At 57.9% G+C, this 105,770-nt stretch overlaps 1 protein-coding gene and 2 long non-coding RNA genes across 6 annotated transcripts; 2 read left to right on the forward strand and 1 right to left on the reverse strand.

The window, feature by feature from the left end:
- Window positions 1-17,938: 17,938 nt before the first annotated feature.
- On the reverse strand, window positions 17,939-22,870 carry LOC131827801 (uncharacterized). 2 transcript variants are annotated; one of them, XR_009352145.1, is made up of 5 exons: window positions 22,684-22,870; window positions 20,639-20,799; window positions 19,674-19,851; window positions 18,782-19,189; window positions 17,949-18,061 (listed from the first exon to the last, which is right to left on the reverse strand). It is a non-coding gene; the product is annotated as an uncharacterized LOC131827801 (long non-coding RNA). The 2 variants fall into 2 exon arrangements; XR_009352144.1 differs by having other exon boundaries at window positions 17,939-18,061; window positions 18,782-19,851.
- SLC45A4 (solute carrier family 45 member 4) lies at window positions 21,865-93,152 on the forward strand. Of its 2 annotated transcripts, XM_059168724.1 has the most exons (8): window positions 22,007-22,109; window positions 64,066-64,709; window positions 83,986-84,174; window positions 85,923-86,102; window positions 86,606-87,639; window positions 87,970-88,069; window positions 89,189-89,400; window positions 91,313-93,152. In XM_059168724.1, the coding sequence occupies exons 2-8, from the start codon at window positions 64,457-64,459 to the stop codon at window positions 91,670-91,672; spliced, it is 2,328 nt and encodes a 775-aa protein (XP_059024707.1). In that variant the 5' UTR covers window positions 22,007-22,109; window positions 64,066-64,456; the 3' UTR covers window positions 91,673-93,152. The 2 variants fall into 2 exon arrangements, with proteins under 2 accessions (XP_059024708.1, XP_059024707.1); XM_059168725.1 differs by lacking the exon at window positions 83,986-84,174 and having other exon boundaries at window positions 21,865-22,109.
- Window positions 93,153-95,600: 2,448 nt separating this feature from the next.
- On the forward strand, window positions 95,601-99,510 carry LOC131827807 (uncharacterized). Of its 2 annotated transcripts, none has more exons than XR_009352151.1 (3): window positions 95,601-96,251; window positions 97,494-97,853; window positions 98,256-99,510. It is a non-coding gene; the product is annotated as an uncharacterized LOC131827807 (long non-coding RNA). The 2 variants fall into 2 exon arrangements; XR_009352152.1 differs by having other exon boundaries at window positions 97,769-97,853.
- Window positions 99,511-105,770: the final 6,260 nt, after the last annotated feature.

The following is a 105,770-nucleotide window of genomic DNA, read 5'->3' on the forward strand; positions in this document are numbered from 1 at the left end:
AAATGGGGACACTGAGGCTCAGCGGTGAAGGTCACGTCAGGTGTGAGCAGTCGTGCCCACTAGGGACATAGGATGCCTCGCAGCCTCTCCTGACCCCGCTCCCCAGCACCATGTTAATGGCAGACTGGACTCCCACTCTGGCAGGGGACCGCTGCCCCAACCTCGCCCCACCCCACCCCACCACGCAGCTTCTGCTCTGCCAATGCCACAGTTGGCCTGTGTGCTCAGGTCCCCGTGTGCACACATGCATACACCTCTCGGGTCCCATGAACACCCTCTCCAGCTGGGTCTGCCCACATCATGGCCCGGGTGTATGCATGAGGGCTGGGACTGGGGAGGCAGTGGGGAGAATGTGTAAGTTGGGTTGGGTCAGGGTCAGGTACACAGGCAAGACAGCGGACAGAGTGGAGAGGGCTCTGACCCTGAGCAGGAACTTGTGTGGTAATGCTTGTGCCCAGCTCCTAGCCAGCAAGAGGGTGCAAACTTGGGGACGAGCAAAGCCCCGAAAGCGTGGCTGATCCTGCTCTCCCCAATCGCAGGCTGCCTGCGGCCATGGGGGTCAAGAGCCCTTTCCAGGCCAACGCGGGCCAGCCGCAGAGGACTGCACTGAGCCATCTGGCCTTAGGGTGTGCTCTGACCTGCCACTCGCTGGGCTTCCATCCGGGTCACGTGCTGACTCCCGATCCTGGTCATAAGCTGAGCTCTGACTCCAGTCCCACGCTGAGCCCTGACCATGCTCACAAGCCCACTGGCCAGAACCAGTCACGCAGTCTAGCCAGTTCAGGGATGGGGCAGCGGTAGAGGGGAAACCAGTCCTTCCGGGCCTCAAAGAGAGGAGAACCGGTACTCTTTTGAGGGGCTGTGCCTGTGAGCCCGAGGAACTGTCTGCTCCGAGGAACCTCGTTCTAATTCACAGGCAGGGTTATAATCCTGGACGTGGGCTCTGACACAGCCTCCCAAATAGCGAGGACCCCACTTTGACCCTCTCAGAACACAAGTCCCTGCTCTGTGGCCCCTGCACTAGAAATCAACATAAAGGCTAGTGCAACTATGTATTGTCACCTACATAAACAGGCTCCAGACTCTGCAGATTTCCCCACCCAACACTCACGGCACGTATTTTTGTAATTCTTAGGATCCCATTTGATAGGGGAGAACACTGTGACTCAGAGAGGCAAAGGAACTTGACGGAGCAGACACAGCTCGTTCATGCCAGAGCAGAGTTCGAATCCAGGACTGTGGGCTCCATGAGCAGCTTCCCCCCCTCTTCCTTCCCAGTGCCTGGCTAGTCGGCTTCATTCAGTCCATTCCAGGGTCTTGCGGCCCCAGCCAGGATTGGGGTGGGAGTTCTAAAGATGAGGCAGGGTCCTTCCCACCCCAGAAGCACGTCGGCTGGGTTTCATACTGTTTCTGCCACCGGGGAGCTCAGTGACCTTGGGCTAGTTACCTAACCTCCCCGAGCTCCTATTCCTAGTCTATAAATGGGCTGTTAAGAGGATTTATTTTCTGCATAAATAAGAGATGATGAAAAAAAGAAAAAAACCAACCTCAGCACAAAGCCTGCTACACAGGACACCCTTAATAAGTGTCAGCTGCTGGCCGCGTCTGATGAATGTGGGCTCAAAGCTGGAAAATCCAGGAGTGTTAGAGGATCAAAGCCATGTGACCCCCCAATGATGGGGTTTCAGGTACTGTGCCTGCATTCAGGAAAGGAGAGGCTTACAAAGGTCCCTGAGGCCCATGTCATGGCCCCTCACTGTTTGGTCGGTCACTAGGAAGCTGGTTAAGAAGATGATGGGGCCCTCAAGACAGGTCGCCCTCTTCCTGGTCATCCTATTGGATCAAGTGCGCCCTCTGCTTAGGGAATTTATAATGAACTCTCATTTCTGCTAGGCACTGGCCTGTCCCCTGGACCCCTATGTCCAGAACCTGCGACGTGAACATCATCCCAGCCCAATGACTCCCGTACACAGGAGTCCTGATATGGGGGACAGAACAGGGGCAGAGGACAGAGCTCAGAACCCACACTTGTTCCGCATCTTACCTACAGTCCCCATGTTCTGTGCCCCTGCCTGGTCACGATCACCCAGGTCCTCGGTCACAGAGCCCCTTCCTATGGACCCAGGACCCACACCTGGAGACTGAGCTCGTTGACTCTGCAGAGTGGGTGCGGTTCTCCCTTCCTAACAGGTGGGAAATGAGGCTCAGACCCTGAAGGAAGTGTTCCGGGCCACACAGGCACCCGAGGAAAGGCCCATGGGGCTCCTTCTCCTTCCCTAAACTTTCAGCCCTCTCTCCCTGTGCCCACAGCCCAGCTGCAGCAGAGCCCTGCTGGGCTTGCCAGGAGCCCCCATCCCCATCTCCCCGTCAAACACCGCCCATGCAGACCAAGCAAACGCGTCTCTGGTCGGTGGCGGATCCTTTCTCCACTTTCTCTCCTCCGGCGGGCCAGTCTGTCAACAGACGGCTAGCATGGGGGCAGGCAGCTGGAAAAATGTCTGCTGCATTTGAAACCAGAAGCAAAAATCCCAGTCCCCAGAGCTTGGGTGGGGCAGTGAGAACACTGGCGAGGGCGGACATCCGCCAAGTGCAGGAGCCCCGACGTGAGACATGAATTCTGGAACTTGGGGTGGACCGTCACCACCAGCCTGCCATCGCGCTTCCCTCCAGCCCACCTGCCGCAGGTGCGAACCTGGACTTTGGCTCCCCCCATCACCACACACCTGTGTCACGCAGGTGGGTTCAACCCTCCTACCCCCTATTTAATTCTCAGCGAGCAAATAAGAGTAAGGCACATGGACAGTCAGAGGATACTAGAGGGAGACACAGTGGGCTCCCTCGTGGGCAAAAGACGAATCAAGAGCGACCCGCACAGGACTCAGAAGCCCAAAGAACCGCGCAGAGAGTGCGCTGCCTGCGGGCAGGGGCCCCGGCGCCGGGCATGCGCAGACAGCACGCCGCCCGCGGGAGGGGAATCCCAGGGCTGGGCATGCGCAGAGGATGCACGGACGGCCGATCGGCCGGGCTCCCGAGGCTGGGCATGCGCAGAGGGTGCACCGCCTGCGGGCGAGGCTCATAGGCGGAGCATGCGCAAGGCCTCCTCCCAGGTCCACCAATCAGAGGCGGCGGGAGGGGGCCGGGGCCCGCGGCGCCGGGAGACCGCGCTGCACGTGCGCGAAGCTGCGGCGCCGCGCTCTCCGCCGCCTTCTCGGCGCACCTGCCGCAAGGCCTGGCCGGTGGCTCCTCGCGCGTGTCACAGCTGCCCCCTTCCCCTTTCCGCCCCTCCGCTCCTGTTCGAGCTCTCCCGGGAGACCCGCTGGCCCTCCAGGCCCGACCGCCGCACCCCGGCTGGGTCCTCTTCCGCGGCCCCCACCGCTCTTGACCGGGGCGACCCCGGGCCGCAGCCCACCCCCGGAGGCCGCCTGCGCGCCCCTACCCTTGTCCCGCCTCTGTCCTAGCACCGCACCTGCAGCCCGACCCCCCGCACCGCACGCCCCTCCCAGTGCCACCTGCTTCCCCGTGTCTCTCCTGGTGCTCCGGCCCCTCTGCTCTTTGCCCCCCGATGCCGACCGGGTTTGAGGGACTGGGGACATCTGCCTCCTCTTCAGTGATGAGCGTCCGCCCCAGGAAAGCCCTGCTCTCTCCTTCCTTCCCAGCCCAATCCCCGCCGCCTCACAGGGTCCCCGGCACCTAGCAGGTGCTGGGAGGGAGGAAAGCGATGGACACCCCGAGGTCAGGCGGCGTGGACTAGTTGCGGGACCGAATACTCTTTTTTTTTTTTTAAATTTATTCGACAGACAGATCACAAGCAGGCAGAGAGAGAGGAGGAAACAGAGCAGAGACCAACCCCCCCCCCCCATCATGACCTGAGCCGAAGGCAGAGGCTTTAACCCCCTGAACCACCCAGGCGCCCCCCAAGTACTCATTCTAAAGCTGCGGAGTGACTTAACTCCCAGATCAGGGTGTTTACACTGGGAGTTCAGCTGGGGGAGAGGAGGCCATGCCTCAGAAGTGAGGAGCCACAGCCAGAAACTTCTCGGCACACGGCCATACTTAGCTCTCTTGTGGGGACACACACGTGAGCCCACCGGGTTCCCACCCCGGCCCCTGAGAGCACAGTCTCAATGCCCCCATTTCACAGAGACTTGGCCATTGGCTCAGGGAGGTCAATGCCTCCCTCAGGCCACAGGGCTGGGATGTGCTCCAGACTCCCTCTCTGTGGCGCTGAGCCCTGGGGCGGGGGTCTGGGCTGGGGAGGGAGCAGGCAGGCCAACTTGCTGTGTGTCCCCAAAGAGCCCCAGCTATCTTCTGAGGCAGCTCCGGCATCAGGGGGACCCAGGGCATGACCCGGGCGACCCAGGGGGCTGGCCCTCCCCGCCCCTGAGGCGCTGGCCTCCTGCAGCTGCTGGGGGCCCCCTGGCTGCGTGCCCACCGGTGTGTGAAGTGCTTCCCGAGGACTCCCCCCGGGGAAGCCCCTGCCGGACGCCTGCTGGCAGTGCATCAAGGAGGAAGCCTTCCTTCCGGCTCCTCCACAGGGCCCTCAGGGGTCAGGCCTCGGGTCACCCTCCAGCTGGGACGGGAAGCCTTGCAGGAGTCTGGAGTCTGGGGTGGACAGAGGCCGCAGGGCTGAGGACACGAGCTGTCTGAGCGGACACCGGCACGAGCTCAAGCCGTTCTGCTCTGCGACCTGCTCGGCGCTGCCTTCTGGGCAAGCTGGAACCGGTCATTCCAAGTCCCTCCTGGGTGCCCCGCCTGGGCTGGCACCTGGAGGGGAAGCCCAGAGCCCTCCACAGCTCTCCGGGGACAGATGGTGGCCTCCCACCAGCCTCCCTGCCTCCACTGCAGTCCTCACACCTGTGCTGTCGGAAACGGCCACTCGCCGCTTGTGAGCTCCTGAAGTGTAGTTGGAACTGGGAGTGGTTGTATGAACACGCACCGTCTCAGAGTCCGAGGAGGAGAGGGATGGGGTAGAATATCTCAGTTCAGCTCAATAACTGTATATTAGTCACACTTTGAATATTATTTTCGATATATTAGGTTAAATAAAATATATCGTTAAGATAAATTGTACCGGGGCGCCTGGGCCGCACGGTTGGTGAAGAATCTGACCCTCGATTTCGGTTCAGGTCATGGTCTCAGGGTCCTGAGATCGATCCCTGCATCGGGGCCCACGCTCAGCAGGGAGTCTGCTTGACATTCTCTCTCCCTCTCCCTCTGCCCCTCCCACTGATTCTCTCTCTCTCAAAAACAAATAAATCTTTTAAAAATTTGCATCAATTTCTTTCATTTTTATTTTATTTTTCTTAAAGATTTTATTTATTTATTTGACAGACAGAAATCACAAGTAGGCAGAGAGGCAGGCAGAGAGAGAGGGGGAAGCAGGCTCCCCGCTGAGCAGAGAGCCCGATGCGGGGCTCGATCCCAGGACCCTGAGATCACGCACGACCTGAGCCGAAGGCAGAGGCTTAACCCGCGGAGCCACCCAGGTGCCCCTCTCTTTCGTTTTTATAACACGAGACTACCAGAGACTTTAAAGTGACTTATGGCTGACATTGGTTCCCACTGGAGAACACTGTCTACACCACTGACAGAGGGAGCTTTCCAAATCTGAATCAGATCTGCCCCTCTCTTGCTCAGAGCTTGTCCATGGCTCCCGCTGCCCTCAGAGAAAGTCCTTCACGCCCACTGGATCTCTGTCATGAACCAGGTGCCCCTTCTCACGCCGGCCCCACCTTTCTCCTGCCCCAGCTGCTCCCATCGCCTTGCGCCCAGAGACCTTGCATAAACCATTCCCTTGGCCAGGAATGCCCTTCCCTGTTGCCTGCTCACCCCTCTGCCTGGAATGTCACCTCTCCCTCAACACTCCTCTGACCTCCTCCCCCAGCCAGTCCCATGACCCCTGCTGCCCCCGGCTGCCCTGCGCTTAAAGAAGTTTGGTGGGAAGCATACAAGTATGGACGTCCCTGAGGCAGTCACTTTCCTGAACGGAGCCAGTGAATTTCAGAAATGTGTCTGGAGCCCAAGTCTTGTGCTGAGCTCCAATCCCACCTGCTGCCTCCCAGCAGCCACTGTCCCTGCTCTTGATCAATGGGCTGCACTGTGCCCTCTGACCCGTCCCCCCAGGGCTCCGAGGTAAACCGTGAGGGCTGCTTCCCCAGCTGCTGAGCCCTGGGTCTTGGCAGTGGTTTTGTTGTTTAGTGTAATCGCCCACACTTCTTTGGAGGCCGACGCCTGCCAGACTTCACTGCGGCCCTTCCTGTGCAGTGATCTAAATGACGGGAACCACCTCCCTGTATTAGTTTGCTTGGGCTGCTGTAACAAACACGACAGATGGGGCGGCCACAACGCCCACTGTTTACTGTTCCACCGTCTGGAGGCCGGAAGTCCAAGGTCAAGGTGCGGCCCCACTGGCTCATTCCGAGGGCCGTGAGGGAGGACCTGCTCCTCTCCTTGGCTAGTGGACAGGCCGCCGTCCCCGTGTCCGCACGGCACTCCGCCTGCACATCTGCACCCACACGTCCCATCTTCCGAGGCTGCCGGTCATCGTGGTTTCGCGCTCACACACGCGAGCTCGCCGACACCATCTCCTCCGCGAAGGCTCCACCCCGGGGTCCTGGGGGTTAGGACCTCAGCGTGTGAATTTGGGGATGGAGGTACAATTCAACTCATGACCTTCCCAGCAGAGCCTCACCCCCCATGTCACAGATAAGGGAGGCCTTGGTGGCTATGAAGTGGGCCAGGACCCTGCCAGGGCAAGAGGGTCCCCTGCAGGGAGAGAGGCTCTGGGTTCCAGAGAAGGCGGATCCCCGGCTATGGGTGAATTGAGTTCAACAAGGTGGTTATCGCAGTCAAATTTCAAAATCGGGGCCCTTGCAACAGCCTCCTCCTCCTGGACTAATTGGCTGTGGGTGCCCAGGGCGGTATCGGTTTCTTCTCCAGATCCGGGTGATGGTTCCCACAGAAGGGCGCAGGTCCCGCCCTGCCCGCGGAGCAGTCTTGGCACCTTCCTTCCCGATGGCCCCGCCCTGGGGCCAGGATGCTCCTTCCCAGCAGCGACCCAGGCAGGCCTCGGGTTCCCTCGGTGTGCCCATCCGGAAAATGGGCTGAAAGAAGGATCGATTCAGCGTCCCTGGAAGAGGGAACTGCACAGTGAGTGCCCCAAGGGGCTGTGTGCACAGCAACTGGCTGGAAATGCCCGTATGGGCCTTCTTCCTGCTCTGTGGACCTCCGCCCACCTCTCCCCCGTCACCCCGATTCTTGGGGGGAGAGGGACTGCCTGCCTGCCTCCAGCAGAGAAGAGCAAGCTCCTGGCAGGGGAGGGGGAGGCCTGGCCCTGAAGCCTGGCTCAAAGCCCTCCCCTCCTCTCCCCCAGTCCCAGCTGCTGAGTCACTTTCCCCAGGGAGGCCTCTCTCGGGAGTTCTCTAGGCAAAAGCATATTTTGAGCTGGTCTTGGTGGTGGCGAGGAAGGCCTTTGTGAGGAAGGTTGCGTCTTCGTTTAGTTTGGACGGTGGAGAGAGCGTGGACAGGGCGGGGTGGCATTCTGGAAGGAACCAGCGTATGTAACAGCTGGGAGTGTGGCTGAGTGAGGACAGCAGCCCCTCAAGAGTGCCCCCTGCACTGACCACCCCCCACCTCAGGCTCCAGCCCTCCCAGGGGGGCAGACCTCCAGGCCTCAATATCCTGCACCTGCTATTCCTTCTGCTGGAATGCTTTTCCTGGCCCATGAGCAGGGGAGCCCTTCCTTGCCGCCAGGCTCACACACCGCTCGCACCGGGAGGCCTCCCTGAGCCCTGGTCTTTGTGACACAAGAGCAGCACGCTCTGGCTGCCCACTCTCCCGCACACCACAACCCTGCCCCCTTTCACAGATGAGGAAACTGAGGCATGGAGAAGCAAGAGCCCACATGAGCTCACACAAGGCCCCGGCGCCTTCCTCTTTGAGTCGGTCGCTCCCTGGAGCCCGCTGCTGGGCTCCTCCTGCCGGGAGGGCTGGAGGCTCCGTGGGGCCCGTGGACGGCATCCTGGTCAGCGAGCACATCCCACACTGTGCCACGTGAGGCGGGCCACAGCTGTGTGAGGCTCTGACCAGGCACCGGCAGCCAACGTGGGGCCGAGGAGGCGAGCTCCGCGTGGGCTTCAGCATCTTTTCTGGAACGTGGTGTCTCGGGCGCCCCGGGGGTCACATCACAGGGCTACTGTGGCTTCCTCTGGGCCTTACTTCTGAGCGCGGCCGGCCTGCCACCAGGAGCAGGGAGGGAGACCCTCGAGGCCCCCACCCCATGGTCCTGAGGGAGGGACGCTGCAGAGCACCCCCCAGCCCGGGGGCAGAATGGGCAAAACGTTCACATTTCGAATCAGCCTCAGGGAGTCTGAGAAGCCTCTGGAAGGAGCCCGTGTCTCAGCGGGGATGACAGCCTTTGGGACTCAACCCTGGTCTCTTAATGTCTTCCTTCAGCGAAAGCTTTTCTTTTGTTTTGCTTTGTTTTTTTGTTTTGTTTTTTTTTTGTTTTGTTTTATTCTCTTGTGTTTGTGTGGGTTTTTTGTTTTTTATTTGTTTTCTTATTTAAATTCAGTAATGAACATGTAGCATGCACATGTAGTGTATAATTTGTTTTGGAGGTAGAGGTCGGGGCTTCTTCGCGGCCTACGCCACCCCATGCTCCTCTCATCCCCTGCCCTCCTTCAGGCTCATCCTCCAGGGCCCCCCACACCCCCACCCCTCCCCGGCAGCCACCCTCCGTTTGTTCCCTAGAGTTAAGAGTCCCCACGGTTTGTGTCCCCCTCTGGTTTCGTCTTGTGTCCGCGGCCGCACCACCCTGAACGCGCGCAGTCTCCTCTGATCTCGGAAGCTGAGCTGGGTCGGCCCGGTCAGTGCATGGACGGAGGGAAGGCCTGTCTGCGAACAGCCTCATACACCCACCCCCCAAGTCCTGGGGTCCAGGAGGTGGAAGTGTTAGAACCAGGATTCCAGGTGGCAAAAGGGGCAAGTGGCTGGGGACCCCCTGCTGAGGAGCAGCCCCCGTGCCCCAAAGCGAGGGGTCCCCGAAGATCCCCAGGGGAGCGGCCGGGCCCCAGGGTCCCCAGGGCGCCAGGCACAGGCAAACGGAGCATCAGCCTGCGGTGGGCTCCCTGCGCGGCTCGCGGGTGGGGAATGGATGGGCCGTGACCTCAGCTAGTGGGGACCCCCGGGGGGGGCCAGGCGGGGACAGCAGGAAGGAAGGCCCTCATCTAGCTGCTGTTTCTCCGAAGCTGCCTGAGCCCTTGGGCCGCCGGCTGACTCCCAGGAGACATGAGCTCCAGAAGCAGACGTCCAGAAAAAGGACAGAGGGCAAAAATCCAAGCAGGGGGAAGCAGTGGAGAGGGTGGCGGGCAAGCTCCCCAGGCGTGGGGCACAGGCAGGGCCAAACCAACCCAGCAGGTTGGGCGGGAACTGGGTGGGCCCCGTTCCATCCCTACGCCCCACCCCTGCAGGAGGCGGGAACCCTCCTTTTGGCCCTGAGGACATCCCTGGGGCAGTGAATGGAGGGGTCGGGGCTCTACGGTCCTCTGCAGGGAGGCCAGGCCACCACAGCCCTCCACCTTCCCTCTACATCATGACATGCAGTCCTCGGCCAGCAGGGTGATGAGCAAGGAATGCCAAGGGCTTAGCACAGAGTAAATGCTCAATAAATGCCCCCTGTTAGTTCAAGCTCTGGTGATGCTGTGTCTATGAGAGTGACAGGTCATACCAGCGTGCCGGGCCCAAGTGGGACTGGAGGTGGCAAGCAAGGCCCTCTGGTGCCTGAGAGAGCGCTGGGACAGGACCCACTGGCCCCCTAGTAGTTGGGTCCCCACCGAATTCAGACGTAGGCAACCCCACACCCTGGCACAGCACCGGGCTCCATCCTGGGTCCTGACAGCTCCTGGGTTCCAGAGCTCCAACGCTGGGGTCCTGGGTCTAGAGACCAGCCCTGGCTCTGCGTGCTGACCGGGCGGCTTTCAAGCCATCACTGGACTGCTCCAGGGCAGTTTCCTTCTCTGAGCAAAGGGCATCCTGATTGCCTGGTGCAACAGAATGGGTTCTTGGAGGACTGAATGAGCTGTTGTGGTCGTGCAGCCCTAGCCCAGAGGACCCCAGCCCTGCCTGCACCCTCGGGGCCGTCCGAGGTGTACGGCCTCCCCGCACAGCTGGCGCTGCCTGTACTCCTCGCAGCCTCCCCGCACCTCCGGCCTCCCTGCCCTTCTGCAGGCTCAGGTGTCCTCTGCGCCCGTGGTCTCCGCAGCCCTGCCCACACCCTCCCCTGGTCCCCCTGCTGTGGGGCCTCAGAGCACCCCCTCCCCTTCAGCAGGCAGCCTGGGAGGCAGCCCCTGCCCCTCTCACCACCCGCTCTCACTCCCAGAGCCCAGCCTCACCAGCAGCTGCCCTGACGTGGGATGGGGGTCCCGTGAACCAGGCGGTGGGAGAGCACCGGAGTAAGCCGGGGGTCTGGTCTAGGGCCGGGGAGCAGGAGAATGGAAGGGGCTGTGCAGGGGCAGTACTGGGACCATTGTACTTGACAAAGATCAGCTCTGTGAAGGGCCGTGTGAAGCAGGGCTAGACCCACGCTGAGCCCAGGTCTAGGGCTGGTGGGAAGCCTGAGCCCAGCAGGCAAAGGACCCCATCTTGCACAGCCCTGCACAGATGGCACAGCAGAGGGTCCCCAAGGTCAAGGCCTGCAGGCTGGGGGCGAGGGTGGGGGTGCTGGAGGCTGCAGGGGGTTGGCCAGTGGGTCAAGCACACAGAGGCGTCGCCAGCAGGGAGCCCTGCCATGGAGCCTACCCGGGTGCCAGGTGCCCACTGCAGGTCCCCTGCTGACCATGGCCTTCCTCTGTGCACCTTCACCCACTCTGCTGCCCTGGCCTCCCCACCGCCGTTCCTCGCCTGTCAGCCCCCTTTCCCATCAGCCTCACTCGTGAGCCTCCAGCACTCATTCCTTCCCATCATCTTCCGCATTCTGTCCACCCCAGGTGGTGGCCTCTGGGGCAGGGAGTGTTCACCAAAGCAATCACTGTCACCTTGGGGGGACTGCCTGGGGCCATCTCTGGGCCCCTGCAACCCTGGCTCCCTGTCCCCATAAGGCTAGCCTAAAAGGTGCTTTCTGATAACTGAATGCTGTCTGTCCACAGATATGGCCGATGCCGGCCAGGTGCTCACCGGGGCAACCAGATTCCCTTGTTCGGAGCGCCCAGTCCACTCCCTCAAAGGCACCGGCTTCAAAGCCTTCTCTAGTGAACCTCCAGTCCTGGGGAGGAAACACGACCCTGGCCCTTCCTGGGGAGTGTCCTGTATGAACCAGCTGGGAGATGGGACATCCTCCAGGGATGGCACCGCTGCGGAGGGAGCAGTCTCACCGGCACCTCCTGAGGTGCCTGCCACAGAACACAGGATTCGTCAATCAAGACAGAAAGACAAAGGCGGCTAAAACGCAGAGGAGAGACCCATCAGCCCTGAGCTCGCTGCAGGCTTGGAAAGACCCCACTGGCCTTCAGAGGACCAGCCCTGTGCTGAATCCTGATCCCACCACAGACTGAACCCTGATCCACGCTGAACTCTGAATCCTAGTGAGACACTGAACTCTGACTCCAGTCCCAGAATGAATTCTGACCTTGCTCACAACTGGGTGGTGATTTTGATTATGCACGGAGCCTTGACCTGATCACGCACAGAGTCCGGATGCTAATTACATACTGAGCCTTAATCCTGGTAATGCACTGAGCCCTAATCCTGACCATACACTGATGTTGACTCTGATCACACTCTGAGCCTTCTTCCTGGTCACGCTCTGAGCCCTGATCCTATCATATACTGAGTTCTGATCTTAGTTACTGAGTCCTCAACTGAGTTACACAGTGAACCTTGACCCTGATCCTAGTCACATACTGAGCCCCGATCCTTGCTCACATTTGGAGATACATAACCTTGATCAGACCTTGGTTATATCCTGACCTTGGTTATGCAGTAGGCATTGATCCTAACCTCGATCTACCACTGGCTCTAGTTTTACTGACTGAGCCCTGACCTTCTTTGCTCCGTGACTGAACCTGACCTGTTTACTAGTCCTGACCCTTTGCACCTACCTGCTCCACCCGTCCCTTACCGGGCAGAAGAAAGTGTCTCAGCTCAGTTCCACCCTGGCCCCCAGCTCTGAACCCAAATCCGAGGTGGGAGTGGTCTCCTGGGACTACAGATTAGGGAGGAGCTGAGCCCCCGCTTCTCTCCTGTCACGGGCTACCTCCAGGCTTCCCAGCTGGCCCAGCCACCCCACTGCTCTCTCCTCACTTCCAGCGTGCTGTTGGGGGGATGACCCTGGGAACGTGGCCCAAACACTCAGAGCTCCTTGGAGCTGGAGGAGTCAGTAAACACCATGGAAAACAGGCCTCCTGGCATGACTGCCTCGGAAAATGGGGTCAGCCGTCTCTGCAGCCTGCCGTTCTTGGCTCGGGACTCCGGTTACCCCCAGCAGCTTCTCCTGGGCTCTCCCACTGCAAGGTCAGACAATGCCTGCTCTGCCTTAGGCAGCCGCCTAACACCTTGACTCAAAGCCCAGCCTCTGCCCAATTTCGAAGGCCCCAGTTCCATTAGCACTGCATTGTCTGGGCCTCCGTATGGCTTCCTTCCACTTTTTTTTTTTTTTTTTTTTTTAAGAAACCACAATTTGTGAAGCACCTGTGACAGGCTGTGTCCCCCAAGCGCCTAGCCCCATACACGTAGTGACTGGGCCACAACAAGGCTTCACTGGATGAACGAAGGCTGACTCCCACCCCCGCCACGCTTTCCTGGGCTTCTCACCAGAACCCGGCAGTGAGGTCCTAGCACCCCATTTCAAAGGTGGGAAAACTGAGGCTTAAGGAGGCTTAGACACGCTGTCACGGCTAGTAATGGCTCTGCTCCCTCTCAGAGAGACCCAGGCAGCCCGCAGACAATCCGTACAACTTGCTGAATGAGCGGCCACGTGAACGCACGCACGGGGCTATGAACGGACAGGAGCGGAGCAGAACCAGGGAGCTGCCCGTGTGAGTGTCTAGAGGGTGTGCTATTCTCTGCATGGCCTGGGGAAGGGGCCACCTCCTCTAATGCGCCCGACCCCTGCACCCCGGAAAAGGGGCATCTGCAGGGCCAGGACCTTGGCCCGCAGCTCCTACCTTCCCTCACTCACTGCTCCTTCCTGCATTGTGTCCGGTGTGAGTGTGCACGGGACTCAGCCCGGGGAACCCGTGCCCCAGAGGCCATCCTGTGTGGCTGAGAGGGTTGCAGGATTAGAGGCTGGGGCCAGCGCAAGGGCCCAGCAGGCAGGCCCGGGGGGAGCTGTGGGGGCCCCTCTGTGTTTCGGGGGTGAAGGACAGAGGGGCAATGTCCAGCCTCCGGTGGGAGACCGGGCTGGCTTCCAGGATGGACATCGTTGGGGTTGTCCCCTCTCCTCCTTCAGGTTTCTCCAAGTCCCCTTTGCAAGTGATCTTGCCTGACACCCCCACCACGGCTCCCCAACCCAGCACTTCTCCCCACTTCCTGCTCTGCACAGACTCCGTCACCACCTTACTTACCAGCTGACTTGCCGTCTGTCTGCCCTCTCGCGAGGATGCAGCTTGCAGGAGAGAGGGCTGCATTCGTCTGTCTTCCTGGCATCTGTGACAGTGGCTGGCACGGAGCAGGTGCTCAGTCAAGGGTTCCTGAGTGAATAACTGAATGGAAACACAGGGCGGTTCTTGGCACCCAGGAAGTTATCAGTGTTAGCTCTTGGTGACTCTGCATGCCCATCAGAGCCCACATCCTCTCTTGCCTCTGGGGTCCCCTTCTGCAAAATGGGGAGGAAACCATCTGACCCCACAGGGTTCCTGTGAGGTTCAGGGAGATATGGACAGGAAAATACCTTGTAAAGTGTTGATTGCTCTGTGCAGGGTGATTCAAGGCACAATTGAAGGCCAGCTTTATTTTTGGTATGTGCTGGGGAGGCAGGAATTACCTTGCACTTGTGTGGTCTAGAAGGGCTTCCTGGAGGAGGTGCCCCTGGGACAGGAAGACCAGCGGAGGGGAAATGCACTGCTGGCAAGAGGAACAGTGTGAGCAAAGGCAGGAGGACAGAGGGTTGACCCAGAGGGCGGTGGCAGTGGGCTGGGGGGGCAGTTGGCCATCCAAGCAGAGTGCCAGTGGGAGTTCGGAGTCCTGAGTTCTGAGTGCCAGTGGGAGTTCGGAGTTCTGAGCACCCCAGAGGCCCACTCTGCCCTTATTGACGTCAGCAGGTGGGGCCTGGGCCTCGGGCCATGGGTGGGGTGGCCCCACGCATCACCTGCCTTCACTCTTCATTCTGAGAAGTTCTGCTAGACACCCCACCCTGCACCTGCCAGGGCAGCTGGCTCCCTGCCTCCCCTTCAGGTCACCCTGGTCATTCGGTTCCCAGCTGGGCTGCAGGGAGCCTGGCCCTCCCTCCCCCACCATCTGGGCACGTACCCTCACAACGCAGAGCAGATGCCCCCGCTCATCCCCACTCTGACGGTCCAGGAGCTCCTCGCAAGCCCTTGACCTTGGACAGAGGGCACAAGGATGCAGAGCCAGACAGTCTGGGTTCAAATCCCGACTGGGCTACTTACCTGCTACCTTGCCACCTTCTGTCCCTGTGCCTCTCAGCTCCCTCTTCTAGCAGAAGTGCGCTCAAGTGCTGTGGGCGGGGCTCAGTCGGTGTGCAGTCCCTCTGGGAGCCTGTCCATCATGCCCCTAAGCATTTGAGTCAAGCCAGACCAGCATTAGCCTGAACTCATGCGCCCATTTTTCAGATGAGGCAACCAAGGCACGGAGAAGCAAAGGGACTCACTGACAGTCAGCTGCATAAGTTTTAGGCCCTTTTGAGGGAGGGGGCTGTGTGCAGCCCGCAAGGAAGGAGTGAAGCTGGGTCTTTAACCCAAGCAGGCTGATGCCCACCTGTGCCCAATCCGGGACTTCTAGGTCCCCTTTATTTTTATTTTATTTATTTATTTTTTAAAGATTTTATTTATTTGACAGACAGATCACAAGTAGGCAGAGAGGCAGGCAGAGAGAGAAGAGGAGGAAGCAGGCTCCCTGCAGAGCAGAGAGCCCGATGTGGGACTTGATCCCAGGACCCTGAGATCATGACCTGAGCCGAAGGCAGTGGCCCAACTCACTGAGCCACCCAGGCGCCCCTCTAGGTCCCCTTTAAAGAAGGCCTGTTGGGGCGCCTGGGGTGGCTCAGTGGGTTAAGCCTCTGCCTTCTGCTCAGGTCATGATCCCAGGATCCTGGAATCCAGCCCCGCATCGGACTCTCCGCTCAGAGGGGAGCCTGCTTCCCCCCCCTCTCTCTGCCTGTCTCTCTGCCTGCTTGTGATCTCTCTCTCTCTGTCAAATAAATAAATAAAATAAAATAAAAAGAAGAAGAAAAAGGCCTGTTGGCACTGGTGCCCCTTTCTCGAGCAACTGCAGGTCCCACAGGGACTTAGGAAGAAGCCCCGACCACCCGTTCTGCCTCAAGCCCAGGCCAAGAAGGGATCAAGAGACGGGTGTTCCAGCCATGGTGTCATGGTGTATGTGTGTGTTTATTTTGTGCGCGTGCACGCACCTGTGCATGGCCCTGTGTGTGCCTGCTCTCAGGCTTTGTGAACTGCAGTAGTGTTCTACCGTCCCCAAGTTCTCCGCCAACTCCTGCTGCATTTATTTACCCTACAGTTTGGTTGTGGGACATAAGACAACTACAGGAAAAGGCAGAGCACAGAAACTTCACCTGGACCTGCTCCCCAGACCCCAGGACGGGGCAGGGGAGGGGTTCTGCTTCCCTTTCAGCCCATCTCCTCCGCACTCCTTTGTCCCCCCTCACTCCTCTGCTCCCGAGAAAGCCAGCCAGGACTTTTCTAGTACCTGCTGCTCAGAAAGCCCCCCCACCTCCATTCTGGGTGAAAGCGGCCTCTCTCTCTCAGGGAAACCCTCCAGGTCTGCTCAGGCTGAGAAGGTAAGGGCTGTGCTGGGGACCAGAGCTGGTGTCCCCTGTGTCGCAGGCACTCACGGAGTACAGCCTCCATTCCTGCGTGGGCTCTGTGCCTTTCCTCATGCTCGACACCACCGCCCTGTCCCCCAGTCCTCCAGGCACAGATGTCCTGTCCACCACACAGATAAGGAAAGGAAGGCTGGCGGGCGGTGGGGGGGGGGGCTCACCCAGGACACAGCAGCAGTAGAATGGCCTAGAAGCCTAAACCTCTTCCGAAGGTGCACTGTGGCCCCAGGTGACCATATGACCCTAGGTGGACATATGACCCTGGGAAGCCTATGACCAGAGAGCTACAGGACTCCTGGCAGTTGTATCATCCCAAGAAGTCCTGTGACTACAGGAAGACATATGACCCCAAGAAACCATATCACCTTGGAAAACTGTATGACCCCAGACAGGCCTGTGACCGACCCCACGAAGCTATATGACTCCAAGTGGCTTATGGCCCTGGGAAGCTATATGACCTTGAGTGTCCATATGAACTCTGGCGGCTGTACGACCCGGACAGCTAGATGACCTGGAGTGACGATGTGTCCCCAGATAGCTTTATGATTCTGAGAAGCCATATGACCCCAGGGCACTTCCAAGCCCCAGGAAGCCTGTTGCTCTCTTGCCAATCCCAGCGCCTGGAGGTCCTGCCACAGCTTCGTCCCCCCGGAACTGAGGTTACTCTGAAGGTCACTCACTGCTCAGGAGGCCTGGGCAGTCATTGTTCTCTCAAGCCTCGAGTCCTATCGTGGGCAACGGGGGAGCCTGGCTTTGCTCTAAGACCTGGGACCCGTAGGGTGTGGGCCCACCTGCCCCACATCTCAGGAGGCCTGCACCCCACGCTCTGCGAGGGCCCAGCCTCTCCATTGTGCCTTGGGACTCACAGAGATTAGGCATTTCCCCCTGGGTCACACAGCAGGAAGTGGCTGGAGCTCCAGTTCTGCCCGGGGGGCCTCTGCTCATCTCCATCACACCTAAACTCACTCCCTCTGCCTGCCCCCACCCCTTTCTCAAAGAAATAGATTAAAAAAAATGGAGAACTCGTTATTGCTTACAAATGAAGGACAGTGGTGCCTGGGGGGCTCAGTGGGTCAAGCCTCTGCCTTCGGTTCAGGTCATGATCCCATGGTCCTGGGATCGAGCCCCGCATCGGGCTCTCTGCTCAGCAGGGAGCCTGCTTCCCCTCTCTCTCTCTCTGCCTGCCTCTCTGCCTACTTGTGATCTCTCTCTGTCAAATAAATAATCTTAAAAAACAAAAAACAAAAAACAAAAAAAAGCAAAAAAAACCCCAGAACATGTTATTGCTTAAAAATGAAGGACAGTTTTGCAAATGATCATCCACTGAGGGCCACAGCCTTGGCTTGTAGCCCCTTCCCTCCGTGGGCCCCCCTGGGTTCACCCCCAGTGTACAGCCTACAGCCTCTGCTGATGGCAAGGTTCCAACCAGGGCCTGTGACCAGCCCCATCCCCGCCCCAGAACCTGTCGGCTGATTGCCCCTCCACTTCCCCAACCCTGACCTGCCCCAAATCCTGCCCCTCCCAGGCCAGCACGCCCAACCTCTCTGCCTCCAGGCACCAGGGTCAGGGGCCTCATGCCTTCTGCAGGTGTCCTCGACCTGACCTGGTGGGATCACACGATGGGGATGACAGCTCTCGACCCACAGAGGCACGGCACGGCAGGGGATACACGGGATGCTGGGTCTGCCTTCAGCAAGTGCCCAGTGAAGGTTGGTTCACGTAGTTTCCGGAGTCTGTGGACTCTTCAGTGCCTCTCTGTGGGTCCTCACTAAGAGATTCCTTTTCTCTTTCTTTCTCTCCCCTTTACCTGCAAACATGTCCGCAGCCCCACTGTGGGCAGCCTCTGGGATGCAGCCACGAACCTGACCTGGTTACCAGCCCCTTGGACAGAGCTTGCAGAACACTTGAGAGACAGACATGCCCAGTTACAGCTGGGAATGATCTGTGAAGGGGCAGAGGGAGTCAGAGCTCATGGAAGGGATCCACTCTCTCTGGTGAGGCAGGACATCGAGAGGGCTTCCTCGAGGAGGGGAAATTCCTGGACAGTCTCTGGAAATGGTCAAGGTTGCAGTTTTATTAGATCTTAGGCCCTGCAGATCCATGGACAAGAAGGACACAGCGCTGCTGCAAGGGGTCCCAGTTGAGGCGGGGAGAAGGCAAGGTTGCATGAGCAGTGATGAGACATTGTCAGACCCTCCCAGTTTCCCAGGACGCAGCCCGGGGCTCGTGGGTCCCTCCAAGTGTCCCAGGGGGTCAATGTGCTTACAATGAGGATATAGGATGGGCTCCATAATTTGTTAGAAATTATGAAGGTTTTTTAAAAAGATTTTATTGATTTATTTGACAGAGATCACAAGTAGGCAGAGAGGCAGGCAGAGAGAGAGAGAGGAGGAAGCAGGCTCCCCGCTAAGTAGAGAGCCGGACGCGGGGCTCCATCCCAGGACCCTGGAATCATGACCCGAGCCAAAGGCAGAGGCTTCAACCCGCCGAGCCACCCAGGCGCCCCTTATGAAGATTTTTTTTTTTTTAAGATTTATTTATTTCAGAAAAAGAGACAGAAAGGGAGAATGCTTGAGCCGGGGTGGGTGTGGGGAGTGAAGGGCAGAGGGAGAGGGGAAGCGACTCCGTACTGAGGGGAGCCCCGCTGGGGGTGGGGGTGCGGGTGTCCATCCCACAGATCACAGCCTGAGCCAAAACCAAGAGTTGGACACTTAACCAGTCAGCCCCCCCAGGCGCCCCAGAAATGATTAAGAATTTCAAGCTACTCACTGCAGAGCTGTCAACCAGGCATAGAGTGTTTCTGAGGTCGCACACCTGTGACAGGTAAGTGCCCAGGCAGGTCCTGCTCTGGGGCCAGGTCTTTCTGACTCTGGGGCAACAGGCTTCTCATATGTCCAGCTCCCTCCTCACAGCACTGGGGCCCTGTCATTTAAGGAGGGCCTGAGGGGGAGCTGTGTGAGTTTGTAGCCTCCCACCCCCAGGTGGTTGAACAGTGGGGTCACAAGCGACAGGCTCACCTTACCCTCTGTCTTAATCTGCTCAGGCTGCTGTAACAGGAATAAGGCAGACTGGGCAGCTCAAGCACCCAGTACTTATTTCTCACAGTTCTGGACACCAGGAAATCTGAGACCCGGACACCAACATGGCTGGGCTCTGGGGAGGGCCTCCTCCTACGGCCTTCCTCGGTGCAGGCATGCAAGAAGAGAAGAAAGGAGCTTTCTGGTGCCCTCTTCTTATGAGGGCACTCATCCATCGGTAGGACTCCACCCTACCAATCACCCCCAAAGAGCCCCCCAGTGTCATCCCGCTGGGGGTGGAGAGTCAACCTGACAAACACACATTCTGCGACCCCCTGCTTGCTGCGGGCAGCTGGACCAGGCCCCAGGGGGCTAGGCTGGAATGGAGGCAGGAAGTGCGGCCCCGCCCCTACTCCTGCTCTGAATGGACAGAGAGCAAGGTTACTGGCGCACAGGCGCTCGGGCAGCTGCACCTGTTCTTGCACATGCGCAGTAACCTTGCTCTCTGTCCGTTCTCTGTGCCCAACTCCAGACCGTAGAAGTCAATTAATCTGACGTTTAAATTTTATTCACAAGAAACTTTACGCATACGCTTTTATGCGTGCGTTCATTTGTCTTTTCAGAAACACTGATGCGGGACCTACTATGAGCAGGTCCTATGCTGGGCTCCCCGGCTGCGGGCCTAGCAGGCATTCCTTTCTCAGAGGCGCTTCCCATTCTGCTACAGGATCCTCCAGGAGGGACAGCGGATCTTGCTGCCGGCCCCAGTACCCTGCATCTGGCTGAGTACGTGCCATACGGTAGGCGCTCAGTAGCTGGTTACTGAAAGGATGAAAATAGATTTTGATAAGTTGCAGCATTCGGAGTGTCGTGAATAATTAAAGTTATTAAGTCCTTACTCTGTGCTCCTTACTGTATCAAGTTTTTGAATAAAGCATTATTTAACCCCCATGACAGCTTGGGGGGTAGGTGTTATTAGAAGGCTCATTGACAGAGGAAAGCTCTGAAAGATTAAGAAAGGTGTCCAAGGGGGTGCCTGGGTGGCTCAGTGGGTTAAAGCCTCTGCCTTCGGCTCAGGTCATGATCCCAGGGTCCTGGGATCGAGCCCCGCATCGGCCTCTCTGCTCTGCAGGGAGCCTGCTTCCTCCTCTCTCTCTCTCTACCTGCCTCTCTGCCTACTTGTGATCTCTGTCTGTCAAATGGATAGATGAAATCTTTAAAAAAAAAAAAAAAAGAAAGGTGCCCAAGGTCGCAGCATCTCTGGGATCACCTCTGCCTCCATCTTCTGGCCAGAGGAGCCAGAAACCCAACAGAGGAGGGAGACAGACAGTTGTGAGGAACCCACGATGAGCGGGGGGACCCCTTCGGGCTTTTTAGGTACTCGCCGCTGATGTTCTTATTAACCCTTCACTGAAGCATGACATACACACCTGTGTAACCCAGATCAAGACATGGAAACTTACCAGCATCCCAAATACTCTCTTGGCTTCCCCCGTGTGGCTCTGGCATCCCTCCCTCTAATGCTAACCGCTATCCTGACTTTTATATATATACTTTACCACTTTATACCCACGGAACCCTATATGCTTTGAAGTCTGGCTTTTCTTACCCCCAAATCATGCGTGAGTCATCATGTTATGTGTGGCTGTGCACTATTCGTAGCAGCGCTGTCATTCCACTGCACCGCCCGCAGAATGCTGTCGGTGTATCTGTTCTACGGCTGAGGGGCATTTGGGTGCTTCCCAGGTGTGGTTATTACAAACAGGGCTGCTGTGAAGACAAAGACGATCGCATAAGGTATGCGTCTAGGAGGGGACTGCGAGGTCGTAGGGTTTGCAGTGGAAGCCCTTGGAAAGGGACTTCCAGGGGCTGCACCATTCTGCACCCCCAGGAGCCGCGGGAGAGAGTTCCAGTTGCTCCACGTCCACACCAACACTTGCTGCTGTCGGATTTTCCCATCCTAACTGCTCCGGAGGCCGCGCGGCGCACCCTTCCTTCCTAATCCCCTCCAGCGGCCCCACGAGAGGGGCTGAGGATCTCTGCGCTGCAGATGAGGACGCCCAGCTCTGCGAGGCGAAGCGGTTTGCTCACAGCCCCTTCCACCCCGGCGAGGGCACGCGGCTGTCTGACCTCAGCCTGTCAGGTCATCCCTTTCTCCGGCGGGCTGCCTCCCGCAACCTGGCGTCCCTGGGCTCGGGCGTGGGGACGCGGCCCACCCTTGGGACCGCAGCCGGTCTGCCTGAGGGGTGCTACGGGACCGGGGTCCCGGGTTGGCATGGGTCCCGCCCAGCTACCCAGAGGGGGCGCAGAGGACTGGCGGATGGACCACGGCGACCCATGGGGCTCAAGGAGGGGAGACCCAGAGGCGAGGCGGGGAAGGCGTCCTCTGCAGCACCTGGGGGCGGAGCCCACCCTGCTCCGAGCGGCCGGGGCCGGGTTGGGGGGGTGGGGGGGAGGAGAACGCTCCTAGAGGGGATTGGCTGGTGGGGGCCCCGCTGCGTTCGGAGGGAATTGGGCAGGGGGAGGGCAGGGGGAGAGCAGGGGAGGGGCGGGGGCTCCAGCGCGCGGAAGCCGGGGCTGGGGGCACGCGGGACGCCCCTCCCCGGAGGAGGGAGGTGGGACGCGACGAGGGGCGGGGCCGGTAGGGGCGGGGCCTGGGGCGGCGGGGCGGGGAGACTCGGTGGGCGGGGCGCACGGAGGCCAATGGGCGCGCGCGAAGTCAGCCCCGCCCCGGCCTCCCGCGGCGGCTGCTGCATAGTCATGAGCGCAGGCCGGCGCTGCGTCAGCGGAAGCGGCGCGCGGCGGCTGTTTCCGACCCGATAAAGCGGCGTTGTCCCCGCGCGCCGGCCGCAGCCTCGCAGCGCCCCGTCCGCGCCCGCGTCGCTCGCTGACTGACCGCCCGGCCGGCCGGCCGAGAGCAGCCGCCGCCGGGCCCCGCCGCCGCCCTTGCCGCCGCCGCCCTTGCCGCCGCCGCCGCCGCCCCCCAGCGCCCGGGGCCCCGCGCCCCCGCCGCCTCCGCCCGGCCCGGCCCGGCCGCCCCGCCGCGCCGCCGCCCCCGCGGCCCCGGCCGGAGGAGACAGGTGAGCGGCCGCCTCGCCCGCCCGGCCCCAAGCCCCGCACCTGGACGCCGGCACCTGCAGCTTCCCGCCTCCCCAGCCCACCTCCGCGCGGCCCGGCCTCGAGCTCCTGGCCCCGCTCCCGGCCCGCCCGGGCATCTGGTCCCCAGGGAGGAGGCCACCCCCCCCCGCCGCCCCGACTGCCCCCCCCACACCCGGCCGGGGCGACTCCCGCCGGAGCTCGCGCCCCAGCCTCGGCCTCCCTCCTCCTCTCCCCGGGCTGCACCTGCCCCTCGCCGCCCCCGCGCAGGAAGCCCGCGGGAGCATCCCGGGCCCCCTCCCCGCCGTGTGCACCTTCCCGCGGATCCGGCCCCCTTCGGTCGCGCGGCGTCCCCCACCGCGTTTCCTCCGGTTTCTCTACCCAGAGCGGAATCTGGGGCCTCGCCCCCTTGGCTCCGACCCCGTCCTGCCTCCGCGGCCTGACATCCATCTCCCAACTTCGGAGAGTCCAGCCCTTGGCAGTCCCCTGCGCCTGCCTTCACCCCACCCCTGCCCCTGCGCACACACGCGCTCCGCACGCCCATCCAGTGTCCCACACCTCGGGCTCCAAGCTGCCCCCTGGACTGTGCCCTTGCTTGTGTCTTAAGTGCTTGTCCTTCGGTCTGTCCCTTGGAAGACACCTTTATTTCCCGTGGCCTGGCTTGTCGCTGGAGGAGAGGGGCCAGTGCATCTCTGCAGCCGGTCCGGAGCCCCTGCCCTGCACATTTCTCTGCATCTCAGCACCGCTTCCCTTTTCCCGAGTAGCTCCTCCTCCTGGAGCTCTTGAATTTAACCCATTCCTCCCCAAGGTGTGTTGCTTCTGATTCGGTTATTGGGGAGCACTTTGCAGCTGAGGGCATTTCCAGGGGAGCTATATCAAAACGGGGGCAGGGAGGGAGGTTTGGGAAAAGCCCAGCCTCTTGGTTAGGTATCTAATGATTCTAGAAAGTGGTGGGGTGGGGGGAGGGGAAGGGGCACTTGATCTGGAAAGTGTGAGATTGTTGTTTTTCCAAGGGGGGCTCTGAAGGGTCCGACTGAGCCCCCCAGCCCCATTGGGTACCTCAGCTAACTCCAGCAAAAGGGGCCTTGGAGCTCGCGGGTGTTGGGGCATCTTAGCCCTAGGTCCTGGGAAGGGAGGGTTTGGAAGATGAGTGACTGAAGCAGTTGTGGTGGGATCAAATGCTTGTCAGAATCAAAGCGTGTTTCTGCTGGGGAGACCCAGGTTGGATCTTGGCGGTGCTCTGTGTGTGTGTCCTGCATTTTCTTTCACTACGACCACCTCACATCGCTCTCCAGCCCGGACAGACAGGTAGGGCACGGGGGGGGGGGGGGGCAGCGGTCTTCTCTGTTACTTTGTGTTTGAAAAAAAAAAGGGGGAAGGGGATAAAAAGCTGGAGGGCTAGTGTATTGATTAAGTGTAATGAATGGTTGGCTATCAGAAACCGTAATCCCTAATCTCCTTTTAAAAACGGGAGTAATTTCCTTGCCCTTTTGCTAGATTGGAATTAAGTATTAAAAGAGAGAGTTTATTTAAGGCTTGGGAGAGATTTTGCAGAATCTACCTGAAGTTGAGTAGTGGCAGCATTCGCAGCCCGCACCTCTGCAGGCCCCTAGGTGGAAAGACCCAGGCTTGATGAGGATCGCAAGTGCTCTCCAATGAGAGGGTGGGGAAATAGATTGTCTGAAAAATCTGGAATATCAGTCCCAGCCGCTAATTGTTTTTATGGGCAGCAGCTGTAAAGGACGGAGGTGGACCTTTTGAGATGCATTTGAAATGCATATTAGGTCTTTAGTGGTTTTTTATTTTGTGTCCCAGGTGCCCCCCAGGGGAGGCTGCCCAGCCGCTCTGGGGCAGGGGCGGGGGTGGGGGTGGGAGCCTTGAGCGAGTGGCCTGCTTCCTCTGCTGTAAGTAGTGTTGCAGGTCGGTTGGTCCCCGTCGTGGAGGGGCGGGCAGCAGAGCAGGGATTGGACTGGGTGAGCTCCAAGGTGGCGTGCAGCTTTTAACATCCTGGGGCTGTGTCTGGTCTCCAACTTTGCTTATTGGAGAGGAGGGGAGCTGCGAAGGGGGGGGAGGAGTCTGGGGAAGGGGCCCAGCTCTCTTGGAGCCAGGAGGTCCCGCCCTGCAGGTCTGCAGAGGGGGAGGGGCTGCGGCAATGGCAGCTCCCCCGTCCCGCAGGGAGGAAAGGAGTCCGAGAAGGTATTTTGGCCAGTGATTAGGTCGCTTGACGTTGGACTGGTTTTATCTGCGTCGTCAGAGGCGTGGTGGGGAGCAGAGCTGAGTGGGGTCTGGGCGCTGCTGTTACTTCCCGACAGTGCTGCCTGTTTGTCCCTATCACTCGTCTGCACCCTGGGCCGTCTGCCTTCTTCCTCTCCCACGAGCCCCCGGAGCCCAGCCCTGTGCAGCAGTTAGGGGTGGTTCGAGACGAGCAGCCTCACGGCCTGGCACGGAGTGAGGGCGGCTGGCTAGCGCCGTAGGTGGCCAACAACCCCGAATTGCCCGTACCCTCCTCGGGAACACCCCTGGCAGAGCCCTGTCTGTAATTTGTGGAGCTGGAATGCGCTAGAAGCCGTGTTCCCGGGGAGGCTGCCACTGCACAGTTGTTGCCTCTGGCTCCCCGGGTTGCTCGGTCACAGCACCGGTGGATGGAGGTGCACTCGGTGAAACCCCACCGAGAAGGGCTGCTTCCACTCCCCAGTCAGGAACAGCTGTGCGGAGTGGAGATCTGGGAGAGAGCCTCCCAGCCCAGAGCAGCCACAGGGAAGGAGGGGGTCGGGGTCGGAGAGGACCCTGGAGCCAGAGCAGTCGCGTCAGCAGGGGGGCTCCTGGCCCAGGCCGGGCCGTTGCACCTCCCCCACAGGCGCCCGGACAAGGCCCCTTGTTCACATTAGCGTAATTGCCCCACCAAAATCAATGAACAAGGATCTTTTTAAACATGGAACTTTCAAAATGTACTTCGAGTGCCCCCCCCCCTTTTTTTAATCAAAGGTATCAAATGTGAGGCCTTTGTGAAATAAGGCACTTGGGGCGAGCCAGGGAATTGTGGATCTTTTCATTGTGTGCAAAGGAAGCTTCCCGGCCCTAGATCAGGAGGAAGCTTGCCAAAAGTCCGACTTCACCAGTCTGCATGATAGATCTTTCGGACCAGCCCGCTGCCTGCGGGGGAGCAGTGGCATTGGAAACACTTCGTGGGGGCCTCACGCGTCTACGAGCCTCCTTCCGGGCAAGTGACTTTTAGAGGAGACATTTTAAGAAGATTAAAACGTCCACAGACTTTCGAGGGCAGCAGCGTAATCCACTTACTGTTTGCATGTCACGAATAGAGTCCTTTGAAGCTTGGCGCTCCTGCGGGGCCCCTCCACGGCTGCGGGGGGACGGGTGGTGTCCCCACCTTCACCGACGGGCAGGCGGAACAAGGGAGGCTGTGGGAAAGGACACCAAACCACGAAGTTGGGCGAGGAGGATTTGGAGATCCACATCCCTAATTCGGGGCTGCACAGGGTCAGTGGCAGACTCCAGAGAGGAGCCCCCCACGAGGGTGCACGTTTTCCTGGGAGGGGGAGTGCCCGCCACCGCAAGGTGGGATTCTGCCGTCGCAGGATGGGGTTTGCAGAGCGTTTCCCACTTACTGAGCCAGAGGCTACCTTGCCTCCCACCTCTGCTTGGCGGGCAGCCCAGGGGAGGGAAGCCTTGTTCCGACCCAGGTCGTTGCTGTTTTCATCCTCCCAAACCTGTGGAAGGATTTTGCTGGCGGAGAGGAGGACTGCATTCCTGAACCAGCGCCTGCGGGGTGCTTTTCTTTTGTTGCATGCAAAAAGGGCCTTCTGACCTGGGGTTCCGGGGTGTGGCTCCTCTCCACGGTTTTTGGTGGTTTGCCCAAGGATCTCTCCTGGGGCTCTGCCTCTGAATCCCGGAGCCGGTTGAATGAATCCATTGGCAACCCACATGCTACCCGTCGTGAAGACAGCCAAGTCATGAGTGCGAAATCCATAGCAGACCCTTGTGGCAGATGACAGAGGGGAACTGTGGGACAATGGCTGGGGGCTGTGCTCCAGATGGGGCGGTCAGTGTATTTCGCAGGCAAAGCTTATCTCGCAATTGGAGGGATCAGATGGACGCTGTAAGGCCAGGAAACAAATCCGCTTCTCACTGCCAACATTGTAGTCATCGTTGTAGGAGCATCTATTTACCCAAAAGTATGATTTTTGGGTTTGAAATGGGAAGGAAATATTTTCCCACCAGTTATTTTGAGGGGCGAGGAGTTTTGCCTTCCCTACTCCAGAGCTGAGCTTGTCAACCCAGAGTTCACTGGACCTAACAGGGTCGGGGGAGCTGGTTCTTCAGTTGGTGGCTGGTTAGATTATGGGTCTTGCTGAGTTCTATTTGCCTCTCTGCGGAGACTTTCAGACGTTTTTGCTTATATAACTTCATATAACTTTGAAGACCTCAGGTGCGTTTCTAGGTGGACGTTGAGCTTTTGGCTAATTTTAAAGAGAATTAGATGTAATGTCTAGTGTAGTGTGTCTGTGGACGCTGAAACTCACAATTAGAATGCCCTTGAAATGATCCAAGGCTAAGTATGTTACTGACTGGATAACCACTACCCACCCTCAACCCCCCCCCCCAGACTATTGATGGTTGTAACATGTGCATCTTTTTTCTTCTTGAACTTGGAGGTTTGCTGTTTTCAGCTTTTTTCCACATCAGAGTCTTTCATTGATCTTCCTTCCCACTTGTGACACAAGTGTATGTAAATTGGAGTTTAGACTATTTCTGTGATCATAAGGCTGTGTTCACGCCATCCAGAAGTATCTTTTGTCATTGTAATTACCAATACGAAATTGATCACAGAAGCACAAGTGCCTCATTGATCTTCATAATTACTAAATGCACACAATAGAAATACATTGGAAGGGCATGTTGTAAAGAGCTGAGTGGAGGTCCCATTAAAGGAATTAGGGATTTGCCCTTGGTGCCTAGGCAACCCTTGTTGCTGGAACATTCGCTGAGAGGCTTCCCGCTTGCTGATGGGGCAGGAAGGGAGAGTGAAGGCCGGGGCTTCCCCACTGGCCGGAGCTCAGGCGGTCTAGTCGGGGACTATGAGGTCTGTAAATTCCAGTCTCTCAAAGGCGTCCCTCCCGAAAACCCCAGAAGTGCTTCTGCTGTGCGGTGTTACTGTGCTCCCTGGGGGGAGGGTAAAGAGCATTTGCCACTTCGTTAACCGATGACAGTGAGTGCTGACCCATGTGTACTTTAATATTTAATTGCGTCTTTTCTAGATTTACGTGTTAAAGAGCAGAGAGGATGGTAGGTCTCGTAAACATGTATGCTTTAGTGAAGGGGCAATGCATTTTTATTGGGTTGGGTTAAAATTTAAGCTTATGGGATTGTGCCTTGAGTTACACTTTAATTTTCCAGAAAGATTTGTTAAAAGCAGACAGGACTGCTTAGCTGGGTGTTGGATTCCAAAGAGGTTTTTGTCTTGCAGGAATCCAGTGTGCCTGCTGTGCAAAGCTTTTGGAACAGCAGCCTGTGTTCTGGGAGGAGGAGGAGAAGGGTGTGTTGTTGGCTGTCCCTCTAGGGTACTGGCTCTTGGGGTGGGTGAGAGGCCTTGGGGGGCTGCAGAGGAGCTTGACTGCTTGGGATTTGCAGAGGTGGGGCTCTCTCCCTGAGAATCCTGGATGCACCGAGAACTTCCTCAGACTGTTGGGAAGTGCTGGGCTGGTCCTCTCTTAGGCATGCTAGAGATGCTCTCAGAGCACACGCGGTTACTGTTGCTTACCCAGAAAAAGAAAGTGCCTCGGGTTGAGAACTGTTGAACTTTGTATTACAGGATGGTTTTATGACCTCCAGGTAGCCTCCAAATAACAAGGGGTCTCTGGCTTCACCCAGCTTTGTGGGGAAAGAAAGCAAGCAAGCCGCCCGCCTGGCTCCTGGGATTTTGGTAATATGTGCCGGCTTGAAGTTTTATCTGTCTTCTGTGCTCAGGGCTGGCTGTTAAGATTTATCTGTCTTCTGTGCTCAGGGCTGGCTGTTAAGAATCCACTTAAGAATGCTTCCCCACGAATTTGGATTTGTAAATATTTGGGAACAAGTCAGGTCCTCAGATTGCGAGGCAGTGTCTTTGTTCCCAGGGTTAAGTGAAGATAGGAAGGAGCTAGTTCCAGGATCGTGTTCTAGGAGCCCTGTGGCTTCCTCTAAGCCGTGTGGAAAGGTGCTGGGCGAGGCAGCACGGCCGGGACCCAGCCTAGTAGGGAACGGTGTGGGACAGCTCTGGTGCGGACCCTCCATTGATCTGTATTTTTTATCTTATTTTTTTTTAAAGATTTTATTTAGTGTGAGAACGTGTGAAAGCGAGAGAGGTCACAGAGCTCCAGAGAGGGAGAAGTAGACTTGCTGCTGAGCCGAGGGCCCGATGCGGGGCTCGATCCTGACCTGGGATCCTGACCTGAGCAGGAGGCAGTCACTTAACCGACTAGGCCACCGAGGCCTCCCTGCACCCCTCCCCACTGATCTCTTAAACACAAACCCTTGCTTACACTTTCTTAGCATTTGGACCCGGACCCCGAAATCAAGGTTTCAGGCTTGTAAAACAAAGGCTAAGAGGCTTGGGCTGCTGAAGGTGAACAGGGGTACCCAGGTGACCCTGCACAGAGGGGTTCAGTTCTAGAAACCTGCTGTCCCCTGGAGCCTGACACCGATGCCCGCCTACCGCCAGCCAGTCCTGCTGCACGGAGCCGGAGTGCCGGGGTGACTGTTGGTGGTTCTGCAGGAGCAGCTTAGGTCAGGCCTGCACACCACCACCCTCTGCTGGATGCAGCCAGAGCTTCCGGAGGGCTGAGGCAGCCTCTCTGTCCTTCGCGGTCCCGTGTGCAGGAGCTCCGGTTCCGTGCTGGGGATGGTTGATAGAGCTGAGGCCAGCTTGCTCTTTGCTTTGCCAGCACAGGCCCGGCGAGCCTAGCGGGACAGGGAAGCCGGAGGGGAAAGCTAAGGGCTGTTTCAAACGTGTCTAACTCATCCCTGAATTATTCAGACAGCTAAAGTGCTTTTAATTCTTGAGAGGGAGGGGCCCTGGGCCTTTTATTCTACAGCAGAAACATCCTAGAGTCTGGCGTTGTTTGGGGTGCAGGGGCCATTTCCATCCTTGGCTGGGCTGCCCCTGGCTTTGCGACCTTGGCCCAGAAGCAACCCGCTGCTCCGGGCTTCAGTTTCTGTGTTACAATCTGGGAAGCATAATGAGTATTTGTTCCTGGTACTTAGCAGGCCCTGGGAAGTGATCTGGGAGGCCGGGTCCTCTGCTGACGGCTCAGCCTTATCCTCTGCAGAGCCCCACGGGGACGGTCTGTTACTACCTGCATTTTTGCGGAGCGGGAGAGGAGGTGCGGAGAGGTAAAGCCGCTGGTACAAGGCCACACAGTAAGTGGCTGAGCCTGGGGGTGAGCCCTGGGACCCACACATGGGGCTCTGGGCCCGTAGGTCTCCTGTGGGACCCTGAGCCCCAGGGATGTGGCTCACCTTCCGCCACCCGCCCTCCGAAAAGCAGGGTTTGCAACGTGGAGTTTCCTGTTTTTGTGTTTACTGCGGTGTGTATAGAACATGGGTAACTTCACAGAATGAAACTTTTTGTTAAAAGATTTTGTTTATTTAAAATTTTTTTTTTAAAAGATTTTATTTATTTATTTGAGAGAGAGACAGTGAGAGAGAGCATGAGTGAGGAGAAGGTCAGAGGGAGAAGCAGACTCCCTGTGGAGCTGGGAGCCCCATGCGGGACTTGATCCCGGAACCCCGGGATCTTGACCTGAGCCGAAGGCAGTCGTCCAACCAACTGAGCCACCCAGGCGTCCCTAGATTTCGTTTATTTGACAGAAAGAGAGATCACAAGTAGGCAGAGAGGCAGGCCGAGGGAGGGGGAGAAGCAGGCTCCCCGCTGAGCAGAGAGCCCGATGTGGGGCTCGATCCCAGGACCCTGAGACCATGACCTGAACCGAAGGGAGAGGGTTTAACCCTCTGAGCCACCCAGGCGCCCACAAAATGAAACATTTAACGCGAATCAAATCCAAAATAAAATTGAGACCGTGTTTTCAAAGGAACTAGGCAGTTGAAGTGAGTGAGAAGAGACGGTGCTTTCGGGGCCATCCCAGAAGGCCTGGTGAGTGGAAGCTTCTGCGGGGGCCGCTTGTCAGTCCTTGGTTAAGTCTGCACCTTGCGGGCAGCCTGTGCAGAAGCGAGACGGTGTGTGTGCTGGGAAGAGTCCTGTGGACCCTGTTGGTTTGTGGCTGCCAAGGTCGTGTAGGTGTCTGAGGAAAGCCTGTGGGTCAGTGGGAGAGGGGGAGCCACGGGGTGCAGGCTGTGGCTTCTGTCGGCTTCGGATACTGTTTTGGAAACAAGCTTACAATTTGAATGTGGATTTCCTCATGATCCCCTCAGAACCTTGTCCTCTGGCGGTTGATTTTTGCCCACAGAGCTGGGCCTCGGCTTGGAGCCCCTGGAGATGTGGCCTGGGAGCCCAGGCCCGCCTCCCCACAGCACGGTCTGCTCCCGGGCCAGATGGTGGGCTGTGAGGCTGGAGGCCTGGCCTCCCCGTGCCATGGTGACCCGGTCCCTTGTGGTGGGAGCCCAGGGGGCACTTGGCTTTACTTAATTCTTTATTTTTATTATTATTATTTTTTAGAGATTTTTATTTAATGTACTTGACACCCGGAGCGAGATAGTAAGAGAGAACAAGTGGGGGGAGGGACAGGCAGAGGAAGCAGGCTTCTGCTGAGCAGGGACACATCCCAGGACCCCGGGATTATGGCTGAGGCTTAGCTGAGCCCCCCAGGCGTCCCTGCACTTGTTTGAATAACCCAGTTAAGGGACGGGGATAGTCGCGACGTTCAGACTTTCTAGAGCAGCACGCGGCTTGTACGGGGACTGTAGGAAGAGTCTGGGCTTACGGAGGCCATCGCGGGGCAGAGCGTGTCTGCACGAGGGTGTGGCAGGCTTGGGGGTACTGAGGACTAGTTCTGTTCATCGGCGTCACCGTGAGACCCCAGAGGCCCTGTGCTTGCGCTGTGCTGAGTCCCGGCATGCTGGGCCTCCCTGCGTGTCGGCGGTGTCCTGCCGGCCCCACGGCAGTCCCATGGGCGTTTTCGTCTTGGGTAGGCCCCTGCCAGCGTGGCCACGGGCCGGGCTCTGTGAATGCCACCTAGACTCCGTGTTCACTGCCGGGTTTTCCTGACTGTCCTGCATGGACGCGGTGATATCCCCATATTATAGATGAAAAAATGGACGCCCAGAGCTCTTATGGACCCCGTCAGGGATTCTCTCTCCTGATTGAATGCGCTGCTGGGAAACATCCGCGGGCAGTGGGAGCTGCATAAACAGTTGGAGCCTAAGCGGGGAGCCCCCCCCCCCCCCCTCCTGTGGACCACACGGAGGCAGGAGTGATGATTCGGAGCTCATCCAGCACTGAAGATAGTTCCTGCTGCCCTCAAGCGGGCTGCTCAGGGAGGGCTTTCTGGAAGTGGAGGCCCATGTGACTGGCTTCAGGAGAAACAGAGTCTGGCCCCGGTCCTGAGGGTGTGGACGCCGCTTCGGATAGTACAGTGGGGTGTGCTTCAGCTGCGTCTGTTTTAATGAGTGACAGCCCCCCTCGGGTTACCACTTGTCACCAGCCAAGGAAAAGACCCTGCGGAGCTTGGGTGGCAGCCTTGACAAGGGCTGATGGCCTTGGGGGGCGGGAGTGGCGAGGGCCCTTCAACTTGGGAGTCGCCTCCCGGCTTGATGCCTGGTCTGTGCGCCGTGAGTGGCCTCCACGTGAGTGGCTGCCAGCTTGGGGCTTGGTCTCTGGGACGAGACTCCTGCCTAGACGCCTTCCTGGCCCCATGGGGAAGGTTCCGTGGTGGCACATGAGAGACAGGCTGCGGAGGGGCGGTGCCTGGTGGAAGCCTGTGCCGCTGCCACCCTCATACACCCGTGGGGGTGTACGCGGAAGATGGGTGCTGCGGACCAGGTGTTCATGGATCCCCTGCAAGATAACAGGGTGGGGAGCTCAAGGAAGTGTCCGCTGGACCTTCCATCCGCCGAGTGTCCTGGAGTCGACACGCAGCTTCTGGTCATTCACCGTGGGGCTGTTTCAAAGTTGAGTTGTTATGTCCATTTTAAGAATGAGATCTCGGGGTGCCTGGGTGGCTCAGTGGGTTAGGCCGCTGCCTTCGGCTCAGGTCATGATCTCAGGGTCCTGGGATCGAGTCCCACATGGGGCTTTCTGCTCAGCAGGGAGCCTGCTTCCTGCTCTCTCTCTCTCTCTCTCTGCCGGTCTCTCTGCCTACCTGTGATCTCTCTCTGTCAAATAAATAAATAAAATCTTTAAAAAAAAAAAAAAAAAAGAATGAGATCTCATGTCTCTGTTGGTAGGCCCCAGGGACCACCATACCTTCCGGCTGGTTTGCAGGCAGGGAGCAGGCAGCTGGTCGGGTTCCACCAAGACTGGACCCCGAGGCCGGCCTCCCTTTGGCCCTTGCTGACTTACGAAACGCTCCTTCAGCTGTGAGCCCCAGGGCCCCCTCCCAGCAGTCGGCAGGAGGGTCATGGGTCTGTGCCCCAGGTTGTTGGAGGACCCGGAGCTCGGGAGCGTCTGACTCGCCCGTGAGCGCCTGTCTGCCTCCCTGAGCAGGTCCACACCCTCCGGCTGAGTTTCCCCAAGCACTTCATGTGGGGGTGCTTGTAACTAGGTTGCTGTCTTTATAGCGTGCTGCTAATTCACACCAGGCAAGGGCCCACATTTCCAGTTGACGTGGGGTTGCCTTTGCGATCCCTTTCTTTGCACTGTCCCCGAGGAAGTGCGCGTGTGAGCGTCTCCTACCCACTTCCGGTGATTACTATGCCGGTGGGTTCCTTAGGGCACGGCCGGGCTCCGGTCCGAGAAGCCCAGCATCTGGAATAGGCTTACAGGTCCTGTCTTGCCTCCAGGAATTCCTTTCAAGGCCCATGGTCTCATCTTGATTTGATAACTCACTGAGAACGATCTTGGTCACTGCTTGTAACTACGCAGGGGTGTTGGGCTTACTGCTGCCAGCTTCTGCCCCGGGTCAGCGACGGTGTCCGTGTCGTGGACGGACTTTGGCCGCTGTGTCTTTCGTGTCCTGTTTGCAGGAAGCAGGTGGGCATCGCAAGTAGAGCAAGAAGCCTTAGGGCCATACAGAGGGGTGCGCCAGGGTTAAGGGACACCAACACGGAAGGCTTCGCCCGACACTGCGCCCAGGGGCTTGGAGTTCGGCCGGAGAGGGGCATGGTTTTCTGTGCAGGGGCCTGGTCAACTGACGGTGACCACTCAGGTTGAGAGCCCAGGAGGCCAGGGACCAGCTTTCCATGCGTGCACCCCTGCGCTCCCACGTGGTCGCTGAGATGGAGGATGCTTGGGTGTGTGGCATTCTGGCTGTCTGGCGCTGTTCCTGCTTGGTGGAAGCTGATGCCTATGGGTTTATGGTCATTTGGGGTCTCGGTCAGGTGGCGGAAGGGAGGAATGGAGTTGGCTGGTGTAGCTGAGAAAGGCAGGCTGAGTGGGCTTTGGTGGGTCCGGGGTGTAGCTGTGACGATGCTGCGTGGGCCACTTCCTCTTTTCCTGGCGTTGGCTGGTTTCCCACTGTCGGCCAGGTGGCCTGGAAGCGACTGGAAGGCAGTCTGGACCTCTCCGTGTGTGCACGGTGGGAGCGCAGTGAGCGGGAGGGGTGAGGGAGGGGGGCCGTGGGTAGGTGCGGGGTCTGCACTGTGATCCCACTGCCCAGGGTCTGGTGACAGTGGCAGCCAGCTCTAGAGCCAGACACCGCGGAGAGAGCACAGCTGCACCCTGGACCCGAGGGAGAGAGGCGATGCCGGGACCCCTGGTCTAAATGCAGCACGCAGAGCAGATTAAGGTTTCACCCGGAGCCTGGCTCGTTCTGGTTATGAAACGTGAGAGCGGTGTTTTGCTGACCTGGTTTCCCTTGCTCAGTCTTTCCCCAGCTGGGTCTGTCCTGGGTTACTTTTCAAAATGAATGAGCTAACACCATATACAGCAGGTTCAAAACAAGCTCATTATCACCCTGGCGAGCCAAGTAAATAACATTTATCCAGGACTCCATTCCAGATGCTGTGGCCCGACAGAGCGACAGCCCTTTGACTTGTAGTGGTTCATACTTTTGTCCTTTAGCATCAGTTCTAGAAGCTGCGGTTTGATCTTTCTGATGTCACCAAGTGTTCGGTGAGCTCTGGAATAGACTGGGCTGCCCCTTAGAGTTTTTCCTAAATTTAGATTTTATCTTTCTAGCTTTGTTTCTGTCTGCCCCGCCAGCCCTGCCCCATGAACCTAGTTGTTCAGCTGAATTCTAAAGGAAACTAAACGGGAGGCCGACTTTTCAAAGTCAGGAAAAGCGGACGCAGTAATTCTCACAGCAGAAACCCCTCTAACCAGTTGCGGCACCGTGGGTACTTCCCTCTTCCCCACTTCGGACTGGGCTTGGACTTAACCTTTCTTGGGTCATGGATTCCTTTGGAAAGCCTGGTGAAAGTGTGGACCTTTCCCACAAAAATGCAAAGAGACACCATTTTGTAGATACTTCGGTCTCCTAGCCCCCTGTGCCAGGGATGGGCCCTCTCAGCCCCCCATCTCTGGGTCTCAGCTGAGGAACCCCTGTTCTGGGACCACGGCTGCAGAGCCTGCTGCGTGGGCTGCCTGCTCTGTCTGGAAGCCCGGGGGGCAGCCTGGCCGGTGGTCGGTCCGAGCCTATGTGTTTGGTGGCTCAGGAAGCAGGCGGGCAGCTGGGGCTGGTGCCGGCCTTGGGCAGTCTCTCCCCCCAGGAGTGTGCTAGAGATAAACTCCAGCGGTGGCGGTTGGGTTTCCTTGCTGTGGCCAAGATGAGCGGCAGCAGCATGCACTTAGAGCGCGGTCTCTGGGCCAGCACGGCATCCTGCCATCTCGGGGGCGGCTGTTGGAATCTGTTGTGATGGTGACATTGGGACGCTCCGGTTTACTTTGTGGGGAAACGGAGGGTGGTTAAAATTAGCAGTGGGAGAGTCAAGTCAAGGTTGTGTAAAAGAATTAAGCAATGTCACATTGAGATAAAAGTTGGGAGCGGCCGGGTGTCATTCCTGACCCCCAGCCAAGCCAAGGTGGAAGGGTCAGGCTTGCTGTGGCTCGGGTGACCTGGAAGCTCGTGTGACCTGGAAGGGGAGTCACTGGTCAGACCTCTGCATCTGCACTAGTTCCTACCATGGCCCGATCGGTGCTGTGGCAGAGACTGCCCTGGTCCCTGTGGAGTCATGGGATGCCTGCGGGGCTCAGTGGGTTAAGCCTCTGCCTTCGGCTCAGGTCATGATCCTGGGGTCCTGGGATATAGCCCCGCCTCGGGCTCTCTGCTCAGTGGCGAGCTTGTTCCCCCACTCTCTCTCTGCCTGCCTCTCTGCCTGCTTGTGATCACTGTCTGTCAAATAAATAAATAAAATCTTAATTAAAAGAAAAATCTACAGTCATTGGACCTGGTGGGATGTTACGCTGTATAATAGACACAATTACAGGGCGTGTTGCGTGTGATATATCATAACGTAGCATTCAGTATGAGGTCACATCATAATGTGTATTTTACTTAAAATTCTTGGTGGGGGAGGATATCTGACTGCCGGGGTTCAAGTTCTCCACTAGCTCATTTTCTTTTCTTTTTTTTTTTTAAGATTTATTTATTTATTTGAGGGGCTCCTGGGTAGCTCAGTCATTAAGCATTTGCCTTCAGCTCGGGTCATGATCCGAGGGCCCTGGGATCTCGCCCCCTCCCCCACCCAGTCAGGCTCTCTGCTTGGTGGGAAGCCGGGTCTCCCTCTCCCACTCCCCCTGCTTGTGTTCCCTCTCTCGTGTGTGTCTCTCTGTCAAATAAATAAGTAACATACTTTTTAAAGGTGCTGTTTACTTATCTGAGAGCAGATGAGTCGGGAGGGACAAGGGAGAGGAAGAATCAGACTCCCCGCAGAGCAGGGCACCCCATGCGAGGCTCAATCCTAAGACCCCAAGCCCAGACCAGATTCCTCCCCGCCTGAGCTAGCCAGGTGCCCTCCCCGCCACTAGCTCAGTGTCACTGGTGGGAGGGACACGCTGTTCATGGGAGGACCATGGTCCCGTGGGAAGCTGCTGCACCAGGAATTCTCTGGACTGTTCCTTGTGTCCTGGGCCTGCCAGGCAGAGAAGGTGCTCGGCTCCCAGGACTTGGGGTCTGCCCGGGGCCTGGTTTGCCCTGCCTACCCCCTGCTGGGCCGGAGGACCCAGGTGTGCTGGTTTTCTCTGCAGGGGCTGCAGCCACGGGGGCCCCACAGGCCTCTGGCACGTGGCCACTCCACTCCCCTCAAAGGAGGAGACACACTCTTTACCAGGGAGTCTCTCCCCATGGTGGCAGCCAGCTTCCCCGCAGAAGGGGTCAGCGCTTCCAAGCTGGGAAGAGCCCCAAGTCCCACCTGTTTGTAAAATCACCTCTACGGGCTCTTCAGTTGAATGAGGAGAATGCGGCTTTACTGTGGACAGTAACTGATAATACTCCGCCATCTGCTGACCCCATCGGCGGTCCTAAAGGTCGGAATCCTGTCCGGACGGGAAGCCACGAGTCACGTTACATGTGTGACTCCACACGTTCTTGACAGTCACGTATTACGTATGGAAGGTGGACTTTTTTTTTATGTATTTCCTAAGATTTTATTCATTTATTTGACCCAGAGAGAGACAGATCGCAAGTAGGCAGAGAGATAGGCAGAGAGAGGAGGAAGCAGGCTCCCTGCTGAGCAGAGACCCTGACGAGGGGCTCGATCCCAGGACCCTGAGATCATGACCTGAGCCGAAGGCAGAGGCTTAACCCACTGAGCCACCCAGACACCCCTGTATTTATGTATTTATTTAATTTATTTTTAAAAATATTTTTATTTATTTATTTGACAGAGAGATCACAAGTAGGCAGAGAGGCAGGCAGAGAGAGAGAGAGGGAAGCAGGCTCCCCGCTGAGCAGAGAGCCCGACGTGGGGCTCGATCCCAGGACCCTGAGATCATGACCTGAGCCGAAGGCAGCGGCTTAACCCACTGAGCCACCCAGGCAACCTGTATTTATTTTTTAAAAGTAATCTCTGCACCCAACCTGGGGCTTGCACTCACAACCCTGAGATCAAGGGTTGCGTGCTCCACTGACTGAGCCTGCCAGGCCCTCCAGTAAAGGACTGTTTGATTTTTATTTATTTTCTCTCAGAGCATGCTTGTGAGCTGGGGGGAGGGGCAGAGGGAGAGAAAATCTTAAGCAGGCCCCATGCTGAGGGTGGAGCCTGATCTCAGGACCCTGAGATCATGACAGCCGAGATTTTGCATCTGACGCCTAACCAACAGAGCCAGCCAGGCATCCCAGTAAGGGCCTGTTTGAAACTAAGGTTTCTGATCTGGCCGGGTTTTAATTTCATCAGTTACAACAACAAGTCCTGCCCTCCCTAGTGCCACACCTCCCCGCGGCAGCCGCCCCTGTGTTCCCGGGGCCCACCACCGCCAGCTTGTCCAGGGTACGGACTCCCCATGGCTTGTGCGGCACAGTTCTGGATGCCTGTGTCCAGCTGCCTGCCTCACGGGGAGGGCTCCCTCCAGAAATCAGGCCCACAGTGAGGCTCCTGTGTCTCCTCGGATCCCCTCTGCTTTCCTCAGCCTAGCACAGGCCTGGTGCTGGGAGTGGGCCCCGTGGCCGGGCTACTGAGCCGCGTCCTCGGTTCCATGGTGCACCTTGTGTGTGCCAGCCTTGGCGCTGCAGTTTCTGTGTCTGGAAATTGGGCCAGATGGCAGGATTCCCTGTGTGGCGTTGGAGTGTCCCGAGGGCTCAGCAAGTGCGTGCATGCGTGCGTGCGTGCGTGCGTGTGTGTGATCTAGAATCGGAATCGGAAAGATGGTCAGAACGGCAGCTAGCTCTGTCCCCACACGGAGCAGTCAAAGATGAGGGTCTACGGGGAGAGACTTCGGAGTTTCCAAGAGAGAGGGAGTGGGGGAAACTGGGATTCACCTTTGCTCCCTGGAGGCAGTCCTGCCGACCTGTGTTGGGGGGCAGGGCCAGGCTGGGCCAGCGAGGCCTGGAGGGGGCAGAGGCAGCGGGCTCAGAAGGGGCATGAACAGAACCAAGTTGAGCGAGAGCCCGAGGTTCTGGTGGATGTGGTCTCTGTGTGTCGGCCTCTTCTGTGCGTACGCTGGGCCCCTGCTGCTATGAGGGGCACGATCGTGGCTCTAGGGACGTGCCTGGTAGAGGAAGTCGGGATCTGGTTGGAGAGGGGGAGTTGTGGGTGCAGGGGTGGGGTGGTGGTTGGAAAGGAGCCACTGAGGTAGCCTAGGTGTGAGCCACCTGTGGGCAGGAGACAGGGAGAGAACCCTGGGCATTGGGCCTTGGTCTCTGCGCCCAGGGAGGCCCGAGGAGCCCTTGAGGAGGCCGTTGGGGCCAAAGGTGGCACAGGGGACCCTTTAGGGCTGACTTTTTTTTTTTTTTTTTTTTTTTTGGAGTTGTTTTAATAGACTTGCAGGTGCTTGAAAGGACAGCCTCTTGAGACAAACACGTCCGTAATGCTCGTGCTTGTAGCTAGCTCCCCTAACCGGCTGCCCAGCCAGCGAGGCCAGAAGGCCAGCGTCCTGGCCGGCCGTGGGGGTGTTCCCTGGGAGGAATTGGGAATTCCGGATGCGCCATGAAGTGGTGATGAGGGGCTTCGAGGGACCTGGCAGCCCGCTCTCCTTGCCCTGTGCGTAGGCCCTGTGAAAACACCAGTCTGCATCCAGGTGACCTCACCTGTCAGGCAGGCAGGGCAGCTGAGTCACGGCGCTGTAAATCATATCCGCGAGGAAAGGTTTCTTAGCTGCGGTTATGTCTTCTCCCTGTTAAAATTAGTCTTGAAGACAGAGTGAGGTGTGTTGAGTTTATAGCGCGTCTATTACAGGCTTCCTGCCGGCCCTGCAGGCCTTTCTCGTGATGGTACTGCCCTTGGTGTGTGGTTTTAAATTGTAGGATCAAAGCCGTGGAAGTGCAGGAGAAGGGACAGGTGCTCAGGTCCCACCCTGCCATTTTGCTTGTGGCCTGGAAAGGTGAGCGGCTTTCTCAAGGTCTCGTGGTGGCCTAGGGGTCCTGCTCTGGGCCCGTGCCTGATACTCGTGGGGTCCGGTGATGAAATACTGAGCAAGGGTGGATCCCTGTGGCCTTGAGCAGGACCGTGCGCAGGACCGTGCGCACCCCCCGCCCAGCTCAGACTGTGACTGGAGTTTGGCCTCCTGCAGGTGTGCGTGGTTTCTAAGGAGCAGCGACTTCTCTTTCCTCCCACAGTCCTGAGCTTGCTTGGGGAAGGTGTGGACAGGCTGGGATGCAGGGGGATTGAGGGGAGGGCTGCCAGCCAGGGCACAGGCAGAGGAGAGTCTCCTAGCCCGTGGAGGAGAGGTTGTGCTCCCGCCCTGTGGGTCAGGCTTCTGAGGACGGTGGGAGCAGGAACCCAGCTCAGAGACAGATTAATGCCATCTACTGTTTTAAATGCGCCTTCATGGGGAGACACTTTTGAACTGTGGTTGTTCCTCTGCTTATACTCGCCTTATCCTGGAAAAGACGTAAGCTGCTCTAAGTAGAGAATGTCTTTTTTTTTTTTTTTTAAAGATTTCATTTTATTTATTTGACGGAGCGAGATCACAAGCAGGCAGAGAGGCAGGCAGGGAGAGAGAGGAGGAAGCAGGCTCCCTGCTGAGCAGAGAGCCCGATGCGGGACTCGATCCCAGGACCCTGAGATCATGACCTGAGCCGAAGGCAGCGGCTTAACCCACTGAGCCAACCCAGGCGCCCCATAGAGAATGTCTTTAAGAGGCACTCGTAAAGGGGTGCCTGGGTGGCTCAGTGGGTTAAAGTCTCTGCTTTCGGCTCAGGTCATGATCCCAGGGTCCTGGGATCGAGCCCCACATCGGGCTCTCTGCCTGCCTCTCTGCCTACTTGTGGTCTCTGTCTGTCAAATAAATAAATAAATCTTTAAAAAAAAAAAAGAGGCACTCGTAAAGATACAAGAAAGATGTGTTTGTGGACTTGCCCCGTGCTTCCCTTGCTCTGTCTTGGTCCCTTCCTCATACCGCACAGTGGGGGCTGCCGCTAGGCTGTGTGCTTCCTGGGCCACAGAGGGAGGGCCTCCGTCAGGGCCGGCTGACACAGGCCACACACCTCCACCATTTCCTCCTCCTCTGGCCCTAAGTGCCTTATTTCTAGAGGGCTCAGACAGCACCCCCCCACCCCCCACCTTGGGAACTGGGTGGGGCCAGAGGCAGAGATGGGAGGGGCAGTGCCGGGGCTGGTGCTGGGTCTATGCTGGGGCTGGGAGGAGCTGACCGGGGCTCCTCAGTGAGGGGTAGCTCCCCCGTGCCAGCACGTCCGCCTGCCCATGCCGCGTTGGCAAACGTAGTCAGCGATGGGGGAGTCCCCGCGGCCTCCAGGGACACAGGCCCGAGTGACCCCCATGCGCCCTCCCCTCATGTTGATGGCCCTGGTGGCCTCATGCTCAGCTTCAGGACTGTAGCAGCCCCTGTCGGGGGCTTTCTGCCTTGTGTCCTGGCTCTGCCTCCTGCTGCTTCTCCGAGGCTGGGCGTTTGTACCCTGGATGTACATGTCCTTAGGAAAGACCTTCCAGGAAGGTGGACGCGGGTGTGCAGCAGCTGGAGTGTGGGCCTCACGGTTTGAAAGAGAACTTGGAGGCAGGCTAGTTCGGTGGGGTTCGTGTCCCTGGAGAGTGTGTCCTTCTGTAGGACAGTGGGACGCACCCTGGCCTGGGCTGGGCACCCCGTCACCCTGGGACGGGGACTCAGCGATGGGGGAGCTGGGGAGGGCCCTGGGGGCGTCGGCTGCAGTGGGAGGTCGCTGCTCTGTGGTCCTGATGGGAGATGGTAGCCTTTGAGGGGCGGAGGCCCGGGGAAGGCCTAAGGACAGGTGGAGCATGGGCCCTTGCTTAGCGGCTGCACCGACGGAAGACGTCAGGCCGAGGGCCACGTGGGGCAGGCGTGAGCTGAGGGCTCCTTCCCTCCAGTGGGGCCCCCACCGGAAGCGGTCCAGGGTGGGAAAGCCTAGTGGGAGCCGTCCTGCCACGGGGAGGGAAGCCCATCTTGGAGCCGGCAGACCCCGACCAAGCCCCACGTTCAGCCCTGTTCCTGGTTGCGCGCAGGCCTTTGCGGATCACCTGCTGCCTCGGGGTCAGCCTTGCTGGATTGTGAGGGCTGGGGTGGGCACGCAGGAGGCGGTTCTCTTCTCCCCTGTGAGGCCACCCTGGAGGCTGGAGGTGTGCTGGCCCCCAGCAGGACCCAGCTGAGCCCCGCCCTCCCTGCAGAGTTCAGAGTACGGAGTACCGCGGGCCGCGGGCCGCTTGGTGTATTGCATTAGGTTTTTATCTCCCGGGAGAGGAACCGAGTAAACAGAATAGAGTTTCTTTGGGCCACGGGCCAAATGAGAAATATTTTGGATCTGGTGACCTTTTTCTTTGGGTCACTCTTCACGGTGGAAGGTTTTGACCCGTATTGCGTTTCAGAATAGGAAGAACGGCTTATTTTTCAGAGTGGCGAATAAGGAAAAGAATGAAAGTCTCCTGGAGTCTCTGCTTCCAGAGGCTCCCCTGGGAGGAACATTTTATAGACACCAGACGTCCTCTCCAGCCGCAGCCAACTTTCCACGGTGCGGGCGGGGGCGCGAGGCCCAGCCCCTCCTCTCCTGAGCCTTGGCCCGCCAGCCAGGGCCCCTCCTCCCCCGGCGAGAGCACCACCTGGCCCCTCGTCCGTAGGCCTGGAGTCTGTCTGCCCAGAGTCCCCTGGGGCTTTGGCCTCTCTTCTGGGACTCTCCTGTCATGGGTCACAGACCCCTGTGTTTTCACAGTTGAGTTGCGGCAGGTCACCTATTTGAGGGTCACTGTCCCTGGTTGAATTTCAGGGTAAAGCGTTTATATAGTGAAAAGCCACTGAAGGAAACAGGATTGAAGCCCTTGGTTTTGTTCTGCTCAAAGATTGATTTGCGGGCAGGGGCGGGGGCGTTGTGAAGGGCAGGGGTGGGGCCTGGGGAGGCAGAGAGAGTCTCCCGTGGAAGCACACTCCCTGAGCCCAGTGCGCGGCCTGGCACAGGGCTCGATCCCACGACCCTGAGATCGGGGCCAGAGCTGAAACCAAGAGTCGGACACTTCACTGACAGGGCTGTGTCCAGACACCCCAGGTTCAGCCATTGTTCAAGCAAGTCCATACTGTTGAGATGAGCACGAAAACATCCTGACTTTCTCGCTCATGCGACGTGCCGTGGGCTGCCCGGGAGCAGGGCTAGGGCTTACGGAGATGGTCTGTGAAGCACTGGGATTCGGGGCTGGCCCTTTTCCACGCGTCCCGCAACCCCGGCACTCGGGTTTGCACATGCGGTGCCATCGGTCTTCTGGACTGGAGCGCGCCCACGATGTGGCCTGTGTCTCTGTTGCCACCTGTCCCCTGTGCCTTCCAGCTGCAGAGTGGCCACTGCAGGAAAGTCCCCGAAGCTGCCCATGCCGGATGCTGACCGAGTATCGCCCCTTTGGGGCCCTTGTGTGGTGGGCCCCCGGCTGCGCCCTCAAGTGCAGGAGCCCGAGCTGTCGTCAATGCCCGGAATGTCTGGGGAGGTTGAGACACTCTAGGCTGCAGCGTCAGGAGCTTCCAAGTCCCCCGCTCTTCCTTCCACTGCTGCTTGTTCCAGGGCGCTGGGCGCGGGGCTATAGACCGGCCTAGAACTTTCAGGCGGGCAGGGAATCTTGCTGTGTGTGTGTATCTTTGGCCGGCTTCAAGCAGGCTGGAGCACAGGCTGCAGCTGGCGTCCGCAGGAGGAGGAGAGCCAGGTGCCCCCACTTCTCCCAGCGCCTCGGCCCTTTGGCAGCGCCGTGGTGTCTTGGGTTTAACTCCTTCCGGAGAAGCTCTGCACAGGCCCAGGTTGTGGGGTGTCGTGTGGTGATGCGGTTGCGAGTTAGGGGTAGCGGTGGCTTCTGATGAGTTTTTGGATACAGCCAATGGTAAAATAACAGGTCTTCTGTGGATGGTTGGGGTGGTTTGGTGCCCTTGGCCAAGGTGGGCTGGGAGGTCCATGCCTGCCCAGGTGTCGGGCTCCCGTTGGGCAGACCCTGTCCTGCCACCTCTAGTTCCTGTCTGGTCTAGCTTGTCCCATTGCTGGCCATCCAGATGAGCTGTAGTAGAAAAGGACGCTGGGTCAGGCCCCCAGACCTGGGGCGGCTTGTTCGGAAGCCGGGGGAACACGGCAGAGTCCGAGTCTTGGCCAGATGAGGACCGGTGTGGACTAGTGTGGTTTGCTGTGCTTGAGTGGTGAGGAGGGCGGGAACAGACGGAGCAGGAGGGGAAGTGGTGAGGGGTGGGCAGCCGGAGGGGCAGAGTCGGGCACAGAATGTTCTGGCCATACCTCATGCTGGGGACATAGTAGCAGGGAGAGCTGGGGAGAGCTGCGGTGGTGGGGGGAGCAGTTTAGGAGGTTGATGGGGGGTGGTGGGGGCAGGGGGAGGTTGGACTGCAGGGGAGGCAGGGACAGCCTGGAGAGCAGGGCCAGCGGTGAAAGGGAGTGCTGTCGCCGGCCACACCGTCCTGGCAGCTTCCTCTCCTTAGCCCTGGGTGAGCACACACTCATTCTCAACACCTCTCTGGGGGAATATGTCCTCGAGCCTGGGTCCCCCGGCCTCTCGGGCTCCATTTCTCCTCTGAGATTCAGGTGGGGCTGGACCACGCCTGAGGGACTTGCCGGTCCTGATGCTGCCCCTTCTCTTATTCCTTGAAGACCCCATGGCTGACCCAGGTCAGGCCAGAGCTCCTGCCCCTCCTTTTGCACTGACGGCCCCTGGCCCCCTCCCCTAGCTCCGCTCTGCTGCAGACCTCTTGGACAGCAGATCTCCCTGGACGGCACCTCTCCGCGCCCAAGTCCCCGGCTGCCAGGTGGTGCTGGCCTCTCGTTGGGGGGCGGGGGTCTCCCTGGGTGGAGCTACCGCGGGGGAAGGTGCTGCTCTTGGAAAATGCCTCGCACACAGTGCTGTCCACAGCAGAGTGAGCCCGCTGTCCTGCTCCTGCTGACGACAAGGCTAAAATGAGCCCGTGCCCTGCACCGTGCCTGGGCTTCCACGTGCAGCACCCCACCTGTCCCTGGGTCGGTCTCGGCTTGCCTGCTGCCCTCTGTTGTCTCGTGGGTCTCCTCCACTTCTGATCCCCCGCATGGGGGTTGGGGCGGTCTCCCTGGCTGTGCCGCGTGGCGACACAGCTTCTCCCTCTTCTCTACCCAGCCCCACACCCCACACCCTGTTTTAGGTGCCTTGAAGGGAGGGACCCTATCCTAGACCACAGGTGGCGGCTTCTTTGTGTTCCGCAGGCGACGCTGAGGGGGTCGTCCTGACCACGTAGCTGGCCTCCATCCTCCGTGGTCAGCGTTCTCTTGCTGGGGAAGTCCCGTGCAGAAGGCTCTGCGGTATTCTAGACCTGACGCACGTGCCCCTTCCTTTACAGCGAAGTCGCTGGCTGTGCCTGCTTTCTGATGAGGGAGCAGAACCACTTAATCTAAAGTTTTGTGTTTCCAACAAAGATTTTTCCCTTTCAGTGACAGCTCTGCGTAAAAGTTCCCGTGAAACCAGGCGTGTTGTCACTGTTAGATTGATTACTTGATGGTGCTCCAGGCCAGTCAGGCCCAAATCAGCCCGCATCGGGTTCACTTAAGCCCTGCCTGATTGTTCTCTGCTCTCCATGCGATTTCTCGGTTAGGGCCACGCATGGCGATGTGCTCCACCCAGGATTGGATCATGCGGGGGATTTCTTTTTTTTCTTTTTTTTTTTTTAAAGATTTTATTTATTTATTTGTTAGAGAGAGAGAGAGCACAAGCAGAGTGGCAGGCAGAGTCAGAGGGAGAGGCAGGCTCACTGCGGGGCAAGGAGCCCAATGTGGGACTCGATCCCAGGATGCTGGGATCATGACCTGAGCCGAAGGCAGCTGCTTAACCAACTGAGCCACCCAGGCGTCCCCATGCGGGAGATTTCAACACTCTCACGCAGATGAAATCAGAGGTGACTGCTGTCCTGTGTGCGAGGGTGTGGGGGTGACAGCAGCTCCGCTCCCCGAGAACCTGCAGGGCTTGGGCTCCGCGGCGGTGGCCTGTGCGGTCTGGAGGTGTAGTTGCCGGTGTGGACGGGGCGCTGAGGGCTAAATGTCAGTCTGCAAGCCCGAGAGGTGCACTGGTGATTCAGGACGTCCTGTGGCCCGTGTCCCCGCCCTGCTGCCCGCAGCTGTGGGAGGCAGCATAGCTTGTGTCAAGTGTGTGACATGCTCAGGGCTGGGAGGGCTCTCAGCGTGCTGTTCTGTTCAGAGGAGTGTGAGTGTGAGGAGAGGAGCGTGGCCTCAGAAGGTCAGAGGGGTAGGTGTCAAGGTCCTGGGGCTGGTGTTGTAGGGCCTGTGGTGGGCGAGGCTGTGCTTGGCAGGTGCTCGGTACCCCCTGCCCACCGGGCTGCACAGAGCCCTGGGCCCGGGGTCCAGCCGGCTCCCCGAGCTGGTCCCTCACTGGAGATTACTCTTGTGTCCCCCCACGTGTCACCTGCGTGGTGGCTGGCTTTGTTCTGAGCTCACTTCCGGTTCCTACTGAGTTGTGAGCTACTGTGTTAACCATGAAAAGACCCCGCAGGTGGGGTGAAGGGTCAGTGACATTGGGAGGCAGTCAGGGCGTTGGCAGGACGTGGCGCATGCCCACCAGGCCGGCCGCTGACGCCGGGCCACTCTCCCCGCACTGCGCTGCCCTCGGCTACCCAGACGACTTCACGGTCTTCCAGGAAATTAAGTTTAAATTAGATTGAAGCTGTGATGCTCCTTGTTCTTTCCCATCCTGACCATTATCTTAAAATCTCTCCTTTTAATTAACTCAGTTTTCCAGGTCTTTCTGTAGGCCGGGTGGTTTGTTTGTGGAGGGCCTGGCGCTGTGCCCCCGATGGGGAGACTGGGGAGACTGGGGAGACGGGGCTGCGGCCCTGCCCTCCTGGGCTGGGCGGGCCCAGGACGGGTGGGGTAATGCGGCCCAGCCTTGGCACCGAGCTCTTGGCCCAGGGGCAAGGGCCCAGCTCCTCCCTCCAAGCTGAAGCCACTCCTGGTTTTTCTTCTGTTTTTTTTTAGAACTGCTTCTTTGGCTGCTTTCACTTCTCCTGTAGGCAAGTCTCAAGCTAATATTTATCCTGCAAAGTATCTTAAAAATGCCAGAGGGCAAGTATTTGTGGAGAACTTTATCAATCTTTGAAAGAGCGTTATTGTTACCTCGATAAACTGAGGCACTGTTTACAATAGGCAGATTGTGTTTGAACTTGCAACCTTTAATTCAACAGTTAGTTTTTGTTAACAGATGGAATCGTTTTGGCGGTGCTTCTAGAGAGGCCTGTATCCCTGTGGTTTTTGTTTGTTGCTGGCGAGCCTTCAGCCTGCGCTGGGGGAGGGGAGACCAGGCGGCTCGGGCTCAGTCTGCGTCCGTTCAGGTGTTAACTGCTTTTGCAATGGGGCAGGCTTTTCAGGAATGTGGACTTTGGTGCTTGAAGCCAGCCCTGCCTCTCCGTGATTGTCTGTCAGACTGGAGGTGCTTCCTTGCAGGGGGAAAGTGGGCCTCACTACGACCTAGACCGGGGTGGGGGGGCAGGTGGTTATCCTTCGTCCTGTCTGGACATTTCAGATCTTAAGGAGAACAACACGGAGAGTGAGCTCCTTCCTAAACACTCAAGTAAAGGGGCACCTGGGAGCCTCTGCCTCGGCTCAGGTCATAATCCCGGGGTCCGGGGATCGAGCCCCGCATCGGGCTCTCTGCTCAGCGGGGAGCCTGCTTCCTTTCCTCTCTCTCTGCCTGCCTCTCTGCCTACCTGTGATTTCTGTCTGTCAAAATAAATAAAATCTTTAAAAAAAAAAAAAAACTCAAGTAAAATCTTTCCTGTGAGGGGTTACTTTTTAGTAAAAGGAACCACTTCCTGGATCTTCTCCGGAGCCTGTGTCCTCCACCTGGCAGCCCTCTCTGACTGTCAGCTGAGGGAAATGCCTCCTGGTGTGTTGGGGTGCAGGGTTCCGGCTCCCTCGGGGTCGCAGGCTCCCTACAGCTCCAGGCTGTCTAAGGCTCCTCCTTAGCTCCAGGCCTGGTGCTGAGGGTGTCAGGGACCGGCAGTGGGGACGGGCGTGGGCTTGGGCAGGAGGAGGTGAGAAGCTGTGCCCGAGAAGGCTCGGCCCTGCAGAATGTCACCATGATTCAGCTGCGGCCGGCGGGGGCTGGCCAGAACTGGAGACAGAGGCCTTTCTCGGGGACTGGGGGAGCCTGGGTGAGGGTGTCAGCCGGGCGGGGCTTGTGCGCTGGACCTTGGGCTGGCGTGGGACGACAGAGGGCTGAGGCGGCTGCCCTGGTGGTGGCGAGATGTGCGGGAGTGCCTAGCGGAGGTCAGGGGGCGCCCGTGGAGTCCTGTTTGTGCCCTGCGGGGAAGTTTAGGGACCTTGCACTTCCTCCTTGGTCAGCTGACTCACTCTTTCCTGCTGACTTGTTCCTCCTTCCTCTGCTGGTCTCCGGTGGTTTGTGTCTGGCTGTCTCTGTGTGTCTCCACCTGCCCCCCTCCCTCCTGACCCAGGCCCAGAGCTAGATGTGCGGCTGCTGGGGGCGGTGGCAGTGTGTCCCCAGGGCCCCCACTCCGTGGCACAAATTTGCAGCCCCGTCTGCCCCAGTGCCCGACCTTTCAGTGTGCCCAAGGCTTTCAGTGTGCCCAAGATGGGGGTTGGCTGAATTGTCTTGGGGTGCGCTGAGTACCCACAGGGGCAGATACCCCACTGCCTTGCTGATAGGGCGTTCCAGGTCATTTCTAGATAAGTTTCTCATATTGCACTGTTCACTTTTATCTCAGCAGAATACACCCAGCACACCGTACCATCCGAACCGTCTTCAAGGGTAGGGCTGCCCGGCCTTGGGTAGTCCTCACCACGCGGCAGCCTCCGTCCCCACCCTCCGTCCACAGGACCCTGTTGTCTTCTTAGAGGGAAACTCTGTCCCCCTCACATTTATTTCTAATGCATCCGAAAATCCGTCTTAACAAGTGAGGTTCCGTGGTGGGTGCTGCTGCTGTCCGGCCTCAGGGCAGTTGGGCTTGAGGTCCCTGGGCTGGCCGGACCAGTCACCGGGGCTGTGTGCCGCGGAGCCGGCTCGGGTGGAGAGCACTGTATGAAGCGCAGTGACTTTCTCGCGAGTGCCCGTGGCTCTCCAGGAGATGTAAAATCCACCCTGTTGAACCCCGTTCGTTTTGCGCACGTGGGGGCCATCTGTGGTCACGTGCTCAGGTCCGACCGTCGGGCTGAGTTTATGGAGAGCCAGTGTCATTGTGTCTGGTTCTGAGACCTGTTTGCCCAGAGGAGTTTGGTTTAACTTCATTCCTGTACTCCAGCCTCAGGAGCTTCTGAGCAGCCGGGTGGCCGGGTACGGCCCTTTGGGGGAAGGTGGCTGTGGTTCTCTATCTCTCTGGGCTTCCCCGTGGCCTGCGGCGACATTTCAGTCGCTACCTGACTTGGCGTCCGCATCAGGTGTAGCTTGCCGGTCTCCTGGTATGGCGCGTGGGGAGGCTGAGGGCTGCAGTGGGCTTCCTGTGCGTGGATTTGCCCTGTGTGTGGGGGGGTGGTAACACTTGGCTGTGCTGTGGTCACCTGCACTGCGGGCATCTGGGGATCTGGGCCTCCCCTTGCTCAGGGAGGCCCGGCTGTGAGCCTGGCGCTGGGTTTTTGGCTGTGTTCTCTGCGCGGGCTGGAGGCAGCCTTCTGCTGGCTCACAGCTGGTAATCCAGTCCCAGAGGGCAGTGCTGAGAGGCCCGGGGAACGCCATCACCCGCAGAGAGTTGAGTGGGGGGGCAGCGGAGAAGCACACATGAGGCTTTGGGCCTCGGGAGCCCAGTTCTGTCTGGGTCGCAGGTGGGGGGGCTGCGTGTCACCTGGACAAGATTAGGGTTTCTTCATCCTGCGTGGGCCTATTTCAGACCTTGTTGCGGTGCTTTTCTGTCTTGTCCCTTAACCCAGAGAGAAGAGGAGAGAGCAGTGGACTCCGTTCTCCTCGGCGGGCACAGGGCCCTGTAGACAGGCTGCCCTGGGAGTGCCTCTAAGTAGGAGAGGCCGATGACGGGCGCGGGTGGTTGCCTTCTGTCCAGTAGGGAGGGGGCCAAGTGCAACAGAGCGTCCTGAGTTACAGGGCGGGGCGCACAGGTGCTGTGGGCGGGAAAGCCGTGGGATTGTGTTTGGGAACTGGGGTAGAAGCCTGGTGAACACCCAGCCGGGGGCCCCGGAGGAACGAATAACTTTTCCTGCCCCAAAACATGTGGGATGGGTGTGCTGCTTGCTGGGGTGGGTTAGAGCACAGTCTGCGTCTCCTATGTCGAAGGCGGACTGGGAGCAGCTTCTGAGCCAGTTCCTGGTAATCCGCTTTGAACCTGCACTGATGGAGGGGACCTGCCAGTCTGGCTCCTGCGAGATTTGACCTTGTGATTGCAGAATGCTGTGTCCCACCGCACGCCCCCATCTTGTCCTGCATTTGGAGACTACCAGAAAATTTATTTATTTATTTTTAAGATTTTATTTATTTATTTGATAGAGATTGTAAGTGGACAGAGAGACAGGCAGAGACAGAGGAGGAAGCAGACTCACACTGAGCAGAGAGCCTGATGTAGGGCTTGATCCCAGGACCCTGAGATCATGACCTGAGCCGAAGGCAGAGGCTCTAACCCACTGAGCCACCCAGGCACCCCAGAGAAAATTTATTTGTAAAGGTAATTTACTCTGTGTGTGTGTTTTAATGGTTACTTATTTGAGAGTAAGAGTGTGTGTGCAAGATGGGGGTAGAGGGAGAGAGAGAATCCCAAGCAGACTCCCATGGAGCCCAGTGTGGGAGTCCACCTCACAACCCTGGGGCCATGACCTGAGTCGAAATTAGGAGCCACCAGGCGCCCCTACTGTTTCTTTTTAAATTTTTTTTTTTAAGATTTTATTTATTTATTTGACAGAGAGATCACAAGTAGGCAGAGAGAGAGGAGGAAGCAGGCTCCCCGCTAAGCAGAGAGCCCGATTGGGGGCTTGATCCCTGGACCCTGGAACCATCACCCGAGCCGAAGGCAGAGGCTTTAACCCATGGAGCCGCCCAGGCGCCCCCTTTATAAATTTAAAATAAATTTAGGTCCTACAGAAGAAGAACAACTACAACTACAAATCACCCGAAATAACACCTTTTTCTCTGCTTCCGTACCTTAAAAAAATACTTGTTATGATTGTAACGTCCACTTGACTTCTACCTGCCCTTTGCACGCGGTACGGGCTGTGTTCCCACGCCAGCAGGGAGGCACGCCGTGGAATCGGAGCCTGGTGCTCCACGCTTTATGTACAGACACTTCGGGTTTCTAGCGGCGTCCTCAGCGTTGCCTGTGCCTTTGTTTCTAGGACAAGGTCCGAAGAGGGAATGGCAGCCCAGGGGTATTCACATTCTGAAGCTTTGGACACACGGTGACCACAGCCTCCGTGTTTCAGAAGTCTTCCTTGTGGTGCTGGGGCCCCCCTCACGAATTCCACAGGGAGAGTCCGCCCAGGATTCCCAAGGAAGCCCTGGTTCTGATTTGCTGACTTCTCCGGGTGGCGGAAGGGTCCGTCGGTGAGGTACCAGACAGGGTTTCTTTGTCCCAGAAAATCAGGGAGCCTCCAGGTTAAGGGGTTAGACTTGCCTGTGGAGGTAGAGTCTGACTTCCGCCGTTGAGAAAACTAGAGCAGCCTCCTGTCCCCCCTCCCCCCTCTGTAAGAGATTGTCTCTGCTCCCAGCCTCTTCCCTGGGCTGGGGGGGGCGGTCAGGGGGAATGGCCACCCTGGCCTCGTCGGTGCCCAGCCTTCCCTGGGACTCTGGGCAGGGCTCCCCCTTGGGGTCCCGGGACCCCCCGTGCTCCTTGATGTAAAACCAACTGTAGGTGTCGTAAGGAGTTGTGAGATGGAGGGATTTATGAAGGGCATAGAAATACGAAAGACGGCGTTTTTAGTGGTTCAGCGATGCATGCTGCCTATAGGTGTAGACACGGCCTGTCCCATCCGTGAACATCGCCGACCTGGGTCTCTGGCATCATGTGTATGGAGGGAGACAGGGCCCGCATTGCTGCTGTCCTTGTACTTCTTAGAAGAGCAATTTTGATTCCAGGCATATATTGAGCGCATATAAGTTCTACTCATTAACCAGCACTTGACCTTTTATAAGAAAACTAGGTTTGGTTTTGCCATTTCTCAAATAGATTTCCTACTTCCCTTCTTTAGAAATGGGCATTTTGGGGCACCTGAGTGGCTCAGTGGGTTAAAGGCTCTGCCTTCAGCTCAGGTCATGAACTCAGGGTCCTGGGATCGAGCCACGCATCGGGCTCTCTGCTCATCAGGGAGCCTGCTTCCTCCTCCCCCTCTGCCTGCCTCTCTGCCTACTTGTGATCTCTGTCAAATAAATAAATAAAATCTTAAAAAAAAAGAAAGCAAAAAGCCCAGAACAGGCATTTTGCGTTCACCTGACAATGTGGCCCATAATTCAAGTCATTCCATGTTGTCAGACCAGTGTCTGACTCCGTGGCTCCGCGGCCTTCTTGCCTTAGGATAAAAGCGGAACCTGGAAACTGCTTTGCTTTCGTCTGACCTATAAATGCTGGCAAAAGGTCTCAGGGTTTCGTTGTGTCTTGGCAGAGTGGCTAGTGGTTCTCCCTCATTCTGCTGGCTCTCAGAGATGTGTTTGTAACGTGAGGCGTTCGTGTTTTTATGTTTTAATACCGTTCAGTGGTTACAAGTGTCCCGAGGCAGCTTGCAGCCTCTCTGGTCCGTGGCCTGGAGAGGCGTCCGTGTGCGCCTGGCTGTGCCCCCAGATGAGGACCGTGCCCGATCAGAGCTGCTCCAAGTGCTGACCGCGGCTGCCCCTCGGCATTGCCGGCGGTCCTGAGGCTTTGCTCTGCGCGGTACGCGGCCACGCTCTTGTTTCCATGGCAGCCGAAGCTTCTGCAGATGCCAGTGGTTTGCTCGGGACACGGAGAAGAAGGGCAGGGGAAGGAAACCACTTGCTGCTTTTTAATTAAGAAACAAAACCCATCCCACTGAGTTGATGATGCAAATCTGGGAAAAGTCTCTGAAGGCCAGAGGTAGAAAGTATTTATAGGAGAAAGTTTCTGTATTTTAGCAGAAGGCAAACATTTCAGGGAATATTTTCCTCTGGGGGCAGTTTGTCCTCGTTCAGCATAACCTCCTCCTAAACGAACTTGCCCTTGCCTTCTGAGGGTTGGATGCTGGCTGTGTTCCTCGTATCAGGGAGCAGCTTGTTGTAGCACGAAGTGCGGACGGATTCTGTGTAGAGAGGTCCTTGGGGTTGGTCTTAATGCCTTGCCCCCTAAAATTGGGGAAGAATAGTGCTTTGATTTGGTCCAACCTTCAAAATATGTACCATCACGTAGACTGTGGAGTCTGCTGATTTAGCTTGGATGTGTATTATCTTGCCCTCCCCACCCACGGGAGGTGTAACCCCAGGGCCCTGTGGGGATCAGGACGATGGGACAGATCAAGTCCTCCTGGGCACTGCACTGGAGGGGGGAAGGCCTCTTGGTGTCTGTGATGTCCTGCTAAGAATGCAGGCCCAGCGGAGGCCTCCCAGCTGGGCCGGGACCAGTCCCCTCGAGTGCCCTGGCGTCGTCGGACCCAGCACGAGAGCCCTAGCAGGTGGCCGGGGGCACTGCCTGTGAGGCGTGGCCGGGCCGTGTTTTATGCTCCAGGCGCCCCTGGACTCAGGCAGTTTGATCAAAGCAGAGGAATTCCTGAGAAATTCCACCCACCTGTGAAATTGGGAGCTGCTGTGATTTATTTGGAGGGTATGGTGCCTTAAAACGAAAGAACACTGTAAGTAGTGTGTATGTTTTGAGAGTTTACTTGAATTGCAATATGCCAGTCTTTTTTTTTATTTAAAGATTTTATTTATTTATTTGACAGACAGAGATCACAAGTAGGCAGAGAGGCAGACAGAGAGAGAGAGAGGAGGAAGCAGGCTCCCCGCTGAGCAGAGTCCAATGCGGGGCTCGATCCCAGGATCCTGAGATCATGACCCGAGCCGAAGGCAGAGGCTTTAACCCACGGAGCCACCCAGGCGCCCCGCAATATGCCAGTCTTAAGGCTTTAAAAAAAACCATCTCAGCTGCTCGTTAGCATGGACACACTGATGTCTGCTTCCCATTCGGAAGAGAATAAGCTCTTCTAAGGGAGAGGCAGTTCTAAAAATCGGTTTTCTTTTCCTAATGGGGTAATTACGGGTTGGTCTGGTCCTCCACCCTTTTTTTCTTTTTTCTTTTTAATTTTATTTATTTATTTGACAGAGATCACAAGTAGGCAGAGAGGCAGGCAGAGAGAGAGGAGGAAGCAGGCTCCCTTCTGAGCAGAGAGCCCGATGCGGGGCTGGATCCCAGGACCCTGAGATCATGACCTGAGCCGAAGGCAGAGGCTTTAACCCATTGAACCCCCCCCCCCCCCCCCCAGGCACCCCTCGTCCTCCACCTTCAGCGCTCACGAATCCATTTCTTTCTAGAATCCATTTCTTTCTAGCCGGCTGGAGTGCCTGCACTGGTAAGGCACTGGACCACCCAGTGGGGTCCTAGCCATTCTGCCCTCAGGGTTGGCGCCTGCTGTCTGCTGTGTCCTCAGGCCCCGGGGGATGTGCTCCTCCCTTTACCTGGGGGCCAGAGTTGGGGGAAGGCAGACAGCTGGTCCTGGCTCTGTCCTCAGGCCTGTGGGATCTAAAGGCAAAGCAGAAGGGCCTGGCCAGCCCAGAGGCTATCTTGCTTGCCAGGCATGTGGGCTGGAGCTGCTCCTTCCTGTCCTGCAGGCCTGTCCCCACCTCCGGGAGCTTACGGTGGGGCCGAGGCTGCTGCAGAATGGTCACGTGTGGTGCCCTGGCCCGCTGGGGGAGGGAGTGGCCTGGCCCAGGTCTCTGCTGGAGGCATTTGTGCGGGGTCGGGCACGTGTTTGAGGGGGCAGGTGTGTAAGAGGACAGGGGAGGAGACCACCGGGGCTGTCCAGCGGGGAGGGGCCGGGCAGTATGGTCGGTATGAGAGCTGCCTGGGAGGGGCGTGGGGGGTCCCGGGCTTGGGCCCCTCCTGCCTCCTGCTGGGATGCGACTCCATTGAGAAACACTTTAATTAGACTGACTTGTTCACAGCACAGGAACACTTTCATCCCTTGCTCCCAGGGGGCCCCTTGCCACATTTCCTTTGCTGCTCTGCCTCGGTCTGTTGATGCAGCAGTGCGTACGCACCATCTCTCCCTCCGCCCCCTTTCCCAACATCAAGTTCCCAGCAAGCCGATCCACAGAGTCAAATAGAGATTGACGTCAGGTCCGACGTGGATCGCGTTTGGTTTCTGAAGCGTCCCCCACTATGTCTTGGGACACAGAACACTCAAAGGTTGGGTTATGAAAAGGTTCAAGTCTCAGCTAAGCTTCTGCTCGTTGATCTCCGGAGAGGCAGTGCGCTGTCCGAACCGGGACACTGGAGAGCGGGGCGAGGGGGGAGGATGCCGTTGATAACCGTGCCACGTGAGTGCGGCACGTGATCCTCGGACCCGTGGGGAGCGTCTCATGCCGGGCTGTGCCCTGGGTGCGTGTCCGATGGGCGCGGTCTCTGGCCTTCGGGGCTGCCATACAACCTCAGGCTGGGGGGCTCCTCGCCAGCACCCTCGGAATTCTCACCGTCCTGGAGGTGTTTTGTCTGTCTGAGGGGCGTGCTTCCCGGTTCAGACTCGTTTTCTCGCCGTGGCCTCACCGTGCAGGTGGAAGGAGCCAGAGTGGCTGGGGTGTCTTCCATGAGGGCACGGACCCCATTTACCAGGGCTCTACCCTCACAGCCTGATCACCGCTGAGAGACCCCAGCCCCTGATCTGGCAGCCCAGCAATGTGGTGGGGGCCATGACACTGAGGGTCTGTGTGCTTGGGGACAACCACAAAAGTCATGTGCCTTATTGATTTATTCATTTATTTTTTTTTTTTTAAAGATTTTATTTATTTATTTGACAGAGATCACAAGCAGGCAGAGAGGCAGGCAGAGAGAGAGGAGGAAGCAGGCTCCCTGTTGAGCAGAGAGCCCGATGTGGGGCTCGATCCCAGGACCTTGGGACCATGACCTGGGCCGAAGGCAGAGGCTTTAACCCACTGAGCCACCCAGGCGCCCCAATTTATTCATTTATTTTTTTAAAAACTTTATTTGTGAGGGTGGAGGGGCACAGAGTGAGAAGCAGACTCTCCGCTGAGCAGGGAGCCGGGTGCTGGGTCGGACCCTGCATCCCCGGGGTCGAGACCTGAGCCGAAGGCAGATGCTTAACTGAGCCCCCAGGCGCCCCAGGTTCCTCTGCTGTAGCGCACGTGCCACGCTGCTGGGGAATGCTCTCGATGGGGGCTGCTTCCCATGCCTGAGGACAGGGAGATACAGAAAGTGGTACTTGAGGACGCCTGGGTGGCTCAGTTGGTTGGATGACTGCCTTCGGCTCAGGTCATGATCCCGGAGTCCCGGGATCGAGTCCCGCATCGGGCTCCCAGCTCCACGGGGAGTCTGCTTCTCCCTCTGACCTTCTCCTCGCTCATGCTCTCTCTCACTGTTTCTCTCTCACATAAATAAATAAAATCTCTTTTTAAAAAAAAAAAGGAAGGAAGAAAGTGGTACTTGATGCTCAATTTTGCTGCGAACCTAAACTATTCTAAAAAATAGTTTACCAATTCTTTAAAAAGTGCCCTTTACGTTAAGAAAATACACAGTCCAGGGGCGCCTGGGTGGCTCAGTGGGTTAAGCTGCTGCCTTCGGATCAGATCATGATCTCAGGGTCCTAGGATCGAGTCCCGCATCGGGCTCTTTGCTCAGCACGGAGCCTGCTTCCCCCTCTCTCTGCCTCTCTCTCCGTCTACTTGTGATCTCTGTCTGTCAAATAAATAAATAAAATCTTTAAAAAAAAAAAAAAAAAAGAAAAGAAAGAAAATACACAGTCCAAAACCCCTGACAAGAGAGGACTCAGGAGGTGATCGGTCTGAACGTTCTGTACCTCGGAGTACCTTCTCACATCTGAAAGCACCGTCCTGTAGGGACTTGGCCTCATCGGGCTCCCTGCTCGGCGGGGGCCCTGCTTCCCACCCTTCTCCTGCTCACACTCACTCGCTCTCAGATAAAACAAAAACAGCTCAGAAACCTGCACTGATGCATCATCATTACCCAAAGTCCATAGTCCACGGTCAGGGTCACCCCGCCGCTGTTCACTCTGCGGGTATGGGCAGGTGTGTCATGACGGGACCGTTACGGTACCCTACGGAGCAGTCCCACCGCCCTGAAATGCCTCTGCTCTGCACACGTGCGTCTGTCCCTGCTCCCCACCGTGCCACCCCGTCCGTCCCTGGCAGCCACACGTCTTTTACGGTCTCTAGCGTAGTGTTGCCCTTCCCGGAGTGTCAAGGGGTTGGAATCACGCAGAGAGTAGCCTTTGGGATCCACGTCTTTCGCTTAGCAATATGCATTTAAGGGTCTGGACATCTTTACGGGGCTTGGGAACTCCTTTAGTTTCGGCACAGATAACATCCCACTGCCTGGGTGGGTCCCGGCTGACTTAAACATTCTCCTGCTGAAGGGGGCCGCGGTCGCTTCCAGGTTTGGGCAGTTAATAAAACTGGACACATCCACGTGCAGATTCTCGTGTGGACACAAGTTTTCAGCTCCTTTGGGTAAATACCGATGAGCCTGGTTGCTGGGCCCCGTGGGAAGAGCGTGTTTAATTTGAGAGAAAGCGCCAGTCTTCCCGTGTGGCCGTGCCGTCCCGCGTTCCCACGAGCCGCGAGGGAGCGGTCCTGCTGCTCGGCGTCCTCGCCGGCCCCTGGTGTTGTCTGTGCGCGGACCGCGGCCCTTCTCGTGGGTGCGCCGTGGGATCTCGTTTTGTCTTACCGGTTTCTGATCCTGTGTGGCGTGGGGTGTCTTCACGCGACGACTCTCTGTCCGCGTATCTCTAGGGAGCTGTCTCTGCGACTCTCTTGCCCTTTCGTAAGTCAAGGTGTTCGTTTTCTTGTTGTTGAGCGCGTCCTGTGTTCTGGAGAAGACTCCTTCAGCAGAAGTGTCATGTTTGCAAATACTTTCTGTCTTTGGCTTCTCTGTGTCTTGATACAACATTGATTTGATGTTGGAAGTCAGTGGGATTTCTTTCTTTTTTTTTTTAAGATTTTATTTATTTATTTGACAGAAATCACAAGTAGGCAGAGAGAGAGAGAGCGAGAGAGAGAGGGAAGCAGGCTCCCCGCTGAGCAGAGAGCCCGATGCGGGACTCGATCCCAGGACCCTGAGATCATGACCCGAGCTGAAGGCAGAGGGTTAACCCACTGAGCCACCCAGGCGCCCCTGTCAGTGGGATTTCTTGAATACTCTGCAGGAAATAACCTTGTGAACAGATCCGTCGGAGTGCTGCTTTCTTATCAAGGATATGTTGAACTTGATTGGATTTTACATCTTCTTACACTCTTGGTCTGAAAGCAGGTCTTCCTTTTTGCCCGCTGCCGGTCTTTGGTCTTCGGTTTCCCTGGTGTTTGTGTTGTGTGCGGGTTCGGGTTCTTTGCGGTGGTCGTTGGTGAGAGAGAGGCGGGCTGAGCACCGCTCTTCAACAGGGTCCTCGGAGGTTAATAGTTGATGACGTTTTAAGGTGTTGGTAGCTGTGTGGATTGTCTCGGGGTTACAGATGGCCGGTTTTAAAGGGCGGGGGTACGAAGCCAACGGCTGTTGCCCTAAAGCAGCCACCGTTGCTTCCAGGGCCCAGAGCGCTGCCAGGGGTGGGGGTGGGGGAGGGTGGCAGGAGCAGGACGTGTTGGTGTCGCTTCGCCGACCCGCATTCCCTCCTCCGACCGCGTTCCCAGAGACGGATGGAATTGTGGGGCTGAACCGGAGCTCGTGGGGTCTGTCCGAAACGGCTCCGCAGTTGACTGCTTCATGGCGTTCCTTCACAGCCAGCTTTCCACAGAGCAAATTGTAGGAAGTCACGTGTTCTGGCATCGGTTACCCTTAAATTAGAAACAGGACAATAGAGGAAGTTGTTGATTGGAACAATGGTAGTTTCACTGGTCTAAGTGCATCTGCAAATCCTACCCTGGTTGCTGTCCCTGAACGCTGTGGCAGCCCCTGCCGCGGGCCCCGGAGGCGAGCCGGGGAAAATCTGTCTGAAGCGTGTTTCTGGGTCTTCTGGATGGAAGGTTCTGGGGTCCCAGCCCAGACTTCACGTCTTTGGGCAGCTCTGGCGGAGGCTCTGGGGAGCACGCCCTTGTCCGCGCTGCGGGGCAGGAGCAGGCCCGTCCTTGTCCAGCTGCTGCTGCGGGTTTGCCAGGTTCGAGCTCAGGCTTCGTCGTTCGGTCCTTCAGAAGGATGTGCGTGAAATGGCTCATTTTATGGTTTTAGTTCCTTTGGTTAATGGTCTACCATTTATATAAAACAGCTTCCTTGAAGAAAACCGTTGGTGATAAGAAGGCTCGTGGGCAGCGCAAACCTGCTTTTACGGGGTCGGTGGCTCCCCTCAGTGCCATGACTCACCCTCGGCCCAGGTGCTCGGCTGATCCTGCCCCGTGAGCTCCTGCCTTTCCTTCTCGAAGCCGTCTTCCTTTCCTTTCCTTGTGGAGTCCTGCTGGGAAGGCCCTTGAAGTAGAGCAAGCGAGGGGAGACTGTGTCAGAGTCTTCGTGCCCAGAACACGTGTGGCCCTTGCGGCGCAGGTCCTGGTCCCTCGCTCCTGAACCGGTCGGTGCTGTGATTTAGTTCGGTTCAGACGGGGGTGGGGGGACCCTGAGTTCTGTCTCCGAGGAGCTGACGATCAGGTTCCAGGCAACGCGAATGAGAGCTTTGGAAATAACCCTGTTAGGCCAGGGCGGGGACTATGCGTAGTTTGGTGACATTTGATCTGTTGTTAACTTGGTGGTAGCCTTTTTGTCTGTTCTCGGACACTTAAAAGAAGTAGATTACCAAATTAAAATGTGAAAGTCATTAGCCTTAACTGTAGGGGAAGGGACACTTGGGGACATGCCAGTTTTGGAAGTATTCTGTGTCAGGGTAAGTTTCTCTGACAGCGTGAACGCGGCATGATTTCGTCGGGAACAAAGAACACTTACTAGCCTTCTGGTAGGATGGCCAGGCAGGTGGGGTACAAGCGGAGACAAGATCCTGCTCACAGTGCCCACAAAGAAAAAAAAAGAAAATCGTTAGAAACTGAAGTAGAAATGTGCAAAGCCTGTGGAAAGAGTATTTTGAAATTCTCACGAGAGGCGCTGAGGTGGTCCCCGGCAGGCAGAAAGCCCGTCCTCCTCCGGCTGAGGGTACCCAGGGGTCCTCCCTCAAGTAATGTATAAAAGTAATGGAGTCACAGTAAGAATTACCAACAGAAGCTACTTCTTTCCCGAGCTAGTCCAGCTCTTCAAGCTCGTCTGCGTGTACCCCAGCCTGCAGGAAGAAATAGGGGCGTGCTGGGGAAGGAAGCCGTGAGAGGGGGGAGGGTACGGGCCCGGCAGAGTCAGAAAGCTCCAGAACCCTCTGTCCTTACAGCGGCAGCTTGCTGGGCACGGGCAGCAGACAGGCGGACGGAACGCAGACCTGGGGAACAGACCCAAGTACTGGTGGAAATTTGATGGGGGACAGAGAGAAGTCTCAGAGTGTCAGGAGTGGACTTCCAGATAAACGCTATTGCCACGGTCCGACGGCCGCTGTGAGAAGGGGACGGTGTATCCTTCCCTCCCACCACACACAGGAACATGCGTCCGAGGGGTCACATGTGCTCCACGAGATGTCACTGTGAACTAATGGCTGAGTTGCACAACCCACAGCCTGTGTGCATAGCCTGACCCAGAGTCTGTGAATCGTGCTCTGTCCCTCTTGGGGGTCTCAGAATTGGCTGGTTCACCTCCCACGTGCTGTGCACATTTTGACCGCGGCTTTTGTTTGCAGACTGATGTGCGAGCACACGAGTGGGAGTGGGAGGGGCAGAGGGAGAGAGAGAGACTCCCAGACTTGGGCCAAGCGTGGAGCCTGATGCCGGGCTCCATCTGCCCACCCGGAGATCATGACCTGAGCCAACGCCAGAGTCGGCCACTTAACCGACCGAGCGCCCCGACACGCCTGACTGTGGCTCTTGAGCAGAATTGCTTACACGAGCTCTTCCGCCTTCTACGGGCTCGTCCCCACAGGCTTGCTTGCCGTGGGGTCTGTTCAGTTTCCATCTTAGGTACCCAGTGTTCCTGGTTCCAAGTGTAAGATGCCTAAACTCGATTTGTAGTGTCTTCTGTCATCCCCTAAAAGCTTGTAAGACCCCCAGCTCGCAGAGAGAGTGGCCAGAGCCCTGCTCCGCCAGGTAATACATGCTGGTGGGTGCCCGGGTGTTGTCTCGGGGGTGCCTGGCTCTGAACCGGCTCGGCCAGATCTGGAAGGAGCCTGCTGTCTGCTGACGGGGCTGTTAGTTAAGCCCCATTGGAAGGTACCAGTGGGACAGTGGCTTCGCTCTGGGGACGGTGCCGCTGGTGCAGCGCTGCGGCCTTGGCTTGAGAGTGCGGATGTGGGGCTCTGTCGGGCCGTGAGGCCCGGACGGTCATTGTTTACTAACTGCTGCCCACGGAGCAGACTCCCTGAAGACCCTAACGATGTTTGTCGTTTCCATCACTGTAGAGGACAGTGAAGTCGCATGTGTCACTGTGCCACTGCGCTTGCGCAGGAGGGAAGCCAGCTGTGTTAATGCCTAGCCTCCCTGAACGACAGGTAAACCCCTGCCATGCTCATGTCGTCTCACGCGGGCCTCCCTGCAGCCTAACCCCTTGCCCGGGCAGTGGTGCGGGCGGGGATGGTCTCCACTGCGCACAGCCCCTGGGACGTTCTGGTCAGCGGTTAGCTCACGCATTCGTTCATTCGTGTGTTCATCCGCTCTTCCCGGGACCTCCCCGGGCTCCTGCTGCGTGGCTGGGCACCTGGGAGGTGCAGAGACAGATGAAGCGTGGGTGGCCGCCTCTCCCACGGGAGCTTGTCCCTATCCGGGCTGGGGTCGTGTGACGGAGGTACAGGCCAGAGCCCATCGCATGACAGGTGGGGCCACAAGCCTGATTTCCAGGGAGTGCTGAGCCCTGGGGGGGGGTGCTCAGACACGCCACCTGAGCACATGTCGCCAGAGACTGTGGCGGCGAGCTGGGGCTTTCTGGAGAATTCCGCAGAGATGCTTAGGCTCTCGGGAGGGAACTGCTGGCACCCTTCTCCGTGGCGCAGGCAGCATCTCAGAGGCCACCTCCTCCCGCTCTGGGAGGGTGTGGCTTGGGCCCGCCGGCATTTTCCCGTCCACTTTGAGCAACGACTGATTGGGTTCTGCGAAGAGGTGGTGACGTTGAGTTTGCCACATCTGGCCCAGTTGATGGATTCAAAATGTAATAGTGTAAAATGTAATGTTTCGGCATTTCTGGAGGAGCCTTTTTCCCCATTTCATAATAACCTTCAAACAGTTTCTCAGCTTTGATCTGGTTGACCCTGGGGGCCAGATCATTCCCTACTGGGGGGCTGTGCCGAGCGGCGGCCTGGCCCCCACCCACGCTGGGCCAGCCGGGAACCTGTCCAGACGCCGACTGCTGTCCTCAGAGCGGCAGAGTTCCCGGAGACCAGGGCCTTTGAAGAGCTCGCAGATACCTAGTGTGGAGCTCGGCCACCTGATTTCTCGCTGGTGTGGACGTGGCCTTGGCAGAGGCCACCCTTGCTCAGGCGCGGGGGTCAGGATGGCGGCAGCCCTGGGCAGTGCCGGGGCTGAACTGGACGGCTCAATGTTCGTGACTAAGTCGCTAGGGTTCTTGGAAAACGATGATCATCATTCCTGCCCCTAAAACCCCAGGTCATCACTGTGGGCTTTGGAAACCTGTCTGGGGTTCATGTCCCTCACATAAAAATGATCTATCTTATTTGGTGGAAAAAGACATTTAAAACTGTGGACCCAGGGACGCCTGGGGGGGGCTCAGTTGGATGAGCGGCGTCCTTCCACTCAGGTCATGATCCCCCCGTCCTGAGATGGAGCCCCGCATTGGGCTCCTTGCTTGGCGGGGAACCTGCTTCTGCCCTTGCCTCTGCCTGCCTGTGCTCGCTGGCTCTCTCTGACAAAATAAATAAATAAAATCTTTAAGAAAAACCCACAAAAGCCACGGATCCTATTTTGGTATAAGATTGACGGGTTGACAAACGGATTTCTTCTCTTCCATTTTCTTAGGACAGGGATCTCTCCCAAGGTAGCGAGGGAGTGGGAGCAGCGGGTATTGGTGATTGTTCATGCTGGACAACTTGCGTTTATTGTTCTTTTTAACGCTGTTTTGTTTACTGTGTTTTCTAGAAGTAGTTTCATAACATATTTTTTAAAAGATTGAGGTTAGAAGTCCTGGTTGTTTCTGTTTTGTTTTGAGAGAGAGAGAGCGCGGGGCGCGTGCAAGGCGGGAGGGGCCAGAGGGAGGGTGTCAAGCAGGCTCCATCTCACGACCCTGGCACCATGACCTGAGGTGACCCCAAGAGTCAGATGCTCCACTGACTGAGCCACCCAGGAGCCCTCAACCCCCTGGTTTTGATTGAGCTGTTAGGTGGTAGGGGGCACTTGGGGCGTCCTGAGAGCAGTCTCGAGGATGGGGGTCTCGGAGTGAAGCGAAGGGGCGCGGGGTAGGGGTTGTGTAGGACGCACCCGTGAAGACAGGGCGCGTACCTGTGCGCCCCAAAGATGTTCCGTGGCAGCAGGAAGGGGCCGGGAGGGAGCCGCCATGGTGGCGGGGTGAGGGAAGGGCTGGGGCCCCGCCACGGCCTCCGGGGCTCCCCGAGGGGCTGCTCCGTGTGAAGGCTGCCCTGGGTTGCTCACCGGTTCTGGGGGGAAGGGGAGAAGGAGCTGATGAAGTTCCATCCTGGGTTAAGTGAGTAGTAACTAGAAGCATTTTTATGTAAACGAGCTGTTGAAGGTCTCTGGTAAGATTTCAACTCACAGACTGACCTTAAAACAAAATGGGAAGCCAGTGGTGTGATTTCAGGGCCCCTCTTCTCCTGCAGGGCGGGGTGAAGAGAACCCCGGTGCCTGGGGGCTCGCATGTGGCCGAGCGGGTGGGTTAGGTGGGGCTACGTCCTTAGACTGCCTTGCATTTTCCTAAAACCTTTCTGAGGGAAAGTTCTAGTAGAGGGGCGGGGTGGGTGCTTTGTTGCGGTGTGTCCTGTGGGTACAGAATGCACTCCAAAGCCTGTCGAAGCGCCAGGACAGTGGAATGTGGAGCCAGGGTCAGGAGTTGGTCACCGGTAGGAACGGCGTGTGTGGTTTGTCCGTGAGCCCCTAGACAAGATCCTCGAGTGTGCGATGCAGGCCCCCCCTGGAGAGGGGCCGTAACCCGCCAAGGTCAAAGGCCACTGCTGTAGACAGCCCACAGCATGCACTCCGCTGCCTTTCCCCACCATCCCCACCGCCCCTGCCCTGCAGGCGGCAAGCTGCCCATCCTTGCTCGACCTGCCTCCCTGCTGTCCGCTCCTGGGCGGCATCTCTGCTCCTTTATGGGGCCTCCCTGCTTCCCCACCCCCGGAGGCTGCTGACTCCTGCTAGTTCTCACTGTCCAAGAGCAAAAGCCGAGCTCTCTCCTGCTGTCTGCCTTCTTTGTCCTGTCCTCACCCCGGCCCGGGATCAGATCATACAAGAAGACGCTTCTCTAGGAGTCAGGGTTTGTCTTCTCCAGGGCTGAGCCGGAGGCAGCACCAGAGGGCTGCGGCGGTCCGAGGTTGGGGTCTCCCGGGTGGCCCAGGACCGGTCCACAGAGCGCCTGGACAGCGGGAGGCGGGGCGGGGGGAGGCCACATGGTGGCCGCCCCCGACTGACTCTCCGCTGGGGTGTTTTCCTCTTTTGCAGATCAACCCGTCCCTCGATGGGGAGCAACGGCGGACCCCCTTCCTGTGTCTCCTTCCCACCGCTCTGTAGCAGGACCAATAACTTCAGCACCGCTTCGATAACGATGATGGAGCTAGTATTAACTGAATGGCAATTATGGATTTTTAACTCTAATTCACAGTAAACCAGCAAGCCGTGTGCTTATAGTCCGACCAAACATCCTTTCGTTTTGCTGCGCGCCTCGCCCGTTCGTGAGAAGCTGAGAGATCTCTGTCTGCACGGAGGGATATAAGCACCGCTCGCCAGAGGAACACGACTGACACGGAGAGAGAAGGCGCCCTCATTTATCCGTAACGATACCTGATAGTATTCTCTGTACAGGTAGAGGAAATCCGTACACACGCTTCTATCTATGTTTCTGGTGGTGATGAGAATGGCCCCACAGAACGCCGACTCGGAGTCTGTGCAAGTCCAGGAGCTGCCCGTGGCCCTGCCGGACCTGCAGAAGCCAGGCAGCGCGGACGCCCATGAGGAGACCATCAGCGAGGGGTCCATAGACCGGATCCCTGTGCGCCTGTGGGTGATGCACGGGGCCGTGATGTTTGGCAGGGAGTTCTGTTACGCCATGGAGACGGCGTTGGTCACACCGGTCCTCTTACAGATTGGTAAGTGCTGTCCGCGCCTCTGCCCGGTGTCTGGCACCGAGCGTTGGCAGTCGCGGTTGGAGCTCGCGTGCATGTTGGCACGCGGGGCTTGTCAGTGCGCTGGACAGTGTCAGGAGCCCTGGGAACCAGCGTCCCGGGCTTTTTGCTCTCCTCCACCTACTCTGGCTATTTTTTCCCTCCGGTGGGTGGGTCTTGGGTGTGGATGAGGAAGTACCTGTTTTGGCAAGGGGGTGGTTGAGTGCTGGGGTGTGCGCGGTCAGCTTCCACTCGCTCTAATCCCGGGGCTGCCCGGCTCCCCTGCGGTACCTCCCGCCCTTCTGCCTCCTGGACATGGTCACCTGCCTTGTCCCGGGGCAGGCCAGGGAACTTCCCTGGCTCTCCCTCACCTTCCTTCCCGAGGAGGAGAGGGTGACTGTAGACCATCTCCCGGGCAGGCACAAGGCAAGTGCTTGGAACAAAGCCCGGCCTGGAAAACCCAGAATCACGTTTTTATACTAGCTTCTTGTTGACGACTTAAATCTTAGTTTCGAGTGGACGTTGTGTGGCTGAATGACAGGTATTTCCAGAAATACAGGAGTTCACGGAGTTGCTCAGTGAGCCTTACAGAGCCCCGTACGGGAAGACTGTGGCGTCCCCTCCGGATCACCGCTGGGGGGCCTTAGGCCCCATGTGTTTTGTCGGTGTTCAGTTTCCCTCTTGTCTAAGGGAGCTTGAAAATCTGCAACTTTCCAGCCTCTGAACCTTCTGGATAAGGGGCCGAGCTGTTAAAGTCTTCTCTTTCATTCCAGAACTCCGCATGTGCGTAGTGTCCACTTGCTTTGGTGGTTTTAGGAACGTTTCTTTCTCCAGACACGATGCTTCCTGTTCGGTGAGCGCTCACGGCTCTGCGGCTCCGTCGGGCAAGTGCAGGGTCTGAAAACCTGTCGTTTCTGTCCGGGACAAGTGGCGCCCTCGCTTCCCACCTCGGCGGTGGCAGGTGCTTGCAGTGGTTTCCGACGCCATGGTTACGGGACGCACCCCTGCCTCTTCTCAGCATCATTCCTTCTCCCCTGCTGAGCTTACCACCCTGTGGCACATTCTCTCTGTAACCCCGGGCCTTACCTAGTTCATCTTTAAAGGTGTCCTGAGGAGGCTTCAGGAGACCTCAGGCCGGGTTGGGCACTTTTCCGGAGAGCTTGGGACAGTGCGGCGTGAGTGACGTGGGTCCCTCTTGCTGTCTCATCTGCGTCTCTGCCCTTCCCCTTCCGTACCCGGGCAGGCATGCCGGGACCCGAGGCTGGGAGGAGACGCCCGTCGCTGCTCGTGCGGGACCAGCCGGAGCCGCCTCGCAGCGCTGTGAGCCGGAGGGATCGGGGTGGCCGCAGACCTCCGAGAGGGACACCAGCCCTGTGCGGGGGCCTCGGGTGACAGTGGGGGGTGGCGAGCAGAGGGCACTCGGGGAGATGGGCTTGGCAAGTTTAAGAAACGAAGACTGGCTTTGTGGCCACACCTCAGGGAATCCGGCGGCAACTAATTTTACCAGACGTGGATTGTTTGGGGCCTTCAGCGTGGAGGGACTTGGGTCTGGCGCCGCTGCCGAGGTCATCCCAGAGGCAGGCGGAACTGTAAGCGGGTGGTTACAGTTCCACATGGAGTGCCACCATCCGGTCTCTAGACCACCTCGTGCTTACGGTGAATAGTACAGAATTCAGAAGCTCTGGTTACAGAGAAGTAGGTTGTTCTAGAAGGACAGGTCTGGGGCTCTTATTTTCCCGGATTTTCTTTGTGATCGGTTATGTGTATCGTGGCTTAAAACCCTGGCGCTAACAGCTTCTTGGAATGTTCCAGTTTCTAGGTTGCAAGGCTTAGTTTCTGTACAGCTTAGCGTGTTTCCTTGTTGGGGCTTGAGTACCCAGTGTGCTCCGGGAGGCTGGTATGGTTTTGGCTAGCCCGGGGCGGTAGACACGAGTGTGTTACTCTGGAGGGTAAGGCACTTGCTGCATCTGGACCGGAGGTTGTGGGAGTGGCTCCACATGCCCACCTTCACAGGCCCTGACCCTTGGGAGTTGGGGAGGGTATGCACCCCCCAGCACTACAGGGCACTGGCTCGGAGGAGAGCAGGGCTTGGGGGCAGGGGGACCTTGCCCTGAGCCCAGGAGGCCCAGTTTATTTCCTGGGGTCGGGCTTCACACTCAGGAGTGATCAGAATGTCCTCTCACTTGAGCCTGACTTTCTTAGAACAGTTGTCTGCCGGGCCCAGAGGCGTGGTGTTTATTACGGAGTTCTGTTATCTGCAGTTACCGGAGCTGATGCTGAAACCGTAACCTTCAGTTCAGTCCACCTGCCTCGTGTCTGCGGTGACTGCCGGTGTGACCAGCCCTGTTTGGCCCCTGTATGTGGTCACCACCTCAAAGGGCCATGGTGACCCCTCCCATCCGAGGGGATGGAGCTGGGATCCGAGGAGATGCTCACCTTGTGCGTGTGGCACCCGGCTGAGACTGTGGGGCTCCCCAGGGAAGAGGCCTTTAAGAACTAGGTGTTAGAGCCAGCACCTTTCTGGAGCCTCCTCGTGGCCCTGGGATGCCCTGGATGTGCCTGCTTCAGGCAGGAGCCCACTGGGGTCGAGCAGGGACCAAACCTCTCCAGTCGCCTGGTTGACCTGCTGCGAAGGGAAATGGGCATCGCGAGAACGTGGGCCGCGCTCGGCAACACTCAGCTTCAGCGTCCTTGGCCGTGAGCTATTCTGTTGTCCCCACGGGTGGAAGCATTGGGTTTTGCCACGGCCTCATCTGGTTTGTGGTCCTGAAGCCGCGCATTCACACCGGCTCCTGTGGCGTCTTTGCTGTGGCTGCTGGGCTGGGCGGCGTGCAGAGCCGGGAGGTGTCGGGTGGCTTCCACTTCTGTCCCCCCAGCCCTCTGCACGGGTCTCTAAGCTGAGTCCGGTCCGCCCGCCCTCTGGCTCTGGGGGTTAGTGGTGCTAAGGGACTCGGGTGAGTCACAGGGCTGGCGTCTCTGGACGCAGAGGGAAGACACGGTGCCCTTCACCCAACAGCCTTCCGGCCGGGAGGACAAGTGGAACAGAGGCGACTGGGCTCAAGGATGGGCTGAGTGAGTGTGCAGGGGCCTCCAGGGGAATGACACCCCCGTGGCTGTGGTCATTTTTACTGGGGTCCCTAACACCGCGTGGAGGTGGGGGATCCTGTTCCTTCCCTGCTGGCTGCCCGCTGAGCAGGAGTCTGGGTTGGTTAGATCTGGAGAGTTCTGGAGGCCTCTGTTAGGGAGATGGAGCGAATACTGTCGAGGAGAGATGACCCTGCCACGTGGTCTTGGCAGAGATGTAGGGAGCGAGCTGTTGAGTTCTTGTGATCTCAGGCGACCTGGGCCCCATTAAGGAGACCCCGGAGCTGGCCTCAGCAGCCAACGGCTGCCCCATTTTGCTAAATCTCCCTATGTCCGGTCCCCTGGCTTTCCTGGGTCTTCTAGCATTGACATAATTTTGTGGCGGGCTAAAGGTTAGTGGGTTTCTATGAAATGGACTTTCTGTTTGGTTGAAACAATTACTGCGTAATACATTTGTAGAACGTACACAGGTTCGGAAAGCCAGCTGGTCAGGTGTGCTTGGCAGATGTTGGGTGCTCTGGGAGACTGAGAAGGACCTGGATTCTCCTCCTGTGGGAGAGGTTCCCCTTGCCTGGTCTGGGACCCAGGCAGCCTGCTGGATGTGCTCTAACTCCACAGCCACGTTTTAGGGTGTGTTAAGCAGTGACAGCGGGGACCCATATTTTGGTTGAAAGTCCCCTTCCCAGGGCGTGTATCTGTGTCAGCTCGGCGTGGAGCTTGGAGATGGTGGTGCGCGGCCTTGCAGGTTCCGGTGGGAGGTGGGGTCACCTGTCTCTGTGGTGAGTCTGTGAGCTGAGTGGGGGACGGCGGGAGCCAGCAGGTGGGTGGCCCAAACTGGGCCAGGTGCCCTGCCAGCTGGGGCACTTGCCCCACACCGCGATCTCCAGCAGGTGACCAACCAGGAAACTTGCTCTCGATACCGTGGAGCATGGTGGCCTGTTCTTCACGCTGGATCCCACAACTGTAGTCTCACTTTTTCTTTCTTCTTTTTTTAAGACTTTTTTATTTATCTACGATAGTGAGAGAAAGTGCGAGTGGGGGAGGGGCAGGGGGTGAGAGCATATCCGAGCAGACCTCCCGCTGAGCAGGGAGCTCAGTCTCACGACCCCAGATCATGACTGACCCTAGGATCAGGACTGGAGTGGAAACCAGGAAAATCAGAAATCAGACGCTTCACACTGATGGTGCCCCCGGGCGCCCCGGGCGGCTTTCCCTGCTTTGTGGGCATGCAGTGTCGGAATGCCCCACCAGGAACCGGCCCACATGTGGTACGCCCTGGAAGTCAGCTGGCCTGGCCTGTTGCCGTCCTCGGTTGGAGAAATTAGGAAAGCAGCCATAATTTCAGGACTGACGTCGTTTTAGTGCATAAGTTCCGCTCGTTGCCCAAGCAGGACAGTAAGGAAGAGCCGGGTCCTGACATTGTCAGCCGCGCCGGTTGCTCCTTCCCAGGGAGCTTGGGTCTTGGGGGTTTATTTTTGGTCGCACATTGTCTCCTGTGATCTTCAGCAAAGGGCACGTGTGGTGACAAGCGACCTGGCAGGACTGGTCTTTTTCGGTGCTTCGAGGACGACATAGGCCATCTGTCTCCGAGTTGCTCTGGGAAGGGCAGGGCCCCGCTGCCTCCTTTCTCCTCTGACCCTGGAGCTGAACTTCGAGGCTGGCTTGGGCCGTTGCTCTGCGGGATCTGGTGGGCGCTCTGGTGCCGAGCTGGCTCCTCAGGAGGTGAAGCATTCGGCTTAGTGCCGGTTTCAGTCCAGACAGTCTGAACTCTGTGTGTGTGTGTGAGGGAGGCGTGCACTCCCTGATGGGCCAGTAAGTGTAGAGAGTGCCACGGCACCCGCGACCCCACTCCCCACAGGCAGCTCTGCCCCTGACAAGCTCTCTTGCTTTACCTGTTTTACCTGTTTACCTGCTTTACCAGTTGTGGGATCTTGCTCCCTGCTTTACCTGGCCGTTTGGGGACCCGAAGTCCACTGTCTTGATCCCACGTGACCACCTCTTTCTCTGAAAGGAGCCTTTAGACTAGAAGCAGGTGCCATTTCTTGGGCCTGGAAGGGATGCTGCCATGTTGGCTGGGCCCAGGAGGCGGCAGACGAGGTGGAGGATGGTGGTGGGTGGGCCCGTCCTTCCTGGCTCTGTGCCCCAAGCCTCTGGCTGACTGGCAAGGGGCAGGATGTTGGCATGGAAGGGACACCGTGCTCCGTGGACGATGCTGCCAGCAGTCCCCGAGCACTGTTCTGGGAGCAGGCCCAGCTTAGCCCCTAGCCCGTGCTTCTGAACCCTTGCTCCCAGGGCAGGCCATCTTTAAATTTAAAGTTGATTCTTTAATTAGTAGCATTGCCACCAAGGTCAGAATTCAGAAGTTCCCGACTGTTGGGATGGTGAGTTTCCACCCCTCCCCTAACCCCCACTCCCCTTCCAGGTTCATCCCTAGAGGCAGCCAGCCCTAGAAGCCTCCTCCTAGAGACTTCCTCCAGGCCAGACACAAGACAAGGGGCTTTGTGACTTGTCCATGTCCCCAGTGGCCGCTCCCAGGGGCATCCAGAGCTGGTGAGGATCCCAACTCCAGGTGGGAGCGCAAAGCTGGTCTGTGCTGGCGCCTCCTGCCTGCTCGGCGCTCCCCGTCCCTCTCTGTCCGGTTTCTTCCATGCTGGGTCCCCATCCCCTTTGGGAGGGGACTTCTAAAAACCGCATTCCTGGGCTCCAGGCTCAAATATTGGCATAAAGGAGATCAGAGTGGCACCTCCAAGTCCAGGTCCCAGGTTTGGTTTAGTTCGTGCTAAGGCGGTTTCAGCCCTTCTCCAGGAAAGACGCCTCCTGGGACCACCTGCCTGGTCCCACGCTCCCCGAGGATCTGGCAGTGATGAGCCTCAAGGGGATGTGCGGGGTCACTCTTCAAAGGAAGCCTGGGGAAGCGTCTGCCCCGAGCCCCAGAGCAGCCCTTCCTAAGGAGCAGACGCCCCTCCTGGCCTGGCCGCATCCAGCTCCCTTTCCCTGGGGAGAAGTCCCTCCGTGCCCTGCCCCGCCCCACCCCTGCCCCTGGTTTCCTCTTGGTTCAAGGTGTGCCCTCCAGGGAAAAAGGAAGGAAAGCCATCTAGAAGAAAGGAGACCGCCTCCTTGAGGAATGAGAACCACGTTTGTCTTTATAGGCTCCTAATTCACGGGGAAAGTTCGTGTCTCATCCAGGGTGCCGGGTACGGCTTGTGCACTTGGTGCGTGTCTAATAAAAAAAATGCAGCCTTTCCCCCCTTCCAGTGCAGCTCTGTGTGAACCAGGATGCCTGGGCTGTGAAGCTCCCCTTTTCTTCCTGCGGGAGAAGCCTACCCTTGAACAGCCGCCCTTAGAGAAAACCTTCAGAGTCTGAAGTGGCGCCTCCCCCCCCCCCCCCCCCCCCCCCCGCTCCGCTCCCGGGATTGCTCAGGGAGGGGCATGTGCAGGTGGGGCTGGCAGGGGCCTGGGGGGTGGGGGGAGGGGCTGCCGACCGTGCCCTTGCCCTGCAGCGGCTGCGGGCTGGGGCAGCTGACTCTGTGCGGCCGGTGGGAAGTCCGCAGGGTGCCCGGCCGGTCAGCACAGTCTCGGTGAGAATTGGGAAACAGGGTCACGCTGCATGGGGACTGGAAACGCAGCTGGTGACTCAGCACATGCGTGCGTACGGGCATGAACTCCGGAGTCGGAGGCCATGTGGGTGAGGGTGACCAGGCGACCTGCCGTGCGGTCACGTTACCGTATTTCCTGCAAGGTGCCTCTGACGAACGCGGAGCTTCCAGCGGGTGTGTTGCGATCTGGGTGGCAAGGGCTGTACCCTGCACAGGTGTCCCTGTGACTCCCTTTGCCTGGGGCGTAGCGGCTTCTGGTAACAGGGTACTTTCTGCAGTTCACATGCATTCAGAGTCTTCCTGCGAGTCCCCTTTGTGTACCTTGATGCCGCCCAGAGGGTCCAGTGGAGGCCTTGTATTTGTCTGGTGGTGCTGCTGCCCCAGGGCCTGCTGCACATAGCACGCTTGGCTGGTTTTCCTGTTTTGCAAAAGCAGACCCAGCAGCCGGCTACCCCCAGCTTCCTCTGCACAGGAAGCTTCCCCAAGGCATAGCTGTCCCGCTGGCGGGGGCCCCGCAGAAATCCACGACGGCCCTGCTCAGCCTCGGGACCCAGACAGTTGAGCCCAGGGCCACGAGACGAGTCATGGCCTTTGGACGCCTCTTGCTTCTGCTGGGGCGTGGCTCCCCTGCTTGGCAGAATGGGCCCGGGTGGGGCAGGAAGGAAGCGGCGCCCTGAAGGGAGATGTCAAAGCTTCAGGTGGCCAGGTCAGCCTGCAGAAGCCAGGAAGGCCTGAGGCCTTGTCCCTGAATGCCAGGTAAATGGGCAAGTGCCGAGTGAGCCGTCCCCTGGGGCCTAGAGCCCAGGAGCAAGAGACAGATCGCCCTACTTACAAGTGACTGCACACCTGCTACCCATGCCGGGGTGATGCCCTCCGGCACCCAGGCATGGGAGGCCCACCCCTCCAGCAGCACGAGGACCCTCATTGTCATGGTGGCCCGGAAGCCCTGGCAGTGTGGGTACCTCCCCTGCACGGGGAGGTCATTGTCTTGGCCAAGAGTATGTTGGGGTTTTTGGAATTTTTTTTTTTAAGATTTTACTTATTTATTAGAGATCACAAGTAGGCAAATAGGCAGGCAGAGAGAGAGAGAGAGGAGGAAGCAGGCTCCCTGCTGAGCAGAGAGCCCGATGCAGGGCTCGATCCCAGGACCCTAAGATCATGATCTGAGCAGAAGGCAGAAGCTTAACCCACTGAGCCACCCAGGCGCCCTGGGGTTTTTGGAATTTAATTCTGTATTCCCCTCTGTTTTTTCTCTAGCAGCCGAACATTGGGTCGGGCGGTGTTGCCTCCCCTGGAGGGTGCTGAGGCTCCTTCTCTAACTGTTCTTCCCAGATCAGTGGAAACTTGAGGCCGCACAAGCCTGGGGGAGGTTTATCAGCAGGCTCTCTTGGGTGGGTTTCCCCCAGGACCCACCCGTCCTTCCTGGCACTTGGCTCTGCCCTTGGTTTATCTTTGCTTGCTTGTCTGCCAGGCCCCAAGGGCAGGGGCACAACTGCCCTGGTCCCAATGGTCCCCTGGGTATTGGGCTGGCACGTGCATCTAGCCTCAGGCCTGGTGCTGGGGGAGGCGCACTCACACTGCTTCCAGCTGGACGCGGGGCACGATCGTTCTATGGTTGACGCTTCCTTGTACGGGGAGTGCTGGGCTCGGTGCCGTCCTCCCGCATCAAGGGCTGCAGAGCCAGACCTCCAGGCCCAAGGGACTGAGTGGGGGAGGGGATGGCAAGTGGCCGAAATCAGACTGGCCCTGGAAGATGTGCGTCTCAGGGAAATATCCAGATGCGGAAGGACAATTCTGTGGTGGGGTTCTCCCTGTTTGAGGTACCCAGACAGTCAGGTTCCTGGAGACCCAAAGTGGTGGGGGCTGGGGAGGGGGAATGGGTAGTCTGTTTCACAGGGATGGTCTCAGTTTTGCAAGGTGAATGCCCTGGGTAGACCTTGGCGACAGCTATGCAGCCACATGAATGTCTGTGATACTCCTGAACCGCACACCAAAAAATGATGGAAGTGGCCAGTTTTCCGTTACGTGTATTTGACCGTGGTTTTCAGAACGTGGAAGAAAATAGGATGGACCCCACAGACTATGCAGCTCAACATGGGATTTCCTGCCGACGCGAGACTGAGGAAGCCCGAAGGCTGCCCCGTGGCTGGGGCTTAGAGTCGGCAGACGGCTGGCCCTCATCCCGCCAGAACTCCGGGGCCCGCAGGCGTGCTGTCCAAGCCTGGGAGTCCCACCCGGGCAGCCCGCTGCGGTCAGGGGACCCTTCCTGCCCGCCCCCTGCCCACCAGCACCCACACCGACCCTGTGAACCACAGGCAGCAGGCCAGTGGGAGAGGCACAGTGAAGATGAGGGTTCGTCAAAATCTCCTGAATTTTGACCAAAATAATTGAAAAAAATTCACATTAGGCTGTTTTGTTTGGATTGGGAAGTCTGGATTTCCTTGTGTTTCAGATCATTGTATTTTAGAAACAATGAAACATCAGCTGTAGTCCTTTTTCCCAAGGAATTATGAAGCCTGTTATTCTTCTGTCGAGGCCTGACTGAGCACCTACCTGCTCGGTGCTGGGCATGGGGCCAGGTGCGGTGGCGAGGCCTAGAGTCGACATGCAGATGGGCCGTGTGACCAGAACAATTGGGTGAGGTCAGAGGTGTGGGAGGCAGTGGGGACCACTGGAGCCCTGAGTCCAGGGATCAAGTGACTGCTGAGCAGGGGAGGCCTGCGGGGAGGTTATCTATCCAGCAGGCTGGCCTCGAGGGCGACCCGGTGCTGGGGGCTCTGCCAGGACCTGGGGGAAGGTTGTGATTGATGGGCTGGAGAAGCAGGGTTAGGAAGGACAGTTAGAGTACTCGCTGTTGGCAGCTGTTGGAGGCAGGCATGGGAACAGCAAACAAAGCAGAAGGCTACCAACCTGGGTGCAGGAAGGGGACGGGAAGTCGGGAGGCTGTGTGGAGGAGGGGACATTGGGCCTCCCTGTTGCAAAGAGTAAGTTGAGGTCAGTGAAGCAAGGGTGAGTCAGCGCATTGTAGGCTGTGCTGCGCAGGGAGAGTTGTAGGGGGGAGTGTGGCGTGGCCAGAGGCAGAAGGGCAGGAGCTCGCCACGCCACAGAGTGGTGTGAGCAGAGATCTGGTGTCTGGTAGGCAGGGATTGATCACAGGAGGCATTACGTGCCACTCCAAGGAGGTGATTTCCAGAGAAACTGGGGCAGTTGTGCCTTTTTTCAATATTGAGCATATGAGCATTGGTAAAGGAACAGGTTTTTAGGTGTCTTGTAGCAGTTTCCAGACTTAGCAGATTAGTCCTCAGAATTGTGGTGACCAAACATGAAGCAAGTGCACAAATTTGATTAAAGAAGACAGAAAAAATGATGTGCATAATTCCTGCAGGAAAAGCTCACTTAACTGTACAATGAAAGCCAAAGGTCAGTTAAGTAAATTGTAAGCAAAACATTAGAAATATGTGTTGCAATGATAAGATACCAGGCAGCCCAGACACTTGAGTGTGTGTTTGGGGTGACCTGTGGCACCTGTGTGGTGTCCCGACCCCCAACCCCCACCGCCACAGGTGAGCACAGCCAGGTGGCTTCCCGGCTCCCTCCAGAAGTGCGATGGTCAAGGCACAGTTGCAAAAGACTCACTGCAAATAGTATTTTACTTAAACCTGTATCAGAAATAAAATCAGAATCCCAGAGAGGTTTTTTAAATGGTAAACTTTAGAGCAAATGCTCTCTTAACTTTTCTCTTAAGAACAATCGGCATAGAGCACCTGGGTGGTTCAGTGGGTTAAGCCTCTGCCTTCGGCTCAGGTCATGATCTCAGGGTCCTGGGATTGAGCCCTGCATCAGGCTCTCTGCTCAGTGGGGAGCCGGCTTCCCCCTCTCTCTCTGCCTGCCTCTCTATGTGTGATCTCTCTCTGTCAAATAAATAAATAAAATCTTTAAAAAAAAAAAAAAAAGAACAATCGGTATAGAATGTGTCCACCAGCAAAATACTTTCCAGATAATGGTAATTTTGTTGTAAAAAAAAGAACCACTCATATCTTAACAAAACATGGACACCCATAATTTACGTAAACAGCATGTCAGTAGGCTGTGTGTCTAGGTACAGCATCTGTCTGTCTGCCCTCCGTTTAGGTGAAGAGTGGATACTGGTGTATCTTAGCGCTGGTGAAGGCTTTTGGGAGCACAAGAGAGTAACTTCAAGAAACTTCAGTTGAACTTTGAGAATCTGGAGTATCCACGTTAGAAGTACTGTATCTGCAAGTCTGGTTGGCGGGGGGGGGGGGGGTCTCAAAATGCAAAATGGGAGACCTGGAAACCAGAGTTTCTGTTGGAGGTGGTCGGGGCTGGACAGGGGGAGAGTCCCGGATGGGTGAACGGGCTTGGTTTCCTAAAAGTGGCCAGAGCCCTGGAGGGTTCTGCCAGCAGGAGGTGGGCTGGGTGGCAGGGGTGGGGAGGTCTGACCTTGCATCAGTGCAAATAAATTGTCTTAAGTTCGTTTTAGACTTACACCTGCTTACATTTTGCCGTCATCTAAAAACATGACTAAGGAGCATTACTGCCTGTCCGGGCGGGAATTGTGTGGACCCAGCAGCGGTTCCGTGCTGTGCCCCACCAGCCCTTGGGGAGGCCTGAGCTCTGGACACTTCTCCAACTCCCCAGGGCCTGCGCCGCCTGTAGCCTGTTGGTCCACACTGCGTGCAGACGGTCCCGGGGAGCGTTGGCAGGGCTAGCGGAAGGCCTTTGGTTCCCGGATTCTCTCACCTTGCTGGATGATGGCCCCAGAGCAGAACTGAACCACAGCCCAGCCGATTTTGCAGGCTCTGTAGACGTGGCTGCGTTGTGGGTTTCAGGGGCTGTTCTCTGCGCCATTGTGACTCGACACTCGGGATTTTTACTTTATTTTTTAAAAGATTTTATTTATTTTGAGAGAGTGTGAGAGCGTGAGCATGAGTCAGGGAGGGGGAGAAGGGGAGGGAGAAGCAGGCCTCCCGCTGAGCAGAGAGGCCCATGCGGGACTCAGTCCCTGGACCCCGACACCATGACCGGAGCCGAAGGCAGATGCTTCACCGACTGAGCCCCCAGGTGCCCCATGACACTCGCGAGTTTTCAGCGGGGGTCCTAGGCATCTGCTGTGTCCTACTTGTTCACCCCCACGAAGAGGGGAGCGGTGTCTGAGCAGAGGGGAGGACCCGCGTCCCGCTGGCTCTCACCTCTGCTGGGCTCATGCGGAGCCTGAGGTCCCCTGTGGCCCTGCGCCCAAGTGCTACCCCTCCGCAGGGACGTGAGGCAGCACGAGCCCCCTGTCCTCAGGACAGACCAGTGTTCAGAGGAGGGCGCACGCTCTTCCGACGGCTAGTTCCCGGCCTCCGCTGGGACAGCCGCAGGGAGCCTCGCTGATGGGGGAAGTGTCTGAGCCGAGCGCAGGGTGGTGAGTGGGCCATGGAGTGCCAGCTTTCCTGGGTCACTGTAGGCCCTAGTCATGGCCGCGTGGAGGGGAGTTCTCTAGAGGTAAGCTGTCGGTCTGCTGGGGACCCAGCGCTCAGCTAGCGCCACGTGTCCCCGACTGCTTCTGGGAGGCTTTGGTGGTGAACAGCGGGCGCTGGTGGGGAGGCCAGGTGCCATGGGACGCCGACCGCGAGAGTGAAAGGCGAGTGTCCATGCGAGAGCCTGCCTGCCACTCTGGCCCCAGGCTCGCCTGCTACGTGTCAGTGCTGCCGAAGGGCCCGGGCCAGCAGTTTCCTCTGGTCTTTTCCTTCGAAGCAGGTTGCCTTGTGCTCAGACCCCGCCCAGCCCGCCTGAGGCCGCAGCAATGCTGCCGGGGGGCCCAGCCGGGCCCAGGGGGCTGGGCCTGGACAGGCAGAGAGGGCCGCAGAGGGCCCCGGGCCATGCCCCCTGCCAGCTCGACGTGCGGGCCTGTGCCGGCCACCGGCTGCTCTCACTGGCCTTCGGGGAGCTCAGCCTCCTCTGAGCGGCAGTTTCTGCTTGTTCCTCAGACAGCCAGCTGCGGGGAGCATCTTGTCTCAGCCGCCCGCCCGTCTCGGCCTCAGGCAGCCCTCCCTGTTCTGCGGTCATGGCCACGGCGCTCCGCAGGTAGTGGACTGCCGTGGCGCCCAGTCCTTGTCACCCTCCTGTGGCCTAGGCATCGCCGCCACCTCACCGTTCTTCTGCTGGTTTCTGCCAGGAGGTCAGGAAAGTGTCAGTGTCCACACCCCCTACGCACGGAACTCTGTAGGATAAGCCGTGCATTTTATGTGTTTTGGGAAGCTTCTGGAAACTTCTGAAAGCTTGTGCCTGGCCTTGTGAGTTCCTGTCCTGTCGTGAAGGTGCTTGCTCTGGGCAGCAGACTTCAGAGCTGCGAAGTGGGTGCTTGTGCCAGCCGCTGGGGCGAGAGCAGCTGGCGCGCCGCTGGCGGGAGTGGCCGGGCCGTGCGCTGGGGTGCTTTGCCTGCCTAGCTGCTGGGCGCCCGGGCGGCGGCAGGTTCACGCCGCTGGCTTCCCAGAGGCTCAGTGACCCGCCAAGTGCATCCAGCCGGGGTGCTGGGTCTCCTCCCCCTTTAAGATAGGACTGGCACCCCCAGCACCAACGCACAGGGAGCCCCCAGTGCAGGGCTGGGGGTGCTATGCACACTTATTCCTGGAAGCAGCGCAGCCTCAGGGCCAGCGCAGGGGCTGTGGGGTGCTTGTTTGGCCAGAAGAAAGACCCTCAGGATCCCCCGGAATTCAGTGCCGCCCAGGAAGTCTGGAGGACTCTGTCCAGAATAGCTTGTTCCAACGTGGCCCGTGGAGCCGCTGGGACCCTCTCGGGCTAGACTTCACCATCGACCCACAGTGACCCCTTGCCCTCTGTCTCAGACCCCGTGAGGACCTGTACCCCACCACGGCCCGCCCAGGTTGGGGACTGCACCTTCTGGGTGCCTGAGTGCCCTCCTTCAGGGCTGTAATGAAGGATGACACAGGGAGCATGGCCTGGGTGCTGGGGACGCCGCTGAGAGCAGCCCGGGCGGCGGTGGGCTCCTGGCCCTCTGGGAGGGACGTGTGCACACACGCGGGGCCTGTTCCTCCTTCCCTGGAAACGCCAGTTGCTTCACCCCACTCCCTACCTGCCCATGGCTCTGGGGTTCTAGAACATTCCACGCAGATGGAGGAGTGCCTGCCCCTTCTCTGCCCAGTTGTAGACCCTCCCTGTGCCGGGCGCCCTTTCCTCCCTCGGGCCGTCTCTGGGATGCCCATGGCCCTCGCCAGGGTCCCCCACACAGCTCGTTGGCATCCGTTCATCAGAGGTCATGCGAGGCTGGTGGGCATTTCCCACGGAGCACTGGTTCTCACGGGTCCGGCGTTATCATGGGATTCTTGCTGCGGATACAGACCTATCTTGATGTGGAAGGCTTTGTCTATCGAAGGAAAGAATGTATGTTCCCATTCCCAGTTCAGATCTTTTGTTAAACATTTATAGGCCACTTTCCCGGTCCCCTGGCTGCCCTCCCCCCCAAGTACCAGTTTATCAAAGACGACGTGGTGGCATTGAATGGGAGCTGCCGCGCGTGACCAGCGTGGCGGCCGCTGCCCGTGACCTCATACGGCCCTCCGCCGATGCTGACACACTGAGCATTTCCTGTGAACGGGGAGCCTTCCTGGTCCCACCATTGTTGTTCGCCTTCTGCCTGGGAGAAAACAAAAATTATTTACTACGGGCGGCGTGCTGTTTGTTGAGAGCCGGGCTGGGAAATGCACTGTTGGAGGTGTCCCAGTGGCGGCCTCGCAGCAGCGGGGGGCCCAGGCTCGCTTACCCCCAGGGCTGCCTGGGGGACGTGATGGGAAATGCTGATGCTTCTTGCCAATATGCTGGACAAAGAAAGCCACTGCCCCGTGTCCCTTCCGCCATCCCCAGCTCGTCTCCCCTCCCCGAGGCCGCCTGGCTGGGGCACGTGGGACTTCCCGCGGGGGAGCCCGGGCTTCACCTTCTGGAGGACCGGGGACATCACCATTGGGCTGGCACTGCTGCGGGTCTTGTCGGCCCCTCCTGCGCGCTCCCGCCTACCTCAGCCTCTGCTCTGGGGGTCCCTCTGGGGGCACTTTGCTCAATGGGTGCACACTTAGGGTGCCCAGTTGGAGGGGACAGACGGGGCCAGGAAGCCTGGGAGCTGCTGGGCCCGGTGAGTCTGCTCTGAGGATGTGTGACGGGGCAGGATCCAGCCCAGCGTTCCCGCCCCGAGTGTCCCAGTCCAGAGACACTGGCGAGGCTCCTGGGCACCAAGTGCTGCAGCCAGGCATGTCTCGAGGCGATCACGCTGGGTATTGATTGGCCATGTGGTTGGGGGCGAGGTTGATGAGTTGGAGACCAGAGAGAAGATGGGAGGCCTGACCCACCTGTCTTGGTCCGGAGAGCGAGCCACAGGGTGAGCATGCCTCTGGGCTCAGCAGCCACCACGGCACATTCTCTGGCCACCTAGAGGGCACGGGGAGCCGTCCAGGGTCATGCCAGGCTGCTGCCCATGCTGGCAGCCCTCTCCCGGAGGGACGGGAAACCCTGGTTTCCAGAGGGCCCCTTCAGCGGAATGGCTTCCTTCCCAGTCCCCTTGACGGCCAGCTTCTCAAGTCCCATCTGTGCTGTTGCCTGTGCTGGGGAAGACCGTGCTGTGTCTCACACTTGCTGGCTCCACGACTCTTAAGGACACCGTCCTGGCCTCACGTGAGCTGGGTGCTGGTGGGCCGTGGCTTAGCGGATGATGGGACGGGGTCAGGGCCCGTCTCACAGCAGGCGTTGGCTGCTTCCAGGCGGCGGTGTGCGCCCGGCAGTCTGTCTTCTGCGGCTCGTGTCTGGCGTGGAGCCTCGCACCTCAGACAGGCGTGTGGGCGTTTGCAGAATTTAGGCAGGATCATGCACGCGCGGTTCTCGGTGACCAGCCCCGGAGCCTCTCCGCCTTGGGCACAGCTCTGGGAATGATGGAGCCCGGCCCCTCCAGTGGAGCCCACGTCTCTAAGGAGCTCTTCCATGCAGCTTGCTCTCTGCCCGTTGCCTCAGTGGAACTGGGTACTGGAGCTGCTGCCCAGGAGTGCGGTGCACCCCACCTTCGAGACCGGTCGGTGGGGCGTGCGTGCCCGTCTGCAGTTGCTGGGCGACTGTATCATGGGGGCCAGAGGGTGCTACTTGTCACGCTGCGTGCTGGAGCTCCGATAAAAGCAGAAAGAACAGAACAGACTTCTCCGGGCTCCTGTTGCAGGCGAGGATTTGGAGTCCAGCTAAGTTACTTGTTTACAATGAGGATTGCAGCACTCTTCAAAGGAATGTAGCAGAACATAGGATCTCTACAACACGTCATTCACCGTGTGAAGGGTACAGCTTAGTGGTGTCAGAAGAGACCGGGAAGCTGAAACCGTGACCCTCACTCCGAGGTGGTGACTCATGGCCGTCGTCAGGCGTCTGTAGGTGTGCTCAAGGCTGGGCCAGAGGGAAGGAGGAGAGCTCAGCGGAGAGATGCTGCTGAAGAAGCAAATGGAAATTCTGGGACTGAAAAATGTGATACCTGAGAGAATTCGGGGGGACCGGGTTGACGTGGGACGCGGCACACCGAGGGCTTGGTTGGCGGAGATGAAGAACAGAGGGGACAAAGACGGAGACCCGAAGGGACAGGGCCACGGGATGTGGGGGTGCAGTGTCCGTGGGTCGCATGCTCTTGCGACTGGGGGTCCCAGAGGAGCGGAGCTAGAGAAGGGGCAGGAGAAAGTCGGGGTCACAGGAAGTTTCCCGCGTGCGCTGGAAGACGGGCAGGTTCAGCTTCATGGAGCCAGTGGCGTCTAAGCAGGAGAGAAAGGAAACTTCACTTAGATTCATCGTAGTCAAACTGCCAAAAGCCAACAAGAAAGAGAAAATCTTGAAAGCACCCAGAGGAGAGGAAGATGATTGGCCTCTCTCTCTAGTCACGTGAAATGTCACCGCCTTCTCTGCAGTAACGGGAGTGACCGCCTCACTGCTCTGGAGGGGGCTGCGGGAGGAGTTAACCGAGGATTCTTTATCCAGCAGAAATACCCTGTCAGACCAGAAGAGAAAGAGATTTTGGGTAAAATAACAAGCAGATTTGCCATTGGCAGATTGCTGGAAGAAACGCTGAGGGAGCGAGACAGCCCAGAGGCAGAAGGGACCGGCTACCGTGTGAACACTCGGGTCTTCAGAAAGGAAGGGGGCATGGTTCAGAGGGAGGTAAAAACAAAGTGAGTTTTCATTTTAATTCCCTTAAACGTGACGGTTTAAACAAGGACTGTCGCACAGACGGGGCTGACCCCCTCTAGATGGGACACGTGCGCGACGCGTGCGTGAGGAGCCTCGGGGGCGAGGACAGTGCCTCCCCGAGGCTCCAGCTCGCGTGCCGGCTTCTGCACCGGACGGAGGGTGCTGTGTGATGAGCTCTCCCGAGCAGACCCTTGCAAGAGAAGGCTAAAAAGCCAAAGTGTTTAATTAAAACAGAGTTAACTTGGCCGAAAGCAGGCGGGGACAGGAGGTGTGGAGAGACAAGGCGGGGGCGCGGACAGGAACATGGCACGTAAGCGAGGAGCCTGCGCAGCGCCAGGGGCTGTGTGTGCTCCTGACACAGGGCCCAGGGCTACATAAGGCAAAGATGACCCTAATTCAAAGTTTCGCCGCCCCACCCCTAGGCAGGCCCCACAGGTCCCCGCCGGCCATGTGCGCTGGTCCCCGACACTGGTCCAACAGCGCGCACAAAGCGGGAGCCGGGAGCCGCGGCAGGGTGCTGCCGGACGAGAGTGCTTGTGGCCAAGGAGGGGGCGGGGGGCGCGGCCGTTGGAGAAGACTTGGCCTCTCACTGGAGAGCATGGGCTTGGGGGGAACACCTGACAATACAGGGTGGGTGTCACAGGGTGGGTGGAGACAGGCCTGGCGGGTGAGAGCGGTCCCGGGATGGAGAGCGCCAGCCACAGCCGAGAGCTGGACTGGAGAGGGGTCCGCAGGCTGCCCGAGGGCGGGTGAATCAGCGGGTTCGGCAGTTAGGGTCTTCCCGCCGGCCAAGCAGTGTTTATTGGTAAAGTTGTGCCGTATTAAAAGCGCCAAAGAAAGTAAGAGTCTATGTACCCCGGGTCAGGAACACTTTCCATTCTTTGACAGGGACTGTGTCGCACACGTGACTGGCCCTTTCCGAGGCTCGTGGTGCCGCACACAGGCTCCTGCCCAGGGCCAGCATGAGCCCTGCCCGCGCGGCTCCTGCTCTCCCCTCTGCCTGCCTTTGAGGAGGAGGGCGGAGGCCCCAGGCCTGCGGGGGAAACCAGAGCTGGCCAAGGGACGCGCTCAGCCTGCTGCTCGTTTACTGAGACATCTGTATGTCTGGTGACTTGCAGTAGGAACCTACCCCACTTTCCCTAGAGCTCCGTGTGGTATAGACGTCAGAGCGGATGCCTTGAACTGTGGACTGCGTACCGAAGTGTTTTAGGGGGTGCTTCCCTCTGCCAGATGAGTGTGGCTCCTGGGGGCACAGCTCAGCCATTTCCCAGGGCCTGTGGCTGGGCAGAGTGCTAGCCGGGGATCGCTGGTGTGTGGAGCGCTGTCGTCTGAGTCAACTTCTCATGGACGCAGGACACTGGCAGCCTGCAACAGGGTGGCCAGTCACTAGTGACCCCCACCCAGATCACGAAGAGAGCACACGAGCCCCGAAGCCCCCACCCCTCCCCGCAGGCTGCCACCGCGCTGACTTCTGTCAGCAGAAGCTCTGTCAGCCACTCAGACCTCATGTAAACGGAGCCCACGGCGTGTGCCCTGCCGTGGCTGGCATGTGTGGGGTGTGGCTGGCCATGCCCAGCTGCAGCCGGGACCCCTGGCCACTGTGTAGCGCTCAGGTGTGTGGAGTGTGCCGTTCCCCTGGCAACGGGCATGGGCTTTGTGCGAGGGTGGTCTTACCTTGTCGCTGTGTGACCCTGCGCAGGTTACCTAATCTCTGAGCGTCACATTTGCATTCACACTGTGGTGCTGGACAACGGGCGTGATAACACCGCCCTCCCTGGGCGGTTAGGAGGTTAGAGCAGAGCAGTTCCCGGTGCCTGATGGAACACCTGGGCTCCAGCCGAACACCTACCCATGCCTCCCCTCTTGGCGGCCGCTCCCCGCCCTCTTGGAAGCCCATAGCGGGGGTCCTTGAGCACATGCGGCCCCTCAGTGAGACTCTTATCATTCTGGCCAAGAAGCCCAGGATGGCACGGGGGTGGGGGGTGTGTGTTCCTCACTGCTACCCCCGTTCTGGGTCCGGTGCCTGTGAGGCCACGTTGAGCAGCTGTAGACGCGGGCCCTGGTCAGTGTGGTCAGTGCCACGGGTGCTCGGTCCCCCTGCACGCGGCAGGTCCAGGTCTGCCGGCTCTAGCAAGTGCCGCTTGTCTCACTGGGTGCTCGGCTGCCGGAGACACCTCCGAGGCCCAGGTGCTGGCCTCCGGCCACCTCATGCTTCTCAGTCGGCGTCGGGTGCATGTCAGATGTCCCAGGCTGGGAGCCGGTGCTCGGACCTTGCGGGGTCTCCGCTGGACCCAGGGGCACGCGTGTCCGCATGCACGTGCCCGCCCCATGACCGCCCGCCCCCTGTGCTCCAGGCCTTCCGGAGCAGTACTACAGCCTGACCTGGTTCCTGAGCCCCATCCTCGGCCTCATCTTCACGCCCATCATCGGCTCCGCCAGTGACCGCTGCACGCTGAGCTGGGGCCGCCGGCGGCCCTTCATCCTCGCCCTGTGTGTCGGCGTGCTCTTCGGCGTGGCCCTCTTCCTCAACGGCTCGGCCATCGGTGAGTGTCCCCCCGCGTCCCGGCGGGAGGGGCCGTGCTCTCAGCGGCGCCCGGCGGGCAGGCGTGGGGCTTCCGGGCGCTCCCGACGGGGCTGAGGCCGGGCCCCACATGGGAGCGCCGTGGGGACGTGTTCACAGGGCAGCCCTTCCTGTTGTGACCCGCTTGTCTGCCCCGCGCGCCGACAGCACGTCCTGTTTGCAGCGCCGCGGCTTCAGAAACCCCCTTCTCTCTCCTTTTCTCAGACGTTGGATCGACAGCATCCAGACCCGGTTCTGTGCTCGTTTTTTCTATTCGTGTGCTCGTGCTTTGTTGTGTTGTTTTTAAGTTGAGAAGCTCGACGTGGGAAAATGGGTTTGCCCCGAGGGAGCTCATCAGAACTGTTAGAAACAAAACCTGTTTTCTGGCGGCTTTTTAAGATCAAGGCCTCATCTGTGTTCTGACGTGTGCACACGTGGCCTAGGTCAACATCAAGTGCGTTGGACACTCTCAGAGGCCTCTGTGGGGCCAGGCTGGGGCCCGGGAAGGCCACTGCGACCGGCTGGTGGAAGTCCGGGGGCAGGGCGCACTCTCCGTGATCCTGTGGGCTCGGGGCTGCTGGCTCTCGGCCTGTCCCCGTCACCCTATGGAGCTGATGTCCCTTCGCAGCACTCTGCCCCGGAGAGATAGCTGTGGTATTCTCCGAGGCTGTGCCTGCACGTGGGCCGGCTGTGGCACCCTGTGTCTACCTGTGCTCACGCCTCTCCTGGCCTCTCCCCTGCGCTTCCTGTGCTGCAGCTAACCTGCTCCAGGCCCCGGGTTTCGTACGCCACCCCCCGCATCTACAGGCACAGGATTCCCGCCGGTCTCAGGACCCAGCTCTAGCTCAGCCATTGGGGGACCGGTTCGGTCTCTGGGCTCACAAGGGTGTACTCCCCAAGGCCAGTGAGAGGTGGCTTGTGACCGCCGCTTCCTCTGGGTGCTTACAGCCTGCTGCAGGAGGCATTGTGCTGGACGTAGGGCCGTTCCCATCACGCCACAGAGCGGCCCCTTTCTGGCGCTCTGAGAAGGCGCCTGACGACCCCAGGGGAGGTCACGAGTCCTTCCTGTGGTCCTGGGTGGGCTGTCACCTGGGGTCTGACTGTGGCCCTCTGCACAGCTGGCCTGTGTTTCTGGTTGGGTGTCTTGGGTACAGTCTGACGTACAAAACGTGAGTGTTAGCCTTGAAAGGTTAATTCTTTTTGGAAAAGAAACATGCTCGCTGGGTAGCATCAGGAGGACAGCTTTCAAAGTCTTCCATTGGAAGATGTGGAACCGCAGTGGACGGACCAGGGAGGCCCATCACGTGTTCAGGGAGCGCCCTAGGAGTGCCCCTGCAGACCCAGGCCCCAGGGCTGATCGAACCCCAAGGTGGTGCATGTGCATATGTGTGTGAGCGCAGAGTCACACGTCATGTTTTCTCCTGGATGTTCCCTTGGTGCTCCCAGTGTGCCCCTCCTTTCCCAGTGATAGGGAGGAAGGATCCTGTTTTAGTTACACAGCGTCAAAGTAAGTAAGCGTTGAGGTTCACCGAGTAGCTAACGTGACTGGGGAGAAAAAATAACCATGCGTGTAATAACAGAAATGGAAAACACAAGGCCCATCCTCCATTCTGACATTCTGCGCCAAGGAGCACGCGCCTTTCTGGCGTTGGCGAGCATGTCCCCACCTCCCCTTGCAGGGGGCGGTCTGCTCTCAGGAGCGGTGATCTGACTGCCCCGTGTGTTGGGCAGGTCTGTCCCTCGGCGATGTCCCCAGCCGCCAGCCCATCGGCATCGTCCTCACCGTGCTGGGGGTGGTCGTCCTGGACTTCAGTGCCGACGCGACCGAGGGCCCCATCCGGGCCTACCTGCTGGACGTGGTGGACAGCGAGGAGCAGGACATGGCCCTTAACATCCACGCCTTCTCTGCCGGTGAGAGCGCAGCCCTGCCCCCGCCCCACCCGGCGCATGGCAGGACCCGCAGCATGCGGGAGGCTGTTCCCATGGCTCTCTTCCCCACCTCGGGCAGGGAGCAGCCCCCGCTGACCACTCCCTGCGCTCAGGCGCCGTTCTCATCTGCTGGGAGCGGCAGCTTCCTGAGCTTGAGGGATGACGGTCCGCGCTGCCCAGAGTCACGGGCAAGCCTCCGTTTCCTATCCTGGCAGATAGCTGCTCCCGATGCCGTGGACGGGTCTCTGTGAAGTCAGAGCTCCAAACCTAGGGTCAGCTGGAGTTTCTCACTGTGTTTTTCCCACCACTTTTTCACTTTCCATTCCCAAAGTTGTCCTGACTCGGCCAGAGCTACGAATGCCAGGCCTGGTCCGTGGTGAAGGGTAAAGGCCCTTCGGGCTCTGTCCTGGGTTCTCCCCGTCTGGGAGGGAGTGTCGAGGTGCTCGACACCGCTCATGGCCCCTCTGTCTCTCCTACCCGCTCAGGCCTCGGCGGGGCCATCGGCTATGTGCTGGGCGGGCTGGACTGGACCCAGACCTTCCTGGGCACCTGGTTCCGGACTCAGAACCAAGTGCTCTTCTTCTTCGCGGCCATCATCTTCGTGGTGTCAGTGGCCCTGCACCTGTTCAGCATCGACGAGGAGCAGTATAGCCCCCAGCAAGAGCGGGCCGGGGAGGCGGCTGACGCGCTGGCCCCCGCCGCCCGCGGGAGCGCGCTGGACGGCGGCGTGGGGCTGTTCCCTGAGGAGGTGCGGTCGGAGCACGAGCTCGCGCTGGACTACCTGGGCGCGGGCATGGTGCGGAGCAAGAGCGACTCGGTGCTGCACGTGCCCGACGCCGCGCTCGACCTGGAGCCTGAGCTGCCCTTCCTGCCCGACATCGAGCCTTCCATCTTCCACGACGGCTCGTGCCCCGGCACCCCCCACAGCACCAGCCAGGAGCTCGCCCGTGCCAGGCCGTCCTGCCTGGCCTCACTGCTCAGGGAATCCGCGAAGGAGGGCGACGCGCTGCTCGAGAATCACGCGCCCGAAGCCAAAGTCCCCAACGGCAGCGGCTCCCCGCCGACGGACGGCCCCGTGGGCTACACCAGGGTGGACGTGAGGCCCGTCGCCGCCGCGTCCGGCTCCATGAGGCGCCGCAGGCACATGTTCCGCCGCCAGGCCTCCAGCACCTTCTCCTACTACGGCAAGATCAGCTCCCACCGCTACCGCTACCGGCGGGCCAACGCCGTGGTCCTCATCAAGCCTTCGCGCAGCATGAGCGACCTGTATGACCTGCAGAAGCGCCAGCGCTGCCGGCACCGCAACCAGAGCGGGGCCACAGCCTCCAGCGGGGACACGGAGAGCGAGGAGGGGGAGGGCGAGACCACTGTGCGGCTGCTGTGGCTGTCCATGCTGAAGATGCCCAGGGAGCTGGCGCGTCTGTGCCTCTGCCACCTGCTCACCTGGTTCTCCGTCATCGCCGAGGCCGTCTTCTACACCGACTTCATGGGTCAGGTCATCTTCGACGGGGACCCCAAGGTGAGGGCCGGGATGTGCCCGCCCCGGGAACTGGCGGTCATCGGCCTCTGTGCCCCGGCCCGGCGGCTGGCTGTCGCCTGGGGCTGCGCGACCTCACGTTGGGCCTGATGGCCTCCACCCGGGCTCTGGTGCCAGGTGCGGCTGGGAGGGGCTGGAACCACCTGTGCGGAGCCTGGCCTGTACCGGGACTGCGTCTCCTTTCGGGGCAGCGTTCACCGCGGCTCATAAACAGCCCACCTGCACTTGAGATGGAAAGTCCCCTCCTTTGCCCAAAGGCTGTGGCACATGATCCCTGCCCCGCCTTGAGCCCCAGTCTCTTTTCTGGAACAGGCTCCCTCCAACTCAACCGCCTGGCAGGCCTACAACGCGGGCATGAAGATGGGCTGCTGGGGCCTGGTGATATACGCGGCCACCGGCGCGATCTGCTCAGGTAGGCCGACCTCCAGGCGGGGAGCAGCTGCACTCTCGGGGGTGCTCAGTGGTGGGAAACAGGGCCCAGGTCGTCCTGCCTGGAAAATGGGCCTGACTTGGAACAGGGCTGTGGCTCAGGGCCAGAAGCATGGAAGCTCGTGTGTCTGGATTTGGGCATCCTCAGACCACGTGCAGGCTGTCCTCTGTGCTGGTTCCTTCCCTGGGGGCTCCTCAGAGAGGGGCTCTGGCAAGGGACGGGCTTGGGGGGATGGGGGACAGCAGGAACCGGGCCCGCGGGCTGGGAGAGGGGTCTTTTGTGCTTAGCCAGGGGTACAGGGGGAGGTGGGGTCTGCAGACCTCCTGGAGGAGAGGCCTTTCCCTGCAGGTGTGGTTTCATCCTTGAGGAGGGGGGGTCGGGGTGACAGGCCTCAGTCTTGGGAACAGCATGCCTAGGCCCACCTTCCAGGAATGGGGCACAGCGGGGTCCAGGGTCCCCTGAGCAAGTCTGCCCTGGGTCCTTCCTATTCTCTACGTGTACCTAGAGGGGGAGGTTGGCGTTATTTCAGCCTGGTCTGGACTTGAGGGTGGCCAAGGTCAATGGAGCAGCAGGAAGCCGGCCTGAAGGTCACACAGCATTGTCTGTGAAGCCTCAGAGAGGCTTCCTGGAGGAGGTGACATTAAGCCGCTGGGCCAGAAGGGGCAAGCAGGAGTCTGTCCCTCTAGACTCAGGGGTTTACACTCCGGGGAAACCAGCCACAATTTGAGATCTTAAGTCAAGACTGGGTGTCGGGCTGTTCCCCGTGGGAAGGGTCTGGGCCAGGCTGGCCTGCAGGGCGAGGAGGCCCCAGGGAGCTACTGGGTGGGACCAGGCTCTGGACTCTGGGACCCAACCTAGGAGGGCTGACGCCTGAGGTGCCTGAGCCCCAGGGAGTTGAGCGGGGTACCATGGGCTCACACGCGTGATGGGGGCAGGTGGGACTCCGTGGGGCGGCGGGGCGGGGCGGGGGAGGGCTCTGGATAGCAGCAGCAGCGGGAGGTGGCCGACTAAAGTGGGGTGGGCACGCAGCTCACCCTGTGGGTCACTGTCTTGTGGCCGTACTCTGTGGGTCACTGTCCCGTGGCCGTACTCTCTCTGCAGCGCTGCTACAGAAGTATCTGGACAACTACGATCTGAGCATCAGGGTCATCTACGTGCTGGGGACGCTGGGCTTCTCCATCGGCACGGCCGTGATGGCCCTATTCGCCAACGTCTATGTGGCCATGGTCATGATCAGCACCATGGGTATCGTCTCCATGAGCATCTCCTACTGCCCCTATGCCCTGCTCGGGCAGTACCACGACATCAAGGAGGTGCGTCCAAAGCTGGGGGCTGGGGTTGGGGGCAATGGTGGGGCCCGAGGTCACCAGCCGAAAATGTAGCTCAGGTCAGATCATCAGGCTCCTCTGGCTCCAAAGCCCCTGCTCATTCTCCACTCGTCTCTAGGCAGAGAGCTCTGTACCTTCTGCTGGGGGGGGGACATTTGGGGTGCAAATGGCCCCCCAGATCTTCGGTTCTGAAGTGCCCCCCAGTTGGGTCGGTCTGAGGTACCGGCTCCTTCCATGGCCTACCTGACAGTGCGGCTTCTGGTGCATCTTAAGGGATTTGGTCGGGCACCCGGGAGGCTGCCTGCCCCTTGCTGTCCCCTCGCAGACCCCAAAGCGGGGGAGCTTGGCCGGCACTGACCTGCGCAGTAGGGTGTGAGCCCCCTGGGTCCGTCTGTGCTTTGAGCAGCTGCGTTTAGAGAGGGAGCAGACAGGTGCAGTCAGTGTAACAGCAAATGCTGTTCGTCGCCATATGTCCCAGACACCATGATTTCAGCACATCCCATATAAAATTCTGATTATTCTCCCCGAGCCTCCCTCTTGACTCGGACCAGCCGCATCTCAAAGTGCTCCGTGGCCACAGTGCTGGTGTAGACCGTGTTTCTCAAACTCAGACACAGACCCTAAAAGGAAAGGAAAACACGGAGAAAGGAAAAAAATAAACCCAAACTATGTTTAATCTTCTCTTGCATGATTAGAGAAGCAAAGTAAATCCGCAGTGATTAGGTACCTATGAAATGCCAAACTAATGAAAATCCAAGTAACCACATCCATCGTGTTTTCTAATAAGCTGTTGTGTTGGAGTGTCACGCGACTACAGAACAGTACACACACTGTAAGCGAACAGTGTAAGTGGGTTTTTGGACAACAAACTGGAAAGAGTAATGCAGACATGGCAACAACAGGAAGCGGGTCCTTGTCCTCACCTCTGACCCCGTGTCATCTTCTTGCCAGTGTTTGAACCTCTTGGGACCAGAGTGTCTGCCTTGCCTTCACGCCTGTGCTTCCCTCCTGTGGTTGCAGAACGTGGCTCTTTCCCTCCCGGTCTCACTGTCGGCCACAGTCTGTGCTGCACTCTGCTGGCGGTGACATTGGGTGGTACCCTTGTCGCGCGCGTGTGTGTGTGTGTGTGTGTGTGTGTGTGTGTGTGTGTGTGTGGTAGAGGAGCACGACTTCATTTCCCCTCGTCCGGGTAGCTTTGTGACCCAGTGCCACTCACATGAGGGCCACCTGGTCCCTGCCCGCACTGCGGTGCGGACCTTGTCCGAGCTGGGTGCCCGTCTGTGGGGGGTGGCGTTTCTGGTTCCTCTGTCCTCTCCCACTGGCCGGTCTGTTCTCAGACCAGTGCTCTGTTCTAAAGTAGCTTCATAGTAAGACCGAAATCTGGTGCCGTGGGTCCTTCATCTTTGCTTTTTGAGATCATCTTGGGTGTTCCTGACGGTTTACTTTTCATCTGAGTGTGAGAGCAGTTTCCGGGCTTTGACATTGGAAGTACGTTGATTGTATAGATCAGTTTGGGGAGAGTTACGAACTTGATAGTGCGGAGGTTTTCTAGCCACAAAGATGCTGCATTCTCCGGTTAATCTTCGAGTGCAGCCGTAGACACTTCCGACATCACACACAGTCCCACCACCGTGTACCATGAGATTTATGTTTTCTTTTCCACTCCTTAACGTGTTTTCCATTTTCCTTGCCTTATTGCAATGGCCAGAGTCTCCAATACAGTGTTGAATAGAAGTGGGACGGGGTCGGGGAGACAGGCTGAGTGGTCACCAAGCAGCCAACGGAAGGCAAGTTCTGTTTCCAGACTTCTGAGCTCACATTCAAACAAACCATGGCGGTGTTGACTGACGGGCCGACCCCCGCCGCGGCCCTCACTCGCCGGCTCTCTCTCTTGCAGTACGTCCACCACAGCCCCGGGAACTCCAAGCGCGGCTTCGGCATAGACTGTGCCATCCTGTCCTGCCAGGTGTACATCTCCCAGATCCTGGTGGCGTCTGCCCTCGGGGGCGTGGTCGATGCTGTTGGGACCGTGCGCGTCATCCCCATGGTGGCCTCCGTGGGCTCTTTCCTGGGCTTCCTGACGGCCACGTTCCTGGTGATCTACCCGGAGGTGTCGGAAGAGGCCAAGGAGGAGCAGGAGGGCCTGTCTAATCGGCCACCGGGTGACGGCGGGGACAGCAGCCAGAAGCCCACCGTCTTGACCCTGTCCCGGAAGGAGGGCCTACAGGGGCTGGTGGAGACGGAGTCGATGGTCTGAGCCTCGCCCCTGTGCGCACACATTCCTGGGGTGGGGTGGGTTGGGGATGGCGGGCGGGTTGGTCACTGTGGCTCTGGTGATGGCACAAAGCAGAGTTCCTTCACTACACGGGTGGGGGTGCGGTAGCTCTAGGGTAGGCCTGGGCCTCTGGGCAGAAACACCACACTGATTACTTTTTCCACGATTAAAAAAATCATTTGAAATTTTTTTTTTTTAATTGAAAAGGAGCTTCTGATTTCAACTGTTTAATTTTGCAGGTATATTATTCTGCATGTTTTTAAATCGTAAGGCAGATTTACACTAGACACAAGCAATCCAGAGAAAAATAAGATTTTCATTTCCAAGGTCATAATTGAAAACCACAAGTCCGTGCTGTGGCTCGCCGCCTGCGGTCTGCGGATTAAAGAGAGCAGCCGTGTGGCCAGTCCCTGGGCCTCTCTGCGCCCTCTGGGGGGCCTGCAGGTGTCAGATCTCACGTTCTGTTGGTGCTGCCATTATTGGAGAGTATTTTTATCATTATTTTAGAAAAAAAAATGTTTTTTTTCCTCTCAAAACTGGTTTTCTTAAGGAAACCATGTTTTCTTTTCCTCAGAGATTCTGATGGCACCGGGGGCAGGCCCGCCTCTGGGCAGTGGGAAGTGGCAGCCGCACCCCCATCCTGAACCTGTGCTGCCGGGAGGGCCCCAGGGCACCTGGGGGGCGGGACAGGGTCCACTGGGGGTGGCCTGCGGGGACAGCGGGCTGGGACGGGCACCTGCAGCCAGCAGCATCCCAGGGAGCAGACAGGCCCCCTGCAGGTGCACACCCATGTCTGCGCCTGGACCCCCGACCTCATCATCTTTGTCCGGAGCTCCCTAGAGAGGAGATGGACTCTTTTGTTGCACTTTGACTCGTGTTTAAACCATTTGTTGGGGAAATCATGAGGGCAGAGCTCCAGGTGCGGCCTCGGCCCCTGGGACCTGCCGCCAGGCCTACCTCGGGTGCGTGGGACGCGGCCCCGGCCTCTTCTGACCTCTTCTGACCTCTCGGGCCTGCTGGGCCCACGCTGGAGTCGGGGCAGTGGCGAAGTGATGCGAGTGTCTGGGACCTGAGGATGGTCCCCTCCCCCGCAGGACCTGGTGCGGTCTCCGTTCTGAGCATCTCAGCCAAACGCAGACTTGGGGGAAGGCACGCGGTCGATAGACGCCGCAGCTGCTGGGGAATGCTTTCCAGACCATTCTCTCACGACTGAGCAGTGTCTGCTTTTCTCACTTGGAACGATCGGTCTGAGCTTCCTGATGTCACCTGGACACAGACGATGGTCATACTTCGCTGCCTCAAGTTCTTTTTTTTTTTTTTTTTTTTTTTTTAATGAAGAACTTTCAGATGCATGAACAATCATGCCGCAGTATCATTCTAGAGCAGATATATACACGTATATATATATATTTCAAGAGGAGACTAAGCAGTTTTTAAATAAATTACTTGAATTTTCTGTGTATTCCAAGGACTGGCTGTTTCGTGTGCCTGGCCCGCCTCTGGTCACGTCGCATCTCACAGCCGCTGGTGGCGTTTTGGATCCGCGTCGCTCCCCTTCTGCCCAGGAGCTCACCTCGGAGAGTCGACCTCCCAGAGCCGGCGCGGGGTAGTGAGCGTTCTGTGCGTGTTCATGCGGGAGGCTGGCCTCGCGGTCGCGGAGCCGGGGCAGGGAGAGTCCGCCCGGCCTGGTGCGAAGCCCCAGTCTCCTGCTCCAGCTGGGTGGGCCCCCAGGACAGGTCCTATCTCCAGCTCAGCCCATCATCCCCCTGGTGGCTTTCCGGCCCCGGCTTCTCCCGCCGTGGGTCCTCCTGATCGCAGGGTCTGAGTCGCCGGCCTGCTCCCGACAGCCAGGAAAGCCAGTGGCAGGAGAGCAGCTGATCCAGGGTCGGGGGTGGGGGCTGGAAAAGTCCCGAATCCAGGTGTGCAGCGAAGCAAGCGCGTGTCTTGGGTCAGGAGGACCGCTGTGGGGCGGGGGGTGGGGCTCCCAGACGTGGGAGCCCCATGGCTGCATGGTCCATGTGCCTGGGGCCTGGCCAGGTCTTGGTGTCAGGCACTAGGGCCTTACGGTGGGGCTGCCACCCACAAAACCTGTTAACCCATGACATCCCAGCCTTCCCCCACCATGCTCTGGAACAACAAGGGCCCCGGGGGACGCTGTGTTGGAAGCGGAAGCCGGCCCTGGGCAGGGCTGCCTCAGCAGAGTCTAGTCGAACATGGATGTTCCTGACGGTTCTTCCTCACTCCTGGGTCTGGTCAGGGTGCAGACCTGTGAGGAGAGGGAGGTTCCTCGTGGTCTGGATTGGAGTCCCTCTCCATAGCTGCCTTCCTGGGCCCTTGCTCCCGGCGGGAGCACAGAGGGGCGCTTGGCCCACCCACGCAGGGAGATGATTTCAGGGTTGCACTGACTCGAGAGCCTCCAGTGTCTTAAGAACCGTGAGGAGGAGCTGGCCGTTTGCACACAGTTGTGCTCTGTGGCTCAGGGTTGGGGGTTGCGGGGTGTGATTTCTAATGCAGTAGCCAGGGCGGACCTGGTGGGGACCCAGCAGGAGAGTGTCCCGGAGCGGGCCATCTTCAGCCCATGCCCGAGGGTTCTGCGGCAGGCCTGTAGGTGTCGGTGCGCAGGACAGGTGGCCCTGGGGCTCATGGGCACAGGTCCGTGGGCTGGGAGTGTGGCCTGGAGGGGTTCTGTTCAGTTGGTTGCTGTGTCCTGGAAATGAGCTGATTACCAAAACAGGGTAACGTGGCTGACTTGCTCTTTCGTTCCCTGTCTCAGATGACCCAAACCCGTGCAGCCAAAGCCTGGCCCGTGCTGGAGCCTGTGTGTGGGTGGGGAGGCTCCGCGTCAGGCCGGGCAGCACGCCCCCTGCGCCTGCTTCCCTGTTCTGTGTGACGCTGTTGTGACCTTCGGGTGGCTAAGGGCCCGCAGCGTCTGTCCCCGCCCTGGAGTCCCCCGAGAGCTCCAGGCCCCGCTCAGAGGTGCTCAGGTGTGTTCTTGCAGGTGTCAGTGTGGGGGGGATGGGGTTCTCTGAGCCCCCGCCCCAAAGGCCCACCTGTCTGTGGGGCTGCAGGAAGCAGGACATGAGCTGGGCCTGTGAGCCCCGCTCCCCCCCTCGGCAGCCCAGCCTCGTGGCACTAATGTAGCGCGTCCGACGCCTTCTGTCACTGCCCGAGTTCGTGACACACCAGCTCCCACCAGACACCACCTCAAACAGGCGTAGCCCAACGTTCCTTTCGGCCAGCTGTCCGGCTCCTGTCACCCTGGGGAGGGTGGGGGCGCCAGTGGCCGGGCCTCGCGGGTGGCTCATGCTGGGGACAGGCCGGTCTTCCCCATGTTGCATCCGCAGGCATCCATCTTCCTGTTTCTGGGGCTGGGGGGCCGCCGGCATGCTTCCCGAGCTCCCGGAGTGGGCATGCGGCTGGCGGTGGACTCGGCCCAGCCCCTTCTGGGAGTGGGGTCGATGCACCCCGGCCCTGAACATGCCTCACATCTGGGAGCCCAGCCTCGCTGCTCCCCTCACAGGAAGCCAGCCGCCACCGTCCCGGCCCAACCCCCCCCCCCCCCCCCCCCAGTCTTGAGAGGGCGGTGGCTGGGGGCAGGGCACGTCTCCAATGCTGTGGACTGAGACGGTCTCTTGGTGGCAGAAGGACCCGTTTTGGGGAAATGCCTCTTGTTACAGGACAAAGTCCCCAGGCATCTCGGAACGACACTACTTAGTTCTGTTGTGAACTTGCCACAGGACTTTTTTTTTTTTATCAACTTATTAAGTTGGGTAGTGTGACAACTCTTGCTGGTTTCAGCAACAATGTAAGTGTGTGTTAGACACACAGTGTCTTATGAGGAAAAGCGCTTATAAAGAAGAATAATACCACATATTAAATTTTTATATTGGGTGCTAAGAAGGGGCCGGACGTCGGCCGTGTCGTTTCCTTCTGGGTGCCCCGAACTTGCGTGTCCGCCGGGTTCTGTCTTGCACACGGTTCTGTCTGGAACGCTCGGTCTCCCCCCCCCCCCAGGGCCTCCCGGGGTCTGTTTTGCTGTAACTTTGTGGTTAAATCTTAATAAACCTTTCCCTACCAGGTGACCACGTGGGTGTGTCTGAATCACTTCCCCGCAGCCCCTTCCTGTGCCTTCCTGGGGCTGGGCTGGGGACCCAGGCCCCTCCCCCATCCTGAGTCCTAGTGGGTCTGGTGGGGGGAGGGCAGAGAGCTCCCAGGCCCACTGCTGTGTGGACAAAGTATGGGCTCAGGAAGTCTCCCCAGAACCCCTTCCCCACCAGTTCCCAAACCTGGGGGCCTGTGCTGGAACCCCCACCTTCAGCGGGGGTGGGCGGCCACCAGGACAGATCCCACAGCCAGGGGGAAGGAGGTCACAGCTCTGCCTGCCTCCCGGCCTGGGGGCACCCAAGTGGGAGCTCAGGCCCAGCCAGCGGGGGGTGGGTTGGGGGTGACTCCTGCCCAGCAAGCTGGCTGGGGCCCCAGACAGGTGTGGTCGCAGGTCTGGCAGCCCCTCCCGGGAAGAGGGAGCTGCTCAGAAGCTGGGCCTGTACCTCCGGCCACACAGGTAAGTAGCTGAAGCCTGAGGTTCGGGGTGCCTGGGCCTCGGGCTGGGTGAGGTCCTGGGCAGGGGAAGGTGTTGCGCCCCCCCTCCCCCGCCCCGCAACGTGGCCCAGAGGAAGTGGGGGTGGGGGCTTGCCCAAGGCCACTCGGCCAGTGATAGCTGAACCCAGGACAGGGCGCAGAGGAGGCTGGGTGGGGCCCGGGGAGGGAAGGGGCAGGGAGGGAGGGGCGGTGGCCAGAGGCTGGAGTTCCTGGAGCTCCCCCGCCAGCAAGCCTTCCCGCCGCCTGGAGCCACAGCGCCCCCTGCCGTCTGCCCAGCCGCCGCCAGCCTCCCCTAGTGCAGGTGCCGCCGGCGGCGGGGGGCGGGGCGGGGGGGGGCAGCCCGCCAGACTTCGCACATGCTGATGTGGTTTTTTTCTTACAAAAATGGAACCACACATGGGTTTTCAATCTACATGTTCTGTTGAGTAAGACCTTGATCATCTTATTTGCACATTTAGTTCTCCTACATCCTTTTAATAAGATGAACAAGATGAACGCGGGGGGGGGGGGGGTTGTGGCACCGGGTGGCCCAGTCAGTTAAGCCTGCCTTCAGCTCAAGTCATGGTCTCAGGGTCCTGGGATCAAGCCCCACATCAGGCTCCCTGCTCAACAGGAAGCCTGCTTCTCTCTCTCTTTCCCTCTCCCCCTGCTTGTGTTCCCTCTCTCGCTGTGTCTCTCTGTCAAATAAATAAATTCTTTTAAAAAAAAGTTGAACAGGGGTGCCCAGGTGACTCAGTGGGTTAAGCCTCTGCCTTCAGCTCAGGTCATGGTCTCAGGGTCCTGGGATCGAGCCCCGCATCAGGCTCTCTGCTCATCGGGGAGCCTGCTTCTTCCTCTCTCTCTGCCTACTTGTGATCTCTGCCTGTCAAATAAATAAATAAAATCTTAAAAAAAAAAAAAGTTTAACAGAGGGTTTTTGTTTTAGGAGTTTTCTGGTTTTTGTTCGTGAAGTTTATATCTATTGTGTAAATCCCCTCTACCTTCCTAAAAGTGTAGCATTAATTTACTTTTTCTCGGTGATGCACTTGAGGATTTTCCTGGGAAGAGTGGGACCCCTCAAATGGGACATGCGTAGACGAGAACACTTTATTTGTGAAACAGTGAAGTTGTCAGAGAGCTCCCATCTGGTTTCTGACTCTGGACACCACTCTGGTTGTAATCATCAGTCTTTGCTTCCACTAACGTGGCTCCTTAACATCATTAGGTCACTTCCAACGAAATGGAAAGGAGCAGACTGTGATAATCTTTAGATGAGGAAACCAGAGAGCAGAAGGCGGACACACATCTGTTCCAGGCTGTTAGAAATGATAGAAAACACACGTACACCCAAGACAGGAGGAGGAATCCTGGTTGGGTGGGAGCAGTCACCCGACTTCCTCCTTCTGCAGGGGGCCGGGGGTGGGGTGGGGGGCAACCTACGTGTCCCACAGCCCCCGGCGGCAGGTGGCCGGTCCCGGACTGAAGTCCTCCGTGCCGCAGCTCCTCGAACAGGCACGGGACGGTGCTGCACAGTACGAAGTGAGCAGAGATCGGGCATCAACTCGCCGATTGGGAAACTGCATCGGTAACGTATATAGTTGAAGTTTGATTGTGATTTATTATTTTCTTTTTGCTTTACAAATTAGCTTTATTGATTCTGATTTACATGCAGTAAGACTGAGCGGTTTCAAGCGCGCAGCGTTCCGACAAACGCACACAGTAGGAACTCGCCCCTGCCGCTGCCGCATCACGGCTCACGCAGACAGCCCAGCAGTTCACGCCTCGGGGTGTTTCCCGAGAGAAAGGAAAATCCAGAAACGTCTATCGCACATGCTCACGGCCAGAAGTCGTGTCACACGGAAAAGTGCTCCCCTCCTCACACCGCTTCGAACTGACCATCCCGGGTCTGCGTTGTGTCACCAGAGAACCCCGCGGTGTGACGCGCTCCTCCCGCGAGCGCTACAGTGCGAGGCCTGTGTGATTTAAGGTTTGTTCCCACTTTGTTGCTGCTTTGGACCTGACGACGAGCGTCCGTCCGTCCGCAGAGCAGCTGGTGGGCTCGGGTTTTGCCACTTCTCGGTTCCTGCAGACGCAGACTTAATGATCTCACCAAAACTGCCGGAGCGGGGCTGCTGAGTCGCGTGCTGTGTGTGGTTTTGACTATTAAAAGCTACTGTAGGGCACCCGGGTGGCTCAGTTGTTTGAGTGACTGCCTGAAGCTGAGGTCATGGTCCTGGAGTCCTGGGTTCCGCCCCAGCCTCCCTGCTCGGCGGGGGGTCTGCTTGTCGCGCTCACCTTCCCCCTCTCATGCTCAATCTCTCCCATTCTCTCTCTCAAGTGAATAAATAAAAACTTAAAAAAAAAAATCTACTGTATGTTCCCAGGGGTCGGTGGGGGCCCACGATTCTGCGTTCCCACAGCGACAAGCGAGGGCTCTGGCTGCACCGGCTGCGCCGTGTCCCGGCCAGGCCGGCTGACCCAGCATCGGCCAGTGCTCGGCTGCGCAGCGCTACCCCAGCGGGGTTCCAGGGGCGCGCGGGCGCTCAGTGTCTCCTGTGTTCGCCATCTTCCTCCGTGCAGTGTTGAACTCGACATTTTGTCCTATTTTTAGTGGGTTTTTCTCATTACTCGGTTTCTAAGGGCCCAAGTCCTGATCAATATTTTCTCCTAGTCTCGGAGAGAGAGGGGTGTGCGCCGTGTTCCGGGGTTCAGAGGGCAAGACTGCGTCTCTGCCCGGGAAGTGCGGTGTCTGCTGGGGGCGTTGGAGCTGCTCTGGGGCCGCCCGAAGCCCTTCCTGTTCCCGGTTCGTGGTTCTGATTCCGTCTCGTGCTCTTCCTGGATCTGTCGAGATGAGCCCGTGTTTGAGTTTGTTAATGTGGTGAAGGACATCGTGGTCTCCCGCGCGCACCCGTCTTCCCTTCCTGGGATGGATTCCACTCCGCCATACGTATTCTCCTCTACTTACTGCTGGATTTGAACTTCTAGAATGTTGTTAAAGATGTTTATGGTTATGAAGGGAAATGGTCCTGTGTTTGTTTCTGTTTTCCTTTGCAATGTCTGGCTTTGGTAGAAAGGTAGTGACTGCTATCATAAAATGGGATAGGGAAGAGCTCACTCCTTAGTTTTATGAAAAAACCTGGCAGAGAATTTCCACATTTTCCTTGTATGTTTGGAAGGGTTTGTCAGTGAATTTTTTTTTTAAAGATTTTATTTATTTATTTGACAGAGAGAGATCACAAGTAGGCAGAGAGGCAGGCAGAGAGAGAGGAGGAAGCAGGCTCCCCGCTGAGCAGAGAGCCCGATGCAGTGCTCGATCCCAGAACCCTGAGACCATGACCTGAGCCGAAGGCAGCGGCTTAACCCACTGAGCCACCCAGGCGCCCTGTCAGTGAATTTTTAAAGAGATTTATTTTAGAGAGAAAACATTGAGGGGGGACCGAGCAGAGGGAGAGAGAGAATCCCAAGCGGGCCCCACGCCCAGCACGGAACCCAACTCGGGGCTCGATCCCACGACCCTGAGATCATGGCCTGAGCCGAAACCAAGAGTCAAGACGCTCAACAGACTGAACGACCCAGGCACCCCCATTGGTGAATTCTTCATGAAACTGTCTTCATGTGGAGCTCTGGAACCGGGGTTAACTCACTTCGTCAGAAATGAGGCTCTTCCGGCTGTATGATTGGAATGAGCTTTGCTGCCGTGCTTTTCAAATAATGCTTCCACTCCAGCCAAGTCATCAGATCTTTAGCATCAGATTCAAACTATTCCCTTCTGATCTTTTCCAGCAGCTGTAGGACCCATAGTGATTTTTGTGTTCCGGTTTTAGTGGAGGTGAGCGGACACACGGCGGCAGGCACAGTGTACGAGCGTGAGTTTTGACCCGTGCACACTCCTGAGTCGCGAACACAGTCTGCATAGCAGACCGGAGTTTTCGCTCCAGAAGATTCTCTCTTCTGCCCCGCACTTGCACTGCATCCCGCATGCGCGCCGGTGAGCCGTCGGGCATCCGCCGAGATGAGTGCAGGCGCCACGGGTAGTTCTGTCCGTTCGGAGGAAAGACGAGTGGAAGCAGGGGTGTGCAGCCTTCCCGCCTGGCTGCTTTCACTGTGCACACTGCTGAGGGCCACACGGGCCGGTCTCTCCGCACCGACGTGAGGACGGGGCGCCTCCATTCTCCGGGTGACGCGGGACTCCAGTGTGGCACTGTTGGAAGCAGAGATGCTGTGGACACACTCGTGAGAGTGTCTCTGTAGACACGGGTGTTCCTTCCTCTCGGGTAAAACACGAGGTGGGTGGTGCCTAGGGGGCCCAGTCGGTAAAGCATCTGACTCTTGATTTCAGCTCAGGTCACGATCTCAGGGTTGTGAGTTCGAGCCCCGTGTTGAGATCCCTGTTCAGTAGGGAGTCTGCTTGGGATTCTCTCTCTTGGTCTAAATTAAGTAAATCTTTAAAAAACTAAAAGAAAGAAAGAAAGAAAAAAAAAAAAAAACCCGAGGTGTGGAATTGTGGAGTTGTATGGTAGGTTTGTGCCATGTAGAAACTGGCAAACGGGTGCCTGGGTGACTCAGTCAGTGAACTGTCTGCCTTTGGTTGAGGTCATGGTCTCGGGGTTCTGGGATCGAGCCCTACGTCAGGTCCCCTGCTCAGTGGGGAGTCCGCTGCTCCCTCTCCCTCCGCCTCTCCCCCAACCCTTCTGCCCCGGCGGTGCGCGCATTTGCTCTCTCAAATAAATAAAACCTTAAAAAAAAAAAAGGAAAAGAAAAAAAGAGAAACAACTGGCGAACAGTTCTCCCCAGTGGCTATGCTGTCTGCACGCAGCAGTGGGCAGTCGCGGTCACACCCAGTTCCTTCTGCTTCGTATCCTCCTCTGCGTTCGTTCTCGGGACTCTAACGGGAGCTACTCTGGTGACTGTCGGGGAGTGTTACACTGTGGCTCAATGTCTCTCCTAAATGACTAATGATTTAAGCATCTTTTCAAATTGGCATCTGCTTATCTCCATTGGTGAAGTATCCTTTGCCCATTGTTTAATTGGGCTGTTTGTATTAATTTGTAGACACTCTTTATATGTCACGAGTGTAAGTCTTTGTCAGATCTAGCATGTCAATATTTCCTTCCAGCTGGTTTTTTTTTTTAACTTCTTAATGATGTATTTTAACGATGTCCAATTTGTCACTTTTTTTTCTAGTTAGCTTTTATTGTGTTTTCTCTAAGATGTCTTTATCTGTACCAAGGTTGCGAAGATGTTCTGTGTCTGTTCTGTTGTAGCTTTACGTCTAGATGAACCACCTGGAATGAAGATTTTTTGGAGTGAGATTAGGGTTGAGCTTCCTCCTGTTCCCATACATTTACCTGGTTGTCGCAGCCCTGTTTGTTGAAAAGACTTCCTACTGACCTGTCCGGCGACTTCTGTTGACGATCAGCTGACTGTGTCTACATCCTGTTCCGCACATCGATCTGTTTATGCGCCCGCTCTTACCGTCTTAATCACTGCTGCTTTGCCGGGGTGGGGAAGCTTTAAATCACATGGTGTGCGTTCTCTAGCTTGGATCTTTTCCAAGGTTATCTTGACTATTCAACTTGGTGTTTCCATGTGTGTGTGTACACCTGTGCCTGTCAAAATTTCAATGTACGTATGTTTAAATTGTGTTGGGGTTCGGATTGGAATTACCTCAAATGTACTGGGTCGACTTGGAGAGAACTAACGTCTTTATGGTATTTAATCTTCTCATCCATAAACATAGTATACTTTTTTATTTAGGCTTTTTAAAATCTCAGCACTGTTCTATGTTCTTAGTATACTAGTCTAGCGCATCTGCTTCATTAAATTTATTCCTATGAGATGTGTTTTGAATGTGATCATAAGTCATATTTTTACATTTTTTTTTAAAGATTTTTTTATTTATTTGTCAGAGACACAGGGAGAGAGAGCGAGTGAGCACAGGCAGACAGAGAGGCAGGCAGAGGCAGAGGGAGAAGCAGGCTCCCCGCCGAGCAAGGAGCCCGATGTGGGACTCGATCCCAGGATCCTGGGATCATGACCTGAGCCGAAGGCAGCTGCTCAACCAACTGAGCCACCCAGGCGTCCCATATTTTTACATTTTTTTAAAGATTTTATTTATTTATTTGATGGAAAGAGAGATCACAAGCAGGCAGAGTGGCAGGCAGAGAGAGAGGAGGAAGCAGGATCCCCACTGAGCAGAGAGCCCGATGCGGGGCTCCATCCCAGGACCCTGAGATCATGATCTGAGTTGAAGGCAGAGGCTTAACCCACTGAGCCACCCAGGCGCCTCTAAAAAAGAGATTCTTTAGGATTTCTGTAATCAGTAGGTGGACAAAGAGTTTGTTCTTCTAGTCCAACTTTTTAATTTTTTTTAAAGATGTTATTCATTTACTTGACAGAGAGAGATCACGAGTAGGCAGAGAGGCAGGCAGAGAGAGAGGAGGAAGCAGGATCCCCACTGAGCAGAGAGCCCGATGCGGGGCTCGATCCCAGGACCCTGAGATCATGACCTGAGCCGAAGGCAGAGGCTTAAACCACTGAGCCACCCAGGCGCCCCCTAGTCTAGCCTTTTAATCATTCATCTTTGCCTTCGTGCCAAGGCCAGGACCTGCGGTGTGGTGTTGAATGGGGGGATGAAAGCGCTCATGCCTGTTCCCGGCCTTGGAGGGGAGCAGCCGGACCGCAGCCGTCAGGTGGGCCGTCCGCCGTGGGTTCCCCCAGGTGCTTTGTATCCGTCTGAGGAGGTTCCTCTCTGTTTACTGGAATGTTTGTTGTGGATGATAATTTTATTCCATCAGTTTTTTCCTGCATCTGTTGAGACAACCACTTTGGCTTTTCTCCTTTAATACGTGCATTTACAGACTGTCGATTGATAAATCAACTTTGCAATCATGGGCCCAGCCCCACTCGGTCATGCTCTGTTAACCATTCACAATGTTGCTGGATTCACCTGGCTAAGTGTTCGTTCAGGCATTTTGCATCTGTGTTGTGAAGGGAACCGATGTGTACTTTTATTTTCCTGTAAGATGATCTGTTGGATTTCAGTACAACATGGTGCTGGCCTCCAGCATGGGTCAGGAGGTGATCCCTGTCCTTCCGACGGACTTCTGTGGGATCCTAGGACTCCGTGCTTAAGAGTGCGCTGGAATTCACTGTCACACCCACAGGGCCCGGGATTTCCTGGGAAGGCTTTTGACTAAAGTCAGTTTCCCTAATAGATGTATTAGTATTAAGGTTGTCTATTTCTTCTTGTATAATTTGTACATTTCACCGAATTTATTGCCGTAAAGCTGTTCCCTTACTGCTTTGATGTCTAGAAGAGGTCAGCCCGTCTCGTTCATGATAGTGGCTGTGGGTCTGCTCCATTTCTCTTGATTGGTTCTATGAGAGTTTACAATTACTCTACAGAGCCAGCTTTTGGCTTTGTTGATCGCTTTCCGTTTCATTGATTTTGGTCTTATCTTTGTTCTTTCCGTCCTTTGCATATTTGGGATTAAATATGCTGCTTCTTTTTTTTCTATGTTTTTATGATGGAAGTTTAATTTTAAACCTTTCTTCTGATAGAGGCACTTAAAGCAATAACTTTTCTCTAAGCAGTGCCTTAACTGTATCCCACGAATTTTGTATTATTTTGATTTCCTGTGTGATATCTTTATTTGACCTTCAGGTTACTTGGAAGTAATGTTTAATTTCCAACACGGTTTTCATTTGGGGATTTTGAGGGCATTGCTGCTGTTGATTCCTAATTTAAGTTTGGGCTGGTCTGAGAACACGTCCCGTAAGATTTAAGTCTTTGTATTTCATGGTCCAGCGTATGCTCTAGCTTGAGGAACACTCTGTTCGCTACAAAAGAAGGGGATTCTGCGGTGTGGGGTACAGCGTTCTGTCATGTCAGGTCACACTGGCAGATAGTGACGAACTTTGTGTCGTCACGGACTTTTTACTTACTGGTTCTCCCACTTACCGAGAGGAGGGTGTGAAAATCTCCCGACTCCTAGTGTGGATTTGTCTGTTCTGCCCTGTCGTTCTGCCGTGTTCACCCCTGCGTGTTACACAGGATTATTACCTCTCAGGAACTAGTAACCGTCTCAAGGAACTGAACTGCCTTTTTCACATGATGCACACTTCAGCAGGAGGCTACTTTGCTGGATGGGAACCGGCGGTGCTGACTGTCTGCCTGGTGCGCTTGCTCCGCCTCTCCCCGCCCCCCTACCCCAGCCCCAACGTCCGTGTATTTGAAGTGCGTCTCTTGTAGATGACGAGTGTGTTGGGGGGCGCCTGGGTGGCTCAGTGGGTTAAAGCCGCTGCCTTCGGCTCAGGTCATGATCTCAGGGTCCTGGGATCGAGTCCCACATCAGGCTCTCTGCTCAGTGGGGAGCCTGCTTCCCCCCCACCCCTCTCTCTCTGCCTGCCTCTCCATCTACTTGTGATCTCTCTCTGTCAAATAAATAAATTTTAAAAAAAAATCTCTAATAAAAAATAAAAAAAGATAACGAGTGTGTTGGTCTGTCTTCTGTTCTTCTAATGACACCTGTCACTGCCTTTAAGGCCCACCCTAACCCAGGATGACCTCATCTAGAGATCGACAGGGCCACATCCACAGGACATGGGGTCAGGACGTGGACTGGTCTTTCTGGGCCACTGCAGCTGCTCTCAAGTGCTTATGGGCTCATTGCGAGCATTTTCACAGGTGCCCAGTAAAGCAGCCTGCTGGAGTGTTCTCTGGGCTGGTCCTGGGCCCAGCGGGGGAGGGCCTTATTAGTCGCCACGCCAGCCCTGGAATTCCAGGACTAGGCCAGGACTAAGGCTCCGAGCCCCTCTCTGTTCCGAGGCACAGAAACCCACAGCTCTGGAGTCCTGTGGGCTCAAGGCCACGCTGCAGCCTGGCAGTTAGTATCACACGTGAGAAACGAGCTCCCGAGCGTCTGAGCCTGAGCCCCCGGGGACCCCACAGCTTCCAGACACTTCCAGGCAGCACACACAGCGGGGCAGCTCTGCCCGGTTCTCTGGCCAAGCCCTCCCCAGCCCTGCAGGGAAAGCACCTCATCTTCCTAAGGAACCTTCTAGAAATGGACGGAAGTCAGTCATACACTTTTAATTCAGATGCTACACTCAACATCCGATTCCAAGGTTGTCACTGAGAGTGGCCAACACGTTCACATCTTCAGAGTGGCTCCTGACGACCAGGCCGAGGGACCATGTGTGCAGTCAGCGGGAGTGGGCAAGCCTGCCGCTGGCACCGTAGCCCAGGGCCGCACCCCGAAGCCAGCTTTGTCTTCTCTTGTTCGAGATACGGCTGGAGCGCTGAAATCCTAGTAGAACTGGCTTCCCATTCAAGATAAACACTTTTTTTTTTTTTTGGTACCAACTTAATTCTGGTTTCTGGAGCCAAGGCGGGGAAGGCGTCGGCTCACGGATGCCAGCTCCCCTGGGGCTTCCCGGGACAAGGCCTTCAACATGGACAGTCCCCCAGCACAGAGGGGACACTGAAGGCAGAAAGTGA

The sequence above is a fragment of the Mustela lutreola genome, chromosome 3 (assembly GCF_030435805.1).
Source record: "Mustela lutreola isolate mMusLut2 chromosome 3, mMusLut2.pri, whole genome shotgun sequence".
In the NCBI taxonomy this organism is placed as follows: Eukaryota; Metazoa; Chordata; class Mammalia; order Carnivora; family Mustelidae; genus Mustela; species Mustela lutreola.

Coding starts and splice junctions, on each gene's coding strand:
- SLC45A4 (XM_059168724.1), top strand. CDS start 64,457: ATGTTTCTGGTGGTGATGAGAATGGCCCCACAGAACGCCGACTCGGAG. Junction 87,640..87,969: donor TCTTCGACGGGGACCCCAAG/GTGAGGGCCGGG, acceptor TTTCTGGAACAG/GCTCCCTCCAACTCAACCGC. Junction 88,070..89,188: donor CACCGGCGCGATCTGCTCAG/GTAGGCCGACCT, acceptor CTCTCTCTGCAG/CGCTGCTACAGAAGTATCTG.